Source organism: Sceloporus occidentalis, unplaced genomic scaffold (genome assembly GCF_023333645.1).
Source record: "Sceloporus occidentalis isolate IW3139 unplaced genomic scaffold, rSceOcc1.0.p SCAF_2, whole genome shotgun sequence".
Classification (NCBI taxonomy): domain Eukaryota; kingdom Metazoa; phylum Chordata; class Lepidosauria; order Squamata; family Phrynosomatidae; genus Sceloporus; species Sceloporus occidentalis.
This window is the reverse complement of record NW_028316982.1, coordinates 102,423,997-102,536,075: the sequence shown is the minus strand read 5'-3', so window position 1 is coordinate 102,536,075 and position 112,079 is coordinate 102,423,997. Positions and strand designations below refer to the sequence as shown.

At 40.6% G+C, this 112,079-nt stretch overlaps 2 protein-coding genes and 1 long non-coding RNA gene across 3 annotated transcripts; 2 read left to right on the top strand and 1 right to left on the bottom strand.

The window, feature by feature from the left end:
- The first annotated feature begins 26,059 nt into the window (after nucleotides 1–26,059).
- Nucleotides 26,060–83,898, top strand: LOC149318792 (hexokinase-1-like). The gene is made up of 18 exons (XM_089510468.1): nucleotides 26,060–26,438; nucleotides 42,407–42,569; nucleotides 48,770–48,918; nucleotides 56,161–56,280; nucleotides 57,708–57,803; nucleotides 59,506–59,605; nucleotides 59,700–59,883; nucleotides 62,586–62,741; nucleotides 63,540–63,773; nucleotides 66,648–66,952; nucleotides 68,947–69,095; nucleotides 69,609–69,728; nucleotides 71,420–71,515; nucleotides 74,249–74,348; nucleotides 74,985–75,168; nucleotides 76,171–76,326; nucleotides 78,023–78,256; nucleotides 79,808–83,898. The coding sequence occupies exons 1-18, from the start codon at nucleotides 26,376–26,378 to the stop codon at nucleotides 79,950–79,952; spliced, it is 2,754 nt and encodes a 917-aa protein (XP_089366594.1). The 5' UTR covers nucleotides 26,060–26,375; the 3' UTR covers nucleotides 79,953–83,898.
- A 2,321-nt stretch (nucleotides 83,899–86,219) lies between these two features.
- On the bottom strand, nucleotides 86,220–108,298 carry TACR2 (tachykinin receptor 2). Its single transcript, XM_089507884.1, has 5 exons — nucleotides 107,895–108,298; nucleotides 95,273–95,464; nucleotides 89,696–89,852; nucleotides 86,781–86,977; nucleotides 86,220–86,548 (listed from the first exon to the last, which is right to left on the bottom strand). Exons 1-5 carry the CDS (start codon nucleotides 108,296–108,298, stop codon nucleotides 86,353–86,355), a joined length of 1,146 nt encoding a protein of 381 aa, XP_089364010.1. The 3' UTR covers nucleotides 86,220–86,352.
- On the top strand, nucleotides 101,116–110,907 carry LOC149318790 (uncharacterized). The gene is made up of 3 exons (XR_016279826.1): nucleotides 101,116–101,393; nucleotides 103,236–103,385; nucleotides 109,368–110,907. It is a non-coding gene; the product is annotated as an uncharacterized LOC149318790 (long non-coding RNA).
- The last annotated feature ends 1,172 nt before the right edge of the window (nucleotides 110,908–112,079 follow it).

The following is a 112,079-nucleotide window of genomic DNA, read 5'->3' as shown; positions in this document are numbered from 1 at the left end:
TTGCTTCTCATAAATCTCTCTGTGCAAAATCATTGTGCAGAGAGTCATGAGTCCACCAAATTTTGAAATCACTGGCACAACGGACAATGGTACAAGCATAATGCTGCAATTGGAGACAGAATCTTCTCCTTTTTTCATTATGGCCATCATAATTTTTGTCCCTATGAGGGAGAGAAGAATTCTGTGAATAACCTCATAGTTTTGACCAGCTAAATCAGGATTGGGAATACAGTAACCTCACAAATGTTGTTGGACTGCAAGCCCAGCAATCCTAGCTAGCATGGCCACTATTAATAAATGCTGGGAAGTGCAGTCCAGTAACATTTGGTGGGCTTTATGATTTTCACCCCTGAGCTAAAGAACTGAGGTATCATGGAATGATTTAAGAGCTGAATCAAATTTTGAACTGGAAAGGAATTAGTCTTTGTGCCTGTAGATGAACTGCACAGCTATTTTGCAAAAAAGCTTATCAAATTTTAGGACTGGCTTACCCTTCTCTGTCCTTGGCTAATAATACAGTACATAGTTTCACATTATGTCAATGCAAAGCATGAACAGACTGTTGCAAAGTTGCAATACCATGTGTACATGCTGTAAGAACAGAAATCCTCTTTTCATAACAGTAACATTTAAAAAGGCGTAAGCTGAAAACATTTGAGACAACTATACATTATCTACCTATAAAACAAATTCCAACTACAAGATTTAGGGGGAAATGTGGGCTTGCAGGTGTTGTCAAGTTTTAAATTTAATCTTCCCTTACATTTGGCTTATGTTATCCCAGACTTGATGGGATTTGAAGTTCAAGAACATCTGAAGGACTACATATTCCTCACCCCTGCCCTAGAGTTCCTATATTCTCCAGGAAAGAGATTTGAATGTGTATCTATGACAGTATATAACAATGACTGGCCTTCAGATCATGTTGTCAGGCCCATTTGAATTCTGCATGTACATGGAATTGCTCCCAAATCACAGCATATGGTACCTGACAGAGAAGACAGTGTTGTGAGTTTCAAAACCAAGCAATCAACTCAAGTCACGTTTCTAGCAATTAAACATTTGAGTTTATGGTGGCAGTTTCTGGGAATACTTCAGAAGTCGAAAAGAGACCACCCAGCCTTTCAGAGGTTCAATGTTTGAAGATCAGTAGCACAGGACACAATATACTCTGAGAGTTCTCCTGCAAATTCCCCTTAGGCAGAGTAAGGAAGCTGCCACACATTGCAAAACTGAGGAAACATCAAATGACACCAAACCATTATTTCTTCATTTAAAAGAAAGCAAATTAGATTATCCAAACTTTCTTTCAATCATTGTATAAGTTATTAAAGCTAATTTTAAACTCAGCTGTTCCCCTTTAAGTTGACTCCTCACTTGTGTTTTCAGACTGACGTTTGCAATTCCTGCTGTATGGTAACCAGCCTCGCAACTGCATGCCAAAGCACTGTCTTAGAACAATGAGTGGGCCTGGCACATCATGCCATGTTGCAGCAGCTGTCTGTCTGGGCCACACTTAAAAACGTGTTGCACAAATCACCACCACATGTCTGGGATCACAAAGGTGCTCACAAATAAACAGCACCAGCAAATATACATATTTTCTCAGGCTGTGAAGTTTTTGGTGTGATAAGGCAGCATACAGTCCCAAGGGAAAGTGTGTTTTGTTTGTTTTTAAAACACACATACTGTCACCTAGGTGGAGATTGGGGTCCTGTTTCGAACAGTTGAACGGTAAGTCCAAGAAATTTAATTCTTGCTTGACATCTACTGCTGCATGCTGAACAACTCAGCATATTTTATAGGAGTGTTGCATCCAAATGATGGGCGTGATTGTCAATGGACAGAATCCTGTATGGAAGTTATGTCTTTGTAAGTAGACTTAGCTATGGAGGAATTAGAATTGGGCAGTTTTGTGATGTCTTTTACATTACAGAGCAGAGCTGGCAAAGTAAATATTGCACAGTGATACTGATGCACAATGCGATCGATGTGCATCAGGCACCAATGCACATCAGGCACACTTGCTGTTTTCCTGATACATATCTTTGCAATAATAATAATAATAATAATAATAATAATTTATTTATAGCCCGCCCAATCACGAAGAATCCGGGCAGGTTACAACAATAAAATACATCAATTACAATGAAATTAAAAATCAAACCCTAGACCTACCGCCCCCCCATACCCAGTACTAAAACAGAATTAAACAATAATAGTATAAAAACATTAAAAACATTAAAAGCATTTAAAAAGGCAGAAACATAGGCGGGGAAGAATAGACAAATGAGGGGACAATATCTCTATATCTGGGGAGGGTAACTAAGTTGGAAAGGCCTGCCGGAAGAGATCCGTCTTGAGTGCTTTCTTAAAAGCTGTCAGAGTGGAAATGTGACGGATCTCCTCCGGCAGGTCGTTCCATAGTTTAGGAGCAGTAGTAGAGAAGGCCCTCTGGGAAACTGATGTTAAGCTAGATTTTTTTGGCTGTAGTAGATTTCTTCCAGAGGACCTTAGTGTGCGGGGCGGACAATAGGGAAGAAGGCGTTCCCTCAAGTACTCTGGGCCCAAGCCATGAAGGGCTTTAAAGGTGATCACCAACACCTTGTACTTTGCCCGGAAACTAATAGGCAGCCAGTGCACAGTTTACAAGTTTTCTTAGTGTCTCTGCTTAGCTAAATACACCTAAATTATGTTAAGTAAAAGGTGATACAGGATATGAGACCAGGTGTACAAACTGAAAGTTTCCACTATCCAACATTTGATTTTTGTACAAGTCAGGTCAGCTACACAATTTTTGGCTTTTTAGAAACTGCAGAGGGCTGCACTTTTATTTATCTCTATTTGGGGTGACCACAAGTGATGTTATATCACCCCTAGTCACTTTTTAGGGCTTTGTTGCCTTGGAGTCCCCCATTTCTGAACACAATTATAAAGTGACATCTGCCCCATTTAGGAATGGGATTGGAAACACTGGGAGAGTACCATATATACTCGACTATAAATCGACCTCATGTATAAGTCAAGGGCAGGTATTGGGGACAAAATTGTGGATTTTGATATAACCCTTGGATAAGTTGAGGGTAAACTTAGGGACATGCCACAAAGGATCTAAATGATAAGGCAAAAGAAAACAATGCCAAAGAACCTACAAACTTCTGGTAGACATAATGGTTTTGGCTCAAACTAAAGGATGAATGGAAGAGAGAGCAGAGAGAGGTCAGTGCTTCCAACACAGATTGCTTTTGCCTTTTACCAGGGATGGTTCCCTTTTTAATAGACTTAAAGTATAGTATATACATTGACTCGCAGATAAGTCGACCTAGGTTTTTTGGGTCAATTTTTTGACTAAAATTTATAGACTTATACATGAATATATACAGTAGCTTGCATAGCTGAGTGTTATGAGGGGGGTTCTAGATTAAAAAAAAAACAGAAAGAAAGAAGAAAATAGTCTTAATCATCCCTGTTACTGCTCTGGATCAAGTGGTATCAATGTAAAAAAATGCTTTCTTACAAGAAGCTGAAATCACCTTTAAATCCCTTCTGCACACCTAATTCTGTTCAATGTATAAATCTCATTACACATAAGAAATCTCTGAAGATGAAAAACTAAGTCCTGGTACTCCACAGCCTGCTGTCTGAGCTTTAGTGATGCCATGTTCATTCGTTTAGGCTATTCAAAATAATTCAATTTAAAGGTGGAACAGGGTGACCATATGTCATAATCACAAAGGAGCACAAGGCACTGCAAAATGTAGGACATTCAAGAAAAATGTAGCACATTAGAAAATAGAAGCTAAAACACTATTATAAATATAAATTCATTTCATATGGTTCACTTACAGCTATATTACATATGTTGTATTTTATTATGTACTCAGCCATATTTTTCAGATGAACTTGTCTTTGTTAAAATGCCTTCTTGGCTTGCAAGATACTTTCAGAACTCTGAGCAAGGCAAATGTATAAAATGATACTTTACTAGCAACAAACCTTTGACTGAATCTACATTCAAATTATCCCTTTCATTTATCCATCGTGCTGAAGTTAAGGGAAAAAACCCTTTCAGCATTGGCATTGTGTCCTCAAGCAGCCTATTGCTTGGTACTTTTGCCAAAACCAATGTGCCTGAGCTCTGGGGGCAAGGCTTATCTGCTGCTGCTCCTCCTAAGAAAAAAGAACTGTAGGAGTTTATGAGACAAAGGGAATTGGAAGTATAATCCAATGGCAATCCGAACGCAATCTTGCGGTTTCACATTATTGCGTGACAGACTACCACACGCAATTTCAGGCAATGGCTAGCTATTTTCGGGCAATGGGAAGCCAGTTCGAATGCAATTTGAATTTACGTAAATTCGCTGAACTAGCGAATTCAGATGAATGCGTTCTGGCCCCACTTTCTTTTCATTCGAATTCCTGCCGTGTGATAAACTCCTTAGAAGGCTCCATCCTATCCACCTATTTGCAGCGAGAACAGGCTGCAATATAGATGCATTTCTCAAAGGGGAACAGCAAATGTGGTGTTACTCAATGGGCTTCTTAGTCATTCTCAAAATGAAGAGCATCTTGGAATTCCTCCTGGACCGAAGGTTGAAATGTAGGACATGTCCTGGTCACCCTGCCATGGAGGAAGGCAAACATTAGTTTGGAGAGGCAAAACTGCATAGTAAAACCAGGATAGGGAGAACTTACATAGCCATGGCAGGTGGGCTGGTAAGAGAGCCTTGACACAATGAGATCTATAAACTAAAAGAGGAGTGGGCTGTATTCTGGGATATATTGTTTTTTATTAGAATGCTAAAATGCACCAGTCGCACCAGTACAGGCAGAACAGTGATTCACTGAGTGGACATATGTTAAGAATTAAGGAGGGTCTCCGAGCACGGATTCAGTCCAGTGATCAGTCCAATATCAGCTTTAGGCTCAGAAATACTTTCATGCAGAATTTCTGGCTTTCCTTCTAATGTTCTTTTTAGCAGTATAATTTGCATTGGGAAAAGACTTTACAGTTTTTGCTATGGTTAAACAATTGGGCATCAGAAATACTTGCTGATCTACTTCCAATCACCCAGAAATCTATCTATCTGTGAATCCCAGCTTGCATTCTACCCATACCTGTTGTAGGAAACTAAGGACTAAATCTACTCGCTACACCTATTGAATCAAACCCACCAATGAATGTTTCACAGATGAAAAATGGGAGATGTGTGGCCAAGCAACATCAAACTAGTAGAGGCTGCAGCAGTTTGCTTTTGCCTGAATCTACAGTGATTCTCTCCCTTCCCTGCTGAGCTAATTATGTACAAACTACTTTTGCACCATGAACCCAGTTTGCAGCAATGGAAGCAAGCAGAAGAGAAAGGGGGAAAGTGGGAGAAGGAGAAAGAAACTGGAAGCAGTTGAAAAAGTGATATAACAGAGGATTAATTGAGACTGTCTCTTACAAATTGGGATAGTTGGAGGGTATGATTGAATCAAAGGGCTTTATATAAGTGCTGATTTACCATTCAGCAATTGATTCACAGGGGTTACTGTGATCAGACTACCAATAGGCCTCAGGTAAAGGAAGCAGAGAGGTTAAGGAAGAGTTAGGGGGAACGCACAGGTCTTGTTTTTAAACAATATAGCCTGAACACAATTGAAAAGCCCATCTAGAGTAAAAAAACTAACTCAATCAATGGAATTTGCATAAGTATTGACTCTCAATAATCAACAATTGAGTAGAGTCAATTGTTGATTATTGAGAATTAATAATAATTTTACTAATTTATCATTATGAATAACCCATCAACTTATCAAACCATTTCAGTGTCCGCATTTAAATCCAGTTTCATCTATATATAATATTCATGCTTAAGATTAAAGGTTATATATTATCCATATAAGAAGATGTTGGAAATAGAGAAAGAATAGGGACTTTATCATTTGGGAAAATCAGAAATTTAACAAGGCATATTCCTGGGACAGACACACAATCGCGGAAAAGATTTTCCCATGATTTCATGATTGGAGAGGACTTATCCTGGGAAGAACCAGGAATGCTTCAGCAACAAATCATTCATGGGGAAATCCTGTGAATGATTTGCTGCTGGAGCATTCCTGGTTCTTCCCAGGATAAGTTCTCTCTAAGCACGATGTGTGGGAAAATCTTTGCCATGATTGGGTGATGGTCCCCGCTAAATGCCTTGTTAAATTTCTGATTTCCCCCCATGTGATCAAGTCCATAGATGGAAGAGAAAGGTTAGGGAAAGAAGGTTAAGGTATAAGAAATTCAGCAGTATTCATCACAGTTGAGCATGCCTTAGGAGAAGTCAGCAAACACTCATATATGGGACAACAGATTAAGACAGGCCTTAATATCTGGAACACTGAAACTCTGGAAACCAGAGTTCTTTTAGTGGACAAGATGTTGCTTCCCTGGATATGCTTTTTCAACATATGATTTGATGAAACTTCTTCCATGCAATAAGTTGCTGCATGAGAACTGTTGTGATGTAAATTGCTTTAAACTTCAATTTATGGAAAGACTTAACATCTGTAGGCAGTGCTGTTTAACTTTCCAAATGAAACATTTCAAGTTTGGAGGAATGCAATATATTTATATCAAATTTATTTACTACTGACATTTTAGGAACTTTTCTGTTGCTTTCAAGTGTGTTATTTTCAGAGCAGCATTGTGTCTCTAAAGCCCAGGCAGTTAGTCTGAAATTTAAATATTTGCACGGTCATTAAATTTTGTACAAAAAAGGAATTGACTCTAAAAGCAGCTGCTATGTTATCATGATTAGAGCAATAGCAAAGCCTTCATTCATTACAGCAATGTTACATTGTTGAAGAACATAATTCACAATTATTATGTGTGGTTTTTTTCGGTCCCCGAATGATTAAGAAGAATTTGTTTTCAGACAAAGAGGTTTTAATTCAGCAAAGCAGATGGAGTGTGCAGTAAGTAACATTTTTTTATCTGACAAATTTATCCAACAAAGCATTTTCACTGGGGCATGCTTGGACAGAGAAGCTAGAGAAATCTGTAGCTGGATTTTTGGCCCAGACAGCCAAGGCTGCATATTAAATACTAAGAACTGGACACCACAACATTTTGAGTGCAGGGCCACAGCGAGGACTACTTAAGCCCAGCATCCTTTGAGAAAATTTGCTTTCAGTTTACTACACTGGCTTGATTTGTTTCCCTTGCAGATAAACCAAAATCCCAAATTGGTGAGACTGGGCCTTTCCCATGGATCTTTCGGGAGAATAACCATTGACATGCAGTAAAAACAGGTATTTATCTTTGTATTGTACAAATTTGTTTTATAGCAGTGATTTTACTTTTTTTGAACAGGAATTGGTAGATGGTAGGAAAGTTAATATCTTCATTGTGCTAGCCATCAAGATCAGATGAGCAGGCATTCAAGTCAAATGAATATTATTATGCCAATATTTTTTTAAAAATTCTCTTGTAAACTTTTTTGTGAAATACACATGTAATTAGTGACACTTGTGAGCACTTATTTATATGTAGTATGTAAGTTAGGAGTGACTTTGGGAAAGAGTTAGGGAAATGACCCATTTTGTACTGCAGCTTCCTTAATCACCCAGCCAGCAGGGCCAATGGCCACAAAACCACTTTTTCTGATTTGGCTTCTTAGGGGTTGTTCCCACTTAAGATTTGAAACGATTTAAAATACAACGTTTTTAATAAAATCGATTCAAAATAACACTGTTCTTATCCCGCTATCCGAATCGCTTTGTTCATCGTTCCCATCTGGTTATTTAAATCGAAGTTTTTACCTGCAAGCGTTCCTACTTGGCATGAAATCGGTGTTTAAATAAAGCGATTCTTCTCCTCCATACCTTATTTGGAGCTGTCAATCAATAGTACGTCAGAATGACGTAACGTTAATCTGGAATATTTGGAAGCGATTTATCTTTTGGCATCGTTTCCATTTCATTGACTGTTTGTGAATTTAGCGAATTTAGGAAAGCGAATTTAGGAAACCCAAGCTCTTTCCAGAGGAACTATGGGATAGGTTTTGCATGACAGCATCCCCTCTTCATGTCTCCCAAAAGACAGCCAGGGAGAATCCCTTCAGAGAGCACAGAGATCAATGAAGGAGGCTGCTGGAAAAGCAGGGAGGGAGCACTCTTCCCAAAGATTCTCTTTCCAGGGTTGGAGGAGAAGGCAGATTCCGTTTGAGAAAGGGAGGGAGAAAGGCTCTATCCCCCCCCCCCCCCATTGATCAGAGCCCTTCCTTGCCTGGGCGAGATCAGATGCCTCCTCGCGAGGAGCCTTCCCTTCCCTGTCTGGGCGAGATCAGAGCCCAAGCGGGCAGGGAATGCCTCTTGACCCCGACAGCCATGACAGATGGGGACAGAAAGGGCAACTCCCCCAAGGCCAGCCCCATCGCAGTCCGCTCCTCCCATCCATCTAACACGATTCAAAGGCTGTCGTTCCTATTTAAATGCTCCGGTTCCTAACTCGAATCAAGGGAAAAACGTAGGTCGGACCCTAGTGTTTTTTTAACACGCGTTAAATGAGGAAAGCTCGATTTAAATTTCTATCCCGCTCTACGATTCGATTTGTAGTGGGGACGATTGCGGGTTGCTCTAGAACCGTTCTAGGTTTAAATCGGATCCTAATAGGAACGCCACTCCTTGGATTCGATTCAGAACGCGGGGTTTCACCTAGTGGGAACAACCCCTTAGATATTTTGACCAAAAAGTTCCACAGTTTTCCCCCTTACTGACCACATTAAGTGACACTTCCAAGACTTGTACACCAAAAACATCCGAGGAACAAAGATCCTTATACCTTTGTTGTCAATGCTTCTGTTGTTGTGACTGAAGGTTTTAATGAAGAAGATAGTGAATTGAACTGATATTAATACTCTACAGGAGTCTAGTAGAAATGGTACTAAAACTAAACTATCTAGAGACATAATCTGTATTAGTATACAAAGGGATCTTGTAGAGGCTTTGAGACTGAGGAGGATATCGGATGGCTGAAATTGGAAGTATAATCCAGTGTCATCCTGAATGCAATCATGCGTATTCATGTTATTGCGTGAAAGGTTACCACATACGATCGCTGGCAGTCCGAATGCACTCCGAATGCAATCACGCGTCAATCCACAGTTAAGTAAATTTGGTGAACTAGCGAAGTCACAAACCCTGTTCCTAGGCAACTTTGCACTCAGTGAGCTGTTGTTTGGTGTGATGTGCATGTCTCCTTTGGTCCTGGTTCCCTCCCCCAATCTGGAAGGGGGGTTTCCCATGAAGCCACTCTGCAATTCCGCTTCAATTTTGCTTCCGCTTGTCCTTCAGCATTGCTGAAGGGGGCCTGCTGCCTGCTAATTAAAAGGCATGAACTGTGAGTGATTGGCTAACCATTATATTCACATTTTAACGTGACAAGAGCGAATATAGGCTTGTTTTAACATGAACAGAGTATGTTCTTTCAACCATTCTTCCCACCCCCTTCCAACCTCTACTGTAAATTGTGGGGTTCCTTGGTTCCTCTCTCTCACTCGCCTAAATATGCTATGCTCCAGTCATCTGGAATCTCACTGAGCATGTGCAAGGGTGCCAATTTGCAATTAAGAACCCACCGATGTGATGGCTTACTTTGCACAGAATCTGGGTCGCATTCAGGGAGGCCATTACAGCGAATTTAAGGTGTGATAAGTAATCATGTAATTGCGTGAATTTTCAAATTGACCTCGCTATCTTCTCTTTTGAAATTGAGAGCCTCCCGTCCTGTGTGATAAACTCCTGAGAGAAAGATGAGGTCAACAGAATCTATAAAAATGTATGCTGCAATCTGTCTCTCAGAGTGCTCCTACACTGTAGAAATAATGCAGTTTGACACCACTTTAAGCGCTGTAGCTCCCTGTCATGGAATGGTGGGGTTTGTAGTTTTAAAAGTTCTTTACCTATGCTGCCAAAGAATGCTGGTGTCTTATAAAACTACACATCCCAGGATGTGCAGGATGGACGCATGTCAGTTAAAGCAATGTCAAACTGCATTGTTTCTACAGTGTAGAAGATGCACGCTCTATAGCCTCGACAGAGCTCCAAGTCTCATAGATTCCTCCATATGGTGGAAAAGGTCCTAATGGGTCAGTCAGGAAGGACAAACAAGATCATAGTCAGTGGCCACAACATGCTGACTAATGTTTGGAGGAGGAAACAGAAAAAACAAAGTGTATATGGGTGTGTGGGAGTGCTGAATGGAATGCTCTGGAGGAAGATGTGATGTGACTGAGTGACTGAAACATTAAACGAAGACTGCACAGCAAGATTTTCTTTTTGCAGCTTTCATTTGTTATATGCTATATAATTTGGAAGATACAGAATAGGTGAGCATTAAGCTGTCATATCTATAATTAATATTGATGGTGAATAAATATGTGTTGTGCTGGTACTTCATTCGTTTGCCTTTTACAGCCCGTTGGAATTATAATGTAACAAAGCAAGAGGTACTCCAAGTATGGCCGCAGAAAAGCAGCTTGATGGAACTGACAACGGTTCTTCAGAATACAAAGTAAGTGGCTTGTCCAGAAATAGAAAAGAAAAAATAAAATAATATAGAGCAGCTGGCATAGCCAGAAACTTAAGTTTGCTCACAGGAACCAGGAAGCTATTATGAAGGTTTATCTTGGGGCAACCTTCACCAACCTGGGGCTCTTTCACACTTTTTTGTGTGGGATTTAGAATTCTCTGCTAGAAAACTATAGCAGAGTTTTTAGTAGCTGATGATACCAAAGTGTTGTGTAATATGAAAAAGACCCTGTTTTCCTACTGTTTGCAGGCTGAGTGGGTTATTAGATTTGTAGTCCATCATGTTTGGAGGAAATTAAGTTGGGGAAAGCTGGTCCTGGGTTTTTTTGCACAGTGCCAAAAGTATATCACAGGCACTAATTTACCCACTATTTAAGAATGCAGTAAGTGCAAATCATGCACTGCTTTCTCCTATATAATAATCTGTGGATGAAAGCAGAGAATAGGATAGCCAGGTTATCTGGATAAACATACTCTTCTCTGCAACAGTGGTAAGGATATGGATTGAGAATAGCCTTTCAAATAAGTTTTCAAGTGGTCTCTAGAAGGCTCAAAATGTTTTGTTTATTTATACAAGGCTTGCCTGAACTGTTTGTGTAATTTCACATATGTATGGTATTAGTTTTGGATAAAAAGTCTGCTGAAACATGTTGAACTGCTCTTCTTTTTGGGATGGTATCCCTATTCTTTCTGTATGCCTTCTGACTCTGATAGCAAATTTTCTGTTGCAGAAATAATGCTCAGGAACACATCTACTTCATTAACTGAGGTATAGGTTATATTATGGTGGAAGATAGGAGGAATTCTCAAGACTATTGACTTAAAAAGAATCTAAGCACCCATTCAGGAATTGTACTAATTGTCACTAATAGAAATAGAATTAGTATTGAATAAAAACATTTGTGCCACATTTGTAACACTTGTTCAGTCACACTCTACACAGCAGCCACATGTGTGGAAGAAACACAACATTTTCCAAATCTCAATATACTGTGCTTGAATTATTCAGGTGATATAATATTCTTACAACAAAAAGGAAGAAAGTCTGAGGTATGTGCTTGACTTTCTTCCTAATCCTGATACATTTGCTTTCTATTTGCAGGGCATAATGCTTTGACCCTGTGAATTTTATAAATATATCACGCAACATATGTAATTCAGAATGCATTTATTTGGAAGCGCAAAAAGCTTGCAGTTGCAGAAACCCATTTCCAAGTGCATGTATTTATCTTTAGCTATAAGGAGTCTGGATGAAAATGTTATGGTATGATGCACATTTCTAGGCCTGGCCCTTTTGAATACTAAGTGCATTGATTTCCCAACCTAAAAACCAAACTTATATTTTTTTCAGCTTATCTAACTCGTGTCTTATTACATTATTGAAAACAGTAATTATCCACCTACTGCTTTCTTCAGATCACTAGGGGGTGCTAGTGCACAAATACATCTTTTGCATCCTTCTAGTACATTTTGTTTCCTGATAGTGGTTGCTTGGTAGCATCCTAGCATTTGATTCACTAAATCTGTTAAAACTGAGCATTGCAGCTATTACTTCACAAATTCAGTGGAGAAGGGAACCTATTCAAGCTGCTAGGCTGTATCCTTGTTATAAAAATGATTCACACCTACCATCTTCACAGTATGAGTACTATTCAGAAGTGACACAGTACTCATAGGGCAGGGTTACATTTAAAAGTGCCTTAAAGATAGAGGTGTGCATGCATGTGCATACACCCCTCACACAGCTGAGATATTCATCTTTGTTAACTGCCTTCCAGTCGTCCCCGACTCATGGCGGCCCTGTGGATGAGACACCTCCAAGACCCCCTGTCTTCCACTGCTTTACTTAGGTCTTGTAAATTCAGATATATGACCTCCCTGATTGAGTATCCATCTAGTGTGCAGTCTTTTTCTCTTTATACTTCCCTCTACCTTTCCTGGTATTATTGTCTTTTCTAATAAGTTCTGCTTTCTCATGATGTGGCTAAAGTATGACAGCCTCAGTCTGATTATCTTAGCTTCCGGGCTTGATCTGCTCAAGGACCCATTTGTTTGTCTTTTTGGTTGATCATGGTATCCTCAGCACTTGTCTCGAGCACGACATGTCAGATGAGTTGATTTTCTTCTTACCTGCTTTCATCACTGTCCAGCTTTCACATCCATACATCGTGATGGGGACGATTCTAACTTTAGCATTCAGTTGTATGGCTTGGAAAATTCTAACTTTCATAGAATTATAGAATCACAGAACCATAGAGTTCAAAGAGACCACAATGGCCATCCAGTCCACCCCCTGCCATGCAGTAAGTCAAAATCAAAGTGTCCCCGGCAGATGGCCACCCAGACTCTAAAAACCCTCAAAGAAGGAGACTCCACCACATTCCAAGGAAATGTGTTCCACTGTCAAACGGCTCTCACTGTCAGGAACTTTCTCCTAATGTTTAGGTGGAATCTCTTTTCCTGCAGTTTGTATCCATTGCTCTGTGTCCTATTTCAGCAGCAGCAGAAAACAAGCTTGCTCCATCCTCAATAGGAACACCCCTTAAAATACCTAAACAGGGCTATCATATCACTTCCCCTAACCACCTCTTCTCCAGGCTAAACATACCCAGCTCCCCAAGTCTTTCCTCATAGGGCATGCTTTCCAGATCCTTCACCATTTTTGCCACCCTCCAGTTTCTCAACACCCTTTTTGAATTGTGGTGCCCAGAACTGGACACAGTATTCCAGGTGAGGCCTGACCAAAGCAGAATAAAGTGGCATTATTACTTCCCTTGATGTAGACACTATACTTCTGTTGATGCATCCTAGAATCATATTGGCCTTTTTAGCTGCCACATCACACTGTTGACTCATGTTCAACCTATGCTCTATGAGGACTCCTAGATCTCTTTCACACGTAGTCTCATTAAGCCAGGTGTCCCCCATCCTATATCTATGCATTTCATTTTTTTGCCTTAAGTGCATTACACTTCTCTGTGTTGAAATTCATTTTTATATTTTTTGTGGGTTTTTCGGGCTATGTGGTCATGTTCTATTAGAGCATGGCGACATAGCCCGAAAAACCCGCAAAAAACTATGGATGCCGGCCATTAAAGCCTTCAGCTTCACATTGAAATTCATTTTGTTAGCCTTGGCCCAGCTTTCCAATCTATTAAGGTCATTTCAAATTTTCATGCTGTCCTCTGGGGTACAATGATAGCACTCAGTTGTATGACTTTACATTTTAGGATCTTGTCTAGTTCTTCCATAGCTGCCCTTCCCTTTCTTAGTATTCTTATTTCTTAACTGCAATCTCCTTTCAGGAAAAAAAATAAGAAAAAGATAGACTATCCAGTGGTTATAACAGTAGAACATATTTTGATCTCTATTGTAATATATATGAGCACTTCCCCATTTCACTGAGGAGCCCTAAACTGTATTATCTCTACCACTATTGTTCTTTAGCAGCACTGGTAGACAATTTGTGACACCACTGACAAAGATCTCAATACTTGGACATGGAGACAACAGAAAGAGGAGAAAAAGAGGAGGATCGAAGCAGGAGTAGTAGATGAGGTGTCATTTAACAGAAATATTGCTAGCTTGTTTGGAAATTGTCAAGCTTTGTCAAGCTTCTAGATCACCCCTGAATTTACTTTGTATTTTTGTTATGGTCAAAAGCGTGGTGTACCCACAGGCCAATTTTAGCAAGCTCAGTAAGCAATAGTGAGTGGAGCAAACATAACCTGATTCAGTTTGTATTTTGCCTCAAGGTACAGCGATCCCACATTTACCTCTTGCTGTGGAGTTGGGAGGGGGTGAAGGAAATAATAACCACAAAGACAACCAATTGGCAGAAAATGGCCACAACTTTATTAACTATAACATAACTGAAAGGATGGTTGGCCCGAAAAGCATAAGGTCCACTTCTGTCATCCACCAACCCGTGTTGGTCAATGAACCGAATATGCCTGGTCACGGCCAGGCTTTGGGATGACAGAGGGGTAACCGACCAGGTGCATGATGTCGTACCCATCTGACTATGCGCTTGTGTGCATTTTCCACCTTTGTCACCAGGGAACGCTGAATCGATGTCGCCCCCGCATTGGCGACATCACTCACCCTCAGCACCTCCAGGTCCCCAGTGGACTCCTGATCCCGTGCTCCGCAGCACAGGAAACCATGCCCACCAGATCCGAGACCTATGCTACCGCCACGAAGGCCAGGCCCTTGGGAGTGTCAGCATATCCTGTCATGGCTCAGAGTGGAGTTTTCAAACTATGGCTTAAGCAAATACTAAATTTCACACCCTGTGAGATAAGCAGGGAGTAACATACTGCTTATGTACATTAGAAGAAAGTGCTACTTGACCAAGGCAAATAGTTAAAATTGTCAGATAAAGCACGGACTTGCCAAGGGTGCTTGGATTGATTTTTTCCACATTGTTACTTGAAATTCTGACACTTTCTGTGCTCCACTCTGGGGCTACTACAAACTACAGTTCCCAGAATTTCATAGCATTGTGCCAGGGCAGTTAAAGCAGTGTCAACCCAGATTATTTCTGCAGTGAGAATGCTGCCATAGATGCCACTCCCTGACTTGTTTACTCTGCATAGCAAATAAGCAGCTCGTAGCAATTACAAAATAAAATAAAATAAAAGGAAGAGAAAGAGGAGGAAGAAGGGGGGGATGTTGGTGAACAGAGACAGAATAGAATCATTGAGGGAAGAGGGTGGACATTGAACACATCTTGACCAAGAGCTCACCTCAACCTAGAGGTGGCACTGTAACTAAAGTCTTTGAGTGCAAGTCTTCTGACTTCCTCATGTGGTTACATGATGTGCTTACCTTCCACTAGGGGTGCATCTACACTGTGGAAATAATGCACTTTAACTGCCATGGATCCTTCCTACAGAATCCTGGGATTTGTAGTTTTGTGAAGCACCAGCACTCTTTGACAGTGAAGCCTAAAGACCTTGTAAAACTACAAATCCCAGCATTCCATAGAATGGAGCTGAGCACTTAAAATGGTGTCACTCTGCATTATTTGTTCAGTGCAGATGCACCCTAGGTCTCAGAGAGGTAAATAGATATATGGTCAAATACCACAGCTACTCAGAAATAAATTCTACTGAATTAAACAAGACTTACTCCCAGAGAAGGATGGACAGGATTGCAGCTTTAAAAGCCTGTGTATATTTTACTTGCAGTGCTTGTTGTTGTTGATGTTAACTGCCTTTGCATCCATTTCGACCCATGGCAATCCTGCTGATGAGGCATCTCCAAGACCCTCTGTCCATAGGGTTGCCATAACCCGGCTGCTACCGGGTTTTTCCCGGTTTTGGTGGCACCTGGCCGGTCCTGGCACGGGTGCCGCCAAAAACCGGGAAAAGCCCGGTTGCAATGGGGTTGCTAGGCAACCCTTGGGGCCTCACTGTCCTCCTCCTCCTCCACCACGCATGGCCGTGCGGAGGAAGAGAAGGGCAGCGAGGCCTGGGGCAGAGGAGGCTGCAGGGAGGCGGCGCCTCTTGGGTGCAGCCGTGCCAACCTCCCCACCTCCCTGCAGCCTCCTCGCCTCCTTCCTGGTCCCTGCGGGGGCCAAGAAGGAGGCAAGGTCCTGATCTTGGCCTCTGATCGCGGTGAGGCCGGGGGCCCAGGCAGGGAGGGAAAGCCTCCTTAAGTGGAGGCTTTCCCTCGCCGCTTGGCCTCGGCTCCCCGCCACGATCGCGAGGGGAAATGTAGGACAAAATTTTCAAATGTAGGACACATTTTTGTATGTCCTACATTTGAAAATTTTGTCCTACATTTCCCCCGGTTTGGAGGTCTGGCACTATGGCAACCCTATCTGTCCACCACTTCTCTGCCCAACTCCTGCAAACTCATGCTCATGATCTCTTTAATAGAGTCCATCCATCTAGCACACAGCCTTCCTCTCTTTCTACTTCCCTTCACCTTTCCTAGCATTATTATTTTTTCCAATGATTTATGTCTTCCTATGATGTGTCCAAAGTACGTCAGCCTAAGGACCTTACTGCATAACCTTTTAATCTAGCAGCAGTCTAACAGGCTGCAGCCAGGATGAGGCATGGAGGCAATTATCGTATTGTAAATTGCTGCTGAATTGCCAGGCACCAGCATTCCATGTCCCAGCCATGTTCAGCCGGTCCGTTTTAAAACTTGTGGACCTTTCATTTTCAAAAAGGGGCCAGCTGAGCATGGCTGGGACATGGGATGCTGGCACCCGACGATTTGGCGGTGATTTACAATGCAATAATCTCTGCCTCCATGCCGCATCTTGGCTGCAATCCATTAGGCTGCTGCTAGGTTAACTGGTAACGCTATAAGGTCCTAGGTTTTGTCTCCCTTGCTTCCAGGGAGATTTCTGGCTTGATCTGCTCTAAGGCCCATCCTTTGGCCATCCTTGGAATCCTCAGCACTCTTCTCCAGCACCATATCTATAATGAATTGATTTTCTTCCTATCTTCTTTTTTGACTGTCCAGCTCTCACATCCATACACTGTAATGGAGAATACAGTCACACTCTCTCAGCCTCAGCGAATGGCAATGGCAAAATCCCTCTGAAGAAACTTGCCAAGAAAACCCCATGATGGACTTGCCTTAGGGTCGCCATAAGGCAGAAATGACTTGAATGCACACAACCTATTGCCACTTCCAGTTTTATATTTTGTGGTAACCTGATCTTTGAGATTACTCCCTTTGAGAGTATTACTCTGAGCAGAAAGTACAGATATCTACCTTAGCAATAATTAGGGTATCTTGGCCATTTTAGTGGAGTCGTTTTTCATTCAGCCTCATTCCCTTGCGCGGTAATCTAAGTGCTTCTTCAACACTGGGCAGCAGAAGCAGCTGACATCCTGATGTCTGGCTCTGGCTGTACTGCTGCCTTGTCTCCAATTTTCTATTGGCATAAAGCCTAGGGGTTTAATCTCTCTCTGCCTGCAGTACCTAATGCATCCTAGATTGAAAACTGAAAAATTTTTGAGCTTGTATTTTTCCAAAGTAAAACCACTGCCCTTCACTCTTTATTTTTAGATCAATTTTAAGTATAGGAGACATCTGTTAAGGTTTCTGTAATGTCATATTTCCTAAATGCACTTTCCCCTTTTACTGTAAAACCTTTGCACGACCACCAGCTGACAGGACAACTCTCTATCATCTTCTCAGGTTTCCTGTTTCTCAGAACTACTTGTCCTTACAAACACACACCCCTGGTGTGTTTGTTATCACAAAAATAGTTTGTCAAGTGAGAGCTGTTTCAGACTGGGTGGCGTGTGACCTTTCCATGCATTGAGAGAATCCCCTCAGGATATTCATTACTGATAAAATCTCCAAGTAAGGAATATGCACAAGACACTTTGATCTGTCACACATTTCTGTCTCCCCTCCTATCTCACCTCCATGAGAAAAATGAAAATTGTGGCCAAATTCAAAGCAGAATTTAGTTTTTGCCTGCCAACATTACAGTCTGTCACTGGTTTGTTTGCTGTCTAATTTAATAGGAGCCAGAGTACATGAATCAGTTTGTCCTCCCTGAGAGTTGCTGTTGCCATTTTACTTATAAATTTTCCATTTTTTGTTAGGACTTCGTGTTGGTCACTGATAATTATTTTTGTATCACATACTGCATTTATTACCTGGTGTAATTGGTTTTTAGAAACTGTATTTTTTGAAGCATTTACCTACTTGCATATAGGGCTAAACTGGGGGTAGGGATGTAAGCAGAATGTAAGCCCTGCCATCAACAATTGGTGTGTGTCTGATAGCTTTCTCAGGCTTTAGTGCACTGAGTATGAAGGTCTTTATAGGGGCTGTTACTGTGTCCAGCCTTATCAGAGTTCCAGACACAGTAATTCTGTAATCCCTTTCAGTGAATCGTGGTTACAAAACCAGATACAGAACTTCAAGTACAATGCATTAAGGTCTGAGAAGCTGCAGGGTGTATGACAACATTTTGGATAAAATGTCTGCTGAAGTTTCCTAACAGTTCTAAATGCAGTCCCGTGTTTTGCTGTTTGTTGTTGTGTGCCTTCAAGTAGTTCTGGACTTATCGCTATCCTAATGCAAACCTATCATAGGGTTTCCTTGGCAAGAGTTGTTCAGAGGAGGTTTGACATTGACCTTCCCTGAGGCTAAGAGCATGTGGCTTGCCCAAGGTCATCCACTGGGTTTCATGGTTGAGGTGGGAACTGAACCATGGTCTCCAGAGTTGCAATTCAACACTCAAACCACTATGCCATTCTGGCTCTCTGTACAGCGTGTTACATTAGTGCAAAGAGGATACATTCAAGGTACGTATCACCATAGCTGGATCTAATTTCCCAAGTTTCAGCTAGTTTTAATTGTGCACCAGCTGTACACCAACAGTGTAACAAATGCACTCTTGGCCACAGCCAAAACTAGGGCATCTAGACTGAGATCCAAGTCAAGGAGTACACACAAGCAAACCTGAGATTTCAGGGGGGAGTGTAACCCCATCCAGCATAAACTTGATCTCTATTCCCAGATCTGTCTTCTGACTGACCAGGAGCACCTCTGTCTTGTCTGGATAAAGTTTCAATTTGTTCACCCTAATCCAGTCCATTACTGACAGCAGACACTGGTTTAATGCAGAAACAATTTCCTTGGAAGTGAATGGAAAGGAGAGACAGAGTTGACATCAGTGTACTGGTTAAAATGAACTCCAAGACTCTGGATGATCTCTGCCAGTGGTTTCATGTAAATATTAAACAGCATGGAGAATAGAACCGAGTCCTGAGGAATACCAAAGGGTAGTGGCTAAGGTTTCGAACAGGCATCCCATAGCACCACCTTCTGTGTCTGCCTTTCTAATAAAGACAAGGGCCACTGTAAAACAGTGCCCCTGAGCCCTTTCCAGAGAGGGGACCCAGAAAGATACCATGGCAATGGTACAGAAAGTCATTGAGGTCCAGAACCAACAGAGACACACTCCCAACCAGTCCTGAGCTCCTGAAATATGTGAGGAAGAGATCTTGCATTAGAATTTCATAGAGTGGGCAGTTGTTTAGCAATCTGGGACCTAAGACAGAAATATTAATTCAATCTAGCTTTTTAAATTTTTCTCCTTCAACCCCCCCCCCCCCCCACACACACACAATTATCTTGGAATAAAATTGTACTTTTCTGGCAGGATGTTTATAGTTATCATCAAATTCTTTAGGAGGTTCATGACACCACTATGTTAGGTAGATATACAGACAGTATACTGCCAGTAAGAAAACATTTACAGAACCAGTATGGTTTGAGTGTTGGACTAGGACTCTGGAAGACCAGGGTTGAAATTTCTGCTCAGCCATGAAAACCCACTGGGTGGTCTTGGGCAAGTCACACTCTCTCAGTCTTAGAGGAAGGCAATGGCAAAGTCCTTCTAAATAAAATCTTACCAAGAAGATACCAGCCACAGATGCTGGTGAAACGTCAGGAAGAAACTCTGCTAGAACATGGCTACATAGCCTGAAAAACCCACAAAAAACGTCTGATAGGGTTGCTGTAAGTCAGCGTTGACCTGAAGGTGCACAACAAGAAGAACTGCTACTGCTACTGCTACTGCTACTACTATTACTTCTTCTTCTTTTCCAGTTATTATTATTGCTTCTTGATACAAGACTATTTTCAGAATGGTGTCAATCTGGATTATTTTTGCAGTGCGGATGCAGACTATGAATAATTTGAACTGGGGAATTCTCACTCCCAGCAAACAAAACAAAACTTTGGGAAGATCTGATAACAGAATATTTCAAAGGCCGTTAGCTAACTTATTGTGCATTTTGAAGAAATACTTTCAGTACATCACATTCAGGATGCAGTGTGGAGCCTCAGATGGAATAGAAACAGTTAAAGGAGAGGTGATGAGCAATTGAGCTCGTTAAGGAGACTACCATCTTGTAAATTTAGAACTTTGATCTGGTTTTTCAAGTGTAGGATAGCTTTGCTGAGCTACAGTTGCAAAGTATGAGCAGGAGTGGGGAAAGGAAACTGTCCTTACCAGTTCCTACCTTCAACTCTACCTCTTTCACAATTCCGGAAATGCTGTATTACTGTCATACCTACGACTGCATTCTGGAACTGGTGTTCTGTTTTTCTAAGGATAAAATACAGTACTTCTTCCACATTCACTGAAATTAAGGGTGAAGGACTCCTATGAATGTGGAAATACTGAAAATTAAAAAAACAAAACCGAAACCACTTTTCTTTTTACCTGTGAGAACACCTCTGTAGGAATTTCCAGGTCCTCTGCCAGAGGTTGATCATAGAATCATGCTGGAGTATCTAGAAATGTCTAGATAAGTGTTTTCTCCAGCACAACTCTATGGTCAACGTCTGGCAGAGTTGCGCTGGAGGACCTAGAGATTCCTAGAGAGGTGGACAAATGGCTATATATTAATAAAAACTGCAAATAATCAAGCAATAGCAAATAATGAAATCCACAAAAGTCAAAGCTGCAAATGTGGAAGGCCAACTGTATGTGTATTTGCACTGTTAAAGGCAGAATGAACGTAGAGTAATGTGGAATTCAAGACATTTTATTCTTAAACCAGAATCCTTTAACATCACTCTAGCAGAATTCACAAGAATCACTCTGTAATATCCTCATTTTTAAAAATACTGGTTCTCTGATCTCAGTTGGGAATGGCTGTTGCAAACACATATATACTGTATTTTGATTAGCCCGTTGTTTAGCTTCCATGGAAATGTTGTTAATCCAATATGTGTGGCCCAGCCAAGCATAACCCAGCTTCTTTCACAGTGCAGGTAATTAATCATCATGTATTGATTGATCAACCAGGAAATGTCAAGGGAAGAAAATAACCTATTACAGCAATGTTATAACTCTGTACAACCCTGGCTGTCACACTGTTTTTGTTTCTGGACATATTATGATACATGATAATTTCTATCTTTTCCCCTCACTTCATGTATCTAAAGCAATAAGGATATTGGCAATAACAGTTCATGTGATCATTTGAAGAGCAATCAAAACCAGTCTTTAAGGTGCCAAAGGATTGTATTTTTTGCTCCAATGGTAGCATGGCAACCATAGCATTGCAAATGGTAGCAAATCAGGAAACCAGTGCTGCTTTTCTTTTGATTTCCAGAAAAACAGTATTGGCTTCCTGATGAGAATACAGATTCTAAATATTACTCCTAAGAGTAGATGGCCTTGGTGCTTGTAAAAAGTACTGGCAATAGATCCAGGGCAGAGTACCTGCTGTGAATGCAGAAAGTTCCTGGTTCAACCTTTGCTGTTTATTTAGAAATCTTGTGATTGAAAAGATCTCCACCTTAGACTTCAGAGAGCTGCTATTAGACAGAACAGACAGTTCTAGGCTAGACAGACAAATACTTTGATCTAGGATAAAACAACTTCATAGCTATCACTCATATAATGTAGGTAAATGTAAATTTGTCCTGATCCCAATTTTGGAAGGGGTTTTTAAAACAGGAAAATAGTTCATGGGAAAGAGAGGCTTTTTGTCTTCCTCCAGTGCAATGTCCACATCTGCCTTTGCCTCAGACACACATTAATTAAAAAGAAAATAATTTTGGGAAGATTTTAATCTCAGATCTTCAGATCTCTAGGGAGATCTCTAGACCTTCCTAACCTGAGGCAGAGAAGGTGATCACTGCAGAGAGCAGATGCTGAGGGGCAGCTGTGACAACCTCTCAGCTATTCCTCCTGAATTCTGCAGGTTTTCCTTTCTGGGGAAGGACAGAAGCTGCATCTTCACTGCAGAAAAAATGCAGTTTGACATCGCTTTAACTGCCATAGCTCAATAATGTGGAATTCTGGGATTTGTAGTTTTGTGAGATATTTAGCCTTCACTGTGAGAGAGCTCTGGTGGGTCCTTGGTATTTGCTGAGGTTTGGTTCTAGGATCCCTTGTGGATATCAAAATCTGTGGATGCTCAAGTCCCATTCAATACGTTGGGTAGTAAAATGGCTTCTCTTATATGAAATGGCAAAATCAATGTTTACTTTTTGGAATTTATGTTTTCAGAATATTTCAGAATATTTTCAATCCATGTACAGTTGAATCTGTGGACATGGAGGGCCAACTGTACTCCCTGCACATAGAAAATGAGAGAAATGATAGACTCCTCTCTTTGATATCTACTGTACTTTTCTCTTTGGAGGGAAACTTTTAGTATGTAGGAACATTCCTCAAATGAGCTCCTGCCTGCAGCCTGAAGTGGTACAGTTCACTTCATAAGGACTAGGCCCTTCTGTCTTGTTATTTAGGACAAAGATGACAGTTATCCTGCTCTTTTATAGCACTGGAAGGCCTTCAAGCAGCTGGCAGTTAACACACCTTTGCTATATGTGGGAGCGAAGGAATGTGGTCCAGCAGCTATTAAGCATTAACTAAACAGTTAGGGGAAAAAACGCTACAAACCTGTCAGGGCCTGCTGCTCCTAGAAAAAGCAGGCATATTCTTCCTGGATGCCTTTCCATTTGCTCAAAGATTTGTTTGGCGTTTTATATATGTAAATGGAAGGCTCACTGAAGCACACAGATTTTTACAGTGGATTGTAAGCAGCTACCAGTAAGGCTGTCCTTAAAGTCTTAACAAATCAATTGAGGAAAATGGGACTGATGAATAAACCCAAACTAGGTACCTATTCATAGGACTGCAGCCTTAGAGCCTTTCAAAATTATGATTTATTTTTTTGTGCAGTAATTGTATAGCAATGTTATACAGTTATTGCCCAGGAAGAGAACTGACTCTGAAGGAATGATTCTCTTGTTGCAAGGAAACTACATTTCCTCAGGGCTTTCAAAGCAAAATGTTGATTCTTTACCATGTTCTTTTCCACTTGTATGCTGGCAAGTGTGGTAGGAATCTGAGCACAAAAATCTGATAGGACAAAGATGTGAGGAACCTTTTCTTTTCCAGTGCAGAGGTAGGCAACTGTGGCTTTCCAAATCTTGGAGCTCCTGCCATTCCTCATCATTTACACTCAGCCCTGGGATTTGTAGTTTTGTATGACATTTAAGCCTTCTGTCAGGGAGCTCTGATGCCACAACAAACTACAAACCCCAGGATGCCACAGCATGGCGCCATAACAGAGTGGTGTCAAACTGGATTATTTCTGCAGTGCAGATGCAGCCTAAGCCTGGAAACTCAGTATATGATGGTATTTTGCAGCATGGAGAAAAATTGGTAGCCTTGATTGAGCCTTCTTCCACAGATGTATGTGCAGGTGCTGATGCGTGCCTCTGAGGAAGGAGGCTCAAGCCTCCCAAAGCTCATGCAACCGACTTTTTTCTCTTTCATTGTGAAGTCAAAGGCTTTTATAGTTGTTTGTGGAGTTTACAGGCTATGTGGCCATGTTCTGAAAGAATTTGGACCTGATCCTCTTCATCACCACCGTTCCCTTCTCCTTTTGTGTCATTTTTTTTTTTAGATTGTAAGCATGAGGGCAGGGAACTATCTAAGTAATAATAATAATAATTGTAAGCTGCTCTGAGAGCCTTTAGGGCTAAAGGGCAGAGCAAGTACCGTAAATAAATAAAATAAAATTTATTCCTGATGTTTTGCCTACATCTGTGGCTGGCATCTTCACAGATGCAGGTGAAACATCAGGAATAAATTCTTCCAGAACACGGCCACATAGCCCGAAAAACCCACAAAAAACAATTTTCTCTTTCGGTTCGTCTCAAAGGTGCTACAAGATCCCATGGTATAGAATTTATACCTTGCACACTGGTCTAAATTTTATGATGATTAATTCCTGATTAAAGGATAGATTGCCTTCTTGATTTCTTCTTATTTTTTTAAAGCAGCAGAACAAATGTCTCAGAGGCACAGCCTGGTCTCCTAATGCAGCAGAGTTAGGGCATCCCATCTGTTCTTTGGGTTGCAATGCAAAGCATCCCATGTGCTCCTGATGCAAATGCTTCTAGTTCCCCCTTCCCCCCAGGAAGAGAGGGGGCGGGCGGAGGAGGATGCTGCATCATGGGCTGGCTGACCAGTCGGTCACGTGACCACCCCTTGGGCCCCGCCTCCAGTGCTCAGCAGACTGTGGGATAGAAGCAGTGGCACACTGCGCATGTCTGCTTGCGTGATGCTGGAAGGCTTGCTTGCTTTTTCCTCCCTTTGGATCTGCAAAATGCAAAGCTAACCAAGGGGCTGAAACCCACATTATTTGGGACTGGGAGAGGAGAGTGGTGTTCTCAAGCCTCTTTGGGCAAAAAGATGGCCTTGCTTTGCAGTTTGGTTTAATAAAATAAAATAAGACTGCATTCTGCATAACCCAGATCATCCCTTTCCTGTGCCATGCAAGGGACACTGTGTTGCAGCCCAGGGATTACATTGTTGTTGGTTCCCCCCCCACCCCTTAAGCGAGAAAAACTTATTGTTGTGTGCCTTGGGAGTCATTACTGACATAAGGCGACCCTATCATGGGGTTTTCTTGGCAAGGTTTGTGCAGAGGAGCTTGGAGGCTGAGAGAGTGTGACTTGCCCAAGGTCCTCCAGTGGGTTTCATGGCCGAGTTGGGAATCAAACCCTGGTCTCCAGAGTCACAGTACTCAAACCACTATGCCTCCCTGGTGCCATACGTGTGTGTGTGTGTCTAGTTGTATGCCTTATGGCAACCCTATTATGGGCTTTCTTATTGTTTAGAGGAGGTTTGCCATAGAGGTTTGTATAGAAATGCAATTACTATTGCCATGGCCTTCTGAGGCTGAGAGTGTGTGCCTCACCCAAGCTTTTGGTGGTGGTTGTGTGCCATCAAGTTGTGTGCCTTGTGGCAACCTTATTATGGATTTTGTTGTTGTTCAGGTGAGCTTTGCCATAGAGATGTACTTGCTATTGCTATCATGGCCTTCCCCTGAGGCTGAGAGAGTTTGCCTCCCCCAAGGTTTTGGCAGTGGTTGTGTGCCTTGAAGCTGTGTGACTTATGGTAACCCTATTATGGGCTTTGTTGTTGTTGTTCAGGGGAGGTTTGCCATGGCCTTCTGAGGCTGAGAGTGTGTGACTCCCCCAAGGTTGTGGTGGTAGTTGTGCACCTTCAAGTGGTGTGACTTCTGGCAACCCTATTATGTGTTGTTGTTGTTGTTCAGGGGAGGTTTGCCATGGCCTTCTGAGGCTGAGAGTGTGTGACTCCCCCAAGGTTGTGGTGGTAGTTGTGTGACTTCTGGCAACCCTATTATGGGTTGTTGTTGTTGTTCAGGGGAGGTTTGCCATAAAGGTGTGTATAGAAATGTACTTGGTATTGCTATTGCCATGGCCTTCCCCTGAGGCTGAGAGAGTGTGCCACTGGAGGGTCTCTTTTGGTCTAGGGGTGACCCTGAAGGCGCTGGGGGGGGGCTGTACGTGGGGGACGTGCCTGGATGCCTGCCTTGCTGGGCTGGCCAGAGAGGGACCTCCTCCTCCTCCTCCTCCTCCAGGCCTCCTCCTCCTCCTTTTCCTGGCCCTGAGAGGGAGGCAGACTGGGCTGCTCCTCCATCAGGGAAAGAGCTGGCTCCCCCCAATCATCCCAAAAAGGCGCCTGGGCTTTCCTCTGAGCAGCCAATCGCCTGGCAGGAAGTGGGCAGGTTTTCCAGTGGGTCAGCATCGCGTGGAGGAGGGAAGAGGAGGCTGGCATCATCACCATCATCTCCTCTTTGCCTTGCCTTGTTCCTGGAGCCAGAATCTCCAAGATCTGGGTCGCTTGCAAGAGGAAAGGAAAAGGTGGCGAGCCAAGGCTTTGCATTGCACCTTCCTCCTCCTTTCCAAGGATCAGCGTCGTTTGGGTTGGTCCGCACCTTTCCCTGAGAGGCATCCTCCTCTTTCTTGCACCAGACAGGATGATAGCTGCCCAGCTTTTGGCCTATTACTTCACCGAATTAAAGGATGATCAGGTCAAGAAGGTAAGACCCAGCTCCTTCTTTCAGGCCTTGCCTTGCCCAGAGCTCTCTGCTCTGATGTAAGGATCTGGGGGAAAATAAAATAAAATAAATGCCCATATTGTATGTATTCTGTGGTTAAAAAAAGGATCCATGTTGCATATATTGTGTGGCAGAAAAATATGTGCACATTGCATATATTCTGTGGCAAAGAAAGCCATTGCATGTATTCTGTGGCTATATATATATATATGTATGTATATATATATATATATATATATATATCCCTATTGCATATATTCTGTGGCAAGCAAAAATTCATTGCATAGGTTCTGTGGCAAAACAACAACAACAGCGTGTCCATATTGAAGATATTTTGTGGCACAAAAATGTTCATGTTGCATATATTTTGTGGTTAAAAATATGTCCATATTGCATGTATTCTCTGGCAAAACAAGTCCATATTGCGTGTATTCCATGGCAAAAAAATGCATATGTTCAGTGGCCAAAAAGATGTCCATACTGCATGTATTCTGTGCCAAAACAGTCCATATTATGTGTGTTCTATGGCAAAAATAGTCATTGCATTTATTCTATGGCAAAAAATATGTCCATGTTGCATATATTCTATGGCAAAAATAGTCATTGCATACATTCTCTGGCAAAAAAATGTCCATATTACATGTATTCTTGGGCAAAAAAAAATGCATATATTCTCTGGCAAAAAATATGTCCATATTGCATATCTTCTCTGGGAAAAAAGTGGCCATATTGCATATATAGTGTGGCTTTCCTTAGGACCCAGAATATTCAGGGGATGCAATGGCTTGTTGCTGTTCTTATTAACCTTTTCCTTGGTGGGGAAGGTTTTCAATGCCAAAGCCAAAGGAGGCCGATCATTCAGAATTGGGTGTTCTTTAGGCGCTGCAGTGTCCTTGAAAGAGGATGTAGATGTCACAGTGGCGATGAGTAACACAACATGGTTGTCATCATGGTTTCCTCCGCCCCATCCAGGGCTGTTACTATAAACGGCTTGGTCTTGCCTAGTGAGTAGTGAGTGACGGGCAAATGGTCAGCATGGCTTTATGAACTTGAGGATCTAAGGCCTTTTGAGTTGGGCCTGTGCCTGTTTTAAGATGTGGTAATGCTTGTTGTGGTGATGGTGTGCCTCCAAGTCATTTTGGACTTCTGGCAACCCTGTCATAGGATTTTCTTGACAGTTTTTTTCAGAGGGGTTTGTCATTGCCATCCTCTGAGGCTGAGAGAGTACAACTTGCCCAAGGTCACCTACTGCTTTTTTTTTTAATGCTCAAGTGGGGATCCGAACCCTGATCTCTAGAGCCATGGTCCAATGCTCAAACCTAATTCTCCAGAAATGAGGAGTCTGGGCCTGAACAGGCAGGCCAAAATAAAGCTGCTTCGGGTCACTTTGGAGGTATGCTGTTTAAATGACACACGCATCTTAAGAGTCCAGAAGCTGTGCCAAAGCTCGGCTCCATGGAGTGTGGTTTTGGCGTGGCTTCCAGACTCTTAGGACGCATGCAGCATTTAAACAGCATACCCCCAAAGTGACCCGAAGCAGCTTTATTTTGGCCTGCCTGTTCAGGCCCTCTGTCTCCTAGCATGTCAAATGCCAACAGCAGAGCATAAAAATACACCTGGAATTTTGTTGCCAGATCCACCCTCTGCATTTTTTCTTTGTCATTACATGAGGTGTTGGATGCTTAACTGGAGGCTACACTGTTGGGTTTGCTAATGATAACACTGAGATCACAAATACATTCAGGGGCAGCAAAATACAAAATCCACAAAAGAGTGATACCTTTGTTGGTACAACATCTGATACAAAATGTGGGCCTGTGAATCTACCACTTTACTTCTCCTGTATAATTTTTGAAAAACATCTTTTGCCTTAAGAAGCCAGTAGAGCTTTGGAAGATTTTGTGATTGTATTTTGGGCATTTCGGTTGGTTAATAAAAATATTGCATTTTTGTGGATTGAAGTGGCAAGACAGAATGAGGCCCCATAAACTGAACTGGTGACAGCTAAGCCCAGCAAATTGGGCTGCTGGTGTGAATTGTTCTATTAATATCGAAATAAAATGTGATAAAACAGGATATCATATATAGCTGTGCTCATTGTATTCACTCTGGCCGCATTTTGCCCTGGAGGTCTCCTAAGATCACAACCCTTAATATTTGGGAGGAATACCCTGTTTCCATCAAGGTAAGCTGTATGTGTTTTAGGCCTATTGCCAGTTAGTCAGCCAAAATACGCTGATTTTTCTCACCTTTGTAGACAAAGCAAATGAACAGATTTTTCAGATACAATATTTTAATAGGAATGGCAAGGAAGATAAACGTCTTTTTACGTTGTCAAATGTTAGTGATTCCATATTTTCAGAATGAGTTGTAGATTAAGACAGATCTGATTAACGTCAAAAGCAAATCACAATGCAATTTTGTGTATCTCTGCTTAGAAGGAAACTCCACTGAGTAACATGGGACTTACTTCCAGATGTTTGCATGTAGGATTACAGTGTTAATAATATTGGGTATAACCCCTTGCAATTAGTCTTTTATAATTTATTTCAAGATCCTTTTCTGTTTTTCATACCTGTGAATAAATGCCTGTTTTGGACGTTTTATTCTAATTGCTGTGCTGTTGCCTTTTAAAAAAGCAATTTAAATAAAGTAGATTCAAAACATTTCATTTTCTTCCCTATGAAATATATTTCATATGTTTTTGCCAGTGTGGTTTTTAATGGACTTTGATATTTGGAGTCTGTATGTTCCTCTTTCTGATTCCCCATCTATTCACTCCTGCAACATCTCATTTATGCATCTCCTGCCATCATGTAGAACCTGTTAGACTATCTAAAATTCTACAAAACAACAAATACAGGTTCAAAATAAATCTTCCAAATCATGCAGTGAGATCCAACAACAAACCTGCATAATTTGCTTAATTTATTTGGGTAATAGTGATTAACCAGGATTTTCTTTTGCAAAAGAATAAATCTAATGTCCACATATCGTGAATATGTTAAGTGTGGTTAAACACTGCATGTAAATACACATTGTGCTGTGATGTTAAAACAAATATATGAGAGACTTGTGTTGTGCTTTTATTTTTGAAAACAAAATATAAAGCGGTTATGTCATACAAACATAAACACCATTTTTAAATTGATTACAGTCAGCCCTCTGTATCCAGGAATATTTTATAATCCATGGATTCAAGCATCCACGGCTTGAAAAAATATTTTAAAATTATATAAATTCCCAAAAGCATACCTGGATTTTGACATTTTCTATAAAGGATACCATTTTATTATGCCATTGTATTGATTGGGACTTGAGCATCCACAGATTTTGTTATCCATGAGGATCCTGGGATTAAACCCCAGCCCACTGTACTTGCTTTCATGTAAGGAGTGATGTTTCCTTTCCAAAGGAATTTCTGAGGAGGATAGGCATGTATGGCATCTCGATGATCTTTTGTCATTCTCCTGGAAAGAGGTTGTGGAAGAGCCACATGATAACCAGCCCTTGGTTATCTGACTGTGATAGTCATACATGGTTCTGTTGGTATGGTGAGTGAGAGAGATGGAGAAAGAAGCAAGCAATGTTGCTTCCTGTTAGTGGAAGAAGAATAGCTTAGGGCCTACTTGCTTATCGTGTTGGCTGATGTTGGGTCACTCCCTTAATGCTTTAAGATTCTGGATAAGAAAGTTTGCTATTCACATCATGCTGTTGTTGTTGCACTTTATACTCAGAATCTTATGAACTGGCTTTCACATTCACCTGCCTTACAAAAGATAGGAAAATGGATGTGTTAAACATATAAAAGGTTCATGAAGTTTTTGGTAAAATATTTGGGAGCAGCAGAAAATCTTGGGTGTGCTAGTGTGGCCTCTTTCTCAAGATAAGGCTGTACAGAATGCCCAGGTAAGGTTTATTTTGATAACAACAGTTTGAATTAGTCAGGATTTTCTTTTGCAGAAGAATAAATACAGTATAATGATCACATCCCATGAATGTGTTATTAAACAGTGCATGTAAATGCACATTGTGCTGTGATAATCAAACAAATATGCATCACATTGTGAGACACTTGCATTGTGCTTTTATTTTTGAAAACATAAAACATAAGCAGTATTTTACATTTATTAAAGTCAGCCCTCCTAAAAAGCTGAAGTAAGGTGGAATTGAGGCATTGGCAAAGTCAAAATATTCCACGAGATAATTTCTTGAACAATGAAATCTGGGTTTTTCTAAGGCCAAAGAACTGGTGAGCTACAGTTGTTGAAAATGAAGATGACCCTCACCTCATACTTAAAAGCTAACTTTAAAAAAAGCCTGTCTTGTTGTTAAATTCACATATGTAGTAGTTACAAAAACTCTGTTATGTAGAAGTTTTCAAGTATGAATATTTCCAAAGTGCGGGAATTTTAACACATCTTTTAAAAACTTGGCTTCGTTCCTCAGTCATTGTAGCTGCTAGTACTATGTGGTTGTAACTTTGGGATTTATTTCATTGTGCTATATATAAAGTGGCCTAATGATTTGTTTAAATTAGGAGTGAGTAAAGTGCAGCACATGGGCCATGAGCTGTGTTCCTGGGCCATTTTTGTGTTCCCTCATCAAATATAGCTATAGATATAGGTATAGATATAGATATAAAACTTGTTTTTGCTCTAAATGTACTCTATAGGGTCTGGGGGTGATTCCTTCACATTTGGAATCAAAATCAAACTATGCAAAATTTGTTTGAATTCTTTTTGCTCTGAGTTGCTTCAAAATGTCAATTAAGAAGCATGCAGTACATTTTAACCACATTTTGCAGATTTTCTGGCCAATTTATGCCCAGTGAGGCTTTTTGGAAACTCATAAGTGGTGAAAATGCCCCCATACACTTCCTAGAGGCATTTGGGGGGGATATATATATGTATGTATGTGTATGTATATGTATACACACACACACACACACACACACACACACACACACACACACAAAGAAAGATGGTATTTTAGTGGCCAAAACAAGAATGCAGAACATTTAGCCCTCTAGTTGTTGTTTTACTACAATTCCTGTTTCACTCATCCTCCTGAGAGTTCAAGAGGAATTCATTTGTACCTAGGTCTGCTCTGGCTAACGTGAAGAAACCATCAGTGGTTTACATCTTTTTGCTGTTTGCTTTTGTAGCTGGCGTAAGCCTCTTAAGGAGTGTGGGTTTAAAGAAGAACTGTGGTGGCAGCACTGACCCCTCCCATTGCACTGTGACATTGTAAAATGTTGCATTGCAAGGGAGGATGTTGCTGGAGGAAGTGGCCATGTACATTCACAGTTGATTTAGCTGTGGCCACAATGACAGGATTGGGCTTGTGGCCCTCCAGATGTTGAACTGCAGTTCCCATTATCCCTTGCCACTGGCTGTGCAGGCTAGGGCTAATTGCCGTTTCAGTCCAAAAAACATCTGGAAGCCATATATTCCCTTTCCTTTGTGTATGATCAGTTTCTCCAGTATTTCACTCCCATATACAAAGTGCATGGCATACAAGCAACATAGATTAATGTGACTGGAGTCTGGGCTTGCTTAGACTTCCATTTGGTAACATGTTAAATTTTGTTGATGGAGTTTCCCAGACAGCAGCAAAACTGCATCTGTTCAAAATGAATGTTGCTTCTACAAACCTGTTTATATATAGCAGTTTGATATAACCCCCAGGGTATGGTTGTTACGTGCTGGATGGCAGCCCATTAAACATAGCCAACATGGTGTTGTGGTTTGGGGGCTGGACTATAACTCTGGAGAGCACGGTTTGAATCCCCACTTGGCCATGAAAACTACTGGGTTACTTGCGGGAAGTCAAAGGCAGGCAAAAGAAAAACCCCTGCCCCTGGAGCAAATCTTGCCAAGAAAACCCTCTGATGGAGTCAGAAAACACACAACAACAGCAACAGTCCATTCAGTTGATTTTTTGGGGGGAAGGAGATTGAATCCCTGTGCTGCTTCCTAAGTACACTTTTAAAAATTAGAGGGATTGTTTGATCTGTCAATGATTAGAATTTATCCAAAACGGCAGTTATATTTTCAGAGTAATAGATTCAGAAAGATGGGACTGGGGCTAGGAAGTGGGCATACTGAAGAAGTGTATGGAGATGAGTTAATAATAGAATTATGATGCTGAAAAGATCCAAAAGGCCTTCTAATTCATCCCCTGCTGAGCTGCAAGCTCACCCACACCCATTCCCTTAAGCTTTCCTAAGTGATTATAGACAACTGAGACTCAGATAGAAACTAGATGATGCAGATCTGCATGATTTGATCTAGGTAGCTGAAGCTGGGCTTTGCATTAAAATCACCACGGTGCTATGGTAACTCTTTGGGATTTCATAAGTAATAATATTTATCATTTCTGGTATATATATATATATATATATATATATATATATATTGCACTTCCGCCATTCTGCACATTGTCTCAGAGATTGTCACATCAGCTCTGTGATGTAGGCCGCTGGTATTCTCCCCATATTCTATGTGAGAGTCTAAGTTGAAAGATAGTGACTTGCCTCAGGCTCTTTGCAAGGGTCAGCCCTACCTTTGGGCAAATGAGGTAACTGGCTCAGGTAGCAGATTTTGAGTAATGAAAAAGGAGTAAATTCTTCAGAATTTTTAATGTTTTTCCTTAAACTTACAGGAATGGAGTGAAATGTTTCTGTCTCAAATGCCAGAATAACATAATTGGCTCAGAGTAATATTCCCCTTGTGTTTGGTGTGTGCGCGTGTATGTGCTATTTCATTATGTATATCTCAGGCAGTTAAGCATCTTGGGCCAGCCCTGCCTGAGTCTTGTGTGTTTTGGGCTGAGATGAGGTTTAAATTGGTACCTTTTTAGCTGATGTTGTTGGAGTCTAGTCTTTTATATGCATCATTGTTGTCGTTGTGTGCCCTCAATTCATTTCCAACTTTTAATGACCCTAAGGTGTGCCTATCACAGGTGTTCTTGGCAAGGTTTGTTCAGAGGGGTTTTTGCCATTGCCTTCCGCTGAGGCTGAGAGAGTATGACTTGCCTAAGGTCACCCAGTGGGTTTCTTTGGTTGAGGTTCAAGGTTCACTCAGGTTCAAGTTAAATATGAATGATGACACTTGGAGCATGTATGATCTGATCTGACCCACAAAAGCTTCACTCACAATACATTTGGTAATTTATTGTAGCAATACAGCATTATTATTAGAGAGAATACAACTCCATTATTACAACAGCTCCACTGATTACTAATACATTATTGGTCACAATTTAAAAGTGGTGAGTATGACCTATACAGCCCTAAAAATGTTGAGTTCAGGTTTTATGAAGGGCTGTACACTCTGATATTGTTGATGTTGTGTGCCTTCAAGTCGCTTATGATTTATGGTCACTCTAAGGCACAGGGTTTTCTGGGTCTGAAAGTGTGTGACGTCTACAAAGTCACCCAGTGAGTTTCCATAGCTGAGTGGGAATTGAAACCCTGGTCTCTAACCCTGAAACCAGTACACCACATTACTGAGAAATAAATAAGCACAGTTAAGTTTAGTGGGATTTACTCCCAAGCAAGTATGTTTAGGTTTGTAGCGGTGTAGAGTTGTGTTGTGTTATGCATTGGATATGCTGACTGGGGCTGATGGGAGTTTCAGTAGAACAACATATTGAGGGCCACGTGATTCCCATCTCTGATGTAGAGCAATTCTATTTCTTTGCCCCAGCAGTAAGTCCCCAGGTGTCCAGTGGGTCTTGCTTCTGGGAAAGTATGTGTAGAAACCACAGGGCGAGTGAAACTCTACACTTGTAAATATGGAATACCAACATTGCTACTCTTTTTCTACAACCTTCTGTATCTCAGTTGTTCTTTTTAGTCTCTTATCCATAGCTATCTGTTCCCAAAGTATAATTCCATGTGGTTAGGCAAAAAATAGAAATAAAAATAAATATTTAGATGGTGACTACTTAACATTTCTTGGCTGTATTCAGCCAGATGCAGTGTTGGATTTCACCCGGCATTCAGGCTGTGTAAGATCACATGGTAAATGATACAGGAGGTAATTCAATACTCTTCAGGCTTCAGCTCTTTTACTCTTGTCTGTAGAAGATGCCAAGCCATTGCCTTATTTAGTTTGTGTAGTTGAATCTCCTGGACAAGCCTGTTGTTGTTAAGTGACTCTGAGTCCTCCTTGACTCATGGCAACCCTGTGGATGAGACATCTCCACCTGCCACTGTGTAGTACAGTGGTATCCTGGGATTTGCATTTTATGAAGTGCCTAGAATTATCTGCCTAGCTCTAATCTGCACTGCAGAAATAATGCAGTTTGACCCCACTTTAACTACAATGGCTTAATGCTATGGTATTCTGGGATTTGTAGTTTTGTAAGATATTTAGCCTTTGTCAGAGAGCTCTGGTGCTACAAGAGATGACAAATTCCAGGATTCCATAGCATTGAGACATGACAGTTAAAGTAGTGTCAAACTGCATTATTTCTGCAGTGCAGATTAGAATTAAGATCTGTATTGTAATACACTAACCTATAGCAGATAATTCAAAGTACCTCACTAAACTGTAAATCCCATGGGATGGATACATGACTGCTAGAGTGGTATCAGAGTGCTATAATTGTATGTTATGGATACAGTCCAATAACACACAATTATGCAAAGTTGGAGAGAGTTTGCATTCTACCTTCCAGCCTCTTTTCAGGCCATAGGAGTGCGGTGAATGCTTTGTAGAGCAATGTATGGGTTGATTGGAGGTCTACACATTTTTGAGTATTTGTAACATGTGTAGACTTATTTACAAACATAGTATGTTTGCCATTCAGTATATTGGCACACTACATGTGCCTCCCCTCATGTGGTTCTCAAATTCATATCAGTCCTTGCTGGCCTAGATAGTGGTAAGGCATGATGGGACTCATAGTTCATCAATATCTGGGAGGGCAAAGATTTTCTACCCTTGCTTTACTGTGAGATAAGGCACTGTTGGGTTAGCTTCCAGATGTGTGCCAGACCACTTAATTATTATTTTTTTAATTATTTTTATTGAACATCAGCATAAACATGCACCTTCTGAGACCACTTAATTTTTGAAAGGAGACAAATTTTGATGCACAAATATTCCCAATTCTTAGGTACCTGCATAAAATTTCTGGGAAATTCAGCATTGGGGACTTTTCCTACCCTGCTAATCTTCCACTTTTATTCTCAGAGCAAAACAAACAGTTGTGGTAGATGCCATTGCCTTTCTCCTTGGTGTCCCTGGATGATTTATAAAAAGATATGTGCTATTATTATTATTATTATTATTATTATTAACAACTATATTGTTCAAGGCTTCAGTTTTGGTAGATTCTTACTGACATGAACCAAAATTTCCAGCTGTATTAACAATCCCTGAAGATGTCTTCATAGGAAAAAAAACCCCTGTATCTGCCTGTTTATTGAACTGAAAAACAGTCAAATGGATTCTATACTATAGCCTGAAATTATGACCTTTGCAATACAATCTGCAGGCCTATCATGGATTGAGGAGTTCTGAGCTAAGTGATGATAGTGGTGCCTCTGCTTAGTGCAAATATTAATGTTAATGCCTTTTAAAAATATATATATATCAGGTTAATGAGAGTTTATTAGGCAAAACAGAGGTTAGATACAGGTCATGGATTTAACTACTGGCCACTGAGCAAAAGGTTATATGCTGCCAGCTGCATCAAAACTCCATTGTATCCCCTTTGGCCCAGATTAAGTCTAGGTTTAGGTCTGTATATTAGGCACAGTTGGCAAATTTTCCATGATAAATGCCAGCAAGTCAGATTGGAAGTCTGAGATAGGGTAGATGCTGGAATATCTGCCACATGCTACATTTCTGTCGGAAAAAGTAAAATACTGCATTTTAGGGACAGCGTTGTGATGTTAGACAAATGTGCCTTCAAGTCATCAAGTGGCTAGTCCTTTTCTAACAGGGATCCCATCAAAGCTGCAATGGGTGCCTGTACAAAGTGTTAAGAAAGGGATTCTGACTCTTCAGGTACAACTTCACCTTTCTGCCAGTCATAATGATGGCCACTGCTACTTCTTTAAAAGTAAACACTCTGTGTAGTGTACATTTTTTAACAAAATGTGCAAAGACATGAATCGTCCTTCCAAGAACATAAGACCAACCATTTAAATATGAGAACAGTTGTAGTTAGACCACTGTGTGAGATGGGACAAAAGCAACATACTACCCCAATGTTAAAATAGTTACAATTTCTCCTTGTCTGTTTCTGAGCACAATTCAAGGTCCTGACATGAACTATTAAAGCCGTGAATAGCTTAGGAGCTATTTTGTAGGACAGTGATTCCCATACTTTGGTCTTCCTGATGTTTTGGACTTCAGCTCCCAGAATCCTCACTGTTGGCCAAGCTGGCTGGGACTTCTGAAGTCCAAGACACCTGAAGGACTAAAGTTTGGGAGCCATAGCTGTAGGTGTATCTTCTCTCACATGAGCCTGCTTATGCATTATATTCTGATGTAGGACCATCTTGGAGTCTCTAGCTCTCCAGAGATCAGGTAGATAGTAACTGGAGAACCTTATCTGTGGCCACTCCATGGTTCTGGAATTCTTTTATCAGGATGGTTTGCTTTGTGGCACTGAGCTGCTTATCTTTTGGGGCCAGATGAAACTCTTCTAATTTTACTAGGGTTTTTAGATTTGTTGATTTTAAGCCTTTTATTGGTTTGGTTTTTGCTGTGTCTCAGAGTATTCTGAAAACACTTGATGCAGCAAGCAGTATTACTGAAGTGAAGCAACTCTGGGTCTAGTGCCTGCATGGCAGATAGTCTTGAAGTCCACAATAGAAAAGTATGGTATAAATGAGGTACATACATAAATACATGAAGTATATTTATTGTTATGATTTATTTATATCATTTGCAAGTTGTACTGGGGATCTTAGATTACAGTTCAGGGCACAAACTCAGGGCATTAAACCATGTATGTAAAAAAAAAAGCAGTTGCAAACAGCTGGAATACATGCTATGTTTTTCTCTTTCAATGAAGTATTGTTTCTTTGTTGTTTTTTAGTGGATAGTAATGGTTTGGTGATTATGTGCTAGTCTGACTATAAACAGGATGATGAAGTGGGACGGGACTTCATGCTACTTGTGCCAGTTGTGGTCCTCTGGATCATGGCCATGGAAAGCAAATGCAAGATGCTGATGAAGTTGGGCTAAGGTAAAAGGCTGACCTAATAAAACTAGAGGAACAAACTGAGCTGTGCTTGACAAGAGAACATTCTTTTCTAAAAGAGAAACAGAGCTCATGACCCCATGATTTTTGGCTCTCCACATCTGACAGCAAATAACAGCAATAATCCCACTTGTAAAATGTGTCTCTCATCACCTTTTAGTGGCTGAGCCACACTGGATATCATAGCCTACTAGTATAACTGCTGACTGGCGCATATCCTGATGTGATATACATTAACCCATCATACAATTTAAAGCTCTAGTTCTGTTTGGAGTTTAATTTTTTAGGGAAGCTTTAAACAGTGTGAGTACTTCAGGAGATGTGCAGATTGACGCAGGGTTCCAGAATGGATGAACACATGTGTGTGATGCCCACTCTTGGTGTGTTTGGTATGAGGAACATCTGTGTGCAGGGACGTAGCCAAGGGGGGGTTCTTGGGGTCCGGACCCCCCTTTCCGTTAGATAAAATGAATGGTGTGTGCTGCTTGAAGTTCCATCAGCCTTGGGTCCAAACCACACTGCAGAAATAATCCTATTTGAGACTGTTTTAACTGCCCTGGCTCAACGCTAGAGAGTTTTGGGAACTAGTTTTGTGAGACATTTAGCCTTCTCTGTCAGAGAGTCCTGGTGCCACAATAAACTACAATTCTCAGGATTCCCTAGCACTGAGCCAGGGCTGATTAAAGCCGTCTCAGACTGGATTATTTCTGCAGTGTGTTTTGAGCCTTCCCCTACTTTGGATTAGAAAGCCTTCATGGTGTAGTGGTTTGAGCATTGGACATTGACTCAAGAGACTATCATTCACTTCCCAGTTTGGCCTTGGAAACACACTGGCTGACCTTGGGCGAGTCACATACTTTCAGCCCCAGAAAACCTCGTGAGTTGAAAATGATTTGAAGGCACACAACAAAACCAGTTTGTGGGTTAACAAAGCCCAGAGTCAATGCAAGATGTTTTGATGCTTGTCAGAAAGGACAAGATGGAGTCCCCTTATCTATTGCACATGCAGAAACAAACCTTCAACATGGCAATGGGACAGTGTCCTCTGTTGCCTCTAGGGAAGCAGGCTAATTTAAGTGATGCAGGACAGAAAGTGTTGTGGGTGGAATATGTAGTAAAAGGCTGCATCTGCACTGCAGAAATAATGCACTTTGATAACACTTTAACTGTGATGTCTCATTGCTGTGGAATTCTGGGATTTAATACTCCATAGCGTTGAGCCAATGGTGTTAACCTGCATTATTTCTGTATTGGAGATATAGCCACAAGTGGTGTAGTTTTCTCCAATGAAGGGAAATGGTGGTGGTGGGGGGGGGGAGGCGCTCATAGTCACACATAGTGGCTTCCATTTCATTGGGGTGGTGACTGCATTCCAAATTTTCCATTTGGAAAAGAAGTGTTCAAGGTGCTGAACTGATTTCTGAGATAGAATTCAGGACTATGAATGGCTCATTTGAAGTTAAATTAAAACCTGGCATGCATTCATTGCCCCACTAACATACATGGATGACACTGGGCATTTGGAAAGAAAGGTTGGGAGAGTTGCCACTGCTGCCACTTGAGGCAACTGCTTCACTCTGCTTAATAATAGAACTGGTGCTACAGGAACAGGAGGACACAAGTTGAACTGTACCAAGATGGACCAACTGGGGTGGGGAAACTGTTTTTCTGTTCCTCTTTCATTTGGCTTTGACTGATTCCAACTGTCTTGTTTAAGAGCAGTGGCTTCAAAAGGAGCAAGGCCTCCAAATATTTGCATCATAAGTTTTCCACAATTCCTTCCTAAATTGGAAGAGAAAAATTTCCAGAGCATGCAAGAAAACACAGTATAGCTCTACAATTCTGGGTTTATTATCATTTGTTTAAAAAGGACCAATCCAAGCCATCTTGACAACCTAGGTAGCCTCAATGTGTGATCCAACAGTTATATACTGGAAACATTTGCAATGTAGCAGAGTAATAGTGGCCCTCTGGATATTTTGGACTACATTTCCCACAGTCTCTTACCATTTGTTATGCTGCCAGGAGTTCTGGGAATTGAATTCTAAAATATTTAGAGAGCCAAAGGTTTCCTATCCCTACTGGAGAGGATGCTGTGGACAAATTTTCCAAACTGTCCTTATGCTGTTACAAGTTGGCTGTGTCCGAATTCAGATCAAGAGATGCTGTTCTCTAACCTATTTGGAAATGCATTATTGGAGTTGGGCTCTAGAAACAAAACCAGAAGTATGATGAGTAGGAATATTGCTGCACTGACAGGATGGAACAGAAAGACAGGCTCCTAATGTATAGCTGTATCAGCCCAGACAACCTTCAGGGTGTTTCATGACCTGCCAATAATGGAGTGATGCTGTGTGTCTCTTCTCCATTCTGTGTCTAAAGATGGCTCTGAAGTGAATGGAGTTTCTGGTCAAGCTTTGCAGCCTGTGATGAAACTTGGACTGTGGTATGTGTTGTACCCAGTTTCTGACAAGCTGGTAAGGGGAGGAGAAATGACACAAGGGGCCTTCATAACAAGGACAAGATGAAACTGATGGTGGTGTGACATGGGACCAAAATGTTCATCCCATCCTGCTCTTATTCAGCAGATACTGGAGAAGGTACAGAATGAGTTAGAATCAGAGTTGGAAGAGACTACAGGGACCATTGAGTCCAACCCCCTGCCAAGCAGGAACTCTACTCAAAGTACCCCCAACAGATGTCCATCTAGCCTCTGTTTAAAAACCTCCAAAGAAGGAGACTCTACCATACTCTGAGGCAGCGTATTCCACTGTTAAACAGCTGTGACCATCCTCTGCTTCCATTGTTTAGGTGGAGTCTTTTTTCCTGTAGTTTGAATCCATTGCTCCTTGTCCTAGTGTCTGGAGCTGTGGAAAACTAGCCTCTTCCCTCTTTGATATGGTATCCCTTAAACATGACTATCATGTCCCCTCTTAACCTTCTTTTCATCAGCTAAAACATCCCCAGCAAACTAAGCCACTTCTCATAGGGCATGGCTTCCATTTTGGTCGCCCTCCTCTGGACACATTCCAGCTTGTTAACATCTTTCTTGAATTGAGGTACCCAGAACTGGACACACTATTCCAGGTGAGGCCTGACCAAAGCAGAATACAGTGGTACTATTACTTCCTTTGATCTAGACACTTTACTCGTGTTGATGCAGTCAAGAATTGCATTGGCTTTCTTGGCTGCTGAATCACACTGCTGACTCATTTTCAGCTTGTGGTCTGCTAAGACTCCAAGATCTCTTTCACATGAACTGTTGTCTAGCCAGGTGTCTCCCATGCTGTATCTGTGTATTTCATTTTATTTGACTAGGTGTAGGACCTTACATTTCTCCCTGTTGAAATTCTTCTTGTTAGCTTTAGCCCAGTCGTCTAATCTGTCATTTTGAATTTTAATCCTATTCTCTGTGGAATTAGAAACCCTCCCAGTTTGGTATTATCTGCAAATTTAATCAGCCTGCTCTCTATTCCTTAATCTATGTAACTGATAAGCCATTCCTTTCTTTTCAGGAAAATTAGAATAAAAAAACCCCTATGATGTGAATAAGAATTTGTTGTTGTGTGCCTTCAAATAATTTCTGATTTATGGTGACCTTAAGTTTACCCTGTTATGGAGTTTTCTTGGCAAGATTCATTCAGAGGGGGTTTGCCCTTGCCTTACTCTGGGACTAATAGTATGTGACTTGCTCAAGATCACTCATTGGATTTCTCAATTTGAGTGGGGAGTTGAACCCTGGTCTCCAGAGTCCCAGTCCAACACTTAAACTATTGTAGCATGCTGGCTCTATGGTGAATAATTTTTTTAAAAAAATAAAAATCCTTTTTTTATATCTGCAAAACTACAATTGTACTTGGCATTATCGATTTTTACCTCCACAAGTTTTAGAGCAAAGTACATTAGCATGCTTTCATGTGTGGAAGCTTGCAAAGGAGCCATACCTCACTGGCAGAGCATAGTACTGGCAGAATCCTCCAGGTTCTATACTTTGGCATTTTGAATTAAAAACAATGGTGTAGTAACTGAAACCCTGCAGAGTCACTACCAGACAATTCTGTATGTTTGGCTCTAGCCATTAGACCAAAATGTTGTGCCCTCTTGTTAAGAAGTTGCTTATTGAGAGCATGTGTTGCTGGTGTTCCAGTGTGTAATCTGTCTGTTGCTTTTCTGAGCGCATTTCAAGGTGGTGTTGATGATTTGCTAATCCCCAGCAGATTTGGAATTAGCAGATCTTGGGAGATAATCTCCATCCTTGTGTTTCATGATGACCTTGAAGATCAGTAGGAAGTATCCTCTTAAATTTATCTTTTATCAGCTATGGAAGAGTACACCAGGAGCATTTTCGGGTTGCTGCTTTTTTCTCAATTCGGGAATTATTTTAGAAAACTGTAAAGCCATCTAATTCTGTTCAACTTTCTGTGGCTGGATTTAGGGTGTGACAGGGCAAGATGGCCTTTAATTTATATAATTGGGAGTCCTGTGATTAACATATTTGCCACATGTAAGCCACTGGGATGGAGCAAAGTGTAAATCAAAATTTAAAAGATTTTTTGTTTGTTTACTATTATATTTTTAAAACAAGTAAATAATTATAATCATTATTATAATGAATGTAAGTTTAAAAAGTTAAAATTGATTTTTTTAAAAATTCAGTTCCTTCACATAAAATCATACAAGCTGTTAAATCTGTGCTTTTTTCTTTCCCTCTGCCATTATAGATTGATAAATATTTGTACTCCATGCGACTTTCTGATGAAACTCTGCTGGATATTATGGGACGTTTCAGAAGAGAAATGAAGAATGGGTTATCCAGGGATTTTAACCCCACAGCCACTGTAAAGATGCTTCCTACGTTTGTAAGGTCCATTCCTGATGGCACAGGTAAGGAGCAGGAATCTGATAATGTGCCGATTCTGTTTGCTAATGCACATGGTGTGTTAAACCAAAACAAAACTCATGTTATTACTCCCAGCAAAGCATTGTCCGTTGACTACCAAAGTGTTCATAAATGTGTCCTTGTACAAATGCAGTCATAAGAAACAAGCCACGGTGTTTGCTGGAAAAAGGTATAAAAACTTGTTTTGGGCAAGTGCGTGCACACACACACACACACAGAGCAAAGCGCAATCCAGTTCCCACTGAAGCAACTGGCAAATATTTTTTAGTTCTTGTTCTCTTGGGGAAGGCATGTATTGTTTGTATTGAAAGAAGAGGGAGAGACGTGGATTTAAAAATAAATAAATCATACTTTGAAGTCCATATTCATTACAAACAAAAAATCTTAGGAAGGGGTTTCAGTGTTGGAGATATTACATATAGATAGACCATTTGACCCGCTATTGTTTCTATTAAATATGACTTTGGAACTGGATAAAGAAACAGAAAAGAAATACGGACATATTATATTATATATGATCACCTCTGCTAGGATTCTCTATGCCAAGCTATGCAAAAAATTCCAAATACCAACTAGGGAAGAATGGTTAAGAAAATTACATGAATCCATGGAAATGGATATTCTTACGGGTTTAATGAAAGAAAGTACTAAGGAAAGGCTAGAGAAAAATTGGTATTGTGACTGAAATGGTGACAGAAAACAAATTAAAATAAATTAAAAATGAACTACAATTTGCAGGTAAATTAAGACAGGCCTGCAAAATTGAGGATCATAAAAACTTTTTTTAAAATGTATGTTGGTTTGGCATTCTGAATTCAAAAATGGCCCCAGATTTGCTCCATCATGTACAGTTTTACCACAACTTGTTTTGCTGTTTCTGTGTTTTAAATATGTGACTAATCTTATAAAGAGTAAGAAAAGGGGTTAAAGTATTCTAATAAACTTCCAAAACACTTCAGTTTGCTAATCTGAAACACAAAGGTCTGTTCAAAAGCATTAAAAGAAATGGCATTGGAACAACAGCATCCACATTTAATCAAAGCTGAGTGAAAACTGAATTGATAAAAAATAGTGAGTTTGTAAAAGCACTGTACAGTTTTATTGTCTTTTCTGAATTCAGTGCTCAAAAATACATTAAAATCAGGTACAGTATTGAAAAATGTTCAGTAGCTTTGTGTAATCTGTTTACATGGCTGAGATAATAGTAACCCAGAATTCTGCCCTGTGGTAGTAAAAAAAGCAGGACACACACACACACACACACACACACACACACACTCTAAATAAATAATCTAAATAAATAAACATGATATGGAAATCCTTGGGGTTGAATTTCCACTATATGCTCAAGTGCCTTGCTTAGATAAAGCTCAGTGTATTTGATTGGCAGTCATCCAATACTGGGGAGACTATGGGAGGGCTTGATCAGTAGACGTTCTGTCACCACTTTTGAAGCTCATGTGGCTACTATACACCTGCTCTCTTGCTATGAGGTTTTGGTTCCATTTTTAATCTGCTTGGCCAGGCCTCTGGTTACCTTGGTCAGGTGGGAAGACCTCACTCTATCACACTGCCAAGGATTCTGTCCTCCTTTTCAGGTGCCAGAAATGGAAAGGTGCTTATAACAGCTATGAAGTCTGTTAAAGGCTCATGCAAATGGTTCTGTAATCAGTATGAAGTCAAAGATGGAATGGATGTGAATGACTTCATCCATGAAGCATCTTGGAAACAGGTTCTGATGGGACACTGAGGAATCTTTCACTCCTCTCTGAGGGCCAAGTTATAAAAGGCACCTCACCACTTGGAACAGCTTTGTTGGCCACCTGTTTAGAAGCTCTGTCATTTGCCAGAGCCTGTCCTCCTTTGCCCCTGTAAATGACAAAGCTCAGTTCCAGACACAGGCAAGTCATGAATGACCCACTGATGGCCCATAATGGGAGAAAATGTATTTGTTAATTATCATACTGGAGAGGAGGGTTATTAAAGTGGCTCTTTTCTTGGTCAAACCATGAGGCATAACAATAAAAGATAGCTGTGCTAAAGCTTCAAGACTGGGATTCAAAAGATTGAAGGGCTCTTTGAGTGCGACATTGGGGTGCACAGTGGGTGCGCTTGCTTTGCAATTCAGGGTAATGTTAAGAGTTAAGTTTCCAGTGAACACCAGGCTGTGTACACAGCTTTCCACAGCTTTCTTCATTTCTTTGGAAGAACCCCTATGAAATGGGTTGGGCTGAGAGGTAATGAGTGGTACAGGGTTATCCAGTGAGTTTAATAGTCAAGTGAACATTTGAATTAAGGTCGTCCTAGTTGCAATCCAATATACTAACTCTTAGACTGTGCTGGAGGAGAATCCATTGCTTATTTGTGTCAAACACTGCATCTTTTACCTTAGATTCAGTCACCATGCTATTTTGGGGTGACTTGATATTTTAGCAAGGGCAGAAGTAATAGTGATCTAAGCCATTGCTTTTCCTTCATTGGGATCGTATAGTTTAAATGTCAAATGTTTTTGGATGGATAACTTTGATAAATTGGCATTCTCAGTTTAGCGTTTTATATATAAATGCATGAAATGATAGTTGCTTGCAAATCAATATCATGAACAAGGACCAAATGAAGTATCACCAGTAATTGCTCCATGTAATGGGGGGAGAAGAAAGAATAGGTAACTCAAGCCTGCTCTTGCACATAACACCAAATCATGCTTTATCTTTACATCCGAATGCTCTTCAAGTGTTTTCTTAACTGAGGCAATGGTTTCAGTTTGCAGATAGTATGTTAATTTACTGTAGATTACTAGTGTAGCCATTTCTGAAGTACATCATTTGTTTGAATTATATTTTAGGGCTCATTTACTTCCAAAAAAAATTAGAAGGCCATCTGTTCAAGCATCCCCCCCTTTTTTTCCCTTATTGATTTATTTTTAAGGTAATGACTCAGTCTTGACAAGTGATGGGCTATGATGATAATATCTATTTGCACACTGGTCATAATGTGAGATACTCTACTGAACAATGACATTTTGATTGGTTTCTTCTGCAGAGCATTATAAAAATTATGTTCAGCCTTGAAATGATGTCAGCCACAAATAGTTTATTGCCGTAAACCATTGCAGGGTCCTTTATGATGTTGAGGAGAGGGCTTTTTTAGATATGAGTGGCTGCTGATGGCATCAGGCAGGCTTTAAAATGATGCTCCTTTTGAACAAGTGTATTTAGAAATGTGGCTTCCCAAATCCAGAGGTACATGTTTAGCTTTTCTTTCAACAAATGAGCATGATTAGAGAGTTGGAGGTTTTGATTAATTTTGGGGCTTGGTTTGTTTGTTTGGGTTGTTCCAAAGGGCTTTTTTTTTTGGCTATTAATGTAATGTAATTTGCATAAGAAAGCATAATGTAGGATGCAATCATAATAAGAAAGGCTTCTAATGTTCTTGATTCCATTATTATTTTCTTTCACTGGTTACAATCCAGCAGATGAGTGAAAAGAAGACAGATGAGAGCAAGGAATTCATTGTTGATTTTGCAGGGATGAGATACCTTGGTGGAAGATTATAGAAAGAAACCTTTAAAAAGCCCACACTTTGTGCCTGATATTTTAATTCTTGTTGAAGTTAGAAGAGCTGATGTCTTAATAGGAAGAAAAAACCAACAGCAGATTTTTGTGTTGTGATAAACAATACTTGATTTTAGAGGAATAACTGGTAATGTACAGACAGACAAGGATGTATTAATGATGTAGTCAGTCATAATCTGTGGATCATTTCAATTTATATTTTGATTATTATTCTTCCTGCTTTTTCCAGTTCTAAAGCTCAATGAAAGTTCAGAAATAAATGAAGAACACAAATTAGACCAGGGAGTATATAATTTTGGTCTTCTGAGAACAACAAATAGTACAGTTCTAACTAGTTCTTCTACTTGGTGTGCGTCTTCAACTAGTTTCCAACTTATGGAGACCCTAAGGCAAACCTATCACAAGGGTTCCTTGGCAAGATTCATTGGCGAGGGGGTTGCTTTTCCTACCTCTAAGAGAGTGTGACTTACCAAAGGCCACAGAAAACAGGAATATTGGGAAAAAATAAAATACAGAAATTACTTATGTCATATCAGTTTCCGGGCAAGGTACAAGGTGTTGGTTCTAACCTTTAAAGCCCTACATGGCTTGGGTCCTGACTACTTGCGGGAGTGCCTACTTCCATACAATCCTCCCTGCACACTTCGGTCCTCTGGGAAGAATCTGCTACAACCTAAGAAGTTCAAACTCTCTGCAGTGACCCAGAGGACCGTCTCATCAGCCGCTCCCAGTCTCTGGAACGACTTGCCGGACAAGATCCGCCATATTATCACCTTGGAAGCCTTTAAAAAGGCTATTAAGACGGATCTCTTGCAACAGGCCTTCCCAGACTAGGTTGGATCCATTAGATTCCTTAGACTTGCCTCCCCCTCTATTGATACTGATATCAAAATTGATTGACACTATCGCCCCCTCCTCTAGAGGAAGACTCATTTCTTGCGCTAATCTGCCCGAAATTTTAGTGTATTCTTATTGGACAGTTTTAAATTTTTTGATGTTTAATCTCTTTTTATGGGTTGATTACTGTTTTTATGATTGGGGGGAGGGTTGGGGTTTTGGGGTTTTAAAATTGTAATTGTTTGATGTTTTATTTGTACTATTGGAATCTGCTTTGATTCCTTTGTGAAAAAGTGGAATACAAATAATAATATTAATAATATCAAATCCAAACTTATTTTACTGTTTTAATAAAATGCTTCATCCATAATAGAGTATATAAAATTGTACTGTTTGGCATGTTTATGAAACTTTAAAGTGTAAAAACCTTAATTTTGTATGACTATTCCTTGCACTAAAGAAAGCTGCAAAGTGCTGTACCCTTTGCTGCATAAGCATATATATCTGAGAAGTGAGTAAAAATGAAAAGCCACAAGTTTCAGAATAATCAAATCACAAATTTTGTAATAAAATAAACTGTAACATTTGATGGGTGTTATCATCCAATAGTCTAACAATCCAATAATGTCCAATGGTTTTATAACCTCAGACGTTTAAGATTTAGACAAACAGAATATATGGATATAACTCATTATTGAAAATATTGACCTCTGCTATCGTGTGTTAGCAGCACAGGCAATAAAGCCCCTGGTCCCCTTCCCATGCGACTTTATAAAGGTGGCAGGCTCGGCAAGGTATAGAATTCATCTTGTATTTGAGTGTTGTATGATATAATGTATCTGTCTCTAATTCTGTAGTCTGTCCTAATGTGTACTTCCATAGCATTTGAGAAAGTAAAGTAGGGATGGGAAACAGCAGTAGATCTGGAGGCCAGTTTTCTGCCCTTGCATCTCTTTAAGGGCCATGTGGACTGTTAAAAATACTAACCAAAGTGGTCTACTTCTAGTTTTAAAAAATAGGGTTTTAAAATTTTGAATGGCACATGGCATGCCATGTTATCCATTTAAGAGGTTGAATTGCTGTTCCTACAGGTGGCCTGGGGAGGCAATTGGTTTTGCGGGGGCAGACATAAAGCATTCTGGAGTGTGTGGAGAGTGTGACTCAAGGCTGTATTTTGCTCCATCCATGGAGCAGACCTTTGTTTTAAAAAGCATTTCATCTATTTCCAAAGGGAAAATATTTCTGTATCCCCAAAGTTTACATTCTTTCCACTGGCACACCCCCCCCCCCCCCCACACACACACAAAACAAAACAGAAAATTTATCCTGCTTTAGGGGAGAAAGGGTATCATTTCTAGAAATGATGCAAAATCTGAATAGAATCTGAGGTGAGAATCTGAGCCTTACATGTAAAAATATGGAAAGTTGTAGAAGAAATAGTAGTAGTGTATGTGTGCACTCATGTCCATGTCCATGATTTTCAGTGTTTGTCTATGTCCTGTGTACACACATCATTTTTATCCTGTTCCAAAGACTGTGTTAATGGGTAATCTCAGTCTTCAAACAAGTAAAGTTTCACATCTTTGTTTGCCTGATTAGATAAGATGAGTCAAATACCATCACTTGGGTTGACCAAATATATTTGCTGTGCCAAAAGGTGAGCGCTGATAGTACAACTTTCTCTCTGTGCTTAACTTGGTTTTGTGAATGATGAAGATTTGTTATGGACTGATGTGACCTGATACTTGACATTCTGCATCTTTCTTAAACAGAGAAAGGAGATTTCATTGCCCTGGATCTAGGTGGATCTTTTTTTCGCATTTTGCGGGTGAAAGTCTCTCATGAGAAGAAGCAGACAGTGCAAATGGAAACAGAGATTTATAACACACCAGAAGATATTATGCATGGCAGTGGAACACGGGTAAGTTTCCTCCTTAGGAAAGTTTTGCACTATGGATGGGTTTATTTATTTATATTTTGAAAGTGTCACTGTCTATTAAGCTATGTTTTCTCATGGATTTCCTGGTACTTATTTCTAAAAGCAACTTATAAATACAAAGCAGGGCCATATACTGCAAGACTATGTGTGCTTTTTAAAGAGTAGGACTCATTGAACTCAGTGACCTTATGTCTGAGTATACATATAAAAGATTGCTCTGTCAGGTTAACAGTGCTGTGCTGTTTGCCCCATTAAACTCAATGAGATTTTTTTCTCACCAGACATGTATAGGATGCTGCTGTTATTTTAAATAGCACAGGCAGGTGAGTCTTTGTGGACCTCAGAAGTGGATTTGGGACTACAGGCTCTATAATGCCCACCTGAAATACCAGGACACACAGCTTTATTTATTTACTTGGTTTCTGCCATACTTCCCCCTCCATTAGATCGGTAATGTTTTCTCCCTCAAAACTATCCATGATAAAATGAACAAAACAGTTATAAGTTAACAACAGAAAGCAGATTAATTAGCGCTAAAAGCAATTAAAAACAAGTCAGTTAAAATGTCTTCTGTTTTAACACTACCTGTCTAGAGAAATTATCTTAGCAGAGAAATTTTGGCAGCCTTAAGTTCTAGAGACAGACTTTTGAAGGCCTTATTTAAAAAGTCACAATATTAGGTCAACATGAAGTAAATGCTGAGATGTCAAAGAAGGTGCCTTTCCCTCAACTTTTCACTTGTTAAAAAACCTTTATGGAGGTCTAAACTGAAAAAACAACAACAGCTGTGGTAATTTATGACTAATAATTCGTAGATCTGGCCCAATTCCCTTATAATTTTTATTTTAACCATTCAGTCTAGTAGGGGGAGAAGTTCTTATAAAGCTGTGCAGTTGGTGCTGGCAGATGAGACTTGCTGTTAAGGCAGAATTTTCCCAGCCTTTCGTTCTCCATTTGTTTTGGACTACAGTTCGCAGTAGCCCCAGCCAATTTGGCCAGCAGTTGGGAAGTATGGGAGGTGATGTCCAAAACATCTGGAGGACCAAAAGTTGGGAACTACTGCTGATATGAATGAAACCTCCCCTTCTATATAAAATATTACCTTCAAATCACTTGCCAACATCTGGGGACTCCATGAATTTCATAGGATTTTCTTATATAAGGAATACTCAGAGGTGGTTTGCCATTAACTTCCTCAGACCCTGGTGTCTCCCTTCCAAGTGTTAACCAGGTCTGATTCTGCTTAGTATCTGAGATCAGACTTAATTACTTTGCTGTGAATATTGCCAATTTTCTTGATAGATTAAATAAGAAGCATGCTGTGTGAATGTGGAGACAAACTCTTTTAAAATTGGAAATGAAAGTAACATTAGCAGTTGTTGGCTGAGAAGTCCTAGGGTCTCATCTTTGCTCAGCTGAACAGTCACTGCTGGTGACCTTAGGCATAATTCTTCTGCTTCAGAACTTGTCTGACATACTTTATAGGACTCTTGTAAAGATTCCTAAGAAAATTTGCCTGGTGCACTTTGAAGTGTAATATATCTTCTGTTGTATAATGGTGGGGTTTTTTTTTTGCAAAGGGCAATGTTGTTTTGGGATTAATCTCTTGAAGTTACATATTCTCAGTACATAGGGCTGCATTTTGACAGTAGGTAAACTGAGAAGCAACAGCAAGCTTGTGACATAGCAGTACCCCAAAACACCTTCTTGCCTCTCTGTGTGCCACCCTCTCTATCTTCTTGTTCCACCTCTTTTTTTCTCTTTGTGAGCCACCCCATCTCTAAAGTTTACATGAAAACAGGCTGGAGGACCACAGTTCACTACTTAGAGTTACTTAGAGTTTCAGATCAGAACTGGGAGGAACCAGGTTCAAATTTTCACTCAACTGTGAAACTCATGGGCCAATCACTGTCTTTCAATCTAGCATATTTTACAAAGTTGTTGCAAGGATAAAATGGGATGGAGGAGAAAACAGTGTAATCTGCTGTGAGCTCCTTGGAGAAAAAGGTGACATAGAAATATAACAAATAATTATATTATAATGAGAATCCTGTTAATAAGATGTATTGCAATCTGAGGCAAAAGTACCTACAAGCCTTTTTATTCCCCAAACATGGACTGTTACATCTTGTTTGTTTTCCTGGGGGAACGATTCAGCTGCCTCACCTACTTCTTCTATTCAGTTCTTCTGTGAAGTGTCTTTATTTTAAATTAAAAGATCTTTTCTCTCTTGATCTTGAACACACACTTTTATCCATGAGAACATATTTTGCAGCCAGCAACTCAGGCTATAGAGGCTACATGGAAGGCTGCTGGTGAAACCTTAGAAGGGCTGGAGGAGGTTTTCCTACTTCCTCCACCAAAATCGCCTGTGTAAGTTACAGGTTCTAGAATCTGCTGTCATTGAGGCTGCCTTTTGTAAAAAAATTTCTTATTGCTTAGCTACCCATACATCATCCATTGGCATTCCTCTTGCTTTTGCCAGGATAATACTTTGATGCAATGATGGGGCACAGGCCACACTTTGAATGTTGTTGGATCACAACTCCCATTATCGTTTTCATCACTGATTACACTGTTGGAGAGTTGCAGTCCAACAGCATCTGGAGTGACATATGTTCCCCGGCCCTAACTTAATGATTGGGGCTCTGAATTCTGGCAGCATAATTGTAGACCCTAAGTGACAGCAATTTGGCCTGTTAGGTAGTGGTACTCTTGAGCAGGGGTCTGTTTACATTACTACATTACTTTGTCTAAAAATCCCTCTTTGGACCAGCATATCCCAGGCTTGTCTATGCTGGCCCCATCTGACTGTTATGGGTCTTGAAAACATTGGCATGGCCGTATCACCATACAGTTGCGATGTTAGGAAATGTCCTCATTGCCATTTTTGTTTTGGCTACATAGAGAAGTTTCAGCAGTGCTGTGATCAGAGTGTCCAGGTTAAATTGCTGTCTACTTTGGACCGTCAATGAACAGCTGGCATGTTCTGTTGACCAACTCCTTCTTTTGCTTGTGATTCAATAATATTGACAGTGATACCATTTCTGACACAGGGTGGGATATCTCTGGCTTGCCATGTATTTTGGCAATGGCATTGCTGATGTCAACTGCTGTGTGTGTGTGTGGGGGGGGGGGGGCAAACTGCAGATTATGACTGCTGAGAAAGCTGCCCTGCCAAAGTCTTCAGCGCCTGGCTCAGCTGCAGCCACACAGGACCCTGAAGGCAGCTACATCCACAAGGCCTTCAGTGTCTAGCACAGCTACAGCCATGCTGGACCCTGAAGGCACTGTGCCCCTCAGCAAACACTGCTACTGAGCAGGGTGGCACTGTGTCCCCTGCAGGCCTGTTTAGGATCTGGTGCAGTTGTTGGGCAAGAAGAAAAGCATCCTTTCTTGCTTGCCCAGTAGTCGTGCCAGTCCCTCTGGGGTGTCACCTGATGTGGTCTGCACCCACAAATGCCTCTAGTGATTCCACTGTATTTTGGATTTTAATTCAGAAGTCCTAGTCAGCATGGCCAACAATAAGGAATTTAAATGATAGAGTTGTAGCCCAAATATAAGGAGGTCCAGATTTTCCCCAGTCCCTGTTTAGTTTGATTAAATTTAGGCTGGCCATCAGTGGTGGCTGGATCACAAAAAGAATGGGAAAAATATTTTAGTTTTTTAGACACTAGACCAAGGCTGGGAATCTACATTCTCTAGATCAATGCATCTCAAACTATGGCCCGGTACAGATGGGCCACAAGCGCTGTGTCGGTGCCAAAATTAGGGTTGCAGAGCGCACGGCAACCACATGCTTTGCAACCCTAATACGTATGGACAGCACCATCTTTACATGGCGCCGCCTATACGTGATGCACGTGCACGATGCAGGTGTGGCGCCACGTCCACACCTCCGGGCACCACACTTGCGTCGTGAGCACATTACATTGCGCCAATGGTGCACTAATGACATCCTCCTCGCACGCAAAAAACCCCCCACTTTTAGCGGGTTCTTTTTGGAGTGGAGGGTGCCCGTACGGTTTGGTTGCTGCGGGCTCCCTCCGGAGGGAGAATGGGCGGCTCCAGACTGCCCCTTTGGGGCGATCTGTACTGCACCCATCTAATGTGAGAAACCAACAGATTTTTTCCCTGATGGGCCAGGGGTGGGCACAGTAGTTGTGCCCATTGTCTATAATTGATTCCCTCCCTCTGGAAATTTACCATGCACTGGCAGCTGATAACTCATGGACTGCCAGTTTGAATAGCACTGCTCTCAGTGCTGATGGATTGCAGCTTCCAGTATTTTTCATCAATAGCTATGCTGTCTAAGGCTGCTGGGAACTGTGGTCCAATGACATCTGTTGGACTCTTCTATTTGCCTTCCATAGTTTAGATCAGAATAATGTCCAACTCCTTGTGCCCTACCTCCAAGTAGTTAGGTTGTTGGGTCTCAACATTACATAGCTCTCATTATTGGAAACTTGGTGGTGCAGGTCCAAGTTTCTTGGAGTACATTGGTTCCAAACTGAAGCTGAGGATGATGGAAGTTGTAGGGAAAAGTGCTTGTGGGATTTTCTATCTCAAATGAGTATAATACTCATTTACTGGTGTTTGTGTGTGTGTGTATTTTGGCTGGTGGGATCATGGAGGTCCAAGATTGAGAAAGGCTGATCTGTTCCGTTTTGCAGCAAATAGGTTTTGGTGTATAAGCTAGTGAAACTGAAGAGTTTAAGGGTCACTGAGCTTTCAGCTGGCCTCCTGAAGGAACATGTTCTCTCAGAATAGGCAGGAAGAATGGAAGGATATGATACAAAAATAAAGAGTTTTATATAGAAGACTGTAGTTTAGGGTGATGAAGTGCAAGGATGAAATATCAGTGGAGCTGTTCTGATATTCCATAGTGTGGCCATATTGTCATGCTCTGCTACCACTTTCCCCATCAGTATCAGAAGTGGCTTTTCCATAGCATGGAAGGAGCTGCAGCATTGAAATCCATGATTTGGTCAAAGAGCTCTTCTAATTTTGCTTCCATAGTGCTGCATTAAAAACCACCACCACCACCCATATATTCTTAAAATATTAAACAACTTCTGGGTGTGTGCTTTTAAAGAATGAAAGAAGACGTTATGCTCTGCATGGGATCAGATTATGATTCACCAAAACATTTGGGAGCTATAAAGCGAAAATGCATGCTGTGGGATGGGTGCGGGGAGTGATGGGTAGAGAGGGGTGGGGAAGCAGGGCTCTGTAGAGGAAGCAAATAATTTAGTTGATTGGAAGTGGAAATTACCTTTCCCATTGTTACTCAAATAATTTCTAAAAAGACATATCTATAGTTTGTGTAAAAGAAGCCCAAGGCATCTCTGCAACACTTTCAAGTAATTGTTAAACAAAGGACAGGTGGGTGATGGGTTGATGGTTGAGAAAGCAAAGAGCAAAATCACAGCACCAAGAATTGAGTCAGGACTATCTGGTTTGGGTCACCTGTTTTATTATTGGTGAATGTTACTCAGCCTCATAAGTGACTTGATTGTAGAGATTTTCAACTGCTCATGGGTACCCAAGCCCATGAGAAGGATGGTTATTTCGTACCAGAGTCAGAAATAACATGAAAAAATAGGGAGTGTTTCAACATGTTCTAGTGAACATTTTATTCAAAACTAACAATATGCACATGTGAAATGAAACAACCAGGTCAGTTAAGCTTTGCATTAGTAAACAAAAAAACATTTTGAACCTTCCAGACACCTGAAGGCTTCTTCCAAAATGCCTTCTTTGATCATCCTCCATTTTTCCTTTTTAGTAGCTAAACTTACAGTTCTGTCCTTTTTTTTTTTAACATGCTGGGGATAGCTAGTGAGATTGGCTTATCTGCTCTTCCTTTTTATCTGTTTTCCTATTCCTTGCATGCTCAGTAAGGGATTCTTTAGGCATCTGCTGTTTGTCTTGTGTGTTGTAGTCGGGAACACACAGCTGCAGTAGGATCAGCTAGAGTAGAATTCCACTCTTTCCCAGCTCAAACTTTGTTTATTGCATTGTTTACACAGACACATTGCTGCAACCCAGCATCCAAAGCCTGTGTTTCTCCAACCCTCCTTCATTATCTCCCCCCGCCATTTCCAATGCTGATAAAAGACTTCAAATCAGATAGAGGTTGAGGAGGAAAGGGGTCAGTTGGCCAGATGTAAAACGGGGTCAGTTCTTGTAAAAAGAAATATCACTGAAAGAGGCTTTGTTAACTGAGGTATGTCAGCATATGGTGTCAGGTTTTCTTAAACAAGATGTGTTCATTCTGAACATGTCACACATATATAATACCAGTGTTCTGAATACGGTTGGTTAAGAAATCAAGGTATGTTGTGGGATAGGACAGTCTTTCCTTTCTTCTTCCTGTGTGAATTCCACTTTCTTCCTTTTTGGTGTTAACTTTGATGTCTGTTAACATCTATACCAAATCTATGGCAGTCCTATGGTGGCATTGCCATGATCTCTTAACTATGATTAGAAGACAATGGCAGTAAGAGCTGTTTGACAGTTCAGTATGCTGCCTTGGCATGTAATGGAGTCTCCTTCTATGGAGGTTTTTAAACAGAGGCTGGATGGCCATCAGACAGGAGTGGTTTGATTGTATATTCCTGCATGGCAGGTGGTTGGACTGGTTGGCCCTGATGGTCTCTTTCAACTCTGGTTCTGTGATTTTAAGAACATTGTATCTTCAGTGGGTATTATGTACTAACATAGCACATGTCTGCCATCCTACTAATTTCAGTAAAACTCACAAGTTAGTATGTTTTAGAATCCAGCAGCCTTGCTTATAGTAAAATTCATGAGCATTGCTTGCAGAGAAATCTCAAGGATTGTGGCTTTATTGGCCTTAAAGTCACAAATGTTATAGAGCTGGTTTGTGCATCATCAATCCCTTTAGATGTTGCTAAGACTGCAACTTTCATCTTCTCTCACTGGCTATAGTGGCTTGGGCTGATGGATGTTGCAATCTTAACCCAGCCATTACCCAGCCCTTCAAATGGCTGGGTGTTCCCTAACACAGAACTATAGGTTTATAGAACTGCCACCGAAATATTTTTTATTGGTATGGTTTCTCCAATTATTTTTTTGATCTTTCTAGTAGTGCGTGTGAGGCTATCATTACATTTTAAAAAACAAACAAATATGCAATTACATTTTTTAAAAAAAAACCTATCTGACTTTCTAATTTTATTTTCCTTGCTTTGTTCTCAGCTTTTTGATCATGTTGCTGAATGTTTAGGAGATTTCATGGAGAAACAAGAAATCAAGGACAAGAAGCTACCTGTTGGGTTCACATTTTCTTTCCCTTGTAGGCAGTCCAAGCTAGATGAGGTAAGAGTACATTGCAGCTTTATGACTTTTTGGGGAAGTGCAGGAAGCTGCCTTAACATGCATCAGACCTTTGAGTTGTCTAGCTCAGTATTGCATACAGAAACCTTCCCCAATCTGGTTCCCTCTAGATGGGTTGGACAACAAGTCCCATCAATTCTGGCAAGCATGGGAATGTGACATTTGTAGACTAAGACATAGAAAAGGCAGTAGGTTAGGGAAGAGGGTTTTACAATGATTAGCCGTGTCTTCCCATGGTTTCTGATGGGTGTATTGCCAGTTCTACCTCCAGATCCTGGGGACTAAACTGGTGTGTAAAGCTTGTGTTCTGCCTATGATATTGCCCTTGCTACAAGATCCAGATGGTATCAAATACCATTGAGTTGATTTGATTTTGTTATTGCAGATAGTAGTTATATAGCCATGTTAGTCTGTATCAGCATATAAAAGAATCTTTTAGCACCTTTGAGACTAACTGGGAGATTTGTAGCATAACATACTTCAGATGAAGTAGACTGACTCTACAAAATCGTATGCTACAAACCTCTTTCTGCCAAAGATGCTGTAAGATTGCCTTGTAAATTTATTGTATGATTATATTTATGACTGATATTGTTGTATTACTGTATATTGAAGCTTCAGGAAAGAAAGAATTTTAATTAATACTTTGTCTCCTGTTGAGTGGTCTGAGTACATGGAATATCACAGGATTGTGGAAGTTACAGGTGTGTGAACCTGCTTCATACATAGGTATGAGACTGCTAGGAGCTCCATATCAGTTCAGAACAAAAATACCTACATGTCCATCCTAGCATGCTTGTTGTAGTTCTATGATTGTGATGCCTCTGAAATGAAGAGTTGTAAATGTGATAAGAGTGAGCAATAGGGTATGTCTGTTCACAAATATTAGTTCCACCAACTAATTCATGGTTGTTTACATGAAAGAAATTGAACATTACTGTCAAACTTGAGAACTGGACAAAAAGATCTCCAGATCTTTTTGTTTAGATAATGTGATGTTTGTGTTTGTGAAATAGATGTTATGTCTTTAATGTTAAATTTGACATATAATTTTAATCTTAATAAAAATTTAAATTTTTTTTAAAAAAGCTTGAGAACTGGACATTAGTCCCTCCCTCCCTTTTTTTAAAGCAGTGGTTCTCAACCTTCCTAATGCCGCGACCCTTTAATGCAGTTACTCATGTTGTGGTGACACCTAACCATACAATTATTTTCATTGCTACATGCAAATATGTGTTTTCCGATGGTCCTAGGCGACCCCTGTGAAAAGGTCGTTCGACCCCCAAAGGGGTCCCGACCCACAGGTTGGGAACCATTGTTTTAAAGGAAAACCGAAAAAATAAGTTAATTAAAAGAAACATAGAATGTCATTTATTTTGTCTAATATTGTTACTGTTTAATTTTATTAGGGTATTCTGATAACCTGGACAAAACGTTTCAAAGCAAGTGGTGTTGAGGGAGCTGATGTAGTGAAGTTGTTAAACAAAGCAATCAAGAAACGAGGGGTAAGACTATAATGTATATTTATTTATACACATATATCATTGGGGGCCAAACCTGAATGTACATTTGACCCTACATTTTATCCACGGATTCAAGCGCCCACAGTTTGAAAATATTAAATAGAATTATAAATTCCAAATAGCAAGCTTTGATTTTCCATTTTATATAAGGGACACCATTTTGCTCTGTCATTATATTTAATTTGACTTTAGCATCCATGGATTTTGTTATCCATGGGGGATCCTGGAACCAAACTCCTAAAGGAATAGACTCCTATCAATGTTGTTGTAGAATTATTAAGTGCTATCTTATTTTGTGGCCTTTTGAATCTCAGCAAAAGTCTTGAGCCCAGAAGATGTTTACATTGAGAATCTTGGTCTCTTTTGAGTACTACAGACCTTGTTGCATAATATTATATTATATTCTAGTGTAGGGACATATTCAGATGAATCATTTAATGTAGCCATATATTGAAATGAATACAAACAATGATTTGATCCATTCTGAAACAAAGTGGATTGTTGCAAAATTCTACAACCTAATGTTATGGATCTTTACTTGGAAGTATGTCCTGAATGGGTGTCAAATCAGTGTGCTTAGGAATTATTATATATAGCAAAATGTTCATTTTATGTAGCTGCATTTGGCAAATGTAGTAGGATTTTGTGTTGGTTCAGAAGTGACTCAGGCTGATGCCACACTGCAGAATTAATGCAGTTTGACACCTTTAATTCTCATGGCTTCATCCTATTGAATCCAGGGATTTGTAATTTTGTGAGATAGAGGCTGAAAAGAAGGGCAGGAAAAGGCAGTTTAACCTGCATTTTCTGGAAGTGGTTTGAAACCTCGCAGGCCATGCTGTCTGCTCCTAAGATGGCTCGAATGTGGTGCAGCATTAAGCCATGCTGCTGGGTAATTTTTTTTGTTGCTTCTGCACTGTGCATGAATACTGTTGCATAAACACACTGATGGCGACTTCCTGCTGTCTATATGTCATCTCATTGGATGGCAGCCACTTTGATTGGCCACACCTGCGATCCTCCATTGGTACAGAGTATTGGAGCATCGATATACCCAGTAAAACACTGGCAAAGCACAATCATGCCTCCCTAACCCCCCTCTTCACCCCATACCCACTCTTGAACTGTATGTTGTAATTATATCCATTGGAGGTGTCACACTTTCACTTTTTTTCATCGCTGCCCCCACCGCTTGGGTACGGCAGCTCCGTCCTTTTTAAATGCGCATCTGCACTGGTGCATTTATATACAGCTTTAGAGTTAGGGTTATGATGGATGGCTCCTTCAGAACCTCTCTGGCGCTGGGGTGTTTATATGCAGGGTCAAAAGTGCATGTTTTCCAGGCTAACTCAGAATATCCCAGAATTTTTTCTGCTCCGGTTTTTAGCCCTGGAGCGCAGCTTCAATCTGGTTTCTGCCTGCTTTGGAGGCTATCTTCAAGGTGGTTTGAAACCGCTTTATTTGGCCTGTCTGTTTCACCCTATATGTAGCCTTCTGTGTCAGAGAGCTCTCATGCCACAACAAACTATAAATCCCAGGATTCCATAGCATTGAGCCATGACAGTTAAGGCAATGCCAAACTGCATTTCTGCAGTGCAGATACAGTCCAGGTAATAGCAAATGTATTATTGTGTTATGTCACTAAAACTGTTTGATACAACGTATATTCTGTTTTGTTTTAAAGGATTATGATGCAGACATTATGGCAGTTGTAAATGATACTGTAGGAACAATGATGACCTGTGGATTTGATGACCAGCGTTGTGAAGTTGGCTTGATTATTGGTATTAACTTTTGATTCTTTTGCTAAGCATAATGCATATATGGTAGATGTTTTTCTTTTAACTCTATTGATAAATCCCACTCTCTTCTTTTAAGGTACTGGCACAAATGCCTGTTACATGGAAGAAATGAGGCACATTGATCTGGTGGAAGGTGATGAAGGGAGGATGTGCATCAATACTGAATGGGGAGCATTTGGAGATGACGGCTTATTAGAAGACATCCGGACTGAATTTGATAGAGAGATTGACCGGGGCTCCCTTAATCCTGGGAAACAACTGTAATTGAGATTATATTACTAATGATACAGAACACGAGAAGTCCAGTCTGAAATTATTCCTTCATCTGCTATATTTGTAATACTGACAGTCTTTTAATAGTTATCATTTAGCTTATTAAGCTAAGGTATGCACAAGCCTTTTGCTTTTGAATGCTGTCCTTTTCTCCTAGCCTTTGCATGAGCTGCAGTTAAACCAGGAAGTCTCAGGCCCTGGATAGATGGGCAGGAAGCCCTGTCCTCAGGCCAATTCTAGGGTTCCGAAGCATACAGTAACCGCATACTCTGGAACCCTAGAATGTGCAGGCACCGGCATCATGGTGGCCTCCCATCCACACGGGGGCTGCCATCGTGATGTAAGCAACGTGCACGGTATAGATGTCACTGTGTGTTGTTTACATCACCGGTGTGCCAGGAGCCTTAAAAGAACCCATTTTTTCCGGGTTCTTTTTACTGCGGAGGGACGTCGCACAGTTTGGCTGCTGCGGTGTCCCTCCAGAAGAAAAATGGATACCTCCAGCCCCCCCTTTCAGGGCAGTACGTACCACACCATAATTAACCATCATTTCACATTTCACCTGAATTGGGAAACTGTGGTTGGGAGTTTTTGAATAAGCTACATCTTAAACCATGTGTTGAAGTTGGTTTTTTAGATCCTGGCTTGTTATTAAGCAGGCTCTCCTAGTTTCTTGATTTTGATGTAATTGGAAACCATCTTTAAACAGTACTTTATGGTTGAATTGCACATAAAGCAAAAGGAGGAGTAAAAAGGTGGCATTCCTCAGCAAACAGCTTGTTTGTATCTTAGCTTTATATAGTTATTTGAGTGGGGCCATTGCCTACTAGATTATATTATCTTCATTCCATTGAACCATCCTCATTAGGGGTGGAGTCTTTTATTGCTTAATCACTGAAATCAGTGCTACTCCAAGTTGTGGTTCTTAGGCTGGTATTGTTCCCCAGACCATTGGCTACTAGTCCCTGAGCTTCCAAGAGAGAAAGAACCAAATGTAGCCAATGAGAGCAAGTATGTTGCTGGTCCCTGGTAGATTTTGAAAAATTTGTGAGATAGCCTGAGAAGTGCTGATATAGGTTAATACTTATAAGCTCTTTTACCTGACATACCTTTGTTGATGTTGTTAACTGCCCTTGAGTCAACCTCAACTCATGGTGAACCTATACTTAAATCAGACACCTCCAAGAACCCCCATCCTCAACTACTCTGCTCAGGTCCTGCAAGTCCAGGGCTGTGGCTTCTTTGATTGAGTCTGTCCATCTAATATGTGGTATTACTGTCTTCCAATTTCCCTTGGCCTTTCCTATCATTATTGCCTTTTCTAATGAGCCATTCTTTCTCATGATGTGTATGAAGTACAACAGTCTCAAGTTGGTCATCTTGACTTCTAGGGAGAGTTCAGCTTGATCTGTTCTAGGACCCACTTATTTGTCGTTTTGGCCATCCACAGTACCCTCAGCACTCTTCTCCAGCACCACATCTCAAATTAGTTTATTGGTATTCAGTTTTAATGCTGTGCTTATAAAAAAGGCTTCTTAAAAGAAGCATTCTCTTTTTACTTTTGCTTAAGAAGGAATGCCTTTTTTTAAAGATCGTGCCTCATATGTACTTTTGCCATCAAAAAAACATGAGAAGTATTTTTTTCATCCTCCCCAGAACAATTGTTATAGTCAGTACACATTTAGGTAAATTTAATCTGTTAATCACAGTTTATTTGATAAATCAATTTCAGATTTCAATTGTCTTACATCCCTAATTTCCATCCATTTTGTGCTATTGAGCTGCTCTGTTAGCTGCAGAACAAAGTTTGTATGTGTAGCAGAACTTTTGCAGTGCACAAAGATAGTGGGGATTATATGTAAATTTGCCTATTTCCTCTCTCTTTCCCTTCCTCTTATCTGTATTCTGTCTGTACTACTACTACCTGTACTCTGGGTCCTGTCTCAAATGCACATGGTGGAGCTTGAAAAAAGTTACTCTTTTGGACCACAGCTCACATCTCCCAGCTGGTTACTTCCCATTCTCTTGTCTTCTGGATCCACAAGCCTATAAGCAGAATTCTTCTCACCCAGCACAGGGTTTTTACCTCATTCCTGCTACAGTAAACTGCCCCTTCAAGAACTGCTACGGAAGGTCATTAATTATGACAGAATGATGTACAGTCTGACTGAAGGGAAAAATAGTAGGAATTGTGAATCTCTCCACATTGAGCAAATTGAAGTGCCTTTTATTTATGCAAGGGTCTATCTGGATCCTACCCAACAGTCTTGCCTCATATTATTCTGTCTACAGCCCTGTACATGTGGGAAGTCAGAACCATATAGCGAGTTTAATAAGAACTTGAACCCCATGGCTGCAGCCCTACAGACATGGGGGTGCATCTACACTGTAAAATTAATGCAATTTGACCATGCTTTAACAACCATGGTCAAGTGCTTTGGAAGTCTGGGATTTGTAGTTTTGTGTGATTTAGCCTTCTTTATGAGAGAGTTTAGGGGTCACAACAGACTACAAATCCCAGGATTCCAAAGGATGCAACCATGACAGTTAAAGTGGTATCAAATTGCCTTATTTCTGGAGTGTGGCAGCAGCCTGGGGTACAATGATATGCAGAAGCTGCATTTAGGATTGGGCTACATGTAAGTTACTCATGAGAGTGTCTGAAGCTTTTTTAAAATATCCCTTTCAGGTTTGAGAAGATGGTGAGTGGCATGTACATGGGTGAACTCGTACGGCTTATCCTTGTCAAAATGGCCAAAGAAGGACTGATTTTTGAGGGTCGAATCACTCCTGAACTTCTAACCAAAGGAAAGTTAGACACAAAACATGTTTCTGCCATAGAGAAGTAAGTGGCTTTAGCAGCTTTCCTAGGCTTTTCAGTGGCATAATTTCATAATACTTCGGAAGACGGTGGAATGTCTGCAGATGGATTCTGAAACAACTCTTGGATGAGCTTTTTAAAATAGCATGCTTTTTGTTATGCTTTAGATTATTTAGGCTATTATAGGTTCACAAAAAACTTATCAGAAGGATATTTTAATTGTTCTAGTCAATTGCCTTGAGTGAATTTTAGTAAAAATAACATCATTTCCTACTTGCACATAATTGATTTTAGAGAGGAGGAAATATTGTGGCAAGGTAAGATTTCTTGCAGTCTTATTGCAAGAAGAAGCTGTGCTTCACTGTCTCTCATGTATGCATACAGAGATTATGCTTTGTACCAATATATCTTTAATGTACTCTGCTGTGCTGAGGCCCATGGCAGCAATGACTACACAAGGTGTAAACTAGAGGTTGGGAGCATACAGACCAGATGTAAAATTTCTACTATTCTTCACTATTGGCTATGTAGACCAGGGCTGTTGGGAATTGTAGACCAACGATGTCTGGAAGGCCACCCTATCCCTCCTCTTTGGACTCTTGAGTAATGAAGTGTTGCCACCCAACTCTCTGCTCCCTGTCTTTATAAAGTTCCTGTATGCCTGGTTCCCCACTACTTGGAGGACCCTCTTGTAAGCCATTCTCAAGACTTACACAATGCTCTCCCATCATCTTCATGCACAGCCTGCTATCAGACCATGTTGCTTTATCATGGATTTTTGAACCTCCTAATACATTTCCCTCTTTTAATATCTGCTTGTAGGAGCAAAGAAGGTTTACAAAAAGCCAAAGAGATATTGACCCGTCTTGGGGTTGAGCCCTCTCATGAAGACTGCATTGCTGTTCACCATGTGTGTACAATTGTTTCGTTCCGATCAGCAAACCTAGTGGCTGTGACTCTGGGGGCGATCCTAAACCAGCTGCGAGAGAATAAGGGAGTTGGCCGTCTGCGCACCACCGTGGGGGTTGATGGCTCCCTTTACAAGATGCATCCACAGTAAGATTCAATGCAGTATCCATAATTACATCTTGGTACCTGTTAGGGACTATTTCTTCCAAAGGTCACAGATTTAGCACATCAAGCTGGTATATGAATGCATGGTCTGGACCTGAGCTAAAGAAGCAGAACTGTTAATGTAAGATGAAAGTAGGTTATCAGTATTGTAGGCTGGAGTTTTGGAAGGCCGAAAAGTGGGTTAGGTACAGGACACTGCTTACTTAAACTGCATGCTGCTCACAGGAATGGCATGTCTGTGAAAGGCAACTGTTTGTACTTTCTGCTATCATTTCCTAGATAGGGGAAGATGTGCAGGCAAGGAGTTAGCTTCCAGTTACATGTACTACTGTAAAACAGCTGTGGAGTGGTGGTATCTTTGTGTGCTACTTGACATTACCCCTCACATGTAAATGGATGAGGGAGTGATGTAAATGGACTCAGGAGAAACTGTAACAAGTGAATGGATGAATCCAGAATCTACCTCATTATTCTTCCATTGCTTTAAACTGGATACAGTCGCCCCTCCGTTTTCATGGACTTGGAGTCCGTGTACATTGCCCATTTGCGGGCAGCAAATAGAGGGGGACAAATTAGGGTGCACGCTGCCATTCAAGCCAATTGGCAGTTTTTTATTTTTGCTGTTATTCTAGTTAGGCTGTGTATTAATGTTAGGTCCATCCATTTTCACCATCTTTCATTTTTCTTACTACTTTTATTTGGAAGCAATTGTTTTTATTCAAACTTAACTGCTGAACAATTATACTCAGAGTTTGCAGCATATTGACTGTCAAAACCACAAGGAGTTAAATATTATGATGTTTCCTTGAACCCAGGCAAAGAGAAACTGTCACTTTTTGTTTATCCAGACCTGCCTTGTTCTCGCCTTATTATGTATCTTTGAAAGCTGAAAATAGCTGTTTGGCTTAAAGTCCCAGCTGTTGGTAAAGAATACATTTGTTATTAGTGTAAATCTTGAAGCTGGTCCTTTATTTGGTGTACCTACGAAAGTTTTTTCAAAATAATTGTATTTGTTTTTAGCATGTGAATCTGTAGTTGTCATTATTTTTGCCAGCTCATCAGCTGAAAGTAATGCTAATTCTATTTCTTCAACATTTCTTGCACCTCATGAAACTATCCACATTTCTCTCTTACCTTTTTAAAATACATTTAATGCTCACAGTGAATGGGGTTTACCTTCTGTAGTGGAGAAGTAGAAAGTTATGCTTAACTATATCCGTCCTCATTTCCTTTTTAATGTGTAGCTCAATTGAGTTTCAGAGCAGAATGCTAACTTCCCTTCCCACAGTTAGTAGCTTCTGTTGTAACCTCCTTCCTTTGGAGAGGCCCCCTTTACACTACTTTGAAATTGAAGTTTCTGTGAGTGGCTCCCATGTGGCAGAGTATGTCCTCATGTGGATGTATTTTGGAAGGTGGTTGATGACATGTATATTTCCATGGATCTGGGACACACATCCTCCCCCTTGCCTGATAGGATGTGATTTTCATAATCAGCATACCTTCCAATTTGCAAGACTTGTTTCTGAATAACTTTGTTTAGGGCTGACTTACTGCATGTGCCAAAATTGGGTGGACATTTTGGTTTTACTTAAGACAAAGTAAGGTAAATAAGGTAGAATTACAGTTCTTGGTCTTAGAATGTTAACATTTCCAGAGAAAAAGTAATCTTTTTCTGTGGGGTTGCATGCAGTAGGTGTAGCATGGATAGATAATTGTAGGCAATATGTGCATACAAGTGAACAGCCTTTGTATGTTCGAATGGTGAGTAATTGTGGACCTAGGTGCTCACACCATTGGTAGCACCACTTCACTTAGGCATATTTTTCTGGGAGAGTTTGAGATCTGCCTCCTTGTGGTTCTCACCCTGCTCCAGTAATGTCTATAATGAAGAGTCACACTGATCAGTTGAATGAGCTGTTCCCTTCTGTACTGGGATTGTATATCTTGCGGTAATAACAAAGCAGGCTTTGAGAAGAAGCCATATTCCATCTACCCATATGATTTCTTTGCACAGATAGTATTGGTTTGGTTTGAAACAGGCAACAATTGTTTATATTTTACTTCAATTACATCTTTTTGTCTGGTGCCTTATTATCACAGCTGCTCCTAGCTATTGTCCGGTGTGGTACTATTATACTAGATCAGGAACAGGGACTATGAAGCTCTCCAGATATTGATGGACTGCAGCTTCCATCATTCCTTATCTTTGGCTGTGTTGGCCAGAGGAGAAATGAATTGCAGCCCAACAACATCTGGATGGCCACATTGCTTCCTTACCCTTTAACTGTCTGGAGATGGGAATCATGTGGTCCTTCAAATGTTTTCAAACTACAATGCCCATTATCTCTCCATATTGATAATTCTGGTCAGGCCTTGCTGGATGTTGCAGTTCAAGATTATTTGAAGGTCCACTGAGTTCCCTGTGATGGATCTTTAAGTTGATATAAGGGCTCGACAGACAGGTGGCTCCATGCCAACCGTCTTTGCCCTGAATCAGTACTGTAGCAGTTGCACGCTGCAGCACAGACTCCCTGCCAAAAAGAAACTGCCTAGAGCGGCTTCTTTTTTGCGGTGCCACAAACAGGACAAGATGCCACAAAGAGGAAAGGGCTCTGCCATGACGCCACTTCCTGCCAGCAATGTCTGGATGCTGTACGGCATGTACATCATCATGGTGGCCCCTGTGTGGCCAGGAGGCCGCCATATAACACCACTGTTACGTGCTAGGGTTTGGGAGCATCCGGACGCTGTGCGCACCTGAACCCTAGAACCCACCCATTTGTACCAGGCCATAGTGACTTTTTTTAGTCAAAGTAATGTACTATTGATTATAAAAAATATTTTTGGTTGTTGCAGATATGCCAGGCGCCTGCACAAAACAGTGAGACGCTTAGTGCCTGACTCAGATGTGCGGTTCTTGCTCTCTGAGAGCGGCAGTGGAAAGGGAGCTGCAATGGTGACAGCGGTTGCCTACAGGTTGGCTGAGCAGCACCGTCAGATCAACGAGACCCTGGCAGAGTTTAAACTCACTCATGAACAGCTCCTGCAGGTGAAGAAGAGAATGCGCTTGGAAATTGAAGCTGGCCTCAGGAAGAAATCACACGACCACGCCAAAGTAAAAATGCTACCTACCTTTGTTCGCAGCACACCTGATGGAACAGGTATCTTTTCAATCCTTGAAATGACACTTGAGCAACCAGTATAGTTTTTTTCATCTATCTATCTATCTATCTATCTATCTATCTATCTATCTATCTCTCTGTAATCCACAAATAGGCACATATTTTCTTTGCATGTTTCTGATTGTCTTATTTATCAAACATGTATAAATAAATGAAGAAGTAAAACCAATGAGATGCATACAAAAGACATTATAAACATGGCCATTCATAACACTAGATTGATTTAAAAATATTATTATACAATGCACCCTTTGTTTACGCGGGGGATCCGTTCCGGACTCCCCCGCATAAAACAATGCCTATGCTCGAGCCCCATTTAAATTAATGGGGCTTGTGCACATGGCGGCGTGGCAGCGCACGTGTGCCATGGGCACGCGCTCATCCCTATGGGACACACCGCCCCTTCCTCCCCGTGCAGCTTTCAGCGTATGCTGAAAGCCGCGTAAAGTGTACCTGCGTATGACGCAGGCACACTGTACTGCTTTTCCTGCATGTGTTTAAATGATTTCAAATAATGACTCGGAGAGAAAAATAAAAATAAAACAACTATCCTATGAAATGAAGAAAACAGCTTCGAAAAAAGCTGCATAAAGGCTAGTATCCTTTTCAATGCCAATGGAGTGTGCTTTTGTATAATGCAAGTTTCTTGTGGCATCCTGGTAACAGTAAGGCAGTAATGATATTCTGGAGCAGTAACATTCCAGTGGTGATAAATGGGTGTTGCAATCAGGGAGGCAAGAGCAGACGGGTGGGTGGGGTGGCTGAGCTCTGCCTGTTCACCAGCCCTAGCTTTCCAGCTAGTCCCTTATACTGTGTGCAGATGGGAAGCTTTTTGTGTGTGTTTGTGATTTTATTGCTAGCATGAAAAGGTACATCTGCTAGTGTATCCTTAGGATTCCAGCTTAAATAACCAGCCAGTGAGGAAAAATTGCTCCAGGAAAGAAAACTGAAATGAGAAAGGAAAATTTCACCACTCTCAAAATGGAAGCTGCTCTGTGTTTTTAAATTTGTGCTGCTCCTTAATAATTCCTCCCTTGCAATTGCTCTTGAAACTGAATTCAAAAAACAACTTAAGATTGCAATAATGCTTTGCATGGCAAATGGAGTTTACATGTTAATTGGCTAGTTATATTACTTCCAGTGGCTTTTTGATATGCTGCTCAGGTTGTTCTCATTTCCCCAGGTGAAATGACCCTCTCAATCCCCTGGCCTGTTATTCTCTTCTTTATTGCCTATTCTTCATGATAATTCAGGGCAATTAAAAAAAATTAGAACAGAACCTCTGATTCATGTTGCTTTGCAAGAACACATTCTTTAAATGGAAGTGGGACAGCAGCACCATCTGCTGGCAAATATTCCATGTCTTGTGTGCACACGTTATGACATTTATTATTTCTATGTAGTCCAAATTTGCCTGTGTTAGAAGAGTCTATTTGCATTAGAATGTGCTTTTTTCTGCACCCCCACTTTTCTTTTCAGGAAATCTTTTAGATCCAAATCTTTTTTTCACATGTTCACATGATTGCTTTTATTTTAAAGAGAAAGCAGCTGCCAATACATACATCCTCCTAAACCTTTTATGAAAGGGACTCATGAAGTCAATTGCACTCAAGAGCTTGTCTATGTCACTGCTCTGCTTCATTGCTTATCATTTCTGCTGGTTGGATAACCTTTGGGGGCAAATAACAGCCAGGAGGAAATGGTTGCAACAGAAAACTGATGCACACTTTGGGATTAGTGTGGGATCATGGCTGCCCTTTCACTAAACTAAGTGACCAGTAGAAGCATGCAGTATGTCTCCTTTTAAACATGTGATAATGTTCTCTGTATTTTGGCCCATACACGGGGCAAAGAACCTCTGTTATTCATTCCACATCCTTCTCTTGTAGTCCCACAAATAAAACTGGCAAAGGCTGAATGTTCAAAAGCAATAGATGCTTTATTCCTGACTTCTTGCCATTTTCTGTTTGCAGAAAATGGAGATTTTCTGGCTTTAGATCTTGGAGGAACAAATTTTCGTGTTTTGCTTGTGAAGATTCGAAGTGGAAAAAGGAGAATGGTAGAAATGCATAATAAAATATATGCCATTCCTATAGAGGTCATGCAGGGTACCGGAGATGAGGTGAGCTATTACACATTCTTCAACAATGCCTCAATGGTTACTAGTTGCAAGTATTGTTAAAATAATGCCTACATTGCTACAACATAGTATAAACAGTCTTTAGTGGAGTTATTTTCTGCTTGTACCATGCAGTCCTGTACTGGATACCACTGTGGTGTAATATATGTGAATCACTGCTAAATATATATGGCTGACACCCGTTGTGCAGCTGCAGTGAGCTATATGGTGAACATTGGTACATATTCCACCTTTGGCCCCATTATGGAATGAACAAAAGCTCATTGCAGAATGTGTATATCCCACCCAATGCTTGTTGGGACATGTTCCACATGCAAATCTGTGCTTCCACCTCTTCAGCTAGAAATGACCATTGTGCAGTGTCCAATAAAAACACTTTGCATGAATAACACAATGTGTTTTTATTGAACACAATTTATGCCTGAGATATGACAAAGGATGCTGGTCCATGGACACTTGCTTGTGATATAATCATTCTCTCTCTTGCTTTTAAAGCTGTTTGATCACATTGTTACCTGCATCTCGGACTTCTTGGATTACATGGGAATAAAAGGTGCACGGCTGCCCTTGGGCTTTACATTTTCTTTCCCTTGCAGACAGACAAGCTTAGATGCTGTAAGTTGCTGGTGCTTTTTCTATAATGGAACTTTTCAGCACTGTGTTTTCAGAGTAGATTTTTAAGTTTCAGTGAATGAGTTAAGCAGAACTCAGAAAGGTGAATGTTCGGGCACATTAATTTCTTGACATTAAAACATTAAGAAAAATGATTTGTTAAACTCAGTTGTTAGATTTTTTTTAAAAAGTGTCATGCACCCATACTACCCAGTAACAAATAAAAAAAGGGAGATAGCCGTTATCTCAGAAACAGTGTTGCTGGCATATACTAATGGGATATAAAATAATTCATTTTAAAATAATTGTGGAATATTTGAAAGACTGAGGCAATGAATTAATTTGTAAAGAATTCTTTCAAAGGGCTTGTCTACCTAGGTTGTTTACTTCGAATCCCCTTCCCAGCTCACTTCGTCCTGTTTAAATGACACAGGACCAAAACCCCCAAATTGGGCCACACCCAATTTGGCCTTTCTTCCCCTTTAATCCAAATGATAAAACCTTACTTTTTGCTCCAGATTTTCAGCCTTCTCTGCAGCAGTGACAGTCAGCTGCCTTCCCATGCAGTCCCTGTGAGCTGCCTGGTGCTGTTGCAATAGATGGAACAAAGGAAGGAGGCTTTTTACCAGAGTCCATGTGGTCCATGTGATTCAGATTGGTCAACTTGACTGCCAGTGTCTCCAGATTTTCAGAGAGGAATAATTCATTTTGCTATCTGGAAGTGTTGAGGATTGGTGTGGCTTTGATTAAGGCCCTCTCACTTCTTTGCTTGATATACAGCTGTAATATCCAGGAATACACAGCACACCCACTTCCTCCCAGGTTTTAGGTTTAGAGCTTTGAAAGATACTTTTTAAGAATAATGTGTTCCTGTTACTCATTAAAGTATAAATGGTCTTAATGCTAATTTCATTCCATTTGAAATGTGATTCCATTAATCCCACTCCCCCCTCGTACTCCATTCCAGGAAGCTACATTTCTTACAACTCAGTGTTTCTATGTTTTCCCTAGGTCATCTGGGTGCCTTAAAAACCATCCTGAAATTGCTGCCCAGATTAGACAATATAGGCTGCTAATCTGCACCCCCTATATGAGGGCTGGATAAATGCAGACTGTTTGATGTAGCCCCTAAGGTTGTTTTTGAGGCACTACCAGCACCCTGTGAGAGCCAATGTGATGTTGTGGTTTGCACTATGGAATATGGCTCTGGAGATCAGGATTCTGTATCCCTGTTCAGCCATTGAAACTCACTGGGTGGCCTTGGGCAAGCCATACACTCTCAGCTTCAGAGGAAGGCAAGGGCAAAACGCCTATGAGAAAATCTTGTGAAGAAAATCTTGTGATATGTTTGCCCTAGGGTCGTCAAAATCAGAAGCAACTTGAAGCCACACAACAACCAGCACCCTCTATTTGGGTTTTTTTTTTGGGCGGCTAAAATGTTACTTACTAAAGAGTTTGGGGGCAAGTTCACCATGTTTTTGCCCTCTGAGCCATCTTAGGTCCAGGTGAGGCATTTTTCTGACCAAGACAGTCCAGCAGAATATCATTCATGGTAGGAAGAATACTTGATACCCTAGTTATTCACCAACTGACTGGATTTGGTATCTCCCTGGATGTCCTATGATGATTATTTCTGATTAGTATTAATGCTACAATGAATGGAATCAAAAACTTCTTTCTTTTTTCTTTTTTAGGGCATTCTTTTGAACTGGACCAAGGGCTTTAAGGCTACTGACTGTGAAGGAGAAGATGTTGTTTATTTGCTAAGGGAAGGAATTAAAAGAAGAGAGGTGAGAATTTTCTTTTTAAATTTATTTTGATGGTACATTAAGTAGCACTGAACTAAAACCTTTCCTCCATTTCCTGAAATGTTTTCTTCCCCTGAGAATATTCTAATTTCTTTCTATTTCTCTCTCTCCGGAGTACGTGAGAATTTCTTTTGACTTAGGTAAAATTAACAGATCATATTGGATCATTTAAAAATTAATGGCCTGTTGGATATGAGTCACTGTTGCAAATGCAGTTTAAAAACAGGGTACTTTATTTAAAAGTTAAGGTATGCATAAAGAAAAAACTAGATAAACTGAGTTATTCACATTTTTATGCCACTAGTGAGATTTCCTGATTTCCAACAAATGACTCATGTGGAGATAATCTGAAAAATATAGGCAGATATGCTCTTTTGTTATTATTGCTAGTAACAGTTTGTGACAGTATGCCTCTCTTCTACAAAATATGTATAAGTAATATGATGAGTTCAGGAGCAAATTAAGCCTGAACTGTCACTAGAAGCCAAAATAACTAAACTGTGGCTATTGTATTTTGGTCATATAATGAGATGACTTGTTTGAAAAGGCGATAAAGCTTGGTAAATTGAAAAGCTATAGGGAAAGAGGAAGACTGCATGACAGATGGATTGACTAAAAGAAGTAAAGATCCTGAGTTTGCAAGACCAGTGCAGGGCTGTTGATGACCAGGGCTGTCATTGATAGAGTCGCCATAAATATATTTTGTTGAAATATAATAACAACAACAAAATGTGATTAGTCAAAAGGCCTGTTATGACAGAATGGTGATATAATCACTTAGATTCTGATATACCTCAGCATGGGCAGAAGACACTTTGGTACATGTGAAGTATGAGGTTCATTGACTCCATGCCAGTGCTGCAGTCTTCCTTGTTACATCCCACACCATTCCTATGTGTTCCCCTGTTCTAATCCTTGGATTAATTTGAGGTAGTCACTGTCAGTATATTACACAGGAGACAGCATTTTGGTTTATGGTTTCAAATAGGTAGCGAAATTCTAAAAGTCACCTGTAGCTATTGTTTGACCCTGGAAACATGAAGCAGAATTTATAAACTCAGTTTTAAATGCTAGTAAGACAGAAATGTTATTTGCAGATCTTAGGCCCTGTGAGTTGTTTTCATAAAACTAGACCAGTGTGGCTCAGCATATAACAGGCGATAATAAGGTATGCCACGATATAATTGCAGAGGTGAGGAGATTTCAGGCTTGTCTAAGAGATTTATCTCTCTTTAAAACAGAACAAAACAAAACAAAAAAGTAAACCCCACGATCCACCAGCTAGAGCCTGGTAGAATAGCCAATAGACATAGAATTAAAGAATTCTACCCAGGAATGTGTATTGAGTACCAGAAAAGAACAGAGCTCCGAGTCTTTCTACACAGAAATCCCTCCTGGTTACTTCAAGGTTTCTTCATTTCAGTAATATATTTGCAACATTGGGGAGTCACATTCTGCTGCGCTTTTAAAACAACTGGGAGTCAGAAATCCTTGCAAAATTGCTACAAACCCTGTGGAGATCAATGGTAGACTCAGATAAACCTTCTGTCCAATTCTATCTGCTGACAACTTTTTAGAACTTCTTAAGTTATTTGGAAGGATTTGTAGAAGAGAAAGAGCTAGAGCTGGTACTAAACTCCCTGTTACTATCAAAAATGGAAACATTAGTGAGATGAAAGGGGTGGAGGTTCGCACAAAAATAAAGATGACATGAGTACTATAGACCATGACACACCAGACAAGTCTGATTAGAGTTGGGGGAATACATTCAACATTTTGCCACTGGTCACAAGACAGTTTTCCTCCTCCACACTGCCTTTAGTCTTTCTGCTGCCCCAAAACCAGGTCATAAGGATCCAGATGTAGTTTGGGGATGCACTGGGAGCTGCAGACTTGGTTCTGTTAGATCTTGCTCAGTTCTGCTAGTTGTGAGCAATCAATAGGACTGAACACATCTGTTCTCCACTTGTGAATTCTTGAAATAGATGAAGAAACTCAGTAACTATTCTGTACCTTTTTTGCATCTTTTAAATGTATTATTCAGTTGGATGTTACAGTATGAGATATTCTTAGCCCTGCTGTCCTACAATTTTTATTTGGTGCACTTTTTGCTTGACTTATACAAGTTAAGTACTGGGAACTATCTTTGAAGAGAAATGTAAAATAAGGAAAGAAAGTCTTTTGTGTGTGTAATCTATTACATTGAAATGAACTAAAAGTGTATTGCAGTCTAGATACAGTCAATGTAACTAGTATATTTTATTTTATTTGTTACATTTATATATATCATCGTTCTTCCAATGAACTCAGGGGAATGCACATGGCTCTTCTCTTGCACATTTTACCTTCATAACAACTCTGTCAGGTTGGTCAAACTAAGAGTGTAACTGTCCCAGTTTCACCCATTGACTTTCATGGCTAAGTGGGAACTTGACCTGGGATATCCTAAGTCTAGCACTCTGAAAATTATAGTATTACTTGGTAATTAGAACTAGGATATTCAATGCCTTTGATTTATATACTCAGCGGATCTTTCTAGTCAATCAACATGAAGATTGCATTACTCTATATGAAACAAAATCCTATTTTCTTGATTATTATGAGGTAATTGTAAATGGTAGACATAGACTTGCTCCGCTGAACTAGAACTGTAGTGGAAACTGTTTTGGTGTGTTTTATTAAAACCAATTATGGTATCATGTTGTTTCTTTGAAGGAATTTGATCTGGATGTTGTGGCAGTGGTGAATGATACAGTTGGGACTATGATGACTTGTGCCTATGAAGATCCAAATTGTGAAATTGGACTCATTGTGGGTGGGTATGAGGCCTGCTTTAATTTGGTTTGGGAGGGGGTGCAATGTTATTTTAAAATTCACACATAATAGTTAATGTTATTCAGAGTGATTTAATTAATCCAGTTTTTCTTTTCTGAAAAAAGTAATCAGTTTTATTTCTTATCCAAAACTTTGTAAACCTGTGTTGGGCAACCTTGTATTCTCTCAAGGGCTACATTCATATGGTAGTAGTTTTGTCAGGAGCCACATGTTCACAGTGGGCAAACTTGAAATTGGTGGTGGGAAGTGCCATAGGCAGAAGTACACCTTCTACTGTATCCCTCCCCTAGTCTGAAAGTAGGGCCTCTTTACATTTGCCCAGTGCCAAAAGAGTATGATTGTTATGTGCCCAAATAATGTAATGATACAATATGTATATGTTCCATTATTTTGCTATTATGGTTGTATTCTCACTTTTGCTAAGGAGATTGGGACAGAGTGTGTGATTGTTCCAAACCATATGACCAGAATAATCCCATGATGTTGTTTAGTTTTTTTCAAGATCACCCTTAGCTTCAAAGTATTTGTATTTGTGTCCTTCTCTACCCTAGAGGCATTTGAAGGATAGCAACAAACTGCCATTCTGGTACTGAATTGAATGATTTCCTCATTGCAGGAACTGGCAGTAATGCATGTTACATGGAGGAAATGAGAAACATAGAGATGGTAGAAGGAGAACAAGGGAGAATGTGCGTGAACATGGAATGGGGTGCCTTTGGGGACAACGGATGCCTAGATGACATCAGGACGATCTATGACAAAGCTGTTGACGAATACTCTTTAAATAGTGGCAAGCAAAGGTATTTCCTGCTGCTGTGTGGTGAGAAATGCGAAGGGAACATTTGGGCTACTAGAATGGGGGAGTTTCTGGCACCATAAGCCCTCTTGTCCTTCTGTTCCTTCCTTCCATTTTTCTTCTTACACTTTCCCAAAATTTCAGCTGGGCAGTGTGGAGGTGAGGAAGAGCAGCTGAGAGGATTTGCATAAATCAAGTCCTCTCCCTAGAAGAGCAGTCCTAACTGACCAAGATGTCTGTGAAGTAACTGAGTGACACTAAGACTACTGAAGCTATGCTGAATCCAAACCCTTCCCTGGCTAGGGATGTTGGAAATTAGTTAAGAGTGCCTTCATCTAATGTTATGCCATCTTTTTGATGTGTCCCTGTTTTGGGAGCTTTGGATCGAGCATAAAAAGTCTGCACATTTGCCTATATAGAAAAAGAATGGTGCAAAAAAGAAGCTGTTCTTATTTGATTTTGCACCATTCTTTTTTAATCACCTTGCAGTTTTCCTGCCTCTTTCTTACTCTTCTCTGACAAATTATAGGCATCATAGCAGTTCTGCTGATAGATTATTCCATCAGTAGATCTTTGAAATCAACTGGCAGAAGAGTGATTTTGGACAAGAAAGGAAGGAGATATCTGATTGTCCCTTTCTTGAACAACCTTCTGCAACATTGTAGAGACATTCCACTACAAATAAATCCCAAACAAAGAATTTTTAATTTCACTGATCCCAGTCCATAATGCTTTGCCAAAGGGAAAATGAAAAAAATAGAGCATGGAAAAGTTGCTTTTGTGTGTGTGTGTGTGGGGGGGGAGTTACATGCATGAACTCCTTCAGTTCCTGGCTATGCTGGCTGGGGATATGGGAATTATAGTGCAGAAAAATAACTTTTCCAAGATTGGGGAAAATTTTTTTTACATCTTCAGAAGCTTCCTTTGATTAAGGTTTAGAAAACAGTCCACTTGGTTGGTTTCATGACTATGCTTGCTAAACACATTCTTATGTGTATGATTATAGGTATGAGAAGATGATCAGTGGAATGTACTTGGGAGAAATTGTCCGGAACATCTTGATCGACTTCACAAAAAAGGGATTCCTATTCAGAGGTCAAATTTCAGAAACACTGAAAACTAGGAGTATTTTTGAAACAAAATTTCTTTCACAGATTGAGAGGTAAGTGAGCTAGATATGCCAGGCAGGGAAGATAATTGGCATTAACGGTACTGTTAATGGCACTTTCTTTCAGCAATATTTCTATGTCAGTAGTGTTTCCTTGTGAATTTCCACAATATTTTGGTAATCTTTCATGGTTTCTTTCCTGTGTTTTTGGTGCATCTAACTATTACACCCTCACAGCACTGTAATATTGCTGACTGCCACTAGATGTTGATGTAGCAGAATCCAAACTAATCACTGTAGCATCATTTGGTTACCATCTACCTCAAAGAAGCAGAGATTGAGGCTCCATAATACCTAATGGCCTCCAGAACAGCTGATTCTTTCTTATTTATCTTTAGCCCCCTTTTGTGGGTCAAATCAGATTATATATTCTCAGAGTGCCATCATTCATATCTAACCTGAACCTGATTTTGGAGGGATGTTGAACATTTGAAAACAGTTTGGTGGTGTAGAGTCGCACGAGGCTGGTATAATGGTCAGATCTAGAGTTAGGATTTTTGAGGGCAGTGGGAGATTACAATTCCCAGAACCTATCAGTCAGCACTGGCTATGTTGGCTGATGATTTAGGTAGCTGCACTACAAAAGGTAACTTTCCTTAAATCTGGTTGAATTAAGTTTCCCAACAAATGCTCTAGTGTCACTTTATTCCAACCTGCGACACACAAGAAAAATATATGATGCATTCCATATATTGATACAATATATTAATATGAATTTATTATATTTGTATACCATATATTGACCGCGAACTAGGGCATACCCTCATTCAACAATTATTGCAATTTGATCCCATTTTTAACAGCCATGGCTCTATCCTATGGAATCCTGGGGACAGTGATGAGGGAAGAGATTTAGGCTACTGCCACACTGCAGAATTAATGCAGTTTGACATTGCTTTAACTCATGGCTCCATCCTATGGAATCCTAGGATTTGTAGTCTTGTGGCACCAGAGCCCTGACAGAGAAAGCTGAATATCTCACAAAACTCCAAACCCCAGAATTCTACAGCACTGTGCCATGGCAGCTACAGCAGAATCAAACTGTATTAATTCTTCAGTGTAGATGCAGCCCTAATTAATTGTCAGAAGTGTAGTTCAGGGATATGGACTTAGAACTCACTAACAAAGAATTATAGAGACTACAGAGCCCAGGATACCATGGGGTAGAGGGCTAGCAGTCAAAGTGGGATTAAACTGCTATAAACTGTGCAATGCAATTTCACCCTCAGTCTCCAAGGTATTATTAACAGGCATAGAAAATCCCAAAGTTTGCAGTAGTATAGAAAGTAATTAAGGAAAAGTAAAACAAACAAACAACCTAAGTTGAGGACATAAATGCTCTCCATAAATGGATCAGCAAAGACTGACTATACTCAGTGGATATAAAATGCTGCATCCTGATGTTTGGATTGGATGGAAAATTGAAGTGGGTGGGTGAAATGGAATGGAGTGTAATGGAAAAGGGTATGTCTGGGTGGGACCTGGAACAGAAGTATTCTATACTTCAACATTTTCTTGCCAGTTGCATTTGTATTTCTGAAATGAATGATTTAATACGTCACATAAGAATTTGACACTCAATATGAAATGTGATGTCTTTGCCCAGAGATGCTTTTAAATAAAATATTTAGAACAAATATTTTTGGAAACTAGCTCAAAATCTGTTTCCCCCTCCCTTCTTTTTCAACAGCGATAGGTTAGCGCTGCTTCAGGTCCGTGCAATTCTCCAGCAGCTTGGTCTGAATGGTACCTGTGATGACAGTATAATAGTCAAAACAGTGTGTGGAGTTGTATCAAAAAGGGCAGCTCAGCTGTGTGGAGCTGGGATGGCTGCTGTTGTAGACAAAATAAGGGAGAACAGAGGACTGGACCATCTGGATATAACTGTCGGCGTAGATGGCACATTGTATAAACTTCATCCACAGTAAGTTTGGGATATTTTGTGTTTATTGTTTGCCTCTATGTTCTTAAAGTGGCCAATTCCCAGTGGCTTGAAGGAAGGGAGGAGGAACCTTTGACCTTCTGGATTTTTTGGACTGCAACTCATAATCTCTTACTCTTACAGTGAATCTGCTTTAGGTTTTAACCCAAGCTTTAAAGAGGGTGTCCAGAATGCTGAACTCTATCTTCCAAATATGTTCAGCACCTTTGATAGTTTGGGGGGGAACTGCTGTATGAAACAAGTGAATCTTTTTCTTAATTACTGTGGGATGTCTGGTCTTAATCTTGGAAGTAACGAAGGAAGGTTCCCAGTCAATTAGATGTTCTGCTTGCTTCCCTTGCTCTTCTGTGTAATATTGATGAGGTCTTTTAAACATAAAGAGAATTCTAAGGAATATAATACACTATATGGCAACAAGTCACATTCTCAGTGATGGGGCTTCAAAAATGTAGCTTTGTCCCATTAAGGGAAGGGCCATAGCTTAGTATATAGCACATTCTGTGTTTGCTAATAGTCCATCATTGAAAACCAGCCAATAACAAATGGGGCTGTGGAAAACTCCTGTCTAAAACCCTGGAGAGCCAATGCCAGCGAGTGTAGGCCAAAGTGAGGTTCGTTGACTAATAGTCTGACTTGGCACTGGCCACACTTGAAATATTGAAATGTATATAGTCTCAGTAATTGAAAATTAGGAAGGATATTGTGCAGTTACAGAAGACACAGAGAAGGGCAACTAGAATGATCTCAAGCAACTCCCCTGTGCAGAAAGTTTACAGTGTTAAGGGCCATTGGTTTTTTAAGGCAAGTAAGAAGATATGAGACAGGTATAAAAATAAATCATAGAAAATTTAAGGGAGATTTTTCTTCTTAATACAAGAACCTGGGGTCATTCACTGAAACTGATAGGAAATCCAGGATTAATAAAAAGAGAATCTCCTTCACCCAGCACATAGTTGAAAATGAAGTGAACTACTTTTGTCTCAGGTTTCCTTGGGAATTCCCAGTGCTAGGCAATTGGATTCAGAGAGAGTCACACTGTTCTTAGGCACAGATTTACTTTGTATGGGGCTATGCTTGTTTCTTACAGTAGAGAGAGCAGTGTAGCCTTTTTGACCTGCCAATCCTTGCTGGTCATTTCTCTCTGGCAGGGGTAGGGAACAAGATGTGATCTAGATGTTGGTTAGCAAATTGTATCTTCACCCATGAGTGCTGGAAGCTGTAGTCCAATAACATCTGGAGGGTCACACATGTTGCACCTCTGTTAAATGGGGTGCATGTAGCTGGATATATCCATTGATACCACAGCCTGAAGGGTAGCCTCTCCTGTCACTCATTACCCATGCATGTTGCATTGCTAGACAAATGAAACCTCGTTCAGCAACTTCAGAGCATGAAAAGGTGCTTTTTTGCCATGCTGCGTGTGGACTCTTGGGGTTGTAGTAACTTCTCAAGCTCTGAGTGGTGTTGCCTTAGAGTGGAATGGTAGAGGAACAAATCTTAAATCTCTTGCTTTTTTCTTTTTTTTTTATGTAGTTTTTCAAAGGTCATGCACCAAACAGTAAAGGATCTGGCTCCCAAATGTGATGTGACATTCCTTCTTTCTGAAGACGGTAGTGGCAAAGGGGCTGCACTGATCACTGCTGTGGGATGCAGACTTCGAGAAGCTGAGCATAACTGAATTTTGCGACATGGGCCTCTTCTGCCTTCTGAGCACTTTCTTGTAAAGCAGTTCTGCAGTCTGAACTGGCGGGGGAAACCCAGAACTCAGCTGCTTTTATGGAAGAGCTGAAGTTCAAAAATAAAATAAAAAATAGGATAATGAATAGAGTGTGCTGTTGCTGATAATATCCTCCACCTCTGAACCCTTGTCTGCATGTGTCTTTTTTCTTCCCTCTTTGGTACATTCCCCATGTGTAGATTATAAAAAAGGATCTGTGGTTTAAACAATGTCCAAAATGAGCTTAATTTTTCAGGTATAGGATTACAGTTCACAAAGAGGAGCAGGTGGTACTGTGTCAAGTGTATTCTTTCCAGCTGTTCCGATATCCATATTAAATAAATATACCACCAGTGACGCTGAGTAAAGTGCTACTTCAAAAGGGAATAGCAATTCGCTTCTGAATTTTTACCCTCACACTGTTTCACTTTTACCCCAAAAGAGTGCTGGAGTTCATACTGCCATGTGAATAGTGTCTTCATATAACAGCCTAAATTATCATATCTGTGCATATTCAGTCATGGGTAAGTTAAACAAATGACTCTACCCATCTGTCCAATATCATTGGCATTTTACATTGCTTTGGTGAACGAGACTCCAAGTAAAAAACATCTTACTGTTTTTGTAGTATTTCATAAAAATAACAAGCCTTTACAGATAAAATCACATCAGTACTTGACTGGGATAATCCAAATCTCTAGCCATGAGAAATCTTTGGATTGATATGCCCCTAGCTTGGTTTTGCTATGTATCAATTCCAGAAGAGTGATTATTTTTAAAATTAAATGGATTTTTGTTGTTCCTATTTCATCTTTTGTACTCTTGAGAGCCACTTCCAGTGTAACATTCTAAGATCACAGATATATTCTGTGAAGCAGTTGTCTGAGTGTTTGCCAGTGGAAATATCACTAGGTATAATGACAGCTGCCTGCAAACAGGATCTTGAATTCCTGTTTGATCCATTTTTGGAAAAGAAAATGCATCAGTGCAGGGCCAATGGCAGGCTCCAGCATCCTTGGGCAGCTGCCATAATTGATGTTCTGAGTTCCCCAGCTCTGTGGTACTCCTGTTGGGCCTTCTTGCCAGCCTAGTCTATTGGCTCTGGGTTTATGACAGCAGTGGCTTGGGAACCTTCTATCAGTTTTATTTACTGCAGTGCCCAACATAACATAACTGACCAGGAATGGGTAATCTGCAGCCCTCCAGATATTGATGGACCTCAATTTCCATCAGCCCTAGCAAGCATTGAGCTGACTAGAGTTGAAGTTCAACAACATCTGGGGGGTACAGGTTCTCCACGTATACTGTAGAAAATTTGGGGGAAATTAAAATGAAAAGTGACTTGTCAAACCAAGTAGTTCTCAGTTATAGGAACAAGTGGCTGGTTAAGGAAGTGCAGTAGCTCACTTGCATGAATGTCTCCCTCTCCCAGGTGCTTGGATTACACTCATGATATTTTTTGGAAAGTATGTTTCCTTGCAGGTTTTCAAAGTGATTGCAGGTCACTGCAGTGACTCAGAAACAGACTTTATTTAAGTACAGAAGAAACACCATTAAACAATTACATAAATATCTTGTCTTTGCTTCAGTCTAGATTTGGGTGAGTCTGGGCAGGATGGTTGGAAAATTGCTGATAGTCTGTAACTCCAAAGGAACCAGTGTGTAAAACTCAGAAAATCTCAATCATATGGTCATTCTTTTTCTGCCTGAAATTGCATAAATGTCAAATGAGCAAGTTAGTCTTTTAACATGAGCCAACAGCCTTCAATTAGTCTTAGAATCCTTAGTGATGGTTCCTTCTTTTCTTCCAATTATGACTTGACAAGATCTCACCAAGTTCTCGCCAACCCTCATCTCGCCAACCCTCATCAAAGAGTTTGGGTAGGGTTGCAATCTATTTTTCCTCTCTGATCCTTAAGATTTGGATTGTCCTAGCTTCTAATACACATTTTCAATATGCATTATGGTGCACTGTGAAGAAATGTGTGGTAACATGAGTTACAAACAGTAATCTGAGCTTTAAGTGTGTGTGTGTGCATACGTTTGTGCATATATGTGTGTGTATGTTTACCTGAAGAATTGCATGGTTACCTAGTTTTGCCACACTAGAGTCTTTTTACATTGCCCACTGGTAGCACAATGATACTGGTGCAAAGTGGATATTTGTGACACTATTAAACCTTTTTTTGATGTGTGTTTATTGGCGTCTGGTGATTCTTTTTGGCAAAGGGGTGATTTGTGCCCAAGGGAAAAGGTGCCTATGTCTTAGTAAAGTAATGAAAACAAACTATGAAACATCTGTTATTTTTTTTAAAACGGAACTCCTTAGACCAGATTAAACATAATTCTTGAGTATGTCAGTGTCTTTTATGGTTTACAAAACAAGGTTAGACAGGTTCACTCTTTTAGTCATTTGTTACATGCGTGTGCCAAGCTTCAGAGTTACTCTTTGAGTGGAGAAATACCTGCATTTGTCTGATGTAGTGGCTACTTTTTGTGTGCTTAAGGCCCAGTACATACCTTTAAAAAAGGTTGGACTGGACATTGCCTGTTTCCCTCCAGCGGGACGCCGCAGCAGCCAAACCGTGCGGCGTCCCTCCGGCGTAAAAAGAACCTGGGAAAAATTGGTTCTTTTTACAGCACTGAGTGCACATCACAAATGCACCATTGGCATGCTGTTGATGTATGCGATGCACAGCAACGTGTATACGCTGCGGTCCCTTATGTAAAGATGGTGGTGCCCGTGTGGATGGGATGCCACCACTATGCCATGCTAGGGTTAGGGACTGTGCGTTTGGTGCGCGGTCCCTAACCCTAGTATCACCGGCAGTATGCTGCTTCGGAACTGTCTGTTTCAGGCCTAAGTTTGATTTGTCCCATGTGCAAGGTGATTGGTAATATTTTATTATCAGCTTTACAGGGGGGACACATCCCCCCCCCCCCCGGGTTTAGGGGTAGGCTTACTAGTTGTAGCATAATTTATAAACATCTGAACAGCCTCAGGTTGGAGAAAGTGGATATGGCTTGTGCTTTTAACACATAAAAGGGAGATGTCATAGCTCAATGGGAGAGGAAATGGTGTGCATGTAAAAGGTTACTGGAAAGATGCTGGCAGTCAGTGTATAAACAGAGGGACCAATGGCCTCAATTGGAAATAAAGCTGCTGCCTAGATTCTGAAAAATCTAAGAAGTAAACAGCAGTCAGCAGAATGTTTTTATATATAAAGTTCATCTCTTGATATTTGATTTCAAAGGCTAAGAGAAAACAAGGGTCTTGTTTGGGATTTCATCCCCTTGCAAGCTGTGTAATATGTACAATGGGCTAACAGTTCGTTGGTATGCTAACCCAGTTTAGGTTTGCTATTAATCCTTCCATATCAGCAATGTGTTAAACAACAAATTTAAGACTTCACTTGTATTTTTCAAATGTAATACATCCATGCGGACTCAAGACACAGTTGTTTGGAAGTATGTTGCTCAAACTTACTCAGTGTCGTAAAGCTACTTAATTTTTTAGAGTATGTAAAAATACTAAAAAGTGTGTAATTTCTGGGGAAATGTTTCATTTCTACTTACACACATTACTTTGTTGCCTGCTTCTGCTGCTGCTGCTAACCAGGTTCTCCTGAAGATTTGTTGAGCAGGTTGTTGCAATGTTTAAATAAGTTAGGGTAAAAACTTTTTTTTACGTGGGAAGAGAGGGAAAAGAAAACATTTCCTAGTTCATGTAATTATTTTGTGCTCTTCCTGTCTTCATTTAGCTGGAAGAAAGTATTCACGTGAAAGTTATTTCCAGAAGAAGTTAAAGAAAGTCCTTTTCTATCTCTCCTTTAAAACGTTACTTTTTATGGCAAGAAATCTCAACAATGAATTATTTTGTAATACAAATCATTATTGAATAAGTCTATATATAAAGTCAAGCTTTTTTTCTTTATTAAGTGAAATATATTGTCACCTCGTAAAATACAATAAATATTTAAAAATCTACATTACAGTACAATGTCTTATTGTGATGCCTACTGAGGTATAACAACGGTCTGTTGCATAATTTATCATTTTATTTTCTCCAGATACCTTCTGTATGGAAGTTTTAAAAAACCCTCAGTCCTAACTAGGGATAGAGTTCTCCTCTTGCAATTGCTGGGGTTGTGCTTTTTATGTTATTTTATTTTTATACCCCGCCTTTCTTCGTGCAAGTGATCTACAAGTTCTTAAGATAAAAGTTTAGTTAAAAACATATTTTACAAAGGTTTTAAAAATGAAATCTCAATTCTATATAAAAATAGACACACGATTAAAACAGTTTAAAATAGATTTTAAGGCATAAGAAAGATAAAAACTCAGCACACCTCTTTCAAACATCCTGCCGCCACATGATTAAAACAAAGCGCTGCCCAAAAAGAAAGATCTTAATCTGCTGGTGGTAAAAGAGCAGGGACAGGGCTAGGTGGATTTACTATTGTGAATGTGAGGCGAGCTTGGAAAAATAGTTTTTTAGGGGAGTGTACAGCTGCAAGATTCACTCAGGCAGCATGGCCATCCTAAAATGTCACCTTTCCAAATTCTAGTACTGTACTTCTGTCATATAAACAGCAATGATTTAAAAAATCCCACTCTTGCTAGTCTTGCAGTACCTGATAGAATTAATAGGAAGAGTGGAAGCAACTATATAATGGTAACATAAGTGAAAGAAGCAAGTAGCAAAGAGAAGAAGTCTGTGGAGCGGCTGTCTCTTGTGCCTCATCACAAGCTGGATGAAACGCCAAAGGATGAAGAACAGGAGAAAATCCATGGAATTGGAAGCACTGTGAATGGTACCACAGGCTGTAGAGACAAGGAACCTAGCAAAGCCAATTATTTTCCTGAATATTTGGATTTAGGAATGGATTAAGACAGCGAGTTAGAACTTGAAAATAGCCTGGGAAGAACAACTCATGTCTAGCTTGACCATGTGGTGTAATCTGGTTAGCTCCACTTCTTTTGTGGGGAAAGTGATCTAAAAATGATGGCTAGTATTCTACACCTACAGCCTCCCCTGGCCTGACTTCCCCATGCCTGAGAGAAACATGCTTCATGATTCTATCACCTGTCTCTGTCTCCGCATGGAGTTGATGCCTAGTAAAAGTAGGTTGTGGAGGGAGTTACAATCATGACAAAAGTGACACAATCATGACCTAAGGTGCATCTACACTAGAAATAACGCTAATTTAGCTGGATTTGTGGTTTTGGAATCCTTGGATTTGTGGTTTTGTGAGGCACCATCTCTCTTTGACAGAGAAGGCTGATGATCTTGTAAAACTATACATTTCAGGCTGAAATAGGCTGGAGCTACAGCACTTAGAATGGAGTCAACCTGCATTATTTCTACAATATAGATGCAACCTAAGTAGCAAAAGTGACTACGGAATAGTTACCAAGATTTACTCATCTGTAGCTGTTCCATATTCATGATCACTAAGCAGTCATGATGGTGACACCATTGCCATGATTGTAACTCAACTCCTAACCTACTTTACCAGCATCAGCTGCATGGAAGGAAGGAGGTGCAATCCCCATCTGCCTTGGGGAGTTGGGCCAGGAGAGGTTACTCAACTAGGCTTAACTAGTTAAGTATACTTAAGTAAGAGTGTGCGTGCGTATTTGTAGATAATTCTTATAATCTGGACCTAACCGGTTTAGGGCTTCATAGGTCATATTCACCCCTTTAAATTGTGCCCAGAGACATCTTGGTAGCCAGCAGAGTTGTTACAATAATATAGTTGTATGCCCCCTCTAAATAATGCTACCATAATGCTACTACATGCTGAGTCTCCCTGATCCTGGAATTCCTAAACCCCAAATATTCCAAAAACCAAAACTGTCCACATGGGTGGCTGAGATAGTGAGCCCTTTGCTTTCTGATGGTTCAGTGTACACAAACTTTGTTTCATGCACAAAAATATTTAAAAGATTGTGTAAGATTACCTTCCAGCTATGTGTATAAGGTATATATGAAACATAAATGAATTTCATGTTTAGATGGGTCTCATCTGTCAGGATTTCTCATTATGTACATTATGCAAATACCAAAATCTGAAAAAATCCTAAATATGGAACACTTCTGCTTCTAAGCATTTCTGATAAGGGGGAATCAATTTATGCTAACCAAGGCTGGCCCTGCTTAGTTTCAAATATCTTGTGAGATCTGGTGCCTAATTAGGGTATTTGGGTAAAATACTGGCTAACCTTTTATTTTGATAAATGCTGGCATCCCACAGTAGAAGGAATACTCGCAAATCAGTCAGCAGCTTTCTCAGTAATTTGAAAACAAACAAACAAACCCTATAATGCAGAAACATGAAAACAAGCAATCATTAAAACCTCAAACTACCAAATAGACATTACTGGATGATGTCTTGTCATTAGTTGTGTTTGTCCCTGTGCTTGTTTGGAAGTTGGATGGTGGGTCTCTCTGGATCTTTTGTACAGGTGATGGATATGTAAGGTTAAGTTTGTCTCTTTCTGTTGCTTTGATGCAAGGGCAGCACTGAAAAGCCATCCTGAAACCAGAACGGAATCTGTAAATGAACACAAACATAAAGTGTTACAGATTACACATCAGGGATGGGAGACCTTTCTTTGGAAGACCAAGCTCCTTCAGGCATAATTGATGGGAGCGGCATAGCATTAGTAAGGTGAGCTGAACACAAAATGGGTAAGCCACCCACTTTTCTTTCTTTTTCTTCCCCTTATCTCTTGTTCTCTCACTTCCCTCTGGACCACTTAACAATCACTGCATACGCTACTAACCTTTGATTAAGGCAGCAATATATAATTGGGCTATACATTGCAGAGCTCATGGCAAGGAAAAATACTGTCAGATATACTTGTTGAATATATTTCTTCCTGTTAATTTCTTTCCAGATGCTCCCCATGATGAAATAGAGATGATAAGGAAACCAGCAGATGGCAAATGTGATCACAACAGCAACCATTGTCCTGACAAACTGGAAAAACACAGGGAAGATGTTACTGTTCAGTTTTCCTCCTGTCTGTAATAGAGACAATTAGTTATGTTTCATGCATCAGACTTTGGCTGGCTTTCATTATTAGACAAGTGTCTTGGTGTGCTATTTGATTAATGGAAAGATATGGTGGCAACCAGTGAAGAGGGACACATTGAGGGGAGATTATAACGAACCCCTATGTATTTGGAAGTGTAAAGAATTTGTCCCTCTTGGCCGGATTAGACACTATGTTAAATGCACTGTATTATCATTTGCTTTTGTGTGCCTTCAAGTCATTTCCAACATCTGGAGACCCCAAGATGAACCTATAATGGGGTTTTCCTGGCAAGTTTCTTCAGAGGTTTGCTGTTGCCATCCTCTGAGGCTGAGAGAGTGGGACATGCCCAAGGTCACCTAGTGGGTTTACATGACCGAGCCGAAATTTGAACCCTGGTCTGTAGAGTCTGGTTCTCACTATTATCATATCAGGTATTATATCTGTATTATCATACATGCACATTATTATTTTAAAATAGGACCTGATCCAAATCAGCACTGCAGTGCAGGAAGAGTCCATTCCACTATGTTCCTCTGATATTTTCCTGTGGAAAACCACTTCTCCAAACTGCTATTTGCCATGTAGGAGTGTTGCTATCTGCATCCAGTGCAGCTGGGCTGGGGATTTTCATCAAGAAAATGGTATGGGGCACAGATAGCAAGGCACCTGAGGCTTGCTGGGCTCTGGAAAACCATGTGCTAATTTTTCACCCCAGTTAGAGAGTACTTGGTCATACTGGCAAGGGGAGGCATCATTTACTATTCCACATGCACCACCACCTGAGAGTGAAGACCTCCAGTGGGAGCGATGGCCCAGAAATGGATCTAAGATATGCAAGATCCTTTTTGAGATCTGGGGTGGCCAAATGCAGCCCCTCAAGGTTGTTTTGTGGTCCAAAAGGCTCTCCAGTACCCAGGATATTCTCCCTCCAACTCACCAAAATTGCCACTGAATGAGTGAAAAAGGATTCTTCTGGGCCTAAATTAACCTTTTAAAAACACAGTGAAATTACTCAGGAATTTAAAAATAATTCCCCCTTCCAAACATGTAAACACAATTGGAGGTATGGGGATGCATGGGTAGAGTGTAGCCCTGCAGGGTGCCACGGGTGGCAAATGGAGCTCTCCAACCTGGCAGTTGCCCGCCTCAGCTGTAGGTGGAAATATGCTCCACATGTCCTTAAACATGTTATCAAAATTGAGCCACGTTTTAGATGCCACCACCCTCCACTGCGATTTCCCCCTTCTACTTCTTAAGGCCCTTCAATGAGTACTGCAGCTCACTTAAAACAATCTTAATAAACAGTCTTAATAAAACAATCTTAATAAGTCTTAAGCCTGTTTAAAACAATCAAGAACAAAGGTCCAACAAACAAAATGTTTTTATTCTGGCGAGAAGATTTCCTATACAGTTGGCCCTCCATATCCATGGATTCTGTATTCATAGATTCAACCATCCACAGCTTGAAAATGTATATTTTTTCAGTTCCAAAAAGCAAATCTTGGTTTTGCCATTTCATATAAGGGACACCATTTTACTATACCACTGTATATAATGGCACTTGAGTACCCACAGTTTTTGGTATCCATGGCGGGTCCTGGAACCAAACCCTAGCAGATACCATGGGAACACTGTAATATTAAGGGCACATCTAACCCATGGATTTCAACACATGAACACATCTGTGCATTATCTTGATAAATGCACGGAAAGCTTTGAGAAAAATGCTACCATCCTAGAAGGCCCGTCTCTGTCTTTTGAGACTAGATATTCACATACTGCAGTTTCACACTCCTTTAAAAAGGTCTGCCCAGACCCTCTTGTATCCGCAGGTACTTAGCATACATAAATAATCACTTCCTCATGCATTTACTGTCAACTACAATTTAAGCACCTGAATAAGACTAGCATCTGAAATCAGTGCCTGAAATCCAGGCATTTGATCTATTGTAGAAATTGTTGGTAACTTTTTTTATAAAGTCATTAGCTCTGTCCTTGTTTGGTCGGCACAGGATTCCTTTGTGGTAATATAGTAATATATTGCCAGAAATCATGTTGGGTCATCCCAGTTAAAAAGCTTTTCAGGGCTGAGGTGACAGGTTGTCTGATTCTTCAGGCCGACCCACCCCAATAGTGGGGAATATCCTCTCTTACCAATTTCCCATACATTATAGTTCCGTTTATCTGTCAGTCACATTCTCTCTTGAGCAAAGGTGTAGTGGAACACACAATGCCACCCCACATCCCTGCGTGTGTGTGGAATTCGACATGTCTCTATGGAGGCTCTCCGTGTGAAGAAAAAGCTTGGAAAATCTGGAATCTTGCTCATCTCAAAAGCAATATAAATGGGAACTTGTTTTCGGTCATGTTGCTTGGAGGAAGAATTGCTAGGCACTCCTCTGCTTCCATGTTCCACACATGTGATGAGTAACACATGAACAGGACTAATCATGTTGGCTAAAAATGATTATTGCTACAGTGCCAATCCATGACAGCAGAAGGCATTTGCTGAAATCAGTTTTTTAACCAAGGCATGACTGCTTTTTCATTCCTCCAGGGAATAAAAGTGCAACTCTGCATTCCTCCTCCACAAATCCTGGCATGAGTTCATATCACAATTTCACTAGAGGTAGCAATCTTTTACGTAACAAAAAACTAACCTTTTTTTTAGCAGTAATCTGATGTTGGTAGTAGACAACGTTAGTGTGATCACCAGGGACGGCATTATTCCACAGTGTCAGTCCGATTGCACTATACGCAATAAACATCACAGTGAGAGGCAGCAGATAAACCAGTACGATGACGAAAATGTGATACCTAAAAAGAAAAAAATGCCAAATGTGAATCATTTTTAAAATACACACACACACACACACACATATATCTCTGAAGGAAAGTTTCAGGGCAAGGTATTATAAATTCTTTTTCATTATTATTAATTTATTTCAGAATTTTTATTGTGCTCTATAAACAAAGATCTCAAGTTGGTGTGTGTGTGTGTTTGTGTGTTTGTGTGTGTGGTGTACCATCAAGTAACCCGTCGAATTATAGCAGTTCCATGAACTTCATAGAGTTTTCTTAGGAAAAGAATACTCACAGGAGTATTTGTCATTGCCTTCCTCTGGATAAAACCTACAGCAGCCTAGTATTCTTTGGTGGTCTTCCATTGAACTATCAACTGAGCATGACTCTGCTTAGTTCTGAGCTCAGATAAGATCTAGTGCCTTCAGGCCATTTAGGCACCTCAACACTGGGTAAAATAAATAAAAAAGCAGGGCATAGAAGTACACCTGTCCCTCTGTATCCACAGATTTTTTTATACACATATTCAGCCATCCATGGAGATACACACACACACACACACACACACACACACACACACACACACCCTTGATTGTGCCATTTTATATAAGGGGCACCAATTTACTACACCATTGTATTTAATGGGGCTTGAGCATCCACAGATTTTGGTATCCATGGAGGGTCCTGGAACGAAAACCCAACAGATACCATGCATCCACTGTAACAAGTGAATGATGAATTACTTGTTGTTAATCTCATTCTCCGATAAGAAAGGTGTAACTATTTTACATTGCACTTGTAACTTAAGAAGGGATGACTTTACCTGTTTTGCAGTGTAACTTTCAGTAACTTTTATTATATGGGGTGTTAAATGGTGGAGAAGCAATAATACCTGATTCAGATATTTGCCCATGCTCTGTTGTGTGTATGGAGGCAAAGATGAGGTGGGCATCTAGTGAATGTGTTTTGTATCACAGACATGAGGTTACTGAGGTCCCCCCCTCATTTGTTTACTGTCAGCTACAAATTAAAACCCGAACAAGGATACCATGTGAAATCAATGCTTGAATCCAGACATGTGATGCATTGTGGAAACTGATGGTGGCCTCTTCAAAATTATTTTAATAAAGGCATTGCCATTATCCACTTTGCACAAGATTTTATTGTGTTAATATGGTTATACTTTTCCAGAAATCCCTTTGGGCCATCCCAACTGCAAATCATTTTAGGACTGGCATCACAGGTTGTAACTGTCATTCTCTTCAAGTTAAATCACACCGGTAGTGGTGAATATTATCTTTTATCTCTAGATCATTGCTTAATCTTTCTCAGGAAAGTCTTTAAACTGTAGTTCTGTCTGGACATGTGCTTGCATGCATGAATCTGTGTGTGTGTGTGTGTGTGTGTGTGTGTGTGTGTATGCATGTGGGCTCTTCCAGAGAAACGACAATTCTCCAAGCAAATCTACACATTTAAACTCAAGAGCAGTTTAAATGGTAATCATCACCGCAGCCCTTCAAATTTTCACCTTATGACAAATTGTCACCATCAGAACAGCTGAGGACAGCTTTCCTCCACTCAGTCCATGAACAGTTGGGTGGACACCTGGATCCTAACAACTCCAGAAATGTGTTAGATTGAGAAAGAGCTGGAAGGCATGTCAGCAGTTGTATCTAGACTTTGGACCCATTCTCTCCAAGGAAACTTGTCTAGTTGCCCCCAGTCAAATCTGGCCCAAATAAGAACCACAGGAAAAAGGAAGGTTAGCAAGAAATGCCTGTTCCAACCAACACTTCTTTTGAGAAATCTTCAAGTTCTGGCACAGAACCTAATCCATTCATTGTAAAAAACAAAAACAAAACCATTCCATGACAGGACAAGTCCCATATACTGTATCCTTGTTCAATCACACAATTTGTGGCATCTGATTTATTGATAATGAATAAAAATATGAAATGGCCACATGGCAACATTTGGAATGTGTACAAACAAAAGGAGAAGAGGGAAGTGGTATGAAATTAGAAAGCAAGACCTGATTCAAGGAATTTGTTCTTCCTCTTCCTTTTCATAGGAGAAGGAAATGCGGGGGTATCTTGAAACGTCATAATACTTAACATTGCTATTTGTGGCAAAGGGAAGCATTTTTAATGCACTGATTTTTTTTTCATGCACTCTTATCTCTTCCTGCGTCTGTCTCACCTCTTTCCCCTTTGGACTAGAGAAAACTCATGTCACTACATGTAGAGAAAATTGTAATACATGAACCAGCCCTTAGGCTCTTTCTAATGCAGTGGTTCTCAACCTTTCTAATGCCGTGACCTTTTAATACAGTTCCTCATGTTGTGGTGACCCCTGGATAGAGGAGTGGTGTCTTGGTTCCTAATACCATTGGAAATATGTGTTTTCCAATGGTTTAGGTGACCCCTGGAAAGGGTCATTCGACCCCCCCCAAAGGGGTCACGACCCACAGGTTGAGAACCACTATTCTAATGGAAGTGGTTTTGATGCCGCACATCATGCTGGCATCATGCTGCATGCCCAATTGCATGGTGGGGGCGTTATGGTGCTTTGTTGGCACAGAGTTTATACACGCTGCACCAAAGGAGTGTGAAAAAGCTGCTGCCACGGCACCAACAGCACCTTTTTGCTAGCGCTAAAAGGAGCAGTATTTTGCCAGATCGGGGCCACAGCATGTGGTTGCCACAGTCCCGATCCAGCAAGGAAAGGGGCGGTGAGACGTCACTCCAAAGGGGCAGTCTGTTTTGCCCCTTAGTCACCTGTCCACATTCTCCCATACCACTACCACCATAGTCTTATTGCAAGACTATGTAAATGCCACCCGAATCTATCTTAAAGCCAGCAGCTGGGTCAGGTGAAGGAGATCAGTTCAGCTTCTGATAGTTGGGCAAGGGAGCAAGCAAGCAAAACTGTGACACATCCTACTCCTTTGCCTTATCTGAAAGCTGAATGGACCCTCTTCACTTGGTATGACTGCTGGGTATTAAGGTGAGCTGGCAGTGGGGAGGTTGGCCAGGAGACATTACTTAGTTATGCATATGTAACTAACTAGCTGGAGTGGAATAACAGTGATCAATAATAAACAATACTTGAAATTTTGGATTATGTATGTGGCAATCCCTGGAGATGGCAGGATTACAATAAAGGCAAGATCATGAGGTATCAAGACCTACAAATGAAGCTTTACTCTGTTTGTAACAATGTGTAATAGCTGTAGGTAGTATCACAACAATACAATTACAAAAAGTGATACTATTTGGAACATGCCATGTTATCTGATGATGCCTCACTGAAACCTAGATTCCTGGATAGATGAGGCAAAGTTCAAGTCAGTAACATCTGGTAGGTTGTGAAACCAAGATGGTAATGATGAGAATGATCATAGTACTGTAGTATTAATACTATTACTCAGTAGTCCCTGCACTAGGTGTCACCCTGTTTTGGGATGGGACTTCTGGGGGCTGGGACTTCTGGTTGGGTTTTGGAGGTGGGGCTTCTGGGGACAGTGCACACTTGCACACATGGGGAGAGGTGCTTGCATTCAGGGGGAGAGGCACACACACAGGGGGAGAGGCATGCATGCCCAGGAGATGAGGTGGCATGTGTGTTAGACAGAGCATGGGGGATGGTGTGGGGGGGCTGACCGGGTGTCACCTACCCCTTCTGGGGTGTCACCTGGTGCAGTCCGCACCCCACACACACCTCAGTGGCACTGCTGCTGCTGCTGCTGCTGCTACTACTACTACTACTACTGCTACTACCACTACCACTACTAGGAGTATATTATTATTACAAACTGTTTCCAGATAGAGCTGGCTTTTCCAGTTACTTTTCCTCACCCCTTGGTTTTCCCATCTGGAAAAGTGGGGGGGGGGGGGGAATGAATCCCACTTGGAGTGTGTGTGTGTGTTTGTGTGTGTGACAGAGAGAGGGGGGAGGCTGACAGCCAGACAGTTAAAGTATTCACACTAGTTCAAATGGGACTGCCTGCCTGCCTGCCTAGGGAGGTTCTATTTGCTGTTAAGTCAATGTCAACTTATGGTGACCCTATGAGTAAAAGACCTCCAAGAGGTCGACTGTGCTGCTCAGGTCTTGCAAACTCAATGCCATGGCATCCTTGATTGAGTCACTCTACCTATAGCGTGGTCTCCCTTTTTTCCTACCGCCTTCAACTTTTGTTGCTATGTGCTTTCAGTCACTGACTTACGGTGTCACTGACTTACGGTGATCCCAAGGTGAACTTATCAGAGGGTTTTCTTGGCAAGATTTGTTCAGAAGGGGTTTGTCGGCTGACCAACTGTGACTTTTCCAAGGTCACCCACTGGATTTTCATGGCTGCACAGGGATTCAGACCCTGGTATCTAGAGTCATAGTCCAGCACTCAAAGCACTAACCCACGCTGGCACAGCCTTCTAATTTACCAAGCATTATTGACTTTTCTAGTGAGTCACATCATCTTGTGATAAGTTTGTTCTTCTACTGGGTTTCTCCCTCCTGCTTTTGAAAGGTAACCTCTATCCTGCAACATCACAGCCTGAGGACAAACAATGCAATCCTTACATTTCACAAAAAGGCAGTCACAACCTGAAATTATCTCCTGCTTTGTGAATTTCTAGTTTCTCTCTACTTCTGTTTTCCATCTAGCTATCAAGGAACGAGTGTGGCTTACCTAAGAATGGGGACAGATGCTGGCTTTAGTATTTTTAAAAACAGGGGATAAATTGTTGGATGTTTCCTCATCCAAGAAGTTCTAGGAGTGATCTGCAACTTGCATAGCACCTGGCAGAATTTAATTTTAATGTCTGCTATCTCCTCCTACATTCATCTTCAGACAGTGAGTAAAGGCAGACTCACTGGCTTCAGCATCAGCCAACTTAATTCCACCTCCCCGCGGCTTTGTTTATCATCTAGCTTGCCTGATAATGAGGATGACCATGAACTTAATTTATATCCTGCTTTCTTCCCAAAACAGAGCCTCAAGATAACTTATGAAAAGGTCTTGTGAACTCAAGAGATTCCACATTATTCTATGACTCTTTGGTTGATAAAGGAATTGCCTAACATGGATTTAGCCATAAATCCACAGTATTCCTTATTACTGGATTATTATTTTTTTGTCATTTCTCTTTCATTTTCTCCATCAACTGCAAAGACTTACATCCAGTTGTTAGTTCCAACTGACCTGCTAAGTCAATAGAATTTACTGAAGCGTTGATGTACCAAATTTCCTTTCTTGCTGGAACTAGTACTGTAATTGAATTTATGCCAAGATATACCACTAATGCTGTTTCCAGATCTTTGTACTAGTGGCACAGACAGCAGATTTAAAGCAAAACACTTTTAAATCTCACAACATTCTGGCATTTCTCATAGTAAAAAATATTAGCAGCCCAAATAGATTTCTGGGATGTTCTTACGTGAGTCTTTTCTGTTCACTGTTGCCTGGCCAGAGAATGGTGCATTTGGGTGTTTCATCATCAACAATTATTTGGGCATAAAAGAATTGGGGAAAGGCAAGTCCACAAGCCACCAGCCATATGATTCCTATGATCACTTTGGTGTTCCCAGCAGAAAGTTTTCGCTTGAATGGATAAATTATTGCCATGAACCTGAGAGAGAAAGGAAGATGGTAGTAGAATTATTCACTGTAAAATGATGGTAACAAACCATACAAACATTACAATGGAGACAATTCAGGTAATAGATACGTACTGTATCAGAGCTTCAAAAGGTGATACGTACGATGTGCTAATTTCATGGAATCATAGAACCATAGAGCTGGAAATGGCGTCATGGGTCATGGAGACCAACTCTCTTCTCAATTCAGGATCTCCAGCTAAATGATCCCCCCCCAGGTAGCTGTTCAGCCTCTCTTTGAAGACATCCAGGGAAAGAGACCCCATTACCTCTCAAGATAATTGTTTCCAATGACAAATCACTCTTACCATGAAGATGTTCCTTCTAATGTTCAATCAGAATCTACCCTCCTGTAACTTAAAAGTCTTAGATCTTGTCCTATCCTCTGGGGCAGCAGAGAACAAACCTGTACCTTCCTCTTTGTGACAGCTCTATAGATATGTAAAGAGCACAATCATATCACCCTGGGGCTTGAATCTTCTCCACCAGATTGAACATGCCCAACTCCTTCAATCTTTTATCATATGTTTTCTTGTCTGTACCTCTCATCATCTTTGGTACCCTTCTGTGAACCTGGTCCAACATGTCTATATCCTTCTTAAAATGAGGCACCCAGAACTAAAGGCACTCAGAACTCTAGATGAGGCTTGGCCAGTGCAGAATATAGTGGTACATTACATTCTTTGACTTGTAAACTATGATTCTATTAATGCAAGCTAAAATATTATTTGCTTTCTATGTTGCAGCATCACACGGCTGGGCCATGGTCAACCCCAAGGATCTTTTCCCATTTACTATTTCCAAACCAGGTATTCCCCCACCCTATGCCTGTGCATTTAGTTTTTGTGGCCTAAATGTAGAATTTTATATTTGCCTTTGTTGAATTTCATTCTATTACTTTCAGCCCAATTTTCTAGTTTATCTAGGTCCTTTTGAATTCTGCTCCCATCTTCCATTGCATTGGCTATCATCTGCAAACTTTATAAGGATTCCTTCTAAACCTCTTCATAAAAATTCCCCCTATCATCATTGAATATTGCCATTGTTTGTGTTGTATTGAGCATGGTTTGTTTACTTCAGCCATCAATTGCACAGCAGATAATCAAACAAACAGTGGCTTGCCTTCTCCATTTCTGTTTTGACTTGCATTTTCTCCAACAACTTTTTTATCAGCTGGTTTTGGGGAGGGAGAAACCAGAGACAAAACATATTTGTGGCTTTGAATGCCATGACAAGCCATATTTTAACAAGACTGTCTTCAGGTTGTGGTTTGTGGCTAGCTTATTCATAGAGGTAGGTTCACACAACACAACAAGCCAGAGTTCAACCACAAATCACACCATGATTTGTTGCAAATGTGGTCACTTTCCTAAAATGAGCCTGCACAAGAGAAAGTATTTCTCTTTCACCTGCTGAATGTGGGGGAAGAACTATATGGCTGGTGTGTGGAAGGAAATTTATTGTCACCAAGCTTTTGTTGTGTCTAGGGGGGCAACCTGCACAATGTAAGCATTATGATCTGGACAGATAAGTAAATACAGAGCGCCCTTCCCTTATGAGGGGATCTGTAAAACAATAGGGCTTGTGCATGTGGCACAGCATGGAACATGTGTTGTGGGCATGTGTGCCATTGCCTTTTATGGTGAGCAGCTTTCAGCGTAAACTGAAAGCCACATATGACGCGGGTGCACTGTATACATTCAGTGCATGAGTTTTTACCATAACTTCTCAGGATCAACCTAGGCATTAAGAGGAATGCATGTTCTCTACAATTAGCCTGCTTTTCCTCTGCCACCAGGATTTTCTCAGAAATAGTGCCGCAGCAGACTTTGAAACTAAGACCATATTTATCATCCATTAATGTTTACAGACACACACATGATAAACGCAAAGTATGTTGTAAGGGAAAACACATGCTATGATAATTATAAATCATTCATAGTCAGAGGAACACCTCTGAAAAAAAGTGATAAGCCATTTCTTCCACTATATAAAAATGCTTTATATTTACTACATGAAAGCTCACACAATTTTTAAAAAAGGTCTAAAGTGGCTGCTACATTTCTTTTCTCCCTTCCTTCCTCTTCCTCCCTTCTTTTTATGTTACAAGAGACTAACAGGGCTACTTCTTTGAAAACTGCCATTTCAGAACATTTGAGCAAACAGAAGTTTTTTATTCTTATGTAAACTCAGGCAGTCTAAACGATTTTGGAGAGTGAGGCAGAAAATACAAATGCTGTCCTGCTCACTGGCTAATATATAAATATAACATAAGGACCTTGCTGCCAGATTTTGGGATCCAAAATCTTCGGTTTGAACTGGCTATCTCCTCCTTTTTCAGAGAAAACTGTGCCTTGGTAAAGTATACTGTTTTCTTCATATATCCATTGGGCGACCTAATCTACCCACGCATCTGTTTTACCAAGCTATAAAAAATTCACATAATTTTTTACAGGGTGACTTGGATTTATAATTTTTCTTGCCTCAGTTACTAAAACAATTTCCTTATAGGTGAACTCCCTTAAATTTTCCTGCTAGGTGAGAAAGCTAGGGGCAATGATAAGAATCAGAGAAATAAAAAACAGCAACATACGTTGCAGCTTCCAACAGCCTTAGCTAGTAAAGCCAATTGTGAGGAATGCTGGGAGTTGCAGTCCAACTGGAGGACTGTATAATTCCCACTTCTGTTGTAGGGAAAAATGGTCTAACTCCAATTGCTAGTTCCAACTGGAATAGAGGTACTGAAGCAACTGCTGAATAGTAAGTCAATATTTAGGTAACCATTGATTCAACTCCAGATGCACTTGTGCAGAAGTACTATTTGTTTCACTAAGGTTGCATCCGCATGGCAGAAATAGTCTACTTTAACACCACTTTAACTGCCACAGCTTAATGTTATGGAATCCTGGGATTTGTCATGTGTTGTGGCACCAGAGCTCTCTGATGGGGAAGGCCATCTCACAAAACTACAAATCTCAGAATTCCATAGAATTGAGCCATGGCAATTAAAGTGTCAAACTGAATTATTTCTGGAGTGCGGATGCAGCCTAAGTGTTTCTTATGTCGAAAGACATACTTAGGTAGCACCACTGTTTTCAATAGGTCAGTTCCAAATAAGAAAGAAAGGAAAACCTTTCAGAAATTTATTTTTAAAAGTATGTATTTGCACTTTGACACACACACACACACACACACACACACACACACACACACACACACACCATTGTAACCTATATGTTTTAACATAATATTATTAATTTGTGTTTTCTTTTATAATATATTTAATGGAATTTATAATTTATTTGTATTTTTAGTGTAGTCCCTGAACACCAATTTTGTTAGAGGCTGAAATCCATTGGGCTTTTTAAACAAGTAAGAAACAAAACAAATAATCGGCTCTCAACACATGGAGTGTTGCCTCCTTCTTTGCTTTTGCTTCTGTTTCATACACGTGCTTTCCAGTTCTCTTCCTTTCTAAATAAGACAAATCTGAACTCAGTCCATTATGAACATATAATCTGAACCCAATCCATTATGAACAAATTACCTTCATAAATAAATGTTTTTCAAAACATGTTTTGAACTACCAGTTGTCCTTTTGGTCCTTCCTAATGCCGTGTGTACTTGGTGAAGACGAAGGTGGCAGAGATAGCCACAGCTACATTCTATGGAATTCTGGGATTTGCAGTTTGGGGAGAATTTTTAAATAACCCTTCATATTTGCTACAGGATGAAACCATGGCAATTAAAATGGAATCGTAGGGCAATCATTGAGTAGTATGAAAGCTGCTGTTCCAGCAACTTCCACATAGCAACATAGTGTGAAGCAGTTTTGAGTGATCTCTGTGCTCTCTGAAGGGATTCTCCCTGGCTGTCTTGGGAGACAGGATGCTGCCCTCCAAAACCTATCCCATAGTTCCTCTGGAAAGAGCTTCGCTTTGCCAGAAGCCTCTCCCATTGATCTCTGGGCTCTCTGAAGGGATTCTCCCTGGCTGTCTTTTGGGAGACATGAAGAGGGGATGCTGTCATGGAAAACCTATCCCATAGTTCCTCTGGAAAGAGCTTGGGTTTCCTAAATTCGCTTTGCCAGAAGCCTCCCCCATTGATCTCTGGGCTCTCTGAAGGGATTCTCCCTGGCTGTCTTTTGGGAGACATGAAGAGGGGATGCTGTCATGGAAAACCTATCCCATAGTTCCTCTGGAAAGAGCTTGGGTTTCCTAAATTCACTTTCCTAAGTTCGCTAAATTCACAAACAGTCAATGAAATGGAAACGATGCCAAAAGATAAATCGCTTCCAAATATTCTGGATTAACGTTACGTCATTCTGACGTACTATTGATTGACAGCTCCAAATAAGGTATGGAGGAGAAGAATCGCTTTATTTAAACACCGATTTCATGCTAAGTAGGAACGCTTGCAGGTAAAAACTTCGATTTAAATAACCAGATGGGAACGATGAACAAAGCGATTCGGATAGCGGGATAAGAACAGTGTTATTTTGAATCGATTTTATTAAAAACGTTGTATTTTAAATCGTTTCAAATCTTAAGTGGGAACAACCCCTTAGTCTTCTGATTTCTCCATAGGGTAAGACATAAATATTATAACAAAATCAATATTGTTATTTCCTGCCTCCACACAGACCTTACTCTGAAGTTGTAGGAACCCCCCAAGATGGTGGCTGAAGGGAGGGCTTTTCTTCTTCCAGGCAGGCAGTTGGAGCTAGCCTGCCTCTCTCCCCTCCCTCCCTTCAGCCACCATCTTGGGGGGAGAGAGGCAGGCAAGCTCCAACTGCCTGCCTGTAAGAAGAAAAAGCCCTCCTCCCGACCACCATCTTGCGGGGGAGAGAGGCCTGTTATGTTTTTTTTCACTTTGTATTGTACTTCCTGTTGTACACCGCTTTGATCTAATTTGGAAAAGCGGTATATAAATAAACATTATTATTATATTATTATTATTAATGCACCTTGTCCCATAGTACCATAATATTGTGTCCATTATGGCATATAGGGCTGATTAGTTCTGGAGACTAATCTGTCCTAGGGTCTGTTCACACTACAGAATTATTGCATTATTATTCCCTTTTAACTGGTGTGATTCTATCCCATGTAATGCAGGGACTGGTAGTTTAGGAAGGGGTGTTGAGACTTTTCAGCTAGAGTGTTCCAGTGCATCACCAAACTACAGATCCCAGGATTCCACAGGATGGAACCACGACAGTTAAAATGGAATAATGGTGCTGTAATTCTGTAGTGTGAATGGGCCCCTTGGTCTGTTTATACCAGGGATGAAAAATTACAGACTTACAGATGTTACTGGACTCCATTTTTCCACCTGCCCTAGGCAGAATAGATAATCTTAAAGGTTAAGGAAGAGATACAATCAAATAACAACTGGAGGGTTATAAGCTGCTGTCCTTTGAGAATATCATAGTTTTTTGGCTCCGAAATACAAACCCCAAATACAAAATGTATGTTTCTAATTACCTTTTTCTCCCTATAAGAATGTTTTGGGACCCCAAACTCTTATTTGATAGCATTTAGAACATAAACATATGTTTGTTCAAAGTTTATCGCATAAAAATAATATGGAAAGATGACATCTTTTTTTTTCTGGCAGGGCTCTTGAGCCTTAAAAAAGTTCACGACATGCAGAAATTTAGCAGGCAAACCTTTCCCCATCACTGTAATTGCATTCCAGAAAAAGCCTGACGGGAATCACATACAGAGAAAAAAATTCTACTGGCAGTCCTAATCCAAACAACAAGAAATGATGCATTTTGTAAATTTATCCAAGGAAGATTAACTTAGCCTCCTTGTTTGACTGACAAAGGATTTATGACTTTTACAATCACATGCAAGGCGGCAATTCACCAGATGTGGCCTGTCCAACATGAAAAAGGTATTAGACACGTCTAAGTGGAGAGGATTGTTTGGAACTTGGATGTCTAGTGTAGAGGTCAAAAAAGCATATGATTGGTGTGCTAGCATGTGGAAAGTATGTAAGGGTGGCTGCAGTGTTTGATTCCATACTGCAAAGCAAAATATATTGATAATGAACTAGATAGGCAGGACAATAATGAAGCAGATAGGGTGGACCAATTAATTTTTATCATTTGATTGGCACCTTTTATGCCAATGGAGAACTGAGTAGAAATAGGCAAAGCCTTAAGACTGGCTTTACCTGTGTGACTGTGTTATATTTAGGCACTCTTGTGCAGTGCATTCACTCACCAAATATTTTGGATTTCAAGCTGCAAAAGGCTTAGCCGCAGAAGGCTTAACCAGCATTGGCCAGGGATTCCTGGAGTTGAAATTCAAAACATCTGGAGGGCCAAAGGTTAAGAACAACAGCAGTCCTTCCCGCACTCTCAGGTCCTCTTGCAGTCCAAGAAAACCAGACTGGTATCGACTTCCCAGAGGATGTTTTCTGTTGCTGCTCCAAAAGTCTGGAATGACCTGCCAGAGGAGATCCGCCATATAAGATCTTTAGAGGCATTTAAAAAGGCAATAAAAATGGATCTCTTCCGGCAGGCATTCCCAAATTGACCTCCTCCGAATGTTTACTCTCCAGTTGGGAATTATTGTTTTTAATGCTATTTTAAGGTGGGAGGGAGATAGGGAATTGGATTTTATATGCTTTGCTATGTTTTTACTTGTGGTTTGTTGTGTTCTATTTTTATTGCTCTTATGTTTGTTGTTACCCACCTCGATCCAATACAGGGAGAGGCAGGATACAAATAATAATAATAATAATAATTATTATTATTATTATTATGGAATGGTAATGTACAAAAGCAGATGACACAATGCTGTGGGAAATTAAGGGTGAGGTATATGGGTATAGTGTGAGCTGTTTTCTACAGGCAGGAGAACAGGACAATAACATTGAATAAACTGGTTGACTATTGTTAACATGCAATTCAGGCTACCACCACACTGCAGAATTAATGCACTTTTACACTCCTTTAACTGTCCTATGGAATCCTGGGATTTGTAGTTTGTTGTTACACCAGAGCTCTCTGACAGAGAAGGCTAAATAGCTCACAAAATTACCAATCACAGAATTCCATACCATTGAGCCACGGCAGTTAAAGCAGTGTCAAACTGTATTAATTCTGCAGTGTAGATGCAGTCTCATACATATCCCTCAATTGTTCTGACTTGGCAGGGACAGTCCAGATTAATCCTCTGTTTGTTGTGCATATAGCAACATAGCACATTGTGCTTCACACTGTGGCTTGAAATTTCACATTGTGCATTGCAGAACAACAATCAGTCATTGGCATGTGTTGTGCGATGTTGGTATTCTGTGTGAGGGTTGCATAGTGCTGATACAGCGTATCTCCTCAGTAGATGTGTACACTGTACTGAGAGGAAGTCGTGTTGCAGCCTAAAATAGTTTGCATCAGTAGAAGTAAAATGATGACAAAGGAGAAAGTGGGAGGAGGAGAGAGAGTACTGGGACATTTTAATAGCAGCTGAAAAAGTGGGACAATATAACATTGATCAGGATGGCCTCTGCCAAATTAGGCTTCTGCATAGTCCATTAGGAAAAAATATTTTTTAAAAAAGGATTTAAAAACAACTGGAAAGCACACAACAACAAAGACATATAGAAGAACTATCAAGCTTAGTAATGGGCTGGGGATTGTGGGTTTCTATCATTTATTGTATTTGTAATTTTATTTTTATCATTTTTTGGGGAACCTGCCTCGATCCGATATGCTCTGGTTGTCTGTAGGGCAGCTGACACAAAAGATAATCCTTCATTGAGGACATCTCCTTCATGAGTTACTATTTCATTATTGCAATTGAAAATTATCTTGTGACACCATTAATGCCAAGTCTTCCTACAAATAAACAACATCATTTTACATCCACAAACACTGCTGTGAGTATAGGACATTTTTATCCTCTGAAGTACATTGGAATTCCTATGGGGTCATAAAATATCCCAGAAACCACTCAATGCAAACTTTTCTCTTTCTCTTTTTTCTTTTTAAAAAATCCATCTGGAGGAAGGTTAAACCTCACTAAAATTCATATGGTATTGTTATGAAAGAGGCATTTCATGGTTAATACAGTATTGTGTCAGGATTTTTATAAAGGTGCATTTTATTCTGGCTTTAATGATGAAGGGTGTTTCTGAGGAAATTGGCAGGCTGTTGCAAAAATGTTCTTCTCTGAAAAGGGGAAGAGAACCTACTTTGCATTGTCATGAGTCACTGTCTTTAAATGATGTGAATATGACAAGAGACTCAATGCAAATATAAACAAACACTTAAAAGATTAAAAATAGAAAGATCAAAGGCATTTGTGAAGCTTGCTGGAAACGAAAGGTACCCAGGGAATAGAATAGGATTTTCCAAAAATGATCAGCAAAATAGGAACTATGTAACAGAAACTACTCTAATAGGAGCTTTGTAGTAGAAACCATTCTAGTACCAATTTTCTACTATTGATTTGGTAGGGATAAACTATTGTCATATTAAGATTTTAATTTAACAGAATCCTATTCCATGGTGTGTTTGTGTTTAGAATGCTGTGGGACTTTAAAGTACGTTCCTTATCTTCATGGTTTGCTCTTTTGGAGGTATGTATCACAAACAATCAACCTAATAATAAAGAGATGAAAAATGGCAACATTTCTGTCAGGGCTGATCAAAGACAATAACAAAATGCCACCCTTTTCAGTTCCAAATACAGAATTGATTGGACTGGCAACTGGATGATGTGATGGTATCCTCCACTGTATGTGAGGCAATAGTCAAATCTGAGGGGCCTGGGCCAGGAGCACACATCTTTCTGTCTTCCAGCAAAAAAGGAACGTCTGGAGGACTCAGGAGGAATGGCCTGAGAAACTGCTACTATCATGTCCCCCCTGCTCCCAATATACCATCTTTGATTATTGCCTTGCTTTGCCTAATGGTAGGGGCTGATTTCTGTGCCATGAAAAATGTTCTCCTCCTATCTTACAGGACTCTGTAGTTGTTGAAAGCAGTATTTTCTAAGTTTAGCCATCAGCTTCTACCCAGTTGTTTATTAAACTCTTAAGCCCCCTGTCAAATGGGGACATAAAAAGAGCACAGCTGGATTATGCCAAAGCCCTATAGTCCAATCTCTTGTTTTTCAGGGTGACTAATAGTATATTGCACTGCTAAAAAACCCCGGTTTATCTCTCCTGAACTGGTCTAAGTTGGGATGCAGTTGGGTTCTATCGCCAATGTATCCACCAATTAAATACAGCCCGGCTGTAGCCTGGGTCCCAGGCATGATCAGCAAGCCACTTTTCAAAGGGGGGAGCTTTCCGACTGAAAAGCGGCTTGCTGACTGCACCTGGGTCCTGGGCTGCAGCCAGGCTGTATTCGCCTGGTGGATTTGGTGGCAAAATCCAGGCAATAGAGCCCTGCTGCCGGGTTTTTTAGCGGTGTGATAAACTCCTAAGTGATGACTTTGGGAAACCCATAGGCAGGACCTAAATGCAAACAATACTCTTCCATTGTTGCTCTCCAGGACACGTTATTCAGAGGCATGCAGCCTCTGATCCTGGGTATAATAGGCAACCATCATGATTGGTAGCAGTTATGAGTTTCAGGGCCTGGGCCCTCTTTTCTAGTCCTCAAGGCAAGTGGCAGAATCTCAGGGCAAGAGTGCAGCCTTGAAAATTCTGTGTTTGTGTATGCATTTCTCTTTACATGGGGCCAGTGTTTTTATTTCAGTTTTTCTTTATTTTATTTCATTGCCTAATTTGTACAACTGCAGCTAACACTTAAGGTGTCATGCTGGATGTCATCATGGGGGATGTACCTTGTAACATCACTGGGGCCTACTCATGCAACATCACAGGAGTTCATCCCTTGGGCTCAGGTTTTGACCCCAAAATCTCAGGGCCTGGGATAGTCCTAGTCTGGCAACCTAAGTAGTAGCCATGAGTACCCTCATCTTTCATGAATTTATCTCATTCCACTTAAAGCTGGCAGCTAAATCTACTTGTTGCAGAATTCCATTGCTTAAGTTTGCACTGTGAGAATAAGTATTTCATTCTGTCACCTCTGTATCTCTTGCCATTCAGTTTAATTGATGGCTGGGGGTATAGGATCTCAGGCAGCACTGCAACCTCACAATAGCCAGGCTTCAAAGCAACAGCCTCCAGGACACTAGAGTAGGAGTGGGAATCACATGTTGCCGAACTACAACTATCAGAATTACTCACCATTGGTTATGCTGGCTATTGCATTCAACCAATGCTCTTGATTATGTCTCCTTCTTCCCAACCATATTGCATTGGGGTTCAGGAAACTGGTGCCCTCCAGATCCCATATATTTTTTGGAAAGTGTTGAAGACAGTAGTGGATCTCACAACAAGCAAGGTAATGAAACTGGCAAGGCAGAAACTGAACAACAATCAGTTCCACGCCTGCCTACCCCCAAGGAAGAAGAAAAAGGACAATAGGTTTCAGTGCTTCAAGAATAGGGAGATCTAAGGGGGAAATCTAAGACATATGAAATCAAATATATGCTGCACCTAAACACTTTAAGAATAATTTGGGTCCTGTGCAGATCAGTCTTAAAGGCTGGCCTGGGGGCAGAGTCGGGGTGTGGTGTCCACATGACGCACATCCTGGCGCTGCCCCCATGGTGGCGTGATGCCGTGCGCCACTCCACACAGCATGCGGCGTCATGGTGCTTCTCTGATGCTGTGTCTGCACGACACAGTACCAAAGGAGCACCGTAAAGCTGTGGTGCTGTGGCTATCATGCCTTTTTCAGGATGCAAAAAGGAGTTACATATCCAGACACTCAGTGGGACCTGTATGACCATTATGTACTATGTAGCACTGTTACTATGGTGCTACATACTGTATTCTGACCAGACCACCCCAAGTCCCACTTACTGGTAAGCAGTCACTGAAATCATCAGGGACCTGTGCCTCTGTTGATCAAGAAGCATCTGCCTGACATCCCCCTCACCCAATCCCATAAGCCATCTCCCATGGAATAGCCAAAAAATCCCTCCTGTTGCAAAACCTCTTTGTGCTGGAGATTGCTTGCACAATAGGGAATGGAAATGTCAGGCAGCCACTTCTCAGTTGGCAGGGGATGAGAGCCCTGTTGATCCCAGTGGCTGCTTACCAGTAAGTGGATTTTAGGGGAGATTTTCACAGTTCCCATGTTGTTCCCATGTCATTTTCAATGTAGGAAAATCCTAGGGCAAACCTATCACAGGTTTCTTTGCCAAGATTTGTTCAGAGGAATTTTGTGATTGTTTTCCTGCGAAGCTGAGAAAGTATGACTTACCCAAGGTTACCCAGTGGGTTTCTATTCCTGAGCGGGGATTTGTATCATGTTCTCCACAATTGTAGTCCACCACTCAAACCACTACACCACACTCTGAGGGGCTATATATGGATCATGACTACATAGCAGTTACAAATGTATATCTGTAGATTAAGTATTTGTAATTGGCCAACAGGAATCTGGCCATTTTCTGTGAAACGTCCATATCCTCATCACCACTGTCATCTATACCATTTTCCATATCTAATGATATCTCAAGATGGAAAGATGATAAGAGAGGGGTAGAGCCAGAGTGGCGTAGTGGTTTGAGTGTTGGACTATGACTTTGGAGACCAGGGTTTGATTCCCCACGCTGCCATGAAACCCATTGGGTGACTTTGGGCAAGTCACATGCTCTCAGCTTCAGGGAAAAGCTTCAGAGGAAAACTCTGAACAAATTTTGCCAAGAAACCCCCATGATAGGGTCACCTTAGGGTCACCATAAGTGAGAACTAACTTGAAGGCACACACCACCACCAAAAACAAGAGCCATATTTTTTGTAATTGTTCAATAATTCTTCACTGTGCCCTGAAAATCATAATAATAATAATAAAAGGAATAAACTATGCAAAATAAGCCAATTTCTATATAACGGTTGCAGGTAGAGTAAACTTTGTACAGAAGGTTGATGTACAGAAAAGTAACCAACACAGAATGTATACACCATTGGAAATATAGGATGCTTCAGTCCAAATGTTAGGATAAAATTAAGCAATTTGCAATAAAAGCTGATATATATTCCCTCAAAACAAAGTCCTATTAATTTCAAAAGTACTTTGTTCCCTGGTGAGTATATATAAAACTATAACCTGAGACTGTTACCCGAATGTCTTTACTAGAGTCAATCACACTGAACTCATTGAGACCTCCTGAGGACACACACAGATTTGCACTGTTAGTGTTCATATCCTAAGAGAAATATCTACCTGAAATAATTTGCATGTGTAAATCTATATTTCTAACAGCAGAAGACTCAGGTACCTTTCTGTAGTAACACTGGAAAGAAAACAATAGAGGAACATTTGGCTCAGAAAACAAAACTCTTTATCAGAAATTGTCTTACCTCTCAGCAGCAACAGCCGTCATAGAATAAATGCTCACAAACATTGCAATAATAGGAAGAAAATTAAGAAATCGACAGAATCCTTCTCCAAAATACCAGACATTGTGGCTGGCATAAATAAAGTTAAAAACAGTGTTCAAAGCTGTCATGAGCAGGTCAGAGAGAGCCAGATTAACAATAAAGTAGTTGGTAACCGTCCTCATCCGTCGATGAGACAGGATAATCCAAATGACAGTGCCGTTGCCCACAATTGAGACAATGACCATGGCTAAATAGATGATAGCCCAAACTGCTATTTGCCAGCCAGGCTGAGAAAATGCAGTTGCTTCTGTTTGGTTGCCATCATCTACAAAGACGCTACCTATTGAGACGTTGCTAATGGTAGAGGCAGAAGATGTCTTCATATCTTTCTTCAGCTCTGTGTTGAAAAATTGCTGCAAATAGGATGATTTTCTTCCCACGTCTTGATGTGAAAAGGATATATTTAATTTAGAAATGTGCCTTCAGCATTGATCTTCAGACATTTATGGTAACTCCAGAGAAGTGACTGATGTTCTTCTATACTCATATCCACCACAAATCCATTTGAATAAACCATTGCATGAAAATACAGTAACCGTATGCTAGTGCTAAGAAAGATCTCACTTGTGGTAGAATCTTCTTAAAACTGAAGGGTTAGATTATTGTAACTGCTGTAAAAATCCCTCACTGTTTTTTGTTTAAACAGAAGGGTTGATAGTCATTACAGCATGGAATTGCTGCCCTTAAGTTTTCTCTTTCTGGAAACACTAAGGAAGCAGCCAAACAGGGGGGAAAATTCTACAGAGCCTTAACAAGAATTTGAGAGGAGGAGGAGAGATAATGATGTACAAAAGCTAACTACACATGAAATCAGTTTTCATGAAGCTGGTGTTTCATCTCTCCACAAGCTGTAATGATCTCTGTGACTCTGTTGTTTTTAGGTTTAACGTGAACAGCACCACAGATTTTACCCTATTAGGACCAAGACCTTTATTCTTTATGTATCCCCATCTCACACTTGATTTTAGTGGGAGTTTCAGGGAGAACTTGGCTTGTACAATGCCATAAATATTACAAAGAAGGATTGAGAAAACAGAGAACAAAACCATTTAGGAGCAAGCGGGAAACTCTATCATGAATTTTTAAATCTGCAGCCTCCAGACCAAGGTTTATTCTAAGCTTCCCCTCTCTACTGCACAAGGCCAGAGGGCCAATCCTTGTACCCAGTAGCACATATATAGTACATGGCATTTTGTGTGGTCATGCATGATGTGACCATGCTGTACTCCCATCTCCAGAAGCTGGGTAGATTGGACCTTTCCCAGCTGTAGCATATGTAGAGAGGGTTCATCAGAATCACTTGTGTTAATAGTTGCATAGAGGGTTTATATTCCAGTGGCCACCTCTATATGTGTGATAGTCAGAGTAATCCCTGATCTCTTTTTCTTTCAGGGCAAAAGGCTATACTTTGGCAGATGCCAGATGGGGAGGGCAGCAGAAGTATTTTCTCATCTGGTATGAGTGCTAGCACAAGATATCCAACATTTTCCACATTTTTTCTAACGACTAAAAAATGAGGGAGGAAGGAAAGAAAAACTGAAAAAGGAGGAAGAGTAAATTGTAATGTTTCAAGACAGAAGGAAAGAGGGCATTTTAGGAAAACAAGAGGAAAAGGAAAGAAAAAGATGGATTATCCTTTAAAATGGCTGAGGACAGAGGCTTCCTGTAAAACTGAGGAACTAGAAATCCACTCTGCTGACTATACCTGTGAGTTCTGCATAATATCTTAGGGACAATAAGAAAAACAAGCCTATGCAGACATTAACTGAAGACCACATCAGCAGTGTCCCTGAAGCATCGCAGCACTGTGAACTGGACCAAAATTATCAAAATGTATATAATGGTGAAAGTCATTATGATATCAGGTGATGAAAAACAGTACTTTCTAAGTGCCAGTAAACCCTGAAGCCTGGTGCAAAAAGAAGGCTGGATGCAACTGACAATACCTGAAACATCACAGTTAGGTCCAAAGCATATAGCACGATTGCCATGCATGTATCTTCCTTTACAGATGGGCATTGTTCCTCCAAAACAAGACTCTTGCCTCTCCAAATGAAATTTTCCTTCACTACCCACATTCCAGAGTTGCAGTATCTTAACCCTTCAGTTGAGCATTGACAGACTTATCGCATGAGAAAACAAAGAGGAAACTGAGCTAGAAAATAGCACCTTTCACCATGCCATACTGCATTGTGTTGTAGTGCTTCAATTCTTTTCCTGAGGGAGATGGTTGTAAAAATGTGTCTTTTGTTGAACAGACTTTTCCAGCTAGAAAAAGGTGCACTTTTACAACTGTCTCCTGCGGAAAGAGAACTGAAATGCTACAATGTCATGTGGTAAGGCATATTATCACACCCCTTTTAAACCAATTTATGTCAGACAGGATAAAGTCCAAGTTAAAATTTAAAGTGGGTGTTATCACATTCAGCCTGGGCCAGGCGAGTGCAACCCATCTGCAGCCCGGACTCCAGTCACGCGTATCCAGAGGCTTTTCAAAAATGGGAGATTGCCATTTCATATTTAAATTCAACTTTATCCCATTGGGGGTAAGTCGATTTAAAAGGAGTGTGATAATCTCCATAGAAGAAACCTCTACTCTCCAGCTCCATTTCTATTTTGTTTTCTCATACAATAAGGCTCTTAGAAATACCGTTTAGGCACCCAAATAAAAAGGGAGCAGGCCAAGATACCAAGGAAAGAACACAGCATATGTGAGTTCTAAGAGTGAACTATTTTCAATGTCTTGGTCTCTGCAAGGCTACTAATTTGAGGACTGAAGAAAAATTTCATTTGGGGAGATAGAATTCTTATTTGGGGAGCAATAGCGTAATTTTGCCCTCTTATTCATAGCTATACCTTGCTCCTTCATGAGAGATGAAGCACCAGATGGTTTCCCACAATAACATACTATTCATATAAGTTTGTGAAGACTGATAGGTAACAGTAGTTATTTTAGTTGTCTATTTCTTTATTTTTCTCATCTGTTTTAAAAATAGCCTTGTTCCTAATTAAAGCTTGCATTGCCAACTGCACAAAAACCTATTATCTACTACACATTTTGTTTTCCTGGTGAATTTCACAAAATGTTTTTGAATAATTCAAAAGCTTGTAAATGTTGGCTGGGATCCCAGCTATTGTGCACTCTGTTCCTTTCATCAGCAGTTATCTCTGTTCAGCAGTGATGTCAATCACCCTTGAAGGAAATTCCCGGAATGGCTTCCCAGAATGCCCCCAAATTTCCCAGAACAGGGGGGGGCGGGGCAGGCCTTCTGGGTCAGGGGCGGGACTTCCTGGTCAGGGGATGGGACGTCCGGGTTGGGGGCATGTGCAAGGCACTATGGGAAGGCTAAAGGGGGTGGGACTTCCAGGATGGGAGGTATGTCAGGAGGTTTTTTGGGAGCGGGAATGTATTTTTGACTGGGTTTTTTTGAGTGGGAAGGTTGAATTTCCCTGAAGGCTGAATTTCCCAGAATCTTCCTGGAAATTTAGCAATCCCGGAAATGACATGGGGGTCATTCAGTCTACCCTTTACCCCGGATCAGGAACCCAATTATGCAGCTGAAGTTCATATTCGCCCCAAATCTCCCACAAGCGAATCTGAGGGTTCCACAACCATTTGGGGGCAAATGCCCCTTAGTGCGGGTCATTTGGAATCGGGGTAAAAGCTATAACTTTTGAAAACCCGGGTTCAGCGAATATGAACTTGCCCCCGATCATGATCGGGGCAAGTTCAGGGGAGAGATTTAGGTCAGAGGGAGGCAGAGGGCGGAACTGGAGAAAGGGTACCAAGAGTGATGGAGGAGGAGGATGAAGGAGCCGGGGGGGAAGAAGGGGGCCATAGAGGGCAATTGGGGTAACGGAGCAGGAGCAGGAGGAGAAGGAAGGAGCCAAAGGGTGCCAAGAGAATCGGTGATGCAGGAGTAGCAGGAGGAGGAGGAGGAGGATGAAGGTGCCGGGGGGAAGAAGGGGGCCATGGAGGGCAATCTGGGTAATGGAGCAGGAAGAGGAGAAGGAAGGAGCAGGACCTGAAGGGTCATGCTCAGGGTAGGTCAGAGGGAGGGCACAGGACAGAGCAAGCCTCCGCTCTCGCACCAGGCAGCTTTC

What these genes read in the sequence shown, in the direction of transcription:
- LOC149318792 (XM_089510468.1), top strand. Translation starts at nt 26,376, where the DNA reads ATGATAGCTGCCCAGCTTTTGGCCTATTACTTCACCGAATTAAAGGAT. An exon ending in AAGGAATTAAAAGAAGAGAG is followed by an intron (nt 71,516 to 74,248) that starts GTGAGAATTTTC and finishes GTTTCTTTGAAG; the next exon opens with GAATTTGATCTGGATGTTGT. An exon ending in TGAAATTGGACTCATTGTGG is followed by an intron (nt 74,349 to 74,984) that starts GTGGGTATGAGG and finishes TCCTCATTGCAG; the next exon opens with GAACTGGCAGTAATGCATGT.
- TACR2 (XM_089507884.1), bottom strand. Translation starts at nt 108,298, where the DNA reads ATGAAGACATCTTCTGCCTCTACCATTAGCAACGTCTCAATAGGTAGC. An exon ending in ACGGCTGTTGCTGCTGAGAG is followed by an intron (nt 95,465 to 107,894) that starts GTAAGACAATTT and finishes TTTCTCTCTCAG; the next exon opens with GTTCATGGCAATAATTTATC. An exon ending in TATTGCTGCCTTAATCAAAG is followed by an intron (nt 86,549 to 86,780) that starts GTTAGTAGCGTA and finishes GTTCATTTACAG; the next exon opens with ATTCCGTTCTGGTTTCAGGA.